At 33.8% G+C, this 144,179-nt stretch overlaps 1 protein-coding gene across 3 annotated transcripts; it reads right to left on the reverse strand.

Moving 5' to 3' along the window:
* Positions 1-703: 703 nt before the first annotated feature.
* On the reverse strand, positions 704-121,312 carry Pik3c3 (phosphatidylinositol 3-kinase catalytic subunit type 3). 3 transcript variants are annotated; one of them, XM_078030100.1, is made up of 26 exons: positions 121,146-121,312; positions 117,401-117,589; positions 112,521-112,664; positions 103,207-103,336; positions 88,226-88,312; positions 86,011-86,106; positions 82,942-83,013; positions 81,956-82,060; positions 81,265-81,357; positions 74,763-74,948; positions 70,383-70,537; positions 68,679-68,769; positions 62,577-62,644; positions 56,213-56,318; positions 54,486-54,602; positions 51,735-51,866; positions 47,957-48,085; positions 47,287-47,356; positions 45,030-45,094; positions 43,253-43,337; positions 41,145-41,219; positions 29,005-29,173; positions 21,115-21,205; positions 8,410-8,535; positions 3,327-3,390; positions 704-1,572 (listed from the first exon to the last, which is right to left on the reverse strand). In XM_078030100.1, exons 1-25 carry the CDS (start codon positions 121,211-121,213, stop codon positions 3,343-3,345), a joined length of 2,697 nt encoding a protein of 898 aa, XP_077886226.1. In that variant the 5' UTR covers positions 121,214-121,312; the 3' UTR covers positions 704-1,572; positions 3,327-3,342. The 3 variants fall into 3 exon arrangements, with proteins under 3 accessions (XP_077886226.1, XP_077886227.1, XP_077886228.1); XM_078030101.1 differs by lacking the exon at positions 3,327-3,390; XM_078030102.1 differs by lacking the exons at positions 103,207-103,336; positions 121,146-121,312 and having other exon boundaries at positions 117,401-117,540.
* Positions 121,313-144,179: the final 22,867 nt, after the last annotated feature.

The following is a 144,179-nucleotide window of genomic DNA, read 5'->3' on the forward strand; positions in this document are numbered from 1 at the left end:
GTATAAACTCTTTTTAAGATGTATAAAAAGGCTTTTTGTCTTTTACCATTTTTTAAAATCTGCATGTACGTTATGCACAAATCATATTCCATACACCTGTAGGATGTCTCTTAATTATATGCCTGCTTTCCAGCTGGTAACCTCATTCTAAAGAGGCAAGCTCAAGGAGAATTTTGTGACAAATAAATATCATAATTAATGCAATTCTCAGAAACTGTGCTATAATTTAACCTTCATCTTTCTTGCCATTTGATACTTTAATATTTATTCAGCACAAAAAAATGAAATATTCTTTTTCTTCCAAGACAAAGTTGTATGACTATGTAACGTCTATATGAAAACATTATTATGTTGCTCAGATTAGAGGAACTTCAAGTCCTAAAAGACCAAAACTTATTTTAATTCAATCAGAAAGGATTGAATTACATTAATTCATTAATTACATTTGGGATGCATTACATTAACAAGTCTAGGTGAGCTGTCCTAAAAACCTTTGAAAATTCAGCTTGCATCAAAAAAGAATTTATTGCAGAAAGATCACACTGTCTTACATGAATGTGTAATCTCTTATGCTCAATATGAAAATCTGCATCATATTACCTTCTGTCCAGTTACAGATAACTATACTTCCACATTCTACTTTACATCATTACAACTTAGAATTGTGAGCTGTATCTAAAAATGAAACAAAAGACAACATGGCTCCCCAAAACACAACATTTATAAATAGAGAAAATGAGTATCACTTTGAAGTATAAATTTCTTTTTCCCACAACTCTAACTGCCCCATCTATAGGCTTCAGCAACGTTCCCCAGGAACTGCAATGGCTCCTCAGCGTATCCTTGTACACAGCTTGGTTGCTTTCCAAAGCTTCTTGTACTGCCTACAGCAATGGTGAGAAGGGACAGGGGACGGAGAACACAGGGCCGATGGTTGAACCCACACATTATCAGCAACACTGGAGTTGGTGGGATCCCACCTGCTCCACCCTGGAAAATGGAGGTTTTCTACAATCAGTTCTTCAAGGATAAAGAAGGAAGCTATAATGTGTAAAACTTTAATTTTTAAATAAAACTTTATGCAAATTATAGAAAACCAAATAAACAGAAATGGTAGAACAGGAGAGGTGAATGAGAGAGAGAGAAAAGGAGAAAGAAGAAAAAATAAACAACTTCTAGAAACAGAAATTAATCCTAATTCATATAACTCTGTCCTAGTGCAAAATATGAGATAAAAAAAGACATTTTAAACTCATAGGTTAAAATGTTTTTTACTATTTCAACATGAAATTTCTCAAATTATGTACATAATTCTGGAATAAGATCCTTACTTCTTATTAACAAGCACATATTAGAAAAAAATATATACAATATTTTAACAAGTTCTTTAAGATCATATTTAAGCAGTGACATTCAAGGAAACGGAATTCAGACATTGTATAACATTTAAGAAGCGCTCTCTTCATTTTTTGTTATTCTGAAGTCTTCATTATATACAGGATGCTTCTAATGTGGTTTTCTTACTGAGTCATACATCTTCATGGGGCAAACTCAGTTTCATTTTCTCCAATACTACAAAAATTAAAAACAAACAAATTGAAAATAATTTATTCACTATCCATGAAGAAAGATAAACAGAAGTCTATACTTACAAAAATATTTCTATTAATATAAAAAGTGAATAATTTACTTTGCTAAAAGCTTTTATAGAGGATTTTAATTGACCACAGTGTACAGGGTTCCTGAGGCTTAACTTAAATACTTGAGGGAGAAGCTGTTTGCTGACTGTAAGCTTAAGATGACCCAATTACTATATGAGAAATATGAGAAAAAAAATGGATTGTGTGGTGATCAGATGATTCATACTATAACTAGTGTCCTCACTTCTTGATGCCACATAATTTAGACAGGCTCTAACAACCTGTAGCTTATTATAGAGTTCAGGCACTTCATTCCACAAATTATCTGGAAGCCAAACCAAAGGAAGTAGTCCTGAAAGAAGAAAAGCAGCCAAGTGAACAGTTGATTTGGGGTAAATATGGCAATATGTTCAATATTAGGATACCAAGTAGAAAGCAAAGAAACAAAGATTTCTTGGTCTGAGTGAAGAAACAGTGATTCACACCCCATGCACCCTTTTGTTGTGTCTATGAACTGTACCTCATTATTCTGCTCAAAAAAAAAAAAAAAGTGAAGGGGGAGAAAATCTCACTGACATGTATGTATACACATACCCGTGCATATGTAAAAATGTGAAAAATACGAAGATGTTGACTGATTTTAATCTCGTACAATTTATACTAGCAATTCTAGAAAGAATATGGCAAGATTTACTTTTACAACTGTCATTTGTAATTTCAAAAGCAACTTAAGTATTTTCACTAAAGGCAATATCGGAGTATAAAACCATATACATTTATTTGGTACCTATATGTGCCAGGAACTGGTTTAGGTTCTGTGGAAGATACCTAAGATGCTTCAGACTAAACCATGAAGATCAAATCTGTATACACAGGAAGAACCATAAAATATGTACACGCACTCAAAAGTAGGGTAAATGGGTGGGCAACACATTCTGGAAAAGCACAAAGAGTACAATGCTGGTGGGACTGCAGGGTTATCAGGTCTAAGGAAGTGTCACAACAGGCAGATAATCAGAGCTACAAAGGTTCTTTCTGAAGGCTGTTAGACAATGATAAAGGTTGAAAATGCAGGTTAAAGCCAAAGTGAAAATATCTACACTGACAAGCTAGAAGTCTAAGCTGGGAAGCAAATAAAAACTGCATATGTGTATATGTACGTTTTTATGTGTGAGGGAAAGAATGATACTGAACAGATGGCCTCTAATGTTTTTCTACAATATATTAAAATATCTGTATCCATGGAAAAGAATTAGTAATACTATGTAGCAGAGCTGGATCCAAATATTCAACTCTATCTTCATTTGAATAATTTTTATTTAAGTGTTTTAAAACACATAAAGGACAAGTGTTTAAAAAAAACAATGACTATAAAACAACTTTGCTAGAAATAGTTAATGAATCAAACAAGGGCGTGTCTTAAGTATTTTAAGTCTTCCTTAGAGAAGATAAGGAAACTAAATTTGTTTACATAAAAAATAAACTTCAGCACATTTTAGATGAAAATTATTAAGCACTCTAATATCTGCTGCTGCTATTACAATAATTAACCACTTGGATGGCTTTAACACTTGTCATGTGATGAATGGGTACTATGTAGCAGTGCTGACTATAGATCAAAGATGGGACATGGGGTCAGTGAAATTCAAGACTGGTTGTGGCCAGTGTGAAAAATAAACGTTATACCATTTTATCATTTTTCTCAGATTAACTGGTACTGGTGACTCCACTGTTTATTATATTTTCTTGGCTATTAGAGCATTCAATTTTTTTCCATTTTGATAAAAAGATGAATGATTAAGGAAAGAAAAGAAAAAAACATTAAAATTTACAAGCATGTCTTTAAAAACACATTATTCACAATAAAATCTATTCATGTATAACAAATTAAAGCTTAGATGTATTATCAAGAAAAACATTATTTAGTGACTAACATATATTTTCAATATCACAGGTTTGGATTTGAACTAGGAAACTGTCACCTTTTTGCTTGTTTTTCTCACCTGTAAAACAATTCTGGTGATAAATCTACTTTAAAAGAGTGGGAATTAAATAAGGTGATACAGAGAATACACTTTATCTATTTCCCAGGACATTTAAATGTTCAACAGGCTACTGATATTTTGACTATTATTGTTTCTTAGTTGTTATTATTATTTTTAATTCCTCCTAAGATAAACCAAATAAATTAGAAACAGACATGAGATATGAGACGGTACAAAACAGATCTGTATTGAAGCCAGAATTAGGCAGTTAGGAGATAGGTAGATTGAGTCAGGTTGATCAAGGAGGCCAGTTTGAAGACATGCTTTGAATGAGTCCAGGAAGCTGGAGACTACCCACTAAGGGACTGAAATGTTAATTCCTTCAGAGCCCTTCCTCCTCCCTAAAAACACACTCCCCAAAAAGCAAAACAAAACTGTTGCTAAGGTAATCTGTCCCAGGAATTGCCTCTCCCTACAGGGAGTTATAAAGTTGTTAATTAATGTGTCCTTGGTTGCTCCATCCTGTGCTTTCCCCCCTTGAACACCATAGGTGGAAGTAAAACTTCTTGTTAAATGGATGGCAGTGATGTGTTTCTACTACGTTGATTTGGAAATTAGGTAAACTTTCTGAACTCAAACTGTTCTTACTGCTTTAGTTAGTTTACCAAAAAAAAAAAAAAAAAAAATCTAGCTCTAATCTGTATAGATTCAATTAGTTAGATTCCAGGTGTTTTAAGATAAATGGAAACCACAGGCCAGGCTTACTGAAACAGGGAAAAGCAGAAATGGAGGGAACACACTGGAATGTGAGAGACTGCCACTGAAAAACCTATTTTATTGCTTTAAGTGACACAAACTAGGTAACCTCTACCTTTCCGATGCAGACAAGACTATAAGGCCCTTTAAAGACCATTTCATTTAAAGAGTGAAGTTCTGGCATTTGCAGATAAATGGATGGAGTTAGAGAAGATAAACTAAGATTAGAAGATTAGCTAAGTGAAGTTAGCTAATCCCAAATAACCAAATCTTCAATGTTTCCTCTGATATAAGGAGGCTGATTCATAGTGGGATAGGGAAAGGGAGCATAGGAGGAATAGACGAATTCTAGATAGGACAGAGGGGTTGGAGAGGAAGGGAAGGGGTTATAAATGATGGTGGAATGTGATGATCATTATTATCCAAAGTCATATATGAAGACACAAATTGGTGTGAATATACTTTATATACAACCAGAGGTATGAAAAATTGTGCTCTATATATGTAAAAAGAATTGTAAAAAAATTTAAAAGAGTGAAGTTCTGATAATGTAATTTCAAAGACAATGACCCAAATAAGTGTTTTTTTTTTTTTGTTTAAAATTTATACCACTAATAGATGGGTGTTGCTAGGCAACGAATATTACAGTGTTTAATCTCTATACTTCCTAAGAAATTGCATGATGGAAGAAAATAAGCCTTTTCAGCATTTCAAATAATAGTAGTATCAGGCAATTTTTATTCTTCTTTTGGCATATAATTTCTTTTATGCTAAAATAACTATAACTTTTGTTAACATATATCAACCTATCCCAATTTTTAAAACTTTAGGATTAATAATCCATAACAATGAACTGAAATGCACAAAAATTACAAATCAATTAGCAATTTTGAATTATTATTATAAATACTATGACAAAACCTGAATGTTGGACACAAGAATTTGAATGTGCATGTAATTTATTAATACTTAAACATTGTGTGTGTGTGTATGTTTTAAAGAGAAAATAAACTTCTCTTGAAATTAGATGTGAGAGTTGTGCCCCTATTATTTTGTAATTTAAAAAGACTTGTACGAAGCTAAGACCTTAACTTACTATCCCACATAGACTTTTAAGCTTAAGCAAGTTCTAATGATACGAATATACTTAGGTTACTCTTATTTTATTTTAATATTATTTCAGTTGTAAAATAGTATTGGCACAAGAAAGTCTAAACAACAGCATGAACATTTTAAAACTCATCTCTAAGAATATGGAATTCTAGTAAAGAAGACCTGAATGTGATAAGAAACAACTTTTTATTTAGTAGAGTCTTCTGATCTATAATATGATGACTAAAACACATTTATATGGTTGAGGCCCAGAGACATAGGCAAACCAAGATCGCTCTATTATTCCTCCCCCAAGTAACAGTGCAGCCCTCTTTATCTTTCTTCCTTTCTTTCTTTTTCTTATTTTTTTTTTTGAAATCAGGCTCTTTATCTTCTCTATCTTTAATACAGAGAATGAAGAAAAATGGCCCTTTTATTCTTAAATCCTGATAGCAAAATAGGTATCTTCTATAAAATTAACAATAAAATTTAAAAACCAAACCACTAAAATAAAGTACGTAACAAATTTAACAGATCTTGAAGACTCAAACTCAAGGTAAGGCATGTTAAAATGCCACACTTAATTCAAAGTGCCAAATGTGGCATTTTGAATTAAAGATACCACATTTAATTCCTTCTCTCTCTGCATATGCTATCCTCTTCTCCCATCAAGAAGTTAAACTATTTCTTCTCCCTATGAATCTGGAGTGTGCTTATGACTCATTTTAAGAGGCCTACCACTTTTGCTTTCCTATAGTCTCCTGCATCACAAACAACAAAACCTGGATGAGGGAATCAGTTTTAGTTCTGCCCCTTGTTAGGCACTTGATATTGGATAAGCCACTGTACCCTTCTGGGCTTTTTCCAATATAACTCTTAACATACTCTGCTATGCCAGATACAGACTGATAATCTGCTACTGGCGAACTCTATTATGCTATATGTAGATTCATATCCACAACTGGTTAAATGGTTGACTTAAGTCACTTCACTACTACTATCCGAGTTGTTTTAATCTCAATAAATGATTGGTTAGAATAATACAGAGGTGCAACACTTGTAATAAAAATGTAGTCCAAATAGGTGTTAGGATAAGCTAACATTTAGAAGAAGAAATTCCTTTATGTTCATTTGATATTTTTTGAGTATACAAAGCATGTACTACTATGTGACTGACAGAAGATCAGCCTTCATGAATTTTGCATTTTAGGAGTTAAAAGGCAATCCAAATATAGAAAGCAAAATGCAAGTACAACTCTTGAGATAAAAAGTACTAGGAAAATTCAGAGAAAGATGAATCAGAGTGGCATTAAAATAAATAGCTTTTGGAGGGTAGGTTGAATTTTGGTGGGCAGAAGCTTATAGCAGATGCATTATTAAGATGATAGACATTCTGAGCTAACGAAATAGCAGTAGCAAAGTGGCTAGTAAGGTGAAATAAAACAAGATAGTCAGAGAAAAAGAATTGGGAAAGTAGCTCAGAAGACAGCATTCTGGAAGGTTTTGAACTGCTAAAGATTGGACTTCACTATCAGGCAATGGGGAAAATACTAAGCATATTTAAATTTTAAAAAGCAAAGTGAAATATTATTTCGTCAAAATGTATCTGACTGGAATATTTATAAGAATAAACATTAAAGTTGGGCATGGTGGTGCGTGTCTGTAATCCCAAGCTCATGCGGTTGAGATAGGAAGATCATGAATTTGAAGCCAGCCTCAGCAATGGTGAGGTGCTAAGCAACTCAATGAGACCCTGTCTCTAAATAAAAATACAAAACAGAGCTGGGGATGGGGCTCAGTGGTTGAGTGCCTCTGAGGTTCAATACCTCCCACCAAAAGTAAAGAATAAACATAGGAAAGCTCAAAAAGACTCGAATCACCAGAAATGGTGGCACATGCCTGTACCTCTAGTGGCTAGGGAGGTTGAGGCAGGAGAAATGCAAGTTTGAGGCCAACCTCAGTATCTTAGCAAGGCCCAAAGCAACTGTCTCAAAATTCAAAGAAGTAAAAAATGGTTGGGGACATGGCTCAGTGGTTAAGTGCCCCTGGATTTAAGTCCAGGTAGCCCAAAAAAAAAAAAAAAAAAAAGCAAAAGAGATGACAAATCTATTGGACACTGACTGGTGGTGATATCATAGACGGGCTTTAAGCTTGGGTGATTAGAAACATTATTTAGTGAATGTATGAAGTCAGGAAGGCATTCACAAGGAAAGCAGTCTAATTTTTCTATTTTGTTAACCATTTTCAGATCATTTGCACTATGAAATTCATAAATAAGGCAGACATTAAATCTGAATATCATCACAACAGGCTACTATTTAAAGATCTTCCCTTTTATATTTATATACATAAATTCACATATATTGCTAACAGTTAAGTATTGCGAGACCTTTATGATGTGTAATGTGGATTGCTTTCCATAGATTCTAAACTCTTTAATTAGTATTTCAATGTTTATCAAAATCCAACAGAGGCTGAGCATGGTGGCACAGGCCTATAATCCCAGAGGCTTGAGAGGCTGAGGCAGGAGGATAGCTAGTTCAAAGCCAGCCTCAGCAAAAGCAAGGCACTAAGCAACTCAGTGATACCCTGTCTCTAAATAAAATACAAAATAGGGCTGGGGATGTGGCTCAGTAGTCAACTGCCCCTGAGTTCAATCCCTAATAACCTCACCACTACTCACCCCAAAAAACTCAACAAATACCTAAGTCTCATTTGCCAAAGCTTCTACCATACCCAAAATCATTCTCAAGAAATGGTATCTATGTAGGTTCCCCCCAATTTAGTCCATGCTAAGAAAAATAAATGCTTTGAAGTTGATAATGCATGGAATATAGTCGCTTCAACTGGATGGCAAGATGCCAATCAGGAGGCAAAAAGTAAGGCTCTCCAAAGACTCTTGAGGGAGACAAATGCACTGCCCTCAGAGAACTTACCTGGGCAAACTTGTGAATTTGTTCTACCACTGCAGCAAACAGAGCATGGACGCTTTCATCAATCAAACTCTGCATGTAATGCACCGCCTCTTCATCTGACAGGTCTAGACGAAATTTATCCTGAACCTACAAGATAATAATCTATTAGTCTTTTTAATGAAGAAAAACATATATATTTTTGAACAGACAGACTCAAACTGATACAGATATTATTAAAATATATCAGGAGTTATTTCTATGCCAAATAAGAGATTCATAGCTTATAAAAGGAACTCTGAGTATCATTCTTAATGCGCATGGAAATTTACTGGAAATTATTCCTTTCAAAAATAGGAAAAATAATTCTTTTAATTCAACTTATACTTTTTTTTAACAAAAATTAGATGTAGAACTACTTTGTGATTCAAATTGCAACACATTAATTAATTATTCCCTTCACTTTATCTCTGTCGTTTACTGTGGAATGGATATATCAAGGCCAGTCTTTAACATTCTCCCCACTTTCATTACCATAGTTCATAGGAACTATGTTAATCCCTGGCAAAATAAACTAAACCAGATCTTCTAAAATGTCTCCTTTTTTATTGCAGTTACCAACAGCCCTGCAAAGAAGTACTTCAATGATCTGTAGTTTCCAAAGACTAGGGAATTTTTTCTTTTAGTTCATATTTAAAGTTATAATTGATCTTCAATAGCTTTAACTACTAGAAAAATCAGTTTATGTATATGTATCTATATGTATTTAAGTGATGATCTCAATATTAAAAGCCAAAGTTCCTGAACAACTTTGTACAAAACTTTAGGCAAAGTACTACATATGCAACATTTCATCTGACTCCTTCATGGCCTCAAAGTAGATAATACCTCTATCTACGAAGTAAAGAAATGAAGAGAATTTATAAAGCCAAAACAGGGACCTTAATTCACCATAAGTGATGCATGCTTATAGTCAATCTCATATCACTACAAATAACCATCACATCTTACTCTGTTCCCCTATTATAAATGATGCACATCTACTTCTGAAGAGCATATTAGGAGTAAATGGGATTTCCAAGTGGGTACAATGTGATCTACAGCAAGGCACTATGGTTTACATTTAATAATTACAGTTACTCAGGAGGCCAAGGCAGGAGGATCACAAGTTCAAGGCCAGTCTAGATAACTTAGTGAGACCCTGTTTCAAAATAAAGTAAAAAGGGATGTGGATATAGCTCAGGGGTAGAGTGCTTGCCTAGTATGCATAAAACCCTGGGTTCAACCTCAGTACCAGAAATTAAAAAAAAAAATGCAATCCATATTGAGTATTTCCTTTTAAGTACAGGATCTAACTACTAGAAACTAGGAAGATGAAAAGATATACCAAAAACCTATAGTCATAGCTTAGTGCACTAGACTAGTATACACCATATAATTTGACAGCTCTGCAGCCTCAGAATAAAGAAATAAAAATAGGTATAAAAAGTGAAGGGTAATTTGATGGAAGTGTGTATAAGGGTTTATATTCAATAACCTAATTCTTTCATTTCTAGATCCCAGATAATGACAACCATGTTATTTTAGCTTAATCCTTTGTTTTCATGATTTCTACTTAAGAAACAGCATATGTGTTAAGAACATAAAAAATTACAGAGCCTGAGAAAAAAATATACTGCATGAAAAGAAAATGCTCTTAAAACTAATTATGAAAACATTCTCTTTAAAGAGGTATAATTTAAAAAAAAAAAAAAGGATCTAAAACTACTAACTGGAACCAGGCGAGGTGGCGTATACCTGTAACCCCAGTGAACTGGGAAGCTAAGGCAGGAGGATAACAAGTTCAAAGACAGCCTCAGAGACTTAGGAAGGCACAAAGTAACTCAGCAAAACCCTGTCTCTAAATAAAATATAAAGAGAGCTGGGGATGTAGCTCAGTGGTTAAGTGGCCCTGGGTTCAATCCCCAGTACAAAAAAAAAAAAAAAAAAAAAAAAAAAGGTCTAGGGGTTGGGGTTGTGGCTTAGCGTTAGAGCGCTCGCCTGGCACATGCAAGGCACGGGGTTCAATCCTCAGTACCACATAAAAATAAATAAAATAAAGGTATTGTGTCCAACTACAACTAAAAATTTTTTTTTTCTATTTGGTATCACATTTACTACTATGTTAGACTACTGTTATTGTCTTCTAAGTTTTTAAGGTTTTCATCCTTTTTCTTTTTAGTCCTAGAGATTGAACCCAGGGGCACTCTACAATTGAGCTATGTTTCCAGATCTGGCTTATCAAGTTGCTAAGGCTAGCCTTGAACTTGGCAATCCTCCTGCCTCAGCCTTCCAAGTTGCTGGAATTTCATAAGTGTGCTACCATACCTTGCTAATTCTAATCATTTTTATTGCACTACATTCTTTCTATTCTTCAGATTACATAATTTCTATTGATTTATCTTAAAGCTCTCCAAGTCCTTCTTCTAATGTCATATCCAATCTGCTGTTAAGGCTATCCAACTAATTTTCATTTTAGCTAGTGTACAGTCCTAGAATTTAATTTCTACCTTTTCTCTGTTGAGATCCCTATATGCTAAGTTATTATATATTTTACATTAGTCCTTGAACACATTCATAATAGCTGATTTAAAGCAGTTTTCTAATGGTTGTGACATGTGGGTCAGTCATCTCAGAGTTTCTACTGACTGCTTTCTTTTCATTGACTTTGTGTCATAATTGTTTTTCACATATCTAGGGATTTTTTTTTTATCAGAATACTAGACATACCAAATGGTATGTTATAGAGGCTGTAAATTCTGTTGCATTCCTAAGAAGATTCATTCTAGTAAGTGGCTACTGGCTAAAATAAAAACAGTGCAGTGTAGAATTCTCAGTTTTTTGAAGTTTCTAGCTGCTGCTTTTCCATCTGATGGAACCTTTAGTTTTGTAAAGTTCCATATTCTGCCAGGATTTGGGAAGATTTTGTATGGAGATTGGAACAACAATGAGCTTACTTCTGTGACGGTCACTTTTCCAGAATTTCTTTCCTAACTTCCTGCCTATCACACAAGCACCAAACACTGTCCTCTTATACTTCATCAGTATGCCTACACTCAAAACAATCTGGAAGGTACTTTCAAGCAAAAGGTTACCAACTTAAAAATCTCACCTTTGCTCTTCATCTTTAAAAGGTAGATACTCTTTGTGTTTATGTCTGCTTTGGTTACTCCTTATGCTTCCAAAGAATACTCGTGGTTTTTTGTTTGTTTTTTTACTGCATTTTAAAATTATTATCTGGATCAATGTCTTTAAAATAGGGTACTCTAATGCTTAGTGCATTGGGGATATGTCAGATTATTAAGAGAAATAACTTAATATTTGTTCACAGCTTTTACTGTAATGCAACCACCCCCCTCAGTCCTAATGATCCACTTACAATCTCACGCCACATTAGAATCATTTCAATCATCAACCATTTGCAGAAAACAAAACAGCTCTGATAGTCATTAAGTTAGTAATAAAATTTCAGCAGTGGCTAATTATGTTTTGAGGAGCCCATTTTACTATTACCATTACAAGCTGCTCTAATGAATCTAAAAGAACAGGTGAGCCAAAACATGGCCACTCATAAGGTTTCAGTTAATTATGGACCACATCCATGATGGTGATCCTCTAAGATTTATAATGGAACTGAAAAAGCCCTCACACCTAGTAATACCATAGAGGTCTAAATCACAGTGCAAAGCATTACTCATGCTTGTGGTGATGCTGGTGTAAAAAAACTTTTGGTATTGCCACTTGTCTACAAGTATAGCACACAAAATTATGTATAGTAATAATACTTCAAAATAAATCAATATGCTAATAGTTTATGAATCTGCTATAATTTTTATTATTATTTTGAGTTGAGTACCATAATTAACTATCAAAACCTACATGTTCTACTTCCTAATAACAAAAGAAAGAAAAAGAAACTCTTACATAAAACAACACATTTTATTGTATAAGAAGTAGTTTCAAACATCTTCTGTTTACCACATCTCTTGGTAACATTATTTTCTCTTTGTTAGATTTAACCTTGTGGATTTTGTTCATCATGTCTCTAGTGGCAACAGGCAATACTATATATACTTGTGTCACATAGCCTAAGTGTATAGTGAGTAGGCTGCCCATCTAGGCTGGTGTAAGATAAATTACGTTTAAACAATGATGAAACCACCAAATGGTGCCCTTCTCAGAACACTTTCTGTCATTAAGCAACACCTGACTACATTTTTTCATTTTAGTTTTGCTCTTCAGAGTCACCTACGTTTGTATCTGTGTTGGGTTTTCTATATATTTTCTTTCATTCTGATTAAATTTCTCTCATGTCTTTTTGTGTTCCACAGATCAAAACCTTTAAATTACACTAGACATAGAGGATTACATCATGTTCATTTGAAGAGCTACAATCTTCCAAAGACAGTCTCCACCAGCATTTTCTTTGCTAACAATAATTAGTATTGAATTTCACACCTAAGTACGTGGTTGTAGAACTTGTGTATAGAACAAAGAGAGAGGTTTAATCTGGACAAACCTTCCTTATATCAAGCCTATAGTAATTGATTTTTTTTAACCTACCAAAAGGCATTCCTACTTTCCATATCCAACACAAAAGGGTAACCTCAGAAATTGTGCTGGACAGGTAATTATTTATCCCCTTGGAATATCAGTCATATCATCAATTGAATTACCTACAAACTCTTGTTTTTGTTCCATCCATAATCAAATGATAACATAATGAATAAAGAGATATATTAGAATAACTTTATGGAAAAAAGGTACATATTTCTGTATTTCTCACAAAAATATATAATAAGCAAAACCTACATGTTCTAAAAACATACTTTATCATTCAAGTGAAAGGATTTTAGACCAGCTATAAATAATGACACACATACTCACTAGTCAAGTAGACAGTAAGCAAAAATAGGCAAGTCTCCTGAGTATTTAAATCCCAATTTCAGAGATCAATTACTATCTTTTAATTACAGAGAACATGTTTTCATTATAGCTTCACACTTCACATCTGAAAGAAGATTTACTAAAAACTAGTCCTTGGCAGCATGACTTTTAAAGAAAGCCATGGGCATTTCACAGCAGAGGCATCCACTGTAACCAATAGACAGCTGGGGATGCCTACTTTCAGCAATCGGCACAGAATATTCCTTAAGTTTACTAGTCCCTTGAATGTCAGTGAAATTATCAGTTGCTGATGTTCACTGGAAAGGTTATAATTGCCACTGAGCACATAATCAAGTTATATGACTTCTCTATTTTCAAAGCAGAAATTTGTCATATTAATTTTCCTTCCAATTAGTTTCATGAACCTCAATTTGGATCCATTTAAAAACTAAAAACTGGGCAGCTTAGTTTTCTATTAAAATGTATACACATTTAATGATTACAAAATAGAAATAAGTAATACATTTCCTTAAATTTGTTAGGCTAATTTAAAACTATATTATTCTAATCTGTCCCTGAGGGTTTAACATGCTATTATGAAAGAAACTATTGTTAAGGAAACAAAAGCCTGGGTGACTAAATCTGCTCTTCTAAAAACATCTCTGGTGGCTGATACTATTTTTTTAGATTTCTCATTCCTGGCAACAAAGATACCTTTACATTCCAGGTTGTTATTCTGAGTACCATAATTAACAACTATCTAAATGTGAAGAAGGTAGGACTCCTTATTCCATCTCTGATCTGTTACTTTATTCTATTGCCAGACCAAAACTCTGGAAGAGGTCAGGAGCCATTTGCTTTGTACACCAATAGGGTTGTCAAGGGGCAAAAGGCAATCTTACTTTTAAGGAAGAATTTATTAGTTATGAATTGAAACAATAGAAGAGTCACAGGTTAGCCTAAAATTTCTGCACCATATGGAAATAAACAAATGTACGCTTTCTACACACACACACACACACACACACACACACACACACACACACACACTCCTAACATTCCAATTATCTACTCCCCTCCCAAGGTGCTGGGGATCAAACCCAGGCCTTGCCTATGCCAGGCAAGTGCTCTACCACTGAGTTACACCCCCAGACTTTAACATTCCAATTATCACCTCACGTTAAATTTTATCTCTAATATCATTTCAATGTACACTCTATTTTTTTTATAAATGACAGTGGAATGTGTTGTAATCCTTATTACACATATAAACACAATTTTTCATATCTCTGGTTGTATACAAAGTATATTCACACCAATATGTCTTCATATATGTACTCTGGATAATAATAATCATCACATTCCACCACCATTTATAACCCCATGCCTCCTTCCTTACCCTGTAACCCCTCTGCCCTAACTAGAGTTTGTCCATTCCTCCCATGCTCCCTCTCCTTGTCCCACCATGAATCAGCCTCTTTATACCAAAGAAAACATTCGGTATTTGGTTTTTGGGGATTGGCTAACTTCACTTGGCATTATCTTCTCTAATTCCATCCATTTACCTGTAAATGCCATGATTTTATTTATTTAATTGCTGAGTAAAATTCCATTGTGTATATATGCCACATTTTTTAATCCATTCATCTATTGAAGGGGGATCTAGGTTGGTTCCAGAGTTTAGCTATTGTGAATTGTGCTGCTATAAACACTGATGTGGCTGTGTCCCTGTAGTATGTTATTTTTAAGTCCTTTGGGTATAGACCGAGAAGAGGGACAGCTGGGTCAAATAGTGGTTCCATTCCCAATTTTCCAAGAAATCTCTGTACTGCTTTCCATATTGGCTGCACCAATTTGCAGTCCCACCAGCAGTGTATGAGTGTACCCTTTTCTCCACATCCTTGCTAACACTTATTGTTGTTTGTATGCATAATAGCTGCCATTCTGACTGAAGTGAGATGAAATCTTAGAGTGGTTTTGATTTGTATTTCTCTAATTGCTAGTGATGATGAACATTTTTTCATATATTTGTTAACTGATTGTAAATCATCTTCTGAGAAGTGTCTGTTCAGGTCCTTGGGCCATTTATTGATTGGGTTATTTGTTTGGTGCTTATATTTTTGAGTTCTTTATATACCCTAGAGATTAGTGCTTTATCTGATGTGTGAGGGGTAAAGATTTGCTCCCAAGATATAGGCTCTCTATTCACCTCACAGATTATTTCTTTTGCTGAGAAGAAACTTTTTAGTAAAAATACTTAGGAATCAACTTAGTGAAAGATCTATATAATGAAAATTTTAGAACCCTAAAGAAAAAAGTCAAAGAAGACCTTAGAAGATAGAAAGATCTACCTTGCTCTTGGATAGGCAGAATTAATATTATCAAAATGACCATATTTCCAAAAGCTCTTACAGATTTAATGCAATTCTGATCAAAATCCCAATGACATTCCTCATAGAAATAGAAAAAGCAATCATGAAATTCATCTGGAAAAATAAGAGACCCAGAATAACTAAAGCAATCCTTACCAAGAAGAGTGAAGCAGGTGGCATCACCATACCACAAACTATACTATAGCACAATATTAACAAAAACAGCATGGTATTGGCACCAAAACAGACTGGTAGACCAATGGTATCGAATATAGGATAGAGACTAACCCACAAAATTACAATTATCTTATATTAGACAAAGGAGCCGAAAACATGCATTGAAGAAAAGGTAGCTTCTTCAACAAATGATGCTGGGAAAACTGGGAATCCATATGCAACAAAATGAAATTAAACCCCTATCTTTCACCATGCACAAAACTAAACTCAAAATGGATCAAGGATTTAGGAATAAAACCAGAGACCCTGTGTCTAACAGAAGAAAAAGTAGGCCCTAATCTCCATCATGTGGGATTAGGCCCCAACTTCCTTAATAAGACTCCTTTGGCACAAAAATTAAAATTAACTTATACTCTTTTGGCACCTACATTCTTAGGTGTATAATTCTATTCTGAAACAAAACCCTCAGCACAAGACTAAGCTATATACGCCTGCATAAGAAACACAGTGTTATAACTAATCTTTACCCTTACATAACTCAAAATACAACATTTAAAAGACTAAACATTAATATAGAAAAAAAAGATCTTTGTTTAAAATAATTTAGTGTTTAGCATCTCTAAAATAACAATTTTCATTAAAATAAGAAAAGCAGAGTCATAAAATTCTTCTTATTCAAAAAATTAGAATTAGAAAGTTTTTCCTGAACCAATTTAAAATAATTTAATCACAAAGTGATTACAACAAAGGAACAAATCTGATTCATTAGGATAAAAGGAAAAGTTTCAATGTAAACATTATTTTCTTGCTGAATTCATTTATTAACTGAGCATCATTAAAATTAAACAAAAATCCTTTACTTGAATAAAAACAAGAATTTAAAAAGAGTAGTTTTTTCAAAAAATGATAAAAACTAAAGTACCATCCAACTACTGCTAAAAGAGAATGCTGAAATTGTTTGAAGTAAAACATGACATATTACTATAAAGGAAAAAGAAAAACAACAACAAAAAAATCCAAAACACTTATATTGCCAAAATTCCATCAGAGTAGGCACTATGATTTGTATACTTGTTAATCTTATAGGCATCAAAGGTGATTTAATTTTACAGTCATTTGAAATAGATCCTCAGCTGTTTTGTAGTTGCTTATATTTAAATCCTTTGTTTTAAAGTTTAGTAAGACATAAATTTAGAGAAACATACCATTTAATTCTTCAAAACAAAATAGTTACCTAAAATTACTCTGAATAAACTTGTTACCATAACTTAAAATCTTTTTTTAATTATTAAAGGAACCATGAATCAAAAAGAACTGGCAGTTCAGCAATCATGTTTATATGCTTATTCACTGCACTCAGTCTTCTATTTATTGCTTTGTTTATTTTCCTAAAGAGTCGTATAAAAAAGCAGACATCTAAAACTCCTTGAAGGTACTGTTTTCTTTCAGTTACCCTAACCCTAGTAAGCAAAGTTAATAATTGGTAGAGAATACATATTTTTTGAATATTAAATGTTCTAAGGTTCCTTCATCCCAGTGTTATAGAAGTTTAAAAGAAGTCTTACCTCTAGACCACAGGATTATAAAATATCTCTGAATTTTCTCCAAAGAATTCATATCTTCTCCTGGCTACCAAATCTAAAATTTCCAATGTCATTTCCAACTCAAAATTCATCCTTTTTAGCTTCCCTACAACATTGACCTTTACCTAATAGTAGATGTATTTACTTACTGATTTCTTGTCTGTTTCATTAACTAGAAGATAAGCTCCCTGAAGTCAGGGACATTTTTATCATATATTTTTTTTCTATGACAAACACACTATGACAGTGCTTCACAGACAATAGAGAGCAAAAAAATACTAGAGTAAATGAATAAAGTACAGAATACATTCATAGGAAAATGATGCCCAAAGTATGAAAGAATGATTACCCTTATTAAAAAATGTGAATGGGCACAACTTAATACTGAGTATAGCATTTTCATTCATTAATAAAACATGATCTAATGTCAATAGGTAAAATGTTAACATTTGTTATAAATGACTGGTGAGTAATGGGCACTTGTTACATAAACATCTCTGTTTTTGCATGACAAATATTTCATATAAATACTTGCTAATATTTGTAGGAATCATAAACATTATATTTACATACTATACTAATAAGATTGATTTGCTCATTGCTGAAAATTATTCTATCCACTAAGCTTTAGTTACACTAGCAGCACAATAGTTTGTTTTTAACAGTATGTATTATTTTTATTAGATACCTTAGCTATAAATGATTAGCTTTAAAGAATTAAAATAATTTTTTAAGTAAGCTTCTTACAAAACTATGCACTGCATGACACACTAAAGTATAATAACCACTCAATTAACACTTTATGTGTAAAATTTTGATCCTGTAGTGGGGGAAAAGATTTCTCACCCATCACAAGTTTCATGGCTGTGATGTCTACATAAAAAAAAAAAAACATATTAGTGTGGTGGCATAGGCCTATAATCCCAGTTATGGTGGAGGCTGAGGCAGCCTGGGAAACTTTGCAAGACCCTGTCTCAAAAATAAAAAAAAACTCTGGGAATATAGCTCAGTGGTAAATTGCCCTTCGGTTAAACTACCAGTGCCCCACACACATACCCGCCCTAAAATATTAACAAAGGAATATAATTTTATTTATAATATGTAATATAATGCTTTATGCAACACAGGAGCCTGCAGAATATGAAGATACTAAGAAACAGAAAAAAACTGTATATATCTTATCTTAAATATGATACAAAATGGAATAGTTGTATAGAAATATGATTAGACAAACAAAAAAGGGTATGATCAAATGGAAACAAAATGAAGGAAGCTGAATCTCTGTTCAGATTTTTCTTGGCATCATTGTGTGACATTTCTTTTTCACAGGTTTAGAATAGGCCCACTCTGAAATGGTGGTCTTATGAACTATTTTTGGTCAGAGAATTCTTTTACCACCTGCTTTAGCACAGAATGGTAGGAGGTCAGAGAGAGACTTTCCTGTTTCTGCTATTTTTTGAAATGCCATATTTTGTTATTAAATCTCATCAAATCCACCTCACATTTTTGGACAGCCATATTTTCAAAAAATAAATAATTCTGATTAACAAAAATGTCACATAACCTGTTTCCAAAAAAGCTGAACAAAAATGATACTATATTAAGTTATGGAGACAAAAAAGTATCATTGTCATGTTGTTATGATCACTCAAATAATATGAATAATCTACTTCTTTGAAAACAAACACTACTTTGTTTCTCTGGCTGGCTTTGATTTGAGGCTACTGTGAAAATTTTCCAATTAGTAACACTATGAAATAGTGTTAGTAAACATAATCATCAAAGTATAAAAATCTATTTCTTGAAAAATATCAACCAATATTAAACATAAATTTTAGCCAATCCCAATTTTTCAATATTATATTATTTAAATTCCAAGTTCACGTTGAAATTGATGACTTCACATTATTGATAAAACATCAGAAAATAAAAAAACTTATAATACTCTTTTAAGAAAAAATATGCTCAAATGCTTTTGTTAAATATTTACTTAACTGAAACCATAATAAACAACTAGAGAACTCTAGTCTAAAATAAAAATGACTAAATATGATGCTTTTGTTCTTTGCTTTTATCATGAAATGAATTGCTTTATGTTTTAAAACACAATATTATAAAGATAGCTGGTAACAACAGGGAACTCTCGGGACTTCCTAAAATAGACAGAGATGGATCTAATAAGAAGCAAAAGAAAACTGCTTAACTAGCCAAACAAACTGCCTCACTCAATTTGACAAATACTGCTAGAACTTTCATAAATGACTTTTGAACATTCTGTAGTCAAGGAAAAGTGAACATATGACAGACATCAGATAAATGGATTTAAAATAAACAGCGAAAAGATCCTGACTATAATAGATTGAAACAACAAAAAAAGCAACACTTGAAGTAGAAGAGTCATTGATTACAGCTAAAGAAATTTTCATCAACCAATATTTCCTGATAGATGAGCTTTAGTCAATAAAAAGAAATTCAATGATTAAAAAATAGGACATGCCAAAAAGTAGTGTGGTAAATAATCTATTTTTTGCTGAAGAAAAAATTAATTTTTATTGAATAGTGCTGGCTGAAAAAAATGAATAAATGGGAAAAGTCAATGTGCTATTGAGAAGAAAAAAGAAAGAGAAAAAGAATTTTGATAAAAGTATACTTTTCCAAAATGGTTTAATAATAAAATATTTATATTAAAATTCCTCATTGTTTGCTAATGATGTATAAAATTAGGAAAGATTACTCTCATTTGGTTCAGTCAGAGGTACCTAATATTGTTCAAAGTCAGATATATTAGAAATTAGAGCATTAAGGTGCTCTTTATAATTTTACAAACACCAGATCAATTCCACCTCTGAGAGTGCCAACACTCAAGAGATTTTTATACTTCTGTAAGTTGAAAATCATATCATATTGATATCTAATATCATCTTATGTTACCTTTAGATAAATAGTATGCTATATTTATTGCTTTCCTTTCAATTATTCAGATAATGAGAAATTAATTCAGATAAGAACCTTCAACTCCACTGCCGTTCCTCCCATCTCTTGCTAGAATTCAAGATAAAATACGTGTGGAAAACTGACTACATGATGGCTTTCCTTTGATGTCCTTTCTCTTTTTTTTTATATAATTTTAAAATTGGTTTTAATTAGCTATACATGACAGTAGAATGCAATATGATACATCATACATAAATACTGTTCTCTTTTCAGGCTGAGTTAAAGAAGTCTCTACCCCTCTGACACAGTAACAAAACAAATAAACAAAAACATAATCCAAGGTATGGATGGAAAGGAAAAAAAGTGGCTGTTTTCTCCTATATGATATTATAGTCTCTGCATTTTTCTCTTGGGAGTGCCATTAGTCTTATTTTAAATGTTAAAGGAACAAACAGCAAGCAAGGCTTGTAGTAATAAACTCTCTCTCTAGATATGGTATCCTCTTCCTGAGACTTGGGCAGGAACAAGGCAGGGAGCAGAACAAACTGGATTCAGACAACTTGAGAGACTAGTGCATTCTAAAATTTGAAAAAAATCATACAAAAGACCTCTTAGTTTATATTACTTAATAATTCACAGGCTGAGACAATAAGGGGAAGTGAGTTGCTAAGACCCTAAACTTTTTTTATATATGAAAAGTAAACTAAACATGATATCTGAAGATGTACAAAAATTACCTTTTTCACAGTTTTATCTGGTTCAAGAGCAATATCTGGAATGTTTGCATCAACCATCAAAGAAAACAAGTTCAAAATCAAATTTGAATACCTAAAGGAGACCAAGAAAAAAAAGAAAAACACAGCGATGAATTAGAATCTGGCATTTCTTTACCATATTAAGAACATTTCTGTAAGTAGTGGTATTCAGATGTTTATAATGATTAATACTACTTCAGACTTTTCATTAGCTGTCTCAATAACAAACAAGCCTTGAAAACAATCTTATCTTTGGGTGTTCATACAGTACCATTTCTAGGTCACTATAAAGTAGAATTTTAGAGTAACTGTCTAATAATGACATTCTTTTCATTGTTAAGGAAGTACATTCTTTTTAGACAGGACCTGAGAGGCATGCTAATCCTATTTAATTAGTACTTTATAATACTGAAGATCTGTTTTTGTTAGATGATAACTATTGGCTCTCCTAAGATTACCTCATTGTATCATGGCAAAATGAATGAGGGGGAAATAATTTCATTCCATGAGTCACACAATTAGTATCCAGGGGTATGAATCATAATTTCAGGAACTACAGTGATTGGTTTGAATATAAGTAGTTAGTTTAAATATAAGTAGTTAGTAGTGATTTGAACGTAGTGGTTAGTAGTCTACTGCTTTGAAACTGGTCAAGATATCTAATATTTTTGAATATGCTTGCCTCTAACGAAAACTAAGACTTTACTAATTCTCAAACTCTTCCTTTTCCCTTGAACAAGGAGAAAGGATGCTACTTATTCCAAATGCACATGTGGAGCCTTAGAGAAGTCTCAGTCTGCTCTGGACACACCCTGGCTCATTCTCTACAACATTCTCTCCTGGAGCATTTGTGTCCTAGGTGGGCCCTTCTTATTAGCGTGCTTGTGATAAAAAGGAATTCAAATTTGAAAGTGAGGATAGACATGAGCACAAGAAGTTTTGGTTTTAAGCATTGAAGTTTTTAGCAGCTATTTTCAGAGAAAGCATCAATATAAGTGCCTTGCTTTGTCTTCTCTAGGGGACAGAAGTCGGAGTCTCAGTATGTAGTATCTTTTTTTTTAATATTTAATTTTTAGTTGTAGTTGGACACAATACCTTTATTTTTAGTGCTGAGGATCAAACCCAGGGCTTCACACATGCTAGGCAAATGCTCCTCCACTGAGCTACAACCCCAGGCCTCAGTATGCAACATCTTTATCCTAGTCACCTACCTCTCTATAATAAAAAATGCACGAGCTGTTACAACTGTTTTATACTTGAACTTGAATACAATATAGCTATCTATGTATGTTTTTTTAAATTACCTATTTTATCATTATTTCTGAATTTTATATTGCCTATGAAAATCAAGAGGGACTAAAATGAAAACTTCTAACTTGATGTAGTTTTGTAATCAAATTGGTCCTAATCCACTTATACTTTTAAAAAGTTATAATAACAACTAAACAGCTTTAAACTACCTTTAAATTACTGATTTCCTGTGGGAACTGATAAAAGCATACTACAGATATCCCATTTCTGCTCACACAATTTTATTCATTTACCCAACAAATACAATATATATTATTTTGGGCACTAGGGATATAGTGGTATACTGAATAAACAAGATTCTCACATTCATGAAATTTAAACTGTGGAGGAGGGTGGAGTCTCACATGATAAATTGATAAAGATACTTTTATGTCTGGTTTATAGGTAAAATGATTTTTAAAAGGAAAACCACCCAGGGAAATGGGTCAGAAATTGATAGGGTTGGGGAAAAGGAGCATCCTAAAGAACTATGTTTTACTCCAAATGCACTGAGAAGCAATTGAGTTTGAAAAGTAGGTGATATACTCTGATATGCATTTTTAAAAAATCTCACCCTGGTCATCTTGTGGGGAGTATGAATGGAGGTAGGGAAACCGTAACAAAAACTTCCAGGTAAAAAAGACACAACATACAGGCTACTGGACTATATTTTGGGGATATAGTAGACCATACTACTGCTTAGTTCAACGGAGGTAGGGTGAGAAGACAGAGGAACAGAATGTTGCCAAGGAGTTAGCTTAAGTAACTGAGAGTTACTCATCAAAACAAGAAAGTCTGAATGGAGGAAAAACAGGATTTTAGTTAAGAAATCAAGAAATTCATTTTATACACAGAGTTTAAGATGTCCACAAGTCTTAGGACAAAGGTCAAGATAGGCTGCCAAATAAACATCAAGGGGTTACCAGGGCTGATTGTATGAGCTGGAAGCCATCAGCAGGGGATTCATGCTTAAAATTCATTGGACTGGATTAAAATGGGTAAAGAAAGACTTCAGTGGAAAGAAAAGATCTAACACTAAACCCTCTATAAAGTTAATAAAACTTCTATACTGTTCAATATGCAGAATTTAAGGCAAAAGGAAGAATAAATCATTGAAGAAACAGGACTGTGCAGTAGGCAAAACAAAAACAGAGAAGTGGATTCCAACAAATCTAAGGAATAAGGAGGTCAATTGTGTCAAAAGTTGCTAGGAAACAAAAATGGCTACTGTATTTGGTATAACTAATAATTCACTTTGATAAAAGTATTACCAGCATAATAGAAATGAAAGCCTTATGCAGAAGGCAGAAGAAATAAAAGGGGCTACAAAGGAGGTTAGTGGAGAGAGAATGCAGGTTTGCTAGGAAGGAGCATGAAGAAAGACAGCAAAGTCATGTTCAGCAATAATCCTGGCCTCTCCCACTCAATGCCAGTGGCACTAATCCAGCTGTGACTACTAAAAATGTCTCCAGACATTATCAAAATGTGCCCTCCAGGGTAAAGGGAGTTCAAAATAGCCCCAAATTGACACCAGCGATTTAAAACCCAGTAGTGAGAACATGATTATTGTTGGGATTTTCTTCAGTGGCATAGAATTGTCCCTCTGGACACATGACCAGAGCTGGGATTTTGGCAGATGAAGAAACAGCACTAGATAAAATTGCCAGATGGGATTTAGAGGGAAGGACAGTAAGAGTGACTGTATTCTTAGGCAATAAAATTTAGGGGGAAAGGGAAACAAAAAGACAACATGAGGTAGATTATACAGTGGTGGTAGACTAATGAGACAACATTATCAGTGAAGTAGAAGAATTACAGAAAGCAAGGCTCATCTAAAAATATGCTAAGAAATAGGGAACAATGGCACGTGTCTGTAGTCCAAGCTATTCAAGTGGCTAAGGGGGAGAGAATGGCTTGAGCAGAAGAGTTTAATGCCAGTCTGGGCAACATAGTGACACCCTGTCTTAGAAAAATAATAAAAAGGATTAAAAAAAAAAAGAAACAAAGTTTTGCTTAGTGTATGAAATTAGGGATTAAGATTTTAGAGAGAAAAATTTTCTAATATTGATTAAAGAGAGCGGCCAAGGCAGACTCTATAAATGAGAAAGACAAGTCCCAAAAGACTAGCCCTATGTGGATGCTGAAGCCACAGCAGGAATCATGAAGATGACAATGAAAGTTTTCACACAATGACAGTGCTGCAGGTGGGCAGATGGACACAGTATCTGACAGTGTCATCTTTAATAAAAGGTTCTGTCAATGCTTTCCAAATGAAGAAACAGGTTGAAAACATTAACAGGGAGCAAAAGGGGCACCAAGCCCTTCTCTTAAGAAAATAAAGATCCATTTGAGAGGGCCACAATGGAGGTGGTAGTAGAGTACAGCTAGCCATTTCATACTATGCTATTTAAAAAAAAGAAAAAAAAGAAGAAGCTGCTCTCTCAACTAACCCTTGATTATTCATGCTCTGCTTTGTTACTTTATAGTTTCTTCCCATCTTTTTATGGGGAAATCCTTAGGAATCTACCATACACAGGAAGGAAATATAAGAATCAATTTTTAAAGTGATATATCAGAAGTTCTCAAACCTGGCTGCCCAGTAGATTCACCTTAGGGTTTTTTAAACATATTAAGGCCTGATCCTCATCCCGGGTCAATTAATTCTGAGAAGGACCTGAACTGTTCTCTCCTCAATACCCCAGAACCACAAGTAATTTAATGAACAGTGAATACCTATGTTAAAACATGTGACTTTAGCATAATGTGTGTTTCTTTTATGGCTGTTGTCATTAACTTGCATTTTCTACTTAAGAAAGAATATCTAAGGGCTGGGGCAGTGGTAGAGGGCTTGCTTAGCTTATGCGAGCGCTGGGTTCGATCCTCAACACCACATAAAAAAATAAATAAAATAAAGGTATCATGTCCAACTAAAAAATATTTTTAAAAAATAAAATTAAAAGTATGTATTTAAGTAGGACAGTCATTTAATCTTCTACTCAGCAAAATATGACTAAGGAATACAAGAAATCATTAAAATCAGTATTCAAGACAAAAGATTAAAGTTAAAATATGATAGGGTAGGAAATTATGCAAAATCGAGTCTAGACATAGATTAAGGTTATAAAAGGAATAGGTCTGCTATAGTGTTCAAGGAAAACATACCCTATTTCTTATCTATTTTATATCAATCATTATGCTACCCACTAGTTAAATACAGATGGCTTAAATTTTTCAGGAAAAACCTTTAGTGTCAAAAAGTACATTTAATTACATGATGTAAAGATCATTCACTACATTTGAGGTCTAATTCTCCTATAATTAATCATTTTGCATGGGACAAACATTAGTTGAATTATGTAAAAATATTTAATAAGTATACTACTCCAAGAAGTAGAAACACTATAGTTAATGGAGAAAGGTGGGGAGACCAACAAATTCACTGATGTGCAATGATTCATCGAAACATTCTTTGAGACAATATAAGAGTCTTATTTGATATAGTTAAGTGAATTCCTAATTTCTGCATTGAATGTTTTTACCCCTTTTGAGGTAAAAATGCAAAGCCATCTTTGCATCATTAGTGTCTATCATGCTATTTGCATAAACATGGGTTAGGAAGAAAAGTTATATTCTCCTTGAACACATAAGATTTAAAAATGTTTCAGCATTAGAATTGTTGCCACGAGAATTCAAAACTAGTGCAATATGTACTAATTTATAAGAGATGGTAAAATATTCTGTTGAATGAAAATCACCACACACCATTAAATGTGTTCTCTTCTCTACACAACTGTAAACATTCATAGACTTAGTTCAAAAGGAATCCCAACAAACTTTTGACCATCTGTTTAAATTCTTATATTCCAAAGGCTTTTTTTAAAAATATTTTTTTAGTTGTACATAGACACAACACCTATATTTTTTATTTATTTATTTTCACAGGGTGCTGAGGATTGAACCCAGTGCCTCTCACATGCTAGGCAAGCGCTCTATCAATGAACTACAACCCCAAACACCCAAAGGCTTTTTATGAAGAGAAAAAAAATACATAAAGTTAATAAAAATTTTAGTAAGAAAAAAAAGTAAAGTCATGTTTGTTAAATTGAGGACATGTCTGATGATTAGTTACAAATGACAGTATCTGTCAGGCATGGTGGTACAGACCTATAATCCCAGTAGCTTGGGAGGCTAAGGCAGGAGGATCATGAGTTCAAAGGCAACCTCAGCAAAGTGAGGCACTAAGCGACTCAGTGAGACCCTGTCTCTAAATAAAAACTACAAAATAGGTCTGAGGATGAGGTTTAGTGGTCTAGTGCCCCCGAGTTCAATCCCCAACCCCCAACCCCCACCTCTGGCAAAAATGACAGGATCATTTGACTCTAATGGTATTTCCAACCCAACTATATGATTTTCTTAGTCTAAAAGAAAGGTTTTTAAATAAATAAACCATACTCTAAAAAATAAGTATTAGCCAGGTAGATGGGGCACACCTATACTTGTAGTTACTTAGGAGGCTGAGGGAGGATGATCCAAGTTCAAGGCCAGGCAACTTAGCAAGACACTGTCTTAAAATTAAAAAAAAAAAAAAAAAAAAGACCCAGGATATAACTCAGGAGTAGAACATTTGCTTGGCATGTGAGAGACCCAGAGTTAAATCACCAGTACTGGTGGAGGGTGGGGCAGCGTTTATCAAAATATTAGAGTCTATCTGATCTTAAATGACAGGAAAATTTTTAAAAGAAAAGAACAATTCTCATGAAAATCTAGCACATGATTATTAAGATTAATCTCTTTGTGATTTTTCTTTGTATTTAAGAAAGTTAACTTCATCTCCAAATTAATAACTTGCTTCTGTTTTCTCATTCTACTGAATTGTTACTAATCCATTATCAATGACAGTTTATAAAGCACATTGTTTTCCTTCTGCTTTCAGTAAGATAGAACACCTTTGACACTCTCTAGCTATCATTCCATAACATCCTGTCTGCCTCTTCACTGAAATCACCATGGTTCCATCTAGTTTTCTACAGGCTTTGACTATTTTAAATTACAAACCCTAGATATTTAAGTGGAACTCTCTTCTCTCTGAAAGTGTTATTGCATCACCAAGCAGATCAAAAGAACACTAATCATCTCATTTTTTTTTTTTTTTAGCATTGCTGGGGAGTAAAACTGAGTTATTCTGCCACACAAAGTATAAATAAACCAGTTATTTATAAAATGCATGGTGTAAAGTGTGTGACACATGAAAGAGTTTATAAAGTAAGTGCATTTAGCCCTTGCAAAAAGTGAAACCTGATTAATATAGTACTGCTATTCTTCTGAGACTAGCAGCATCAAAATCACTCAGGAACTTGACCTCAAAGCAAAGATTTTGGGAGTTTTCTTAAAATACTGAGAATTCTCATTCAAGAAACATACACTGACTGCCTATGTTTCAAGTCCAACCCAAGTAACTGAGGTTACAAAGAAAAACAAACAAAAACAAAACTGTAACGAAGCCACATGCACAAGCAACTCTCTTCCTAATGATTAAATGTTCACCTGGAGAGTATGTGGGCATGTCTCCCACACTGGAATTTTCTGTTGGACTAAAAAAATTCATTTTTCCACAGTTAGGTTAAAATACCTCTGGAATCAAACAATTCTGTCATTTTTAACTAATCATAAGAACCATGTCCTGAATTTAATAAACATGACATTTTTTCCCTGATGATTCATTATTCAGTCTTATGCAAATCAGAATCAAAAGCAGAACGTGACACTGAAGAAAAAACAAGGGATAGAGAAAAAAAAATCAACATTTTTATAGCAGAATGAGTGATGAGGCATTAAAAAAAGAGGAAATCATATATAACATTCACGCTTCAATCAATAAACAAAATTCTAAATGTTCCTGAAGAGCATTCAGAATTCAAATTGATAAAGGTGGTAAAGATCCAAATTGACTGAACTAATATCACTCTAAATAAGTTAAAGTCTTCATTCTTCAAACTCAAGCATGATGACTGAAACAATCCAGGACTGCCTTCAAGGAGATCTGAAAGGTATGAAGTGTCTCTAATCTTCTTTCTATCCTAGTACTGTCAAAATTGGCAAAGCATGTTCAGTAAGATGAGGTCATGCCCCTGACCTTGAAAGCTCCCTGTTTTCCTACACTTGCATAATGCCAACTTCCTAGTTGGCCAGATTTGGTAATGTGATAATTAGTAGGAAAGCAAGAAATTGTATATCTTTCCCCTTTGATATCAGACTTTATCAAAATAGATGTCAAAATATAAATTAAGAAATACTGGGGGCTGGGATTATAGCTCAGTGGTAACGCACTTGCAGCTCACTGGTAAAGCACTTGCCTAGCTCATGTGAGGCACTGGGTTCGATCCTCAGCACCACATAAAAATAAATAAATAAGTAAACAAACAAAATAAAGTTATCATGTCCATCCACAACTAAACAAATACTTTAAAAAATACTGTTTCCAGTCATCTGAAAAAGAAAGTGATGCTAATGATGTATTTGAATAACTTGTTCATGTGATCTATAATAATACTAAAATTCTCTATATCAAACAAATCCACTTACCTTCTAAGGTGGAGAAAAGCTGTGTAACACTGTTTCCGGAACTCTTGGTACTGCTCACTCTGTGTGCCCCCCATTCCTTCTACCATTTCTTTATTCAGCTTCATTGGAGGAGGAAGAGGCTTTGGATCTCGACCCAAAATATAACCAAAGTCTATGTGGAAGAGTTTACCTGGATGTAAATAAAAAACTTTATTTGTTTCCAGAATTATTTTTAAAACCCGGAAGATATGCCATACAATTGGTATAAACAGAGTCTCTTAATTAAAAGAAAAAAAAAAGTACTTCCAGATTTGAGAGCACCCTTCAGAGTAAATTTTAGTCCATTTTAATTCACATTTGTTCTGATAAAATTAAACTCAAAATCATTCCACAGTAATTTAATTCAAAAATTTAAATCCTACTTTTCCAGAATGTCTTTTATTCTGGTATTTATTATGTCAAAGTCTGGACAACATTTTAAGGTATCAGCAAAGATAAGAATCTAGGGAGCAAATTTCCTATGACAATAAGTTAAAATGAACTGCTCTTAATGTGTGGAAGACCATTACTTTTATTTGAGTATTCTTGAGATGAATCTTTTCTTTATGACTACTCAAAAAAAGAAAAAAAAATCCCCCAATCTCAAATTATATGTGACTGTATGACCAATGTGATTCTACAATATGTATACTCAGAAAAATGAGGAATTGTATCAAAGTATATAAGTGCATTCTACTGTCATGTATAACTAATTAAAACAAATTAAGAAAAAAAAGAAAAAAGTATACAAATAAAAAAAACTTAAAAAAAACAAATTTCAAATTACATTGTTAGTTTCCTTTTCAACTATTTTTTTTAGAACCATTTTCAACTAATCTGTGTCACTAATTAGCTTCAGACTAGGAAACCAAACACAGGATTCATGTCTGCCAAGCACTAAACACAGCTGTAGTTCCCGTTAAGAAAAAACCTACAGTAGTCATTAAATTCATACAGCAGGCATGCAAGAACATGGTAATTCCCTTTAGAGGACGATTCACCACAGAATTCATAAAACATCTTGTAATTTACAAGTAGATATAAAGTATGGACACATTTTAACACAAAAAGTAACCTCATGGATCATACATTTAAGCTTTTCCAAGACAGAGATTTAGGACTTAGGTGTTTAGTGCATTGCTGAGTGCCCAGCCTCGGAAGTTTCTGGCACATGATAGGCATTCATTAAATTAATTCACTTTAAAAGCTAACCAAAAAATTTCTCTAGAACAACCTACTCTTTCTGTCTTGTAATATATTATAACCTGTTTTATGTGGGAACTTAACTCTCCATTTTTATTTAAGGAACTTGAATATTTCTCCCCTCAAAGCTACCAGCCAATAACTTTCCTTGTTCAATTGCATTTCCTAAATTTCTGAACAATTTTCCATCTTGCAAAATATTTTTACAAATTGATTCTATCACTAAGATGTTAGTGATACCTTTCTCCCTACGACTTTGCCTGAGTTATCATTACTGTCATTAGGTGACTGTGAAACACATAAGAGGATGATAGGCATAGAACTGCCTCTGGTTATAAGGCAATGAAGTCCCAGGTCAATAGGGATGCACTGGCAGGTACTTGAAATCAGGACTGCAGTTGCCCTACTGTACAAAAGACATTTTTATATCTCAACTGATTAAGTGGCTCGACAAAGTTGCCTAACCTTTCTCTTACTTTCTAAACTGAGAAACAGAATTATATTGCTAACTATCTCATAAAGTAGAATTGAAAGGAAAAACAACTAATAGCACAGTACCTAGAGCACAATAAACATCTAATATTAGTTTCTATTATTATCATTTATTCCAACAGAACTTTTTCAAAATTAAATCAAGCCATTTACTACCCCATGACCAGGTCTTTAAAAGTGGCTTACAAATATTTATATTACAAACCTCAAATACTACCTAAAAATTAAAATTCAGTACTTTGTCCAAAAATAAATATTAAAACAACCACTTTTAAAGCATTTGAATACACTAAATTGATATTTATATGTTCATTGTATCTGATGATCACAACTGCCAGAAACTAGTAAAATCAAATATTAAAGGGATAAACAACTTCACATTCATGGCAACTCCATTAGGTATTTTTTCACAAGAAAAATATAAATAATAAATTAAGCTGTACATTTTATATAACTTTGAAAGTTGAGTAGTTTAAAAAGTCTATTAGGTAATTATGACATTAACTTTAAGTAAAATTCTATATAAGATAGTAGCACTATTTTTAAACAAGAGTAAAGAAACTATGTTGCAACTTCTCTGGAATTTTACAAAAGTTGTGCCAAGTTTGGGACATGGGCTCCAAATAGAAAGAGAAATGATCTATGTATGAATGTTCATCATAACAACTACCCCAAGGTCTATTACCTGATGTAGAATAAGTACTAGCACACCAATTGCACAAATAACTAATTTTTCATTTATTCAAATCATCCATTTTTTTCTTTTCTTTTTTAAATGTATTTATTTCTAACTGATTCCAGGTTACATTGACCCAATTTGACCACTGGTCAAAATCTTCCAATAACTAGTTTTTAAAAAAAATGAATATTCCTAGTATAGTAAATGGCACATGGGGAGGTAAGATAGAGGGAATTACAAATAAAAATAGATAACTAATAATACAAATAAAAAAATAAACTTATAGAATATAGAAACAAGGCTTTGTAAACAAAAACACAAAAAAAGTAGCAAATGCTTAGTTAAACAGTCCTCTAGCTTACATGTCTGTAGACACTGGTAAGCAGTTATTAATCAGGCTGCTATTTTACTTGTGCTTAACTCAACCCCTTAGCTAGGTATACATTAATCTTTCTCCCCAACTAACCTTTTAATGAGCCAGTAAAAGTTTTATAGTCAAGAATTAAGGTTTACTTGTTACAGTCCTGAAACCTAAGATAATTTCTAAAATATAGGAGCACTCATTATATTTATTTTGCATTAAATAAATCTTAATGACCTCTTAATTCCACAATTTTAGCTAGGCAGCTTTTAATATTGCTGATACCAGAAATTTTCTTCTAGAAATGATATAGTTCTTTGTATTTGGAGGAGGGTGGTAACCAGGGATTGAATCTAGGGGTCCTCAACCACTGAGCCACATCCCCAGACCATTTTTACATTTTATTTTGTGACAGGGTCTTACTAAGTTGCTTAAGGCCTCGCTAAGTTGCTGAGGCTGGCTTTGAAATTGTGCTCCTCTTACCTCAGCCTCCCAAGCTGCTGGAATTACAGGTGTACACCACCATACCTGGCTTAGAAATGATATAATTTGTAAGGAAAATTATTTTAAATTTTTCTTTATTTTCATCATGATCTATAATAAAATTAACAGATACCAAGTATGGATCATCTGAATGATCAGTATTTAGTATCCCCCTATGATTTCAGTGTTTGGGGGTTGGTATCAAATGGCAATGCTATTGCTGCCAGCTAATACTAACAAAGTAGAAACAGAATTAGTTATAAGGATACTCCTAGACATAGGATGGGGGTTATATCCCCACAAACCTACTGTAAGCTGAAAATACTATCAGTTAAACATGCATTTATTAAACTTATCTACAAAATATCACAACTTAGCAACTCGGTACACTGTAGAACACTGACTGTTTATTTGGCTCCCTGCCACTGCCCAGCATAATGAGAGTATTATACCACACTGCCATTCAGGAAAAGATCAAAAGTAAAAATTCACAATGCAGTTTTTAGAGACTATTTATAATTTTCATACCATCATAAAGTTGAAAGATTCTAAGTAGGAGACTGCACCTTAAAATTATAGGACAGCATTCTGAACAAACACAGGTTTTAAAGTACAAGCACAGAAAAATAGTTTAAGAATTTTTATTTGGGGTGTGACACTGCAGCTCAAACTCACTCTACACTATCTGCATAATATTCACACTGTGAATGACAATTTAGTTTCAAAAGCGTATCATCTGTCACATTAATGTTGCTGAAATTAAATTTTATCAGTTTATACTATTGATTTAATTTATAAATCTGATTTTACTTTACAGTTATGTGAAAGTAGATACACAAAAAAGTAACATCAGGTTCTATGTAGTACCTGATAAAATTATTAAATATCACTGTTGGGAGTTTCATATCCATTTAAGAGACCTATGTATCACTCACTACTAAAAAACTCCTTTCAGGGGCTGGAGGTTTAACTAAGTTGATAGAGTGAATGCTTAGCATGTGCAAAGTGCTGGGTTAAATGCCTATCATTAAAAAAAAAAAATTAAAGAAGAGAGAAAAAGAGGAGACTCCCTTTCAAAATCTCCAAATGGGCTTCAGTAGTCTCTAAATACAATGAAATCAAATTTGGGGAGAGCCATATACTTCACCAAATTCTTAAGGGAAATTAAGACCATGATTCAAAAAATATGAAGAACAGTTTCAGGACAGGAATTTGATAACTCACTGAAAAAGCGACATCTCCTAGTTTCTTAAGGTCCATGGGGTATGCTATCAATTTAATTTACTATGTGGTGGTGAAGTCTATGGTCTACTTCTGTGAAGGATTTCACAGCCGTTAACTAACCAGACACTCTCTGTCCAACTATGGCAAACACTTCTCTTAGCACTTCATTCTCATTCTGGAGTTCTAACTATTTTTACCTTTTGGTCACAGACCATTTTACCCTTCAAGAGGTAAAAAGACTGAGAAGTTAATAGCATTCTAAATATAGATAAACTCTCTTTGCTTTATATAATTATTTAAATAACATTTTTGTTACCCATGTAATTCCTAATGATTCTCAGTACTTGAGCAGATGACCAATATGATCAGTCTTTGGTACAAAACTGCAGTATGTAACACATGGATTCCTTAATGGGTGTCATGCTTTTAACAGGAAATCTAGTCCAATGTTCTTTATTTCACTATAAGCCACTACTGGAATTTCAATGTTGCCTATGCATCATTGCTTATAAATGAAGGGTATATTTCTATCCTTCTTGTAAGAAAACTCTCAAATAACAGGATTATGGCTCAATCATAAGGCATAAAAGATTCAGTATCTATCAATAAAGTCACTTTTGTGCTTTGAAAGTTCAAAGACCCATGTATTTTGAAAAGAAGCTATTAATGTTTTAAGAAAATGCATCCACATACATACCAAAGAAAATGTGCTTTTAAAAGTTAATAGTAAAAAAAACTTGTAAGGGTCTTAAAAATGTGCTCTATGATATAAAAAATATTTAATTAAGCAATTTAAGAAGTGAGATCTTATTGTAATCTATCACCTTAAACCATGAAGAAGTAAATTATATATATAAAACAAAGCAATCACTAACTATAATTATCTCCCATGGTCACCAACTTTACATAAGGAATGAGGGTGCTAATCAAATTTTCCTGTTATTTATATAAGTGACAAGAACTTATTTCTAAAAATTGATTCAAGACATTTGAGGTTCTGGAATTAAAGAGAATAGACACTACTGAAATTAAAAATATTTTAAGGCTGGGTGCCTGGTACACATCTGTAATCCCAGAGATTTGGGAAGCTAAAGCAGGAAGATCACGAGTTCATAAGGTAGCCTCAGCAAATTAGTGAGACGCTAAGCCACTCAGTGAGACCCTGTCTCTAAATAAAATTCTAAAAAATTAAAAGGCCCTGGATTCAATCCCAAAATATTTAATGGTAGAACTTTATTTTACATTTCCAATATTGTTATTTCACATTCAACTGTTAAGAAGGCATTCTTATAAATACAAACTTAAGCTAATGAACCAGGAGAAACAATACCTACTTGGACAGTGTACCTGACTATAAAGTCTTGTTCTATCCAAAAATATACAATTTAAAATGTTATGTATTTTCATTTTTCCTACAGTCTTCAAGGCAATAAAAATGTATTCCCTGCGTTATTCCTATTTTTTGGACAACCATTTGAATGTCTAAAGTAGCCGGCACCCACTGAAAATTAAAAAAAAAAAAAAAAGCAGCCTCTGATGAGCAATTCTAAGATATTTGTCTCAGACCCCTTTTATCCACTTAAAATTGAGGACCCTTACAAAGTTTTTTTTTTTATGTGGGTTATACCTATCAATATTTATTATATTTAACATTAAAACTGAGTCCTTAAAAACATGTAAAAATGTTTATTACATTTCAACAATTTGCTTTTTGTAAAAAATATCTTTAAAAATAAAAAGCAGGCACCGTCTTATATTCTACCTTAATAGGAGATATTATGAGCTGAATTCTCATATTTGCTTTTTTTAAAAAATTCTATTATGTTGTTTTGACTGCACTTAAAAAAAGTGAATATAGTCTCAAACAGATAAGTATTTTTAAAAGGAAAGATAATTTTAATAGCTTTTTCAGATAACTATGGGTAGTTTTCTTTGCTACAAAAACAAATTCTTAAGCCCTACCACATATTCTAAGTAGTTTCAAAAACTCTAAGGCTGCAACCCAGCAATCTGAATCTTACCAAACTCCTTAGGAGACTGTGATACAAACTGAAGTTTGGGGACTTCTGGTCTAATTTATACTAATACAATTCACAATTTTAATTAGATTATTGTAGAGAAATCCTAATAGGATTAATAACCTAAATGATTTAAAACTCATAGTCAAGACTAATAGATATGGTATGTTGTACAACCTCATTACCATAACATTTGACACATTTTGTTTAAAATGGCATTACGAAAGCATTAACTATTTATTAATCTAGTTTATGGTTACTACTTTAAGGCACAACATTTAGTGCCATATAACCATTAAAATTTTGCCTCATTAAAAGTTATTCATTGCAAAGCAACACAGTATTTACCTAGCATTAAAGAATGCATCATCTAATATAAAAATGTGTATTTAAAATTTTAATATTACAAATATAGTTTTACTCCAATGCCTGGATTAAAGTTTGCCACATAAAAGATGATTCGAAAGGAAACAAACTGATTTCCCCAAATTACTAAATAAGCCTAAACAATAGTCCAACAACAATGCTTATTTCAGTTTTGCTGCAGTGTATGCTTTTCTTTCTCTGCATTCCATACAAGCCCAACACTTTTTTTATGACTTAGCCTTGGATACTTTGTTCATGAGGAAACTTCTACCTCCTTAGTAATGCATGGTATTGCACCTTACTTTTTTTATTCCTTTTTAAGAGAAACAAACTAAAACAGTCCTTCTAACACAAACTTTGGGGGAAAAAAGGTACTTTTATAGAAACCATTTTCATCTTTCTCGTGATAGGGCTAAGACTGATTTTTTTGATACTGAATATCCAAGCAATTTTCAAAGAAGACATTTTAATGTCTAAAAGAAAATGATAAAATATGAATACAAGTCCTAATTGTTAAACATCTGAAGGGATGATCGATAAAGACAAAGTGTGGATAACATGTATCTGTGACTGATTCTCTCATGCATATGTTGACTATGAATAAACCAGTGAAATAAGTAATTAATAGTAACGTTAAGAAAGAAATGTTTACATAGAAACCCCAAAGGATAAAAATGACATGAAAAACCTAGTTTCTGTATTCATTTTGAAAGTATTTGCCTATTAAATACTTCAGACTTTCTGAATTCCTTTCCTTTACATCCCAGAAAGTAAGAAAGCACATTAAGTGTGTGGTCTTATACTTTATGGTATATTTAATATACCAAATTCAATAATTAAAAATGCCAATAGCCAAAGAGGCATCGCTATCTGAAGAGCAATGAAGATCTTTCTATGTAAGAATGTTTTAAATATTATAAACTATATTATACCTGAGGAAAAAATAAAACAAGCATAGTAAATATCAGTTTTAAAATACACAGATTTACTTTAAAATATAGAAAGAATGACATTAAATCAATAATCACATTAACTGTTTCTCTTATAAACCCTCCTACATTGTTAAAGTATTACTCAAAAGAGAATAAGGAAGTATCTTAAAAAAGTTTGGATTTTAAAGGGTAGGAGAAAGAAATTTTTAAAACATATTAATGATTTTCTTTTTTCTCAATTTATGAGTTCAAATAACTACATAAGCTAAAGAAAGAATGACAGACACCCTTATCTCATGGTGGTAAAATAAACAAACAATACCTAACAGCTAACCCTTAAGGAGTGTGCTCTGCACTCAGTACCAAGTAGAACTCTATTATATAACCTCATTCAACCCTCATACTACCACCAAGGACAAGATTTTAGTATTCCTACATTTAAATCAAGAGGGAGATATGAAGCACTTTACCCCAAATCTCCCAAAATTTGACTTTAGAGCTTTAACACATTGTTTTGTGAAACTTTTTCTCAATATTAAAAAAAAAAGTTACTCAGTTTCACATAAAATTAAGAAAAGATAAAGAAAATCATGATAGGAGATCAAAATGATTGTTCTTTATTTTGAGCTTTCTGAGAAAGGCTCAAAAGCCTATTACTGTAAAGTTCCAAGAGAGATAAAAATACATTCCACCTCTTCCAGATGGAAAACTCAAGAGCAGAGGGGCCATCCTTAGAGTCTCAACTAATTTTCCGTTTAGTAAAGACCCCATTTCCCTGTTTTCAATTGTGACTCTTTCATTTATTTGCATATTAACTCTATTATAAAGTATATTTAACATGAACAATGAATATTTTTAATATTATACTGAACTTTTCCCCCCTCAAGTTCTCAAAAATAAATACAAAAATCTTTCTCAACAAGGTTGAGATAAACCTCAAACGGTATTTAATTTGGATCCTACTAAATTCAATTTCCCTGAAGAAACTTCTTTTAAGCTTTTTCTAAGAACAATTCTGGGGGGGGGATCTATTTTTTCAATCCCTCTCTAAATTTAAATTTGCAACTTATTTCCCAGAGAATGTTATAGTGATGCACTAATACATGAACTATTATGCACTCCAAATCTGTTTAAAGAAAACCATGTAATGATTGACCACATGGCAGTACATGGACAAAGGAATTTCCTTGCTTTTACTTTCACCGTGGGCACACAGCGCCCTCTACTGCACAAGCTAAAGAAATGTCCACCAAGCTAAAAGCATCCAAAACTAAATAAAGCAAGGGCAATAGAAATTTCTGGGAAATCTAAATTTAGACTCACAGTTTGCATTTTAGTGTATTACCTTTGTATATTTTTATATTTTCCACACGCAGTGAATCATTTTCTTTTGCACATGCCTAGAGCTCTTAGCTGGAACCTTTTCTGGCTCATCTATATTCACAGGACAGAACAGCTTGAAAAGGTCAAGTTCTCAAAAAGATATCAGTGAAATGAAATCTGGATATCTCCCTTCTCTGGTCTGTCTCTCATGGCAGGGTACAGGATGTGGATGATACAAAGGAACTCTAGTTAACTATTCACAACCAGTTTCATCCAAAGCAGAGTCACACTCCAAACCTTTCCATGCTGGCAAACGACAACTGCAGACAAAAGTATTTTATTTTGAAGAACAAGAGAAATGTTGCTTGATAAATTAAAAAATGCTCCATCAGTGATTGAGAGACTGGACAATCCAAACTTCTAAATTTTCATTATGCTCTAAACTCTGTGTTAAATGCATAATGTACTCCAAATAAACAATGAAAGATACTTTATAGTAATATGAGTTATTTTTAAGGGCACTGAAATATATTTTGTGCAATGAGCCACAAATTTCACTTTGTCCAAGCTACACATTTTAATATTTATGTGTATTTATATCATATATATAACTAATGTAACTTGAAATTGCTTTGAAATATAATCAGTAAAAGACAACAACAGAAATTTTAAAAATAAATTTTTAGAAGTTGAGGGATACATTACTCTTTTATTTTTCTGTCTTAATTTTGTTCAAACTAAACTGAGAATTTGAAAACTTTTTCCTTAGTAAGGAAGACTTAAGATGCTACCACATAATATAATTGGGTAAAATAATTACAGAGCAGCTAAGTAAACTGAACTAAAAGAAATAAAAAGAATGTGCCTCTTATCTAGCTACATTTTAAAGGAAGTTTTTGTTTTTTAAAGGCAAATTTGGAGCACCCTCTAGTGGAAACCTCATGTAATAAGCTTAAAACTTCTGTTTCTGAAATTTTATAACTAAATTTTCAAAAATGAAATAACAGAGAAGGTACACTAAGTAGACTCCTCTTTCCAAATCTTGCTCTTAAAATTACTCTGACCAAACAGGAGAGAAAGCACTTCTCAAAATCCAACAAAAAAACGGTCTATTACTTGAAAATTTGATTAACAATTTTCAAAAGAAATAAGCAGGATCCCTAAATATTTTAGAGGTAATGATTTCTACTCAAGAGAAAATCCCATTGTGGATATAAAATAATTACATTCTAGAAATAAAGAAAATCATTTTGGTTGCTTGATTCTTGGTGGCTAAAAGATTCAACCAAAAAAGAACTAATGAAAAACAAAACAAAAATACAGTACGAAAATACCTTCTAAATTACAATTCTCTCCAAATACTGTAATGTGTTTAAAAATATCCTTTGGTAAATTAGTTGAGAATCTCCATAACCACCTGGTTATGCTCCTTTGGTCTTGGTCATTAAAGGAACTGCCTGGTCTGGACAGATATGACATCACAAATGCAAACTCCACATAACATGTGGAGATGACTCTTCACATGTAATAATTTTAAATGAATATATGAAATGCTAGATTATGTGAATTAATAGGGTTATCATGTAACTAGGCTACATTTGATGAGTGATATTAAATTCTGGCTACCATAGCACAAAGGAATAGTAAAAAATAAAATAAAACAAATTAAAAAAAAACTTTATATGAGAGATCAATTTAAAAAGCAATTTGGAAATCTATTTACTACTGAAGGCTGAAACTTGGATTATTTGACCCAAAGAAGAAAAGCTACTTAGAAGAGATGAGATATTCATTCAATACTGCTTTGCTAAACACTTTAAATACATGGTGTTCAAGGTTCTAGAGGCACGGTAGAATCATGAATAGACAAGGTCTCTGTTGTAACAGAACTTACACCCAGAAAGGGATATCTATTAGTCATGAGCTCTGTAAATACAAGAATTTCTGTCCTATTTATATTGCTATCTTCAGCATCTAATAGTTGCTCAATAAATATTCTTTGGATTAAATAAAAAATACCTTAAGTTAGTGATAGGTGATATAAAGAAAACAAGTCATGCAGAGAGAATAATAGAGGATAAGGCATATATGTTATTAGAGAAGAAGTAAGGGGCTTTCTAAGGAAATACTATTAGAACAAGGCTGATAATCAATGTCAGTCCTGCAAAGAAAAGAACTTTCTAAAAAAGAGGAGAAACAAAGGTACCTGCTGTGAGTCTGATCTGACATTCAGATTATAATTTCAAGCCACAGAATTATAGTAAAGAATTCAGATGTTATTCAAATTGAGAAAAATATGTTGGTGGCTTCAAGTAGGATAGAAGAGTAGAAATGCAGACAGTGAGCAACTTCATGATCTATTCTAGAAGTGAAGTATAAAGTAAGATTTCCTAGTAGGTTTGTTAAGTGAGATGAAGTCAAGAGGGGTATTAAGATTGATTTTAAGGCTTAAACATGGATGGATAATATTGTTATTTATTTATTGAGATTGGAAAATAAGGTAAGAGGAGATTTTAGGAAGTTATAATACAGAAGAGGACAACATTTATAACTGTCTATATATAATTAGGATTTCAAGAAAGCAGTTGGATATTTCAATTTGGGTTAAATAAATGGATTTACATAGAGAACTTTTAGTTTAGTTTAAATACTGTTTGCAAAGACTAAAGTTATCAGAAAGAAGGGGGCTAAGAATGATTATTAGAGGTGGATGTTATTTTAGAGTGAAGCATATTTTTTAAAAGAAAGCATTTTTATTAGAGCTACACAGGAAGAAACTAAACAGCTCACATACATTACGGGCTTTTCACAGAGACACTGCAAGTTCAGAAATAGAGACTGGATGAGCATCCATCTGCAGGATTATTACTAAAGCAACTGTTACAAGGGATGGGAGTTTCCCTAAATGTTCTTCCAAGGTACCAATTTTTAAAATACACTATGCTTTATTTTAACTTATGCAACTTTTTTTGTTAGTAAGTAAATACTAGAGTAAAAATCATTGGCATATAAAATGTGTGTGCTAGTAGCCATTCTGTTACCTGTTTTTGTTAACAAAAGGTTATCCAGATGCCTGTCTCCGACTCCAAGTATATATGTAATCACACAATATCCAGCTAAAATGAGATAAAAAAATTATGAAAAACATTAATCAGGTTATGTATCCCACTGAATAAATATGAAAACAATGTGTGCTACTTTAATTTCAACTTGCTTTTTCATATCTAGTTTCTCCCTAAATTTTCAAATTTGTAATTTCCTTTGGCTCTATTTAAAAAGTCTATGACTTGCTGGGCACAGTAGCACACGACTGTAATTCCAGCAGCACAGGAAGCCGAAGCAGGAGGATCACAAGTTCAAAGCCAGATTCAGCATTTAGCAAGGCCCTAAGCAACTCAATGAGACCCTAATCTCTAAATAAAATATAAAAAAGAGCTGGGAACGTGGCTCAGTGGTTAAGCAACCATGGGTTCAATTCCCAGTAGCAATTAAATAAATAAATAAAAATCTGTGATTTGAAACACAAAAGAAATTATCATTTACAATAGAAAGAAATCTTGTAGAATTTTGACAAATTATAAATAGTATTCCCATCAAAAAGTTAAACCAAGTTTCAAGAATCTCAATTATAACATATCTAGCATTTCTCAGTTCAAATTGAACACGTTAGCTGACATTGAAAAAGAATTATAATAAACTGTCAATCGCACCATAATTTAAAATTGTGCTACCTAAATTAAAAGTAAATAAGTTTTGTTTTTGTTTTGTTTTAAATTATAGAGAAACAACCTTGATGTGTCAAAGACAGAAAATGTAATACACTCGAATGGTAAGGGCACTTTTTAACTTCACATTAGTACCCTAACAATAATATAACTGCAAATATATAAATTATAACGGCTTTTTCAAAACTACAATGTTGTTATATAATAGTATTTACAAAAACATGTTTATTTTAGCTCCTATGTAAAAAGAAGATTAGACCACCTAATAATGACAGAAAATTGTCTTGTTCAAATTTTTAAAATATTTTTTTTAAAGAGAGAGTGAGACAGGAGAGAGAGGGAGGGAGAGAGAGAGGGAGAGGGAGAGAGAGAGAGAGAGAGAGAGAGAGAATTTTTTTTTAATATTTATTTTTTAGTTCTCGGCAGACACAACATCTTTGTTGGTATGTGGTGCTGAGGATCGAACCCGGGTCGCACGCATGCCAGGCGAGCGCGCTACTGCTTGAGCCACATCCCCAGCCCAAATTTTCAAAATATTAAGGTTCATTTGACTTAAGTTCCTGAGGACCAAAAAATTCTGAAATACTAGCTCATAGGAAGGTTGGGAAAAATAAAAAAAAAAAATACTACGTATCAAAAAGCAATTTCTAGGGCTAGGGATGTGGCTCAAGAGGTAACGCACTCGCCTGGCAAGCGGGGTGCTTGGTTTGATCCTCAGCACCACATAAAAATAAAATAAAGATGTTGTGTTCACCAAAATATAAATATTAAAAAAAAATTCTCCCCCCCCAAAAAGCAATTTCTAAAAACATAAAAAAATTCAATTTTAAATATAGCTGTCAAATATTCAAAAAGCCTTCCTCCTTCCAGCTTTGTTTGCTTATGTATAGGCATAAATATAAAACTAAATATAATATTTATAAAAAACAGTTATGACCATTATATACCATATATCATTCAGGGTTGAAATCTAGTATCAGGTTCTTTATCTTCTCTTAAACAATTTAGTTATAAACAAACAACTTAAGAGATAAAATATACAAGAACATAAGCTTTATAAAGATAGCAAAAATGACAGAAAAATACAAATTAATCCTTATAGCATGCTATTACTTCTAGGAATGAACCAAGAGTACTGACTACAAAATACTGTGAAAAATACTATTTTTACAGAGCACTTTTGGCTGAGCTCAGTTTTTATCTAAAGCACTCAGCTGAGCTCACTTTTTATCCAAAGTTTTTATTGAAAGCACAATTATTTCTAAATAATACTTTCCCCATAGCCTGCCTACTGTCATTATTCAAAAATAGGATAAACCTAGGGGAAAACTGACAGGTTCCAGGAAGAGGTAACTTGTAATTTCATCAGATGGCAGGCTTTATTACTCAAACACATAAATGGAAAGCTAACCTGAAAAACTTACCACAGCTTTTAACATAAGTGTCCATGACTTCAGCACTGATCCCATTTGGTCCATTCTCACTTGGTGCATATTTTCTAAAAAAGTTCTGAAAAGACATTATTTACCCGTTTAAGAATTCAATATGTTTAAACAAATTAGGCATTTTGAAATTATAAAAAATGACCAATAAGTTTCTAGTCCAAAATTTAGTCAAAATACAATTAGATGCTTACTGAACCAAACAATAATGGTGGTTCAATAAATGCAATGGAGTGTACAAAGAGTCTGACAACGTTTGGAAAAACGATACTTAATGTCTTTCTTTCTTTTTTCCTTTTTAAGATTATCCACTTGACCTATTTCTTTACTTTCAAATGTTAAAGAAAAACACAACATTTTATTTCAAAGTATAATTAAAATAACTGTTAAAAAATAGATTTATCCTGTTTTCAGTTTTTTGAACACTATGAATATTTAACCAAGTATTTTTATCTGGAATATATAAAGAATTCCTATAAACCAATAGGAAAACTACAAACAACTCAATAGGAACATGGACAAAAGATGGCAAGTGCTTCATGTCCTTCACATAGATTTTTAAATGTTAAACCTTGCAGATAATCAGGGAATTACAAATTAAAACCACAATTGGATACCAAGAGCTAGAAATCTGATAATACTAAGATTAGGCAGGGATACATGGCAATGAGAAACAGAAAAGGAATAATTATTTTAGGAAAAAAATCAGTCTTTTAAATATAAACTACAGGTGAAGGTAACAATACCCTATGACCCACCCAAACTATTTACAGAGATCATAAATGTAGTCTAGAACCAGTATACACACTCTCCTCCTTTACAAAAATAATCCTGACCACGCATTGTGGCGCACACCTGTAATCCCAGTGGCTCAGGAGGCTGAGACAGGAGGATCATGAGTTCAAAGCCAGTCTCAGCAACAGTGAGGTACTAAGCAACTCACTGAGATCCTGTCTCTAATAAAATACAAAACTGGGCTGGGGATGTAGCTCAGTGGCTGAGTACCCCTGAGTTCACTCCCCGGTACCAAAAAAATAAATAAATAAAATAAAAACTAATCTTAATTTCAGAATAATATACTTAATTGATAACTTTATGAAATAATGACTTCAAGACCACTAACAACTTGATTTGCTATAGGACCCACAGATTCAACATTTATTTGCACTACACCTAAGGTTTGTTATAGTGAAAGGATATAATATAAGAATGTCATAGAAAAAAATATACACACAAAAAAAGTGGAGAAATTCCCACAGGCCTCCAACTTTTCTGATGAGGGAACCTACTGAGCATATAAATTTCTTCAACAGAAAAATATTTTAAAAAGTTTTTAAATTGCAGTGCTATAAGCATAATTGTACAAAAGATGTATGAGTAAGAATGTCTCTACAATACTTTCTAAATAACAAAAATTGGAAATAAGCAAAAGGTCCATCAATTAAATGTTACATAAATTATAGTATAGCCTCACTTTGAAATATAATGCAATCATAAACTTTAACATAGTTTTACATTTTAATTCTAATCTTGTATTTTGTATGGCATGCATTACTCATAAAACTGACCACCTGAATACACTGACATGGAAGAATTTCCAACTAGAAATAATGCTCACTTCTAAAAAAAAAAAACCTGTATAAAGAAAGTGATAAAGGGAGACTTTCATTTAATTCCACATATTTTCCATGAAGACTTAAATTTTCATTATGAAGAATATATACATGAGTTTTATAAATACTTAAAATTGGTCCTATACCTGAATGCTTCCCTCAGTATCAAGAACTTCAGCAACAGGAACTGACTGGATAAACTGCATGAAACCTACACAGAAATGAACAAACATACTGTATCCATAATACCTTTTAGATAATAGAAATAAAGGTTCTACTAAGAATAACCTTCTTTTGTAATGGATACACTCTACATCTGAACAACTTAAAAAGGTCTGTGAACGCTATATTCAGTTTATTTTGGCATTGACAACACTAACTACCAGGAAAATTTTTATGCTAATTAATCTGCTTATTTGTCTAGGCAAATTTCTATTATTGAACAAAAGAACACAAAGCAACAGACAAAGCTTCTTAAATCTATCATCAAAATTTTCTTCTTTCCATGGCTGGATAAGAGATAGTAATCAAAAACAGTATGAATTTAAGAGCATTCTAAGAATTCTGGAATATTATCAACTAAGCCAATTTGTATATGTCCAGTGGCTCCTTTTGTCTAACACTCCATCTTCTGTCATTTACTGGAAATGACTTGGGAAGAAGTACCTCCCAAGAACCTCAACCAGGAGGTAACAGTATGTGAGATAATAAAAATGAAAAAAGTCTGGTAAATCTTGGAACAACAATAGGAACATATAACAACCAATACATGAAAAAAATGAAAGATGAATGGGAAACATTATTTTAGAACTAGAAAGAGTCATGATCTGGTTTTGAGTCTTCTAACAATTTACACACAGATCACACACCTTTAGAGCAAGAAGTGTTTTATTTATTCTCATATCACAAATGTACAACAGTACACAGTAATTTGCTTAAGAAGTATTTGTTGTTTTTTTACTATGGAGCATGAGCTGTCAAGTAAGCAAAAATACATGCTTGATCCTACCTACATATCTTAAACACTATGAATGAAAGCATGGCCTGAAAGTTCAGGGAGACTTAAGTTACAGAAGAATCAAAGGACATTTGGCAACTGAATCATGTTTTTATTATTTCAACAATAAAGTTAGTAGATAAAGCTAGATAAAGCTATGTAGGAAAAGCTGTGTCAGATAGCGGTCATAGTATATGTGAAGGTACCAAGAGCAAAAAGAGCATGGGGCATTAGAGAAAACAAAATGTAGCCATTTGGGGGGCTGGAGCTGTGGCTCAGTGGTAGAGCACTTGCCTTACAAGTGTGAAGCACTGAGTTCGATCATAGCACCACATAAAAACAAATAAAGGCACTGAGTCCACAAACAACTAAAAAAAGAAAAAAATTTTTTTTTTAAATGTAGCCATTTTGGCTCAAGAAAGCAAGAGGACAGTGGCAAATGAAGAGGCTTGAGACAGGTACAGGGAGTCCTACAACTGAAGAATTTAAATCTAGGTAAAGCCTTTTGGTCTTTGTCCCAAGAGCAAATAAAAACTACCAAATAAACCTATGTAGGATAGTAAAGAAGCACATTTGCACTTCTATAAAAATCAATTTGAAGGAAAATGAGAATAATAAAATCATCAAATAGTCTTGGAAGTAGCCAAGGGAAGGGCAAAAACTTAAAACAATTATTTTATTTTTTTAAGGTAACTGTAGATATAAAGCACAAGAGTATGGAATTTACAAAAAGCATTAGTCAAGCATTCTTAGAGAATTTGCCATCAAACTTCCAGAGGTTATTCTATTTTAAAAATACTTACATGCTATATACATGTATCCATGTTTGTATGTGAATGTGCAAGCACACATAGTCAAAATATATAAAAAAGAATTCAACTGACAACATAATTTGCTGAATAGCTTTTATAAGCAGAGCACAGTGCAAAGCCTTTCTCAAAGGATTATTCTGAACAGATAACAATGCAATAAACATCTGTGGATTATAATCAATTTAAATGCAAAGAAATACATAACAGAGGTGTTAAATTTTCTCCAAAGGTGATGTTTTTATAATTTCAAGAGGTAAAAATACAAAGTGAGAGCATGTGTGCATGCACAACAGATATAGGGAGTGAGGGAACAGAGGGAAGAGAGGGGGAGAAACAGAGGGACAAGGATAAAAGGAAAGTAGGAAAGACTAAAGAAAAGGGAAGTGATGCAAGAGAGGAAAGACGAGAAGGAGGAATGGAAGGAAGAGACAGAAGGGAAAGAGAAAAAAAGGAGGAAGCAGAGAAGGAAACATGGCCTAACTGGCCTGCAGTGCTACAAAAGTAAGTTTAATCTCTAACATTCTTCAGAATTTTCAGTTTAAAGAGTACTCATTAGACATCAAAGTAAACAATCCTTATGTAAAATAAACTCACCATGTTTTGTACTCGTGGCTAATACCTTATAAGGTGTCAATTTCAAATCCAGATTTTCTTTCCGTAACAGCTTTAAATCAAAAGATAAAATACTTTAAACAAATGTAAAAATTATTAGGAAATAGTTTTGTGGACAACTACTAGAGTCATTTAATATAATAAAGATATAACCTTAATGTAAGGTTAACTAAGTTAATTAAACTTAAATCATCGAAATAAATTCATTGATTTTTGATGATGTTTCACTCTCTATGATGAGTTTTTAATAAATAGCAGGGTTCTCCTTTATGGACATAAAGTACTTTACAATAAAAATTTTTTTAAAGTGAGGCCAACATTCCTTTGAAAGCCAAGACAATAATGAGATGTTTTCTTTTTTAAAAAAAAGATATAATAGACATTATAGAAATTACTAAAGCTTACAATGTGAGAATTTAAATTTGGAAAAAAGGTTTTATGGCGCATATGAAGCTTCACACTCTTCACAAGAATAATTCTGAAGTGCAGAAAAACAATTTTATTTGTTCAAGGATAAGTGGAGATTACTAAAAGATTTTTAGGACTGTAACTGAATAATACAAACACTTTTGTTTCCATAAGCAGTATATATACTAAACCATAGTTTTCTAAAATAAAAACATGTCCCCTATCAATATAAAGTTATGCTCACCTTGTCCATAAGTGAAATGATTTGAAGAATGAGTTGATCTTGGCGTAAATCATCTCCATGCTTAAATATTACGGGATATTTGCCTCCATCTTCTGTCTTAAAGAACAACTGTGCAGGCATAAGGGCACTCTGGAAAAGAAATGTACTGTTTTCAAATTGAATGTAAATAAATGCATAAAGATTTACTATAGCCAGAAGAAAGTTTGGCACATAATTTAAAAACAGGTGAACAAGACCTAAAGAAACAACATGAGTTGTCAGTAAGATACACGAGGGTACCAAGTAGAGAACAATGAACCAGCTAATAGGTAAATCACATGGTGGAAAAAGTACAAGCTTTGCAATTAAACAATCCTGGCTCTGAATCCAGGCTTTGCCAGGTACCAAACAGGCCTATGAATAATTTATAAAACAAAGATAGTGTTTCCTCTGCTATGACAATCAGAAACTGTTGATGAGAAGGGTCTCACACTAGGCCTAATATAAAGCAGACATTCCATGTGTGTCTACTACCATTATTTTTATTTTTAGAGATATAATGGAGTAAATAAAGTAAAACAGTATAAAACAAAAATTTATCAGATGAAAAGGACATGGCCATTTTTAATATATATTTATTTATTATTAGTTATAGATGAACACAATATATATTGTTTGTTTATTTTTATGTGGTGCTAAGGATCAAACCCAGTGCCTCACATGTGTGAGGCAAGTGCTCTGCCACTGAGCCACAACTCCAGCCCCACAGCCATGGTTTTTAATAGCAATTATATACTATGAGACTCAAAATCTCAAAATTTTGATTTTTCAAAATCCTGAGATTATTACTTTGGGGATACATGGTCAGAAAACTGCTCTAAGAAAGAGAGATCCTATGGATTTTGACCATGGATAGAAAATATTTTATAAGATGTAAATTTGGAGAAATTCATAATAATATACAGAAAATAAATGTGTCACAAAAGAAAACAAATGGCAATATCTCTAATTTATGTAAACCAAGAAAACAGCATAAAAAGCTTCACACGAAGGGATGAAGACACATGGCAAAGCAGACAAAGCAAAATATTAATGACAGAATGGAAGTAATGGAAGTGGTAGATACATAGTCACGTACTGAAAAACCCCTTTAACTTTGCACTGTTTGAAAACTTCCCTATAGGGGCTGGGGATATGGCTCAGTAATAGAGCACTTGCCTAGCATGCATGAGGCCCTGGGTTAGACTGCCAGCACCACACACACACACACACACACACACACACGCACACAAAAAAATCTTTTCTATAACATGATGAGAAAAAAGGCATGAAAAAATGCTTCAAAGAATGTTAAGCTCAGAGCATAAATATTCTAGTGTACTAAAATTCTAAACCTTAAATTAACTTAAATTTAGAGAATCATTTTATCACCACTATCAAAATGTACTTATTACCTTAAGCCCTAATTTACAAAAGCTCAAGAATAATTGTTGGAAGTGATCTTCCTAAATATGACAGGTAAAAGGATCTTTGATGTAATTTATTTTTTTTCAGATTCAAAGGTAAATATGAAATTTCAATTTCATCTAAAATCTGAAGCAAGGCGATGATGACCATAGTATAACTACCATTACTCCCAGTGCCTTAAGTGAACCATTCTCCATAATGATCCAACTTTGGTTCTTAGACCAAGAACTACAAAAACTCCTTTAAAAATATTACACAAAGAGCTGGGGTTGTGGCTCAATGGTAGAGTGTCTGCCTAGCACATGTGAGGTACTGGGTTCAAACCTGTCCACCTACAACTAAAAAATAAATATTAAAAAAATACATTACACAAAAGAATTTTCAGAAGTTTATAAAAGTACAACAGGAATCTATGGGTTCCCTGCAGCTATATGCAATATTTTCAATGTGTAAATAGAATAAGCAGATGGACTACTGAAAGAATATAATCCATCACTTTTTCAAGATTCTCAAAGGCATCCATGTCCCCAATTAAGAATTACTTCGAGTTATGTAATAACTCTATACAGAGATATATTATATAGCTAGTTACTCTACACATCTAAACAGTTATACACAGAAACTGTCTGAAGACCAGTATTTCTAAACTCCAATTCACTATGTTTAAGAATTCCATAAGCTTAAGGCTAGAAAACAATAACAGGACTGTATATTCTTATCAAATAGAATCCCCATATTTTGACTATTTACTTTATATGCATAAAACAAAACTGTAATATTCTATAATTAAAAATAACACAGGTTTAGAATCCACTACCAATAATGGCAGATGTACATTCTTATATTCTATTCTTAAAACTCTTGCTCTGTCTTAGACATACTTTTCTACCCTGTTTGAAAACAAGAGTAAAAGTACCTTTTTAATTCACTATTTTTAATTAGTGCTTAGAGAAACTGGTCTTGCTTGGGAGTTCTTGGGAGTTCGCTGTTTAACAACCAGCGAAATACTAGTTGATAAAAGTATACTGCCTTATGCATAACTTTCTATTCTTGAGTCCTCCATGGAATGTAAGCACGAAGAAATATTTGCATTGCATCTCCTATACCTGTTTTCAAACTGTAAGTTGCAATCTATTAATGATTATTCAAATTTTTAAAAATGGGTTGTAAGAAACATTTAAATGTTAAAGCAATTAGAAAATATTTTTGAAAAACAGACACTATCATTCTATAACATGCAGTAAGATTAAGTACTATTTTATGAAACTTATGTTTCAGTTGTGTAACCTAGGCTGCCAATAAGTTGCCTTGACAACACACCTCTTCAAAAACTGTGAACTATTTTGTACTGTAACTACATCCTTTTTCATCTACACAAGTTGTTTCTCTATGATCTGTTTCTTCTATTATGCAAAGTAATGCTCAATGCAACTTATGAACTTCCATCACTGGATTCACAAAACCTAAAACACCATGTCTCACAGAGATCTTTCTGTATGATGCCCCTCAGATAGTACTGCTTGGCAGGTATGATGCTCAGTCCTTTGTAGTATGATAAGAAAGGCAGCTGCATTCTATTTCTACCTGTGCAACTGATGGCCAGACCTAAAGAAAGTTGAATGTGCTACTAAGAACTAAAAACAAGCCAGGCATGGAGGTGCAGTTTGTAATTCCAGCAGCTCTGAAGACTTGAGGCAGGAGGATGGTAAGTTCAAAAGCCAGCCTCAGCAACTTGGCAAGGCCCGAATCAACTTTATGAGAACCTGTTTCAAAATAAAAAATAAACAGGGCTAGGGATGTGACTCATTGTTTAGGCAGGTGCCCAAGGGTTTAATCGCTGGTATCAAAAAACAGAAGAAAAGAAAATGAAGAAGTTTAATGTTCACAGGAACAAATATTGTGTTGAGAAATGTTGAAAATAAAAAAAAGGTGGTGATGGGGTAACTGGGCCTCATACCTAACAATCTGAACTTTCATGTAAATTTACAATTTGATTATTTAAAAAAAAAAAATAGCCTCAAGGGAGAAAAGTAGTTGTGGCTCTGAATTACAATAATTAAGTAGTTTTAAAAAAGTTCTAAACAGAGATATATATTTTATACGTTTTGTTTGTTTATACGTTTTGTTTGTAAAAAAAAATGCTTATGTACTCATACACAGAAGATCTTCAATGAAACCGCAGTGATAAATGAAAGGTCCTTTTTTCCCTCTGGTACTTCCTAAATCAAACAGAATTAGAAATATTTCTAGTAATGTACTAATTTTCCAAGGTAGTGTCGTGTTTTAAAGAATTAGATTCTAATCATATACATTAAAGATACCTCATAATTACCTTAAATAGTGTAGCTGTTTCTGGGATTATTCCTCTAATTTTCACCTGGGGTTCTAAAGGCAAAGGGATGAGTTCCACATCTGACAAATTCATCTTTTCGTTATCTCCAAGTAATGCCTGTAATCTCTCATTCTAGGAAAATGAATTAGAAGGAATTAATTTGGTTAAAAAAAGCAGTTCATAAAACATAAAGATAGAAAAACTGATATTAAGATTTTTGCAGAGCATTATAAAATATATGAAGACTTACATAAAGCAGATAGTACATATGTGAGAGAGAAAAACACTTATAAATAATCCATGTAACAAAAGCAGCAGCATGTTTTTATTTTTCTTTTTGGAGGTAGGAGTGGGAGGGTGGCTATAACTGAGCTTTATCCTAGCCTTAGCAGTATCCTTTAAAAGAGTAGTCCCTGGGGGCTGGGGTTGTGGCTCAGTGGTAGAGCACTCGCCTAGCATGTGCAAGGCATGCTGGGTTCAATCCTCAGCACTACATAAAAATAAATAAATAAAATAAAGGTATTATGTCCAACTACAATAAAAAAATGTTAAAAAATAAAAGACTAGTCTCAAGAATACATTTAATTTGCCTCAAGCTGGATTTAAAAGATTTGACTTCTATTTCCAAAGGATTTATGAAGCCAGAGAAAACCTAAATTTTATAATTTTATTTGAAATTTAATTTTGCATGACTAAATATTAACTGAAATTTTCATTATAATGCCCCAATGCATTTTTTGAATATAAGAAAGAAATTTTAACTTGGAACTTGATCTGTCCCTACCTTCTACCTTTTACTGAAGGTAATCTAACTTTTTTTAAGATATCATCATCATTCAGTTTCTTCAGTTCATATGCAAATTGAACTGAGCCAGGCTCTCAGAAACTGAGAAATCAAGTCATGGTAAAACAGCTTTCACATTGTTAAAAGCCCTTTTATTCAGTTTTTAAGAAATAATCTATCCTTTGAAAAGCTGAGAGAGTCTTGCATTCTTTAAACAGATGAGCTTGTACTTTAAAGAGGAAAACTTAACTTGCCAATCCCACTGACACAAAGCACTTCAACTGTAATGCAAGAAGCCTATACCAAAAAAGAATTCTGGAGTCAGGGATATACAAAAATTAAAAAAAAAAAAAAAAAAAGTTTTAGGGATTGACATAAAATTATTTCCTTCCAGTAATACTCCAAATCTCCTTCTGATGATGACAAGTTCCAATTAGAATCAACTGAAAACTGGCATGAATTCCAATACATGCCTTATAAAAATCAAAAATCTGCTCCATAGTGAAGTGGATAGTCAAATATACTTATATGAAGAAATGTCAGTTAATCTGACTTTCAAGTTATTCTATCATAACCGATTTCTAGTTCATGTGCTGATAAACAATAAAATAACCAGAAGACAGATAATAAAGGTAAAAATATAGATTCTTCTCATACTGCCATCATTCCAGGAACATAGAAATTTCTTTTCTCATCTTGGTTATTACAATAGTGTCCTGACTGCTCTTTTCAACTTTTGCTTGCTACAGACTGATTAAAAACAGAGTACTGATGCTAAAACAAAATGCCCCAAAGTGCACACATCAAAGGTGCAGCTCCCCCCGATGGTGAATACTAGAGATCACAATACTTCTAACCCAGGGTGAGTAGCAAGTATGGATTTATTTATTTAACCATGGTTTCTGATTCTTCTCAACAACAACAAAAAACAGCAACTGAATAAAACATGTTTTCCCTTCATTTTATATCCCCTCCCTAACTAGGTAAATAATATTTCCTTGCTTATATCTTTGCATTTCTTTAAACATGATCCATTGTCTTTGAATTTCTAATTAAATTCTTCATCTTATCCTTTTTCAACTTTCCTCTTTCAAGTCTAGAGAACAACAGTAGATAAGCTGTATTGTGTTATTTTGCAAAGATCAAGCAGAAAGACCTGGGGCTGTGGTTGTGGCTCAGTGGTAGAAAGATTGCATAGCATTGGTGAGTCACTGGGTTCAATCTTCAGCACCACATAAAAGTAAATAAATAAAATAAAGGTACTGTGTCCATCTACAACAACAACAAAAAAAAAAAAAGAAAGAAAGAAAGAAAAGAAGAAGAAGAAAACCCTGCCTATTATCTTATTATCTAATAGGATCAGGAGAAAAAGAAGATACCAAATAAACCCTTCATATGATTTAAGGTACTCATCAGAAAATGACTTGTGAAGAATAGATACTCATCTATTCTACTTATCAAGTGGAGGCTTCATGGTTCAAAGATTAATACACTGGCCAAGAGAACAGACATGAAGCCAGTGTTGTCACTATTTAACAATCTGTTCTGCAACCTTGAGCAAGTTGTTTCTAAGAATTCTACACTAAAGATTTCTAGACATACTTTACATATCAAATATATTCTAAAATGAGAACCAGTAAAGTATGCATAAAAATGAGTCCAAAATACACAGGTACAAATCATAAATCTTAACACTTACTGGTTATGTGACATGAACAAATTATTTAACCTCTCTATGCCTGATTTTCTTCACAATTAGGATAATACCTAATTTACAGAATTTGGTTTAAATGCTTTGACATGCGTAAACTCAAAAAACAGGAACCCATACACAATCAGTGTTTATAAATGTTCTTGTAATTACATCATAAGAAATTCATATAATCTACTGACCCAACGAGAGAATGGTCAAAACTCACTATTTTACGATGCCACACCACTTTTAGACATAAACAGAAAGCATTTACCTTTTTCTTGCGATTTCCACTTTCACGCTGGACTGCTTTCATTAGATGCACCAACCGATCTACAAATGTCTGCTGTGCAGCCAGCAAAGAACGCATAACTCTGACAGACTTATCCCCCTGAAGGGAATCAAAGCAAAGCAAAATTAGTTCTATATTGCATGATGATCAGGGTTTCTTTAACAGCATGGATAATCTTTTTTTCTCTTCTAATAGCTATAAACTTCAACACAAAGAGAAACTGAAAAACATTATTTTGATTAAATATAATGAAAAATCTGATATAGTAGGTAAACATCACCAAACTGTTTGCAGTTGAAATTATCTGTTTTCAGTGAACATTGGTCTAAAACAAAACATTTTTCCCCCACAAATAACCGTGTGACAAGACAGAATTTGTTCACCCAAAATGCTTTCATTGACTGATTCAATAAATAACTGAAAACTGATGGTATCTTTAGAAATGTGCTAGGCATACATATATAGAAGCAACTAAGATACTACCTTCAAGAAACTAAAAAATCTACTTACAGAAGAGAGGGAAGGCACTGAGTATAATAGCTGAGGTAGTTCAAAGCCAGCCTTAGCACTTAGTAAGACCCTACCTCAAAATAAAAAAGCTATAGAGATGTAGCTCAGTGATAACATGGCTGTGGGTTCAATCCCAGTATGGGGTGGCGGGGGGGGTGAGGGGAGAGATTGTCCGGGAGATATACCCAAATAGTATCAAAATACATGCTTGTCCAGGAAAACATTAGGTAATTAAAAACAAGAAACTATAAAGTCTTATGTAATTATGTAATAATTGTCAGCTCATAAAATACTGTAAAAATCTACTCTCCTTTCATCTTCCTCTGCCCTGATAAGAGCGTTGGGGAAATGTTATCATCCCCTTATAAAAGATGAGAAAATGTAAGTTCAGAGAAACTGAAATGACTTCACAAGGTGGCAAAGATTAGAAGACCAACAGCTTATTAGCCAATCAGTTTAATACTAAGATGCTCTAAGCACTGAGAATTATATACAAACTGAGTCTCGAAGTGTTTAATAAAATGTAATTTAAATTTTAAGAACTCAAAACATGAAACAGCAGGTAAAAAACGCTATGAAGTAAAATTTTCTGTAGCAACCATATTACAGAACAATGTTTTCTTTTCACTGATATGCACCCTCTGCTGGTTGATCTTGAGTATTGCTTTATGATCAAAAGAAACCAAGCAAAACATGGCCTTATATTTCTCTATAAACTGTTGATGAAGCAAACACTTCAGTTGTATAGGGAATATGTACAATATGTACAATACAAATATTTCTAGATTTCTGAGGATGTACTTAAGTTATATAAGAAAAACACAAAGGAAAATTAAAAAGCAAAGCTTTTATTTTTTTCCATGTAGAGGTTTATTTCATTAAAATTGGTCACCAAATTTCTGTAAAGTGTCAAAAAAATACATATTTTAGGCCTTTTTGGCAACAAAGTTTTCATTCCAAATATTCAACTGCTACTGTAGTGCAAAAAACAGGCACAGACAATACATAATGAATGGGAATGACTATGTTCCAAATAACTTGCATATAAACATTGAAATTTTAATTTAAAATACCTTTCATGTATCAGAAAGTATTGCTCTTCTTTGGACTTGTTTTCAACCACTTAAAAAATGTAAAAATGATTCACAGGACATAATAATGCAGGTAATAGGCCAGATCTGGCCCATTTGAATGGTTACCTTTAATAATGCTTGGCTGAATCTTCTCATTACATTCAAGTACATCTCATGGGTCTTTGGATCTCTCTGCTGAGTATCTTGATCTTCACATTCAACTATGACATACCTTTAAAATTACTGAAGTTACTCATATGATGTGAAATAAAACTTGGATTCATATTGTAAATATATCATTCCATTAAAACAGATACATATTTGAAAAAAAATATTAAATGTGAATAAAGAAATGTATTTTATCATCATTCTCTAAAAAGTGAAAAATTAAAGGGTATTATGCAAACCATTACATAAACTAACAAAAATAATGTCTTGATTCTGCAGTACTATAAATTTTCTAAAAATTTTTCCAACCAAACAAGCCATTTTTCCTATTACTTTATGAGGTGCTTAAAGTATCAATATCCTCTGAAATTATCTAAGTTCATATATCTACCAAGTAACTCAAGAAAAAAAGTTACTCAAGTAACAGCATAATATTTCTGGAGTTAAAAAAGGCTTTGGTACTCTGAAAAACACTAGTGCTACCTCCCTCATTAACATATTTGAAAGATTAATAAAATGTATTGAGTTTTTTCCCATCCAATTTCTTCATTTCTCAAAAAAACATATATAATCTTAAATTTTTCTAAAACTGTTGTTTTAAAAAGTTAATGAAATCTTCAAGGTTTTCTTAAGCATAAACTCCTTATACAATTAAAAGAAACTGTATAACCCAAGATATGAGTCACAGCTCATTAATCATGTGTTTCCAAATGTTCTGATGAGAAAAAAAAGAAACCAGAGTGAATTACATTTAATATCACAACTTGGTAAACACTGCTTTGTGTGTACATAGCTACATAAAAATGAGAGCAATACCCTATGAACAGTTTTGACATTTGCTAATATTTAATACTGATTCAATTCTATTTCCTTTTTCTTTAAACACGAAAGGCTACATTGTAAGGTTTAACATTGCTTTCAATAGCTCATGACAAATAGTTCTCACTCCAGTCAGAATGGCAATTACTAAAAATATAAGTAAAAATAAATTTTGGCAAGGATGTGAAGAAAAAGATTCATACATTGCTGGTGGGACTGCAGATTGGTACAACCACTCTGGAAAGCAGTATGGAGATTCCTCAGAAAACTTGGAATGAAACCATTTGACCAGCTATCCCCACTCCTCAGTTTATACCCAAAGGACTTAAAATCAGCACACTACAGTGATGAAGCCACATTAATGTTTATAGCAGCTCAATTCACCATAGCCAACCTGTAGAACCAACTTAGGTGCACTTCAACAGATGAATGAATAAAGAAAATGTGATGTATACACATAATGAATATTACTTGGCCAAAACCAAGAATGAAATTATGGCATTTGCTGGTAAATGGATGGAACTGAAGACTATCATGCTAAGTGAAATAAGCCAGTACTAAAAATCCAAAAGCTGAATGTTCTCCCTATGTGGATACTAACCCACAGCAAGGAAAGGTAGGGAGGGGATGAATAGAAGTTCATTGGATAAGATAAAAGGGAATGAAGGGAAGGGAGGAGTGATGGGAATAAGAAAGACAGTGGGGCTGAGGTTGTGGCTCAGTTGATACAGCGCTTGCCTCACATGTGTGAGGCACTGGGTTCAATTCTCAGCACCACATATAAGTAAATAAATAAAGGTCAATCAACAACTGATGAAAATAAAAAGAATGGTGTCCTAATTGGAATGGGTTGTACTCCATGTATATATGTGTCAAAATATACTCTACATGTGTATCTAAAATGAACAAATTAAAAAAATAAGAAAAACATAAATCTAGATCAACTTTCTTCCTTTCTCAATAATGAAATTTAGAGAGGTTTTGTCTTGGCAAGGATGACATAATTATGTGATTGTACAGCTGAGATCAGAACTCGGGACTTTGGGCCCACAGGCCAAAATTCTTTCTACTCTACTAAATTGAATTTAACACTGTTTATTTTAAAAAACCATGTGAAACTTTTAAACCTCCTTAAGTGATAGCAGTTCTCACATGTCAATTCATAGATGCTTTTTATTATCTATTTTACCATTTCTAGGAAAGAATATATTCAGCCATCTAGAAGTTCCTAAGAATAGAGTTCCTGTATTATTTTTCACTAAACTCTCAGCACTTCCATGCCTAGCTCACACAGATGTTCATTTTATTGTTGACTGAAGAAATTACCCCAATCTCATAGATTTAGCCATTATTTTGATATTGATAATTCTCAAGGCTGAATATACACTTAAGGTCTAATTTTGCATTATATTATAAGTGACTTGCCTTCATATTCAACTACAATGATTTTCAAGATACTGCCTGCTATTTTTAACAGAACATGTACAACACTGACTTTATCAAACTAACTACCCCTATAGAGAGTACTATCAATATTTCAGGCATTTGTAGAGTCCTGGGCAAGGAGGCACACAATTGAAACCCAGCAACTCAGGAGGCTGAGGCAGGAGGTTTGATGCCAACCTCAGTAAGTCAGCAAACTGTATCTCAAAATAAGAAATAAAAAATGACTAATGATTGTAGCTCAGGGTAAAGAACTCTTAGGTTCAACTCTTAGGTTCATACCTCATGCTGAAAAAAACAAAAACAAAAAAACTAAGCATTTGGAATGGAAATTTTCATATAACAGGATTCACAAACTCAAGTTTCCTCAAAGTCAGGCAGGAAACAAGTTTCTAAGAAAAGAAGGAGAAGCAGGACTGCAGACAAACCACATAACCCAATCCTTATCTAAAATTCATTTTGACAATTTTTGTAAAATTTGCAGGCTATACACATAGAGCCAAACTTAACTCACAGTCCCCTGCCTTAAATACGTATACTATTCAGCAGACACTGGATTTTTCCTATTAAATGCCTTTTACAATGGTTCTATATTATCAAGCCCTCTCTAGAATCTAACAGCAAATAACCTGAAATTTCTAAAAACTACTCATTGCTTAATTCAGTCATAATAATTTTCTCTTCTTTAAATTATCTTCATTGCATTGATTTAAGTTCTTGACTGTCTTTATCACCTTTGTATATTCAATTTCTCTTCCTGTGTATCTATACTGCAAACTCATTTACAAATAAGCACAGAGATGATCATAATATAAAGGACTAACTGTTGTGTTCAGGTCTTTTTGACCACCAAATAAAGACTATGGCTGTAGCTATTTCCTGTGATTAAGGGTATATGTTAATCTTAACGATAATGGTCAAATATCAAACACATATCATTCAAGTCAAAGTTCTCCTGCAAAGAAAAAGCCCATCTAAAATGACAGTGACATCAACAAATATCAAAGACAAGGTTAGATCAAGACTAGAACACACTGAGTCACTGTTCACGCCAATAAACTAGATTCTACAAAGCACTCAAAGGTATTCCCATGAAGGCTGTCATCTTAAAGTAGAAATGCAGACAAAATTGTCTAGGTACTCACTTTAAGATGACATCAGTGGGCTACCTGTTTCCTGGCAATTTCATTTTGTAGAGTAAATAACCTTTATTACCTTGAAAGGTCTTAAAAGTTATAGAAAACATGTCAAAGCATCCAAAGTTTACTTTCAATTTCAACACACTGGAATGACTATAAAAATAAAAAACTGGAACGATTTATAGATTCTGATGCCCAACATTTTACAGATTGGAGACTATAACTCCCCTCTGTGGCTTAAAAGGTTGACACTATTCATTTTAAAAGGATTGTCTGTAAAACTATCGGCCCCTAAGGACTTAGATACAGCAGGAATCCTGCTTAAATCACTGCAAAGGGAACAAATAAAAAAAGAAATCCAAAATATTTAAAAGGAAATAACACATCCAATTAAATTTATATTTTAATACATTTGTTATAAGAGGTAAGTTTAGTGAAAGGTATTTCGATTGTTACATTTGATTAACATTTTATATTATTCTGTCCATGTTCAAAGGAAAAGAATGATCATTCCAAACCAACCATTGGAATTTTTTTCCAAGTGTTATGCTACATTCCCCGAAGCAGTGTCTACTAAAGTCAAGAATCCACATGAAAGACCTTTTTCTCCATGAGTATTTCTGAATATATAATATGCAGACTATAAATATGGTAAGAACAATTACTCCATAGAGAAGGAACACCTGCAATTGTTTCAATGAATCAGAGATATAGTGGGAAAACACATATCAAATCTAAGTTTGATGGAATGTTTATAAGACTAGAAACTGAGGCTGCACTTTCTTTATTATCTACAGAGAAAACAAAGTGCTCTTTCTGAACAGAAACAGCTACCTTATTGGAAATTATTCATCTAATAAGTTTCCTCATGTTCAGCTTCTTTTAGAATGATTTGCAAGCTGTCCTACTTGAAAAAAGAGATCAAAGATTCTATCAAAACTAATTAAAATTTTACAATAAAATCTGCTCTACAGTCAAATCCAAAGAATATATGTAATTTCAAAATCACATAATTAGTATATACACCTAGTTTTTATAATAGTGACTAATTTAGACTATAAATTCTGAGCCAGAAAAAAACTTTCCATGAACATTACAAGGGGACAAAATATCTATAAAGAAATTCTCAGTAATGAATTAAAAAAACACATAAATCTTAATTTTAAAACACTTAAGATAGAAATACTCAAAAACTCAGCAACATGGCCTACTCGTTTTTTCCTCTAGTTTCCTTTACCTATTAAATAGATTTTCAAGAGGAAATATTTTTCTGTAATACCAGTGAACAGACATACACATTACAATTCAAACTGGTATACAGAACATTAAGAAGCAAAATGTTATATTAAAAAGAAACAGAAATTTGGTAATGAGAAATTCTGAGTAAATACTTCTAAGGAAAAATGGTGATTAACAACTAGCCAAAATATTCTGTAGATATATCTTCAATGGAATACTAAGATTTAATGTGAGGGAAATGTACTTTTATGAATATTATATTAAACTGCTAAAGCAAAAGCACGGAACTATTTTTCTTCGCACTACTAAAGGTCAACACAGGGGCAAAATAAATCACAGGTTCCAAACCATCCACAGGCAATTTCCACAGAAGGAGAAAATGACTGATTTAATTAAAATTGTTGATGCTGATTTTTTTTGTGTGGTAAAGAAAACCAAAAAGTCTTAAGCAAATATTGTTAATGTAGATAAAAGCATCTTGTCAGTTACCACAGGGCTCTGATTTGGTTATCTATTTCTTGGCTACAGGGTGGTACCTAGGATATTATTTTCATAGTATAGGAGAGTGGAGTTAAGGACTGATTCAACCCATAGGACAGTTTCTCCAAAATGAGGCTAAAACACACTAGTATTTTGTTTAATTTGTTCATGAAAAGTAGAATGCCTTGTTGTTATTTTAAAATAAAGAGCTTTAGAATGCACATCTACTAATCTGTACTTTTTAAGTTAAGGCTACAAATTAAACAGTAAGATTAGCTAATAGATCATTTTTATAGTCAAGCCAAAAACTATGTCAAGAAGTTTAAAAAGTGTTAAGTACTTTGTCAAATGTAAAGAAGGCTTCAGGTAGAGCTGATCCGGCTGGCTCTGTCCTCTGTTTGCTCTGTAAAGCTGGATAAAACTCTTTTACGTGGTATTTAATCCTAATGCTTTCTTTTATTGAATCTAAATACTTCTCATGGTGCTTTAAGCTACTTGTCTTCTACCCTTCAAAATTCTATAACTTATAGATGGAGCCATGCTTTATGGTAACTGTGTCGCAGGAAGTCACCTTTTCTGTAACTCAGTTTCTCTTTCTTTCCACTCACTGAGAATACTGTTCTTAGGTAACGCAGAGATAGCTATACTTGCCCTACTCAACTACACAGTGAAAAATAAGACAAGCTCACTGAGAATATGCCAAAAATGGTAAAGTAATAGATAAATGATCTCATTCTAGATGAGGGCATACCAAGTTCAGTTACGGTATACCTCTTTATGGCATACATTCTTATCTTTAAGATGAAATAAGGTAACTTTGAATTCCAGTTTTTTATTTTTGAATGATTCAAATGTTTTGGTAAATAATGTGAAAACACACTCTTAAAAATTATATAAAGTGTCATATATTATTTAAATAGCACAAAAGGCAAACAGAAAAAAAAATTATGAAAAAAGAAAAGAAGCAGTAGCATTAGATCACCCAGCTATATCTTAGCTCTTGAAAACATAGTAAAAGGAAGAGAAGCAGTGATGTTAACAAACATTTCCGTAAACATAGCCATAAAGAAATGCACATAAATATAAATATTCTATCTAGGCTTTTAATGGTTGTTCACATCTTAATTTAAAATTGTCTTTATGTACAGCATGGTGAAAAATAGTTCTTAAAAGGGATGAGAAACAAAATTATTTTTACATACCAGTATAAATAATTAGCCAGTGTTGAGTTTTTGCAGGCTCTTGATATCAAGAAGGTACAAAGATCTTGCTAAAAGAATAAAAAGAAATGTATACATATTACCATCTGCTATCAACAGGGACAGGGGATAAATGAGCATACATTGGCATATGAGCTTTCAGCTATGTGTCTTAAATCATGGTTCAGATTTTCTTTTATCCATTTCTTTCAACCCTTCCTCATTCCCCTCCTCCATCCATCAACCCATCTATCCATCCATCCATCCATCCATCCAATATTTATTCTAAATCAGACAACATAAAACAAGTTAGCATCATGGTTCAGAGTCCCTGGTCCTTCTGGAACTTCTGAAAGGAGAAAGACATAAAAAATAATGGTCACAGAAATAATTAAGATTAAGAGGGCATAAAAGTTAATGACGAGGACATCACATTTAAACAAAATCAGGATGATACTATACACAAAGGCCCTGAACTTGGTTTGTTCAAGGAATTTTAAAAGGGCCCAATGTTGCTGAAATATAGTGAAAATTAAACGAAGAGGCTGAAAAGGTAGACAATGCAAGATGATTAAAGTCATATTACTGAGTATGGATTTTACTTGAAAAGTAATGGATATCCAATGAAAGATCTTAAAAGGAGAGTGGGATGATCTGATTTACAGTTTATGAACATGACTCTGGTTGCTCAAAGAAGTACAGACCTGAAATCAGTTAGGATGCTATTATAGTACTCTAGAAAAGTAAAGAGAGAGAGAGAGAGAGAGAGAGAGAGAGAGAGAGAGAGAGAGAGAGAGACACACACAATGGAACAAGACAAGTTTAAGAACTATTTTATAAATATAATTAATAGGATTTGCTAATGAAGAGGAAGTAGGAAGGAATGATAACTCCCAAATTTCTGAATCTAGCAAACAGGCTGATTTATTATGTTGCAGATAAGAAGCAGGCTAAGAATTGAAGAGACAGGTATTTTGAAATATTGTTTGAAATGTCTGACAAATATATATCGAAGGGGATGGGGCTGTGGCTCAGTGGTACAGCACTTGTCCAGCACATGTGGGGCACTGGGTTCAATACACAGCACCACATAAAAACAAAATAACGGTATTGTGTCCAACTACAACTAAAACAAAATGTTTAAAAATATATGTACAGTGGAGATCAACTAAGTACTTGAATATATAATTTGAAACTTAAATGAAAGAGCTGAGGAAATGTTAATCTGAGTAAGTGTAAACTGAAAATATAGGATCCTAAGGAACATTAAGACATCAAGCAGAGGAGAGTGTGTTGATGCAGGAAACTGAAAAGAAACATCGAGGTGACAAGGAATGTTTGGTATCATTAAAAACATGAGATGCTAGTTTTTCAAGAAGGGATTATTTGGAAAACACTCAATGGAACTGAAAATATGTGCAGCCACATTAAAGTCATTCAGTGATTTACTAAAGTGAGTTTTAAGCAAAAGCCAAAATGATGTAGCTTAAAGATTGGAAAAGAAGGAAAAGATGAGTATACAAAAACAACTTTGGGAATCTTGATTGTGAAAGTAAGAAAATAAGTGTTATTTATGAGATGTCAAAGGAAAATAAATTTATTTTGCTTTTCTGGATTTTTAAGATGGGGATTCTAATATATATTTGGATATTTCTATCAGAAAAATAAAAGAGCTGGCTGAGGTTGTAGCTCATGATAGAGTGCTTGCCTAGGATGGGTAAGGCCCTGGATTCAATCCTCAACACCACATTAAAACAAATAAACAATACAAACAAATAAATAAAGGTTAAATTCTTTTAAAAAAAAGAAGAAGCATATCTTTAAAGGAAACTGTTTCTTCTGTGTAAGAAGAAAGAAGGAAAAAATGACGAATTCAAGTTTATTTTTTAAGTGGTCTATTAGTTTCCTTTAATTATGAAACAGAATTGTTACCTGGAGATTGAGAGACAGACAGGGTAGTAAGAAATGAAGAATAAAGTACAAAAGAGTCACTAAAAGCAGGGAGATTCATCATCACCTAGAGAAATGTAAGATGGCAACTGCATTAAATCCCATCTGAGGTTTGTGAATGTATCATAAATGTACAGTGATATTAATATGCGAAACTATGCATTTTTAAATAGTGGTATTCAAGCACAGAGAAATTAAGTAACTAATGAGGCTTAGCAAAAATTGAGATTTTGCCAAAGGAAATGAAAGCACTGATAAGAGAATGACTAAAATGATGAGCCATGGGCTACAAGTATATTCAGAGGAAAGCAAACACTGAAGAGGGCTGATAAACAAGAAAAAGGACAGGAATTAATGGATTAGACGTTATCAATGCAGTAGTGGTACTTAATAGCTACAGAAATCAGAGGTAGTTGTCACAGGTGGATGTGTCAATGCTTTCAGTTGTGGGTGGTGAGAATCGTATCTCCAATTTTAGAGTCTGAATGTGCGCCCCCCGAAAAAAAAATTTCAATAAGGAAAATCCTCAAGCAGAAAGCTATAATCAAAGTTGAATGCACAAATGAGTTCAAAAGGCAGATTGCAGGCTTCAAGATTATCTTTTGACTATGTTACAAGGATGTCACATTTTTATATAATGATGTATATATTTAAATAGAAAACATGTTTCATTTGAAACTATGCTTTTTCTATAAAATTATTCACAAGAGAATAAATAGGGAAGAATTAAATTTTTAACAACTATGAAGCATATTACATATGTGATGCAACTTTTTAAACTCGATTTGGATAACCAATGCTTTAAAAATTTTAAACAATTTAAATAAAAAATACTTTAGGAAAACAAAATCATCTCATGTTGCAGGTGACAGATACCAGAAGGAATGGTGCACAAGAACCTAAGTATCCTTTGAAGTAAATATTGCTAAATATTAATTGAGTATATACGATAATAACAACAACAATATTACTTAATTTAGAGATTAAAAATAAAACTAAATAATCATTGGGAATAAAAGGACATACAAGTAGAGAAGGGGTATGTACTGTTCTGGAGAAGAAGAATACTGATTATGCTAAACTAAAAATTAAAAACACAAGTAAAATATCCAGCATAATCAATAAAATAATTGACATCAACAATATGATTTACAAACTAGGGTTGAGGTAGAGGATGGTAAGAGAGATTTAGCCAAAGACTGTCAAGAAAAAAATTTTTTTAAATATATGAGACAGAATAGAAAGTTCTACATAATTGATTAAATGCATGCAAATAGAGCAATAATCACAATAAAAACAAATAGGATAAAAGATCCAGTTAAAAAGAGAATGCTAGGTGGACAAGGTAGCACAAGCCTGTAATTCCAGCAATTCAGAGGCTGAGATAGGAGGGTCGTAAGTTCAAAGCCAGCCTCCACAACTTAGTGAGGCCCTAAGCAAGGTCCTTTCTCAAAATAAAAAATCAAAAGGGCTAGGGATATAACTCAGTGGCTTATCATCCCTGGGTTCACTTGCTGGTGTTTTTTTTTTTTTTTTAAGTTAAAACTGAATTTAAAAAGCAATATTTAGCCATAGATGTTTTTAAGATATGTTTAAAATGTAAGGTCATGCTGAGTGTGGTGCACACCTATAATCCCAGCAGCTCAAAAACTGAGGAAGGAGGATCATAAGTTCAAAGCCAGCCCCAGCAAATGAGCAAGGCCCTAAGCAACTTAGCAAGACCCTGTCTCTAAATAAAAATATAAAAAAGAACTGGGGATAAGGCTCAGTGGTTAAGCACTGCTGGGTTCAATTCCCATTACCAAATAAATAAATTAAACATAAGGTCACAAAAATATTTAAAATATCAAAAAATTGACCACAGAATACTAATCATGACAAAACTCTTTTAACATTTCATAAAACAGATTTTAGGGAGGGGGAACATTACACAAAAGATTACTAAATAGTGACAGAAGTTTTGAATTATGTGAATGCTCTTAGTAAAAAACCTTTAAAATATTTAAAGCAAACACAGAAAAAGTGATAATTCTATTATCCAGGGGAATTTTTTTCCCTAGTGTTTTCATAGATAGAGAGAAAAAAACTTTAGGAAAGGGTACAAGATTTCAATAACACAACAAATTTACTCTGTGGCATATGTACAATGCTGCATCCAACAGATGAGGTACATACCTTCTTTTCAAATAAAAATTATTTGAATTTATGAAATATGACCATCCTTAAACAATGAGAACTGAGTCATCATTTTTAAAATATCTTTTTTTGAGTTATCTTTTTTAAAATATGTGGCCAGATTTACAAAATGGTCTTCTAAACCTCCATGAGAGACACACAGAAGAACATGAGACTATGCCAAAGTGTCAGGGAGGAGAAAAGATGGTTAGTATCTCAAGTTGTTTAATTACAATTTCAAGGTGACAACTGCTTATATAATGCTATTACTTTACTGGGATAGAGAAAAGGAAGGGAAATATCTATCAAAATAATTCCTATTGCTCTGTGATATACAGCTTGGATTACCTGAACTATCATTCAAGAAAAGGTTAAAGTGAATTGTTCATTGAGCAACAACATATAGGTTCATCATTCAAAAGAGTCATACACAAATACATGAACACTTTTTAAAATTTTTAACCTAAAAGTTTTGAATGAAAGGTAGTATAATAAATGATATTCTGAACATAGCTTTTAAAATTCAATCACTTCACTGCACTTCCAATGTTGACCATCCTGGTTCATACCTCTAACCCGTCTCTTCTGAATTATTTCAATAGCTTCCAAGTAAAACTCATTTGGTTCAATGGCTTACAGGCCATACAAAACTGATCATCTAGTTCTCTCTCAGAAGGAGTCTTCTGCCTTGATCACTTACCCTCATTCCCCAAACAAGCTGGCCTCTGTTGGTACTCAAACATTTAAGGACTGGTCTTAAGGCATCTCTACTTGCCGTGACCTCTTTTTAAAATGTCCTTCCCTAAAATCCATGTCATTGTTCCCTCCTGTACTTATTTTCCACAGATGTTACTTCTTCCGGGAAGCCTTTCCTGAGAAATCTTTGTGAAACTACAACCACCTTATACTACCAACATTCCCTATCATCCTCTGATTTATGTTCTCCTTTAAAAATAAGCACTTCTTCTTCTACATGAAGATATTATTGATTATTCTGCACAGTAACATTAGAGTATAAGCTCCATGGCAACAAAGATGGTAACTGTTATGTTTCTGCTTCATTAATATTAGCATCTAGAACAGTTTCTGGTTCATAAAAAAGAACCAAAATTATGTGTGAATGACTAAACAATTGAATCAATTTCTTAGCTTTCAAAGAGCAAAAGAGCCCTTTGCAGAAAGGTTTCTTAAAGAGATCACCTAAGGAGTCTATGATCTTTTTGATTTAAAGTTTTTTTTACAGTTAAATATGGTCTGTTATGTTTGTACGTAACATTCAAATCTCTCTCACTAATTAATAGTTAAAAAAATGATTTATTAAATCATTAGCTTTCAAAATCTGACTGAAAGCTATATATATATATGTGTACACACACGTATTAAGAAACAAACTGAACTTTCTAATATTTAGATTGTTAAATATTAATGCAGTATTTGTTTTCAGCTTCTGGAGTAGAAATGCTTCCTAAAAGTTATGGGGACAAATTTAACAATATGTTCTAGATCAGCTTTTAGAATGCACTTCCAAATAAACCTTTCAGAGTAGTACTAGCCTAAGAAAGAGAACTGTTTTACATCGAAAATGAGTCCACCTACCTGTAGAATTAAAAGCAGACACTCAGTATAGTATCCCTAGTGCCAAAGTTGTACATTTCTACAATGTAATCACACTGACAATTGCAATCCTGTTCATAAATGCATTAACCATAAATATTCGGTTTCCCTAATAAAATATTTAAGCCTAGTTTATTTTCACATTGCATATGAATCCATTTATATGCCCAAAGCACCAATAAAATGAACTGAATATTATCCAGCACATTATACTGAGGGGAAAAGTCATAAACATGTATCATAAAATAAGTTATTTAACAAAGTTATAATACTTAGATTAAACAAAATAAAGGTTTTGAAGACCAACGTAAGATGTTTATTTGGTAGGATCTCTCCTATAGCAAGCTTGAAAAGCTTTGTACTCACTTCCAGATTTTCACCATCCGAAACTTCTTTTGTTTTAGATGCAGGAGGAGGGGAAGACACTGGAGGAAGAGGGCTGGTTATAATTTGTGAGCTGAAAAAGTATTAGGAGAGATCACTGAAACACACTCTAAGATAAAACACTTTTTTTTTTTTTTTTAAGAATTCACTTTGATTGTGGCTGGTTAATGCATCACTTCCTAAAGTTTTCTTTTGTGCAACGCTAGAATCACATTATATTCCAGGAGAAAAAACCTCCAAGGTCAAAGATTATAGGTAACAGTATCTTGGAGATTTATGTGCAAGTCTGCATGTTTGCAGAGGTTTTCGTAAATACTACAGGGTTATATTTTGCTTTGTTTGACTTGGTTGTATTTTTGTTTAAGACCATTTAACATTAAACCCACCTTCTCCAATCATATTTGACCACAAGATCATCCCACCATTTTGATCTTCTTAAAAATCACATAGAATAAATGCCTAGCCAAACACAATTTGGGAAATATTGGTTTACAGTTTGCATCCTCTCATAAAACCTTGAAAAGACCTTTACTAGTTTGTCTTTCATGGTGGCACAAGTAAAGGTAGCATAAGTAAAGATCAGGCAAGTAAGAATGGCTTGAGACTGAAGGGCTCCAATCTACAGTGGGTGTAAACATAGGGGTTTCTTCTCTTAAAACTATAGAAATATTTAGCAGTAATGGGAAACAGAATTAGTGTTTTCCTGTTTTCCAGCTCTTTGTACACACACATAAGATAGAGCATAGCAGTATCAAATACATGAAGAAAAATTCAGATTTCCAATCTTGGGACAATAAAATAAATTAAATGACTGAACTGATTCAGGAAATCTGAATTCTAAATCTAGTTTATTCATTAGTTTCCTCACCTTTACATTTTATATCATTTCTACCTCACTTTTTTTATTTCAACAGAATATCCCATTTATTTCACATTTTTAAAATTTTATAAAAAAGAAGTGGCAAAGCAGAAGAATTTGGGAGTCAATGACAATTTGTAAGACATAAGCCTGAGCAATTTACTTAAAATTATATCCTTCATCTCTAAATTAAGAATATAAATATCAACCTCAGAGACTGTCATAATAAGGTGACATTGGGTCAGGTACACAGTTGACACTTGCTGGGTCAGGTACACAGATGGGACTTTTTAGTTGTTACCATTTTTAATAGCTTTCAGTCCAAATAACATGCTGTTTAATATACCAAAAAAAGGTGAAGACAACTAATTAAAAAATACATTTCATTAAACTACTTGAGCCAACTAACCTGCTCAAATAAATATATTTTAACAAGAATTGTAATAGTCGCTGATACTTACTGAACACTATATGCTAGACCATCTTTTAAATGCTTTATGTCTTAATTCATTTAATCTTCACACAACCTTTTATGATCAGTTACTAATGCTATACTAAATTTTATTATGAAAAGTGGGGCCACAAAAAATGTAACTTAAACAAGTTTGCTAAATGGCAGAATTGAGATTTTAACTAAGGTATTCCGACTTAATAGCTTGCAAAAATCTGCTCTATAAAACAGTATTTTGTGCTCAATGAATGTATATGCCATAATTCACAAAAGCAATAGAGTTTGGGTTTGGTATATCTGGGAAAAAAAGTAAAGAAGGAAACAACTTGACTAGGGAGAAAAAATTTTAAAGCACATCCTCCATGAATATCCTTACCTATCTATTTCTGCAGAATTTATTCCAGAATTCGACAAATTCTCTGATACTGAGCCCTGACTATCCTTTTTGGTAGGTTCCAATCCATTCTTTATGTCATCAAAATTTTCATATTTGAGAGCCTGAACCAGCTGCAGTAAGTACATCAACAAATCCTGAAAAATAAACAACAAAAAAAGCTAATATTAGATAAAAAATAATTAGAGACACAATTTATTCCTAAATGTCAAACTAACATTTTACTTTTATCTACTATTTTTCAGCTGTGTCACCTTTGGTATGTTACTAGGATAATTAGCCTCTTGATGCCTCACTGCATTCTTAGCTATAAAATGAACATAATAAAAACAGGAGAAAATCAGTTAACAAAAGAATCCTAATCCTCTTCTGGATTAGGCACATAGTAAATAGCATCAGAAAAGCATAAAATAAAACAAAACTGTAGATGGTTTATGTGAACTAAGAAATCTAAAGAAAAGATTCTTTTTCTTAGCAGATTAGATAAATGCAACTTTAAAAATTAATACAGGGCTGGAGATGTGGCTCAAGTGGTAACATGCTCGCCTAACACTTTAGGAAATTTAAAAAAAGAAAAAACCTTTTAGGAAATAGACTAACAATTTAAAGGTCAGAGACCATATGAACAAGTGCCAAAAGAATGATAATAAAGCCATTTTTTATTTAAACATATTCATAAGCACAGACAAAAAGAAATTTTCAACATAAATAAGAGTATTTGACTAAAACCAGTTAGAAATACACATTAGAGAGTAAAATATTAAAGTATTCCCATAAAATGACCAACAGCTATCATTTTTATAATTCATTATTCAATATCACTATTTTTACTCATCATTATTATTAGCACATTTGATGCAATGAAAGAAAAATAACATATTTTTGAAAAAAGGATATTTTTTGGATAGCATGGTTCTACATCTAAGAAATATGAAAACCCTACCTGGTCTTTTAGAATCATTAAGAGAAATGGATTAAGTGACTAAAATAAAACAAATATTATATCACATATGTAATTAAAGAGAAGCAAAATAAAAGATTAAAAAGGGATGAGGCCATTTATAACTGTAAATGATTCCTGATGTGCATGAATAAAAAAATCTTATGTAGCTAAAAAAGAGAATTTGATATCACTAAGATAAAATATTTTTCTAATTCAACTCAAGACTCTGGTAAAACGGTATAAGAAAATGATAAAACCATTCTAAATTTCATGGAAAGCAATATCCAAAAACTATAAAGAAAATTTTTTAAAAGTAAGAGAAGGAAAGAATATCTAATCATACATTTAAAGTACTATAAAGCTGGTGAAGTTTTAAAAGTACGATACAGGCACAAAAATAGAAGACTTATAGAGGGTTATCAGCAAGATGGTAAAATTGTATCTTTTGACCCAATAATTCCAATGCAAACAATTCATACATACATACACACTTATATTAAAAGACTGAAAATAACTGCCTGCCTACCTATATGAAGAAGCTCAATGTTTAAATTAAAATTATAAAATAAACTCATAGTGCAATATTATGCTATTGTTCAAAAAGAATAAGGTAGATCTACAGGTTTCAGAATACATCAAATATAGCGCCTCAGCATTCAAATATTTCAACTGAATATTTGAGTCAAATCCATATGTTTTAAGTTTGAGAAAAAGCAGGGGCAGAAATGACTCTTTGGCTTCTTCTGAACTGTCCCTAAGACCCTAAGGTGAAAAGAGCCCTTCCTATACCTGGAGGCACATTTATCTTTTTTTTTTTTTTTAATATTTATTTATTTATTTTGTAAGTTTTCGATGGACACAACATCTTTGTTTGTATGTGGTGCTGAGGATCGGACCCGGGCCGTACACATGCCAGGCGAGCACGCTACCGCTTGAGCCACATCCCCAGCCCTAGGCACGTTTATCTTAAGACAAAGGGACACTGGAGAGCTCTCTCAATAAACATGCTCTTCTTTCTCCATTTACTACTCTTGGCTTTTCTTCCTTTTGTTCTATAACATTTTCTGTGACTGTCCCCCTTTCATTAAACCTACTATAAAAATGCTCAGGTTTTATCATTTTCTCAGGTTTTTATTTAATTAAGAAGGTTCCTGTGTCATATAAACGTTGTTTAATAAATTTGCAGATTTATCTTGTTAATTTTCTTTGGCTAGATCTCTAGCCAAAATTCTAGGAGGAAAAATATTTTGTTTTGTTTTGTTTTATTCCCTACAATAGTTGTCTATAAAATCCAGAACACAATATATTTTTAAGAGATTAAACATCCTTCACCATTTCATAGATAATTGTTTACTGATGCTTCCACACTTTATAGGTGGGAATTATATATAATAAGAAAACATCCAAGATAAACTTTCCATTTAATAATAAAGTTTTTAATAGTATAATCCTATTTATATTATCTTTAAGTGACAGTGCAGATAATATACACGCATATTATTATAATTAATAAGAATATATTAGAAGCTACATAGGACACTGTTATATCAAAGAAATATATTTGGTCTACATCTCTGGTTCCTAGTCAGATTCCCTAAAACTAATAATTTCTAACTGATAAAGAGTCACACAGGTGAAAGGAGACTATCAGGCCCCTTTAAACCACACCTGAGTTAATTTTAATAAGGTAACTTTTGGAAAGTCACTGCAGATGGTAGCAGCCTGCCAGACAAAGTGGCCATGTGATTGGAAGGTTGAAACCTCTAGGATATAGGGAAAAAATGACTTAATGACTTAATCACCAAAGGCCAGTGATTTCATCAATTATACCTTATAATTGATGGATCCATAAAAATTAAAAATAACAGGATTTAAAAAGCTTCCAGATTGGTGAACAAGAATGTGTCTAGATAGCAGGAGGATGGGGTATCCCAACCACTTGGGAACTAAAGTTCTTGTGCTCAGGTCTTCCCACAATGTCTGGTCATTTGTATCCTTCATCTGTCTGCTCATTTGTATCCTTTAAAGCATCCTTAGTAATAAATAAGCAAAAGGAAGTAATGTTTCCCTGAGTTTTACAAGTCAGGACAATAAAATATCCAACCCAAGAGGGGATCCCAAGAACCCCTAATTTGTAGTCAATTGGTCAGAAGTAAGAGGGCATCACAAAATAAGTGGCTCTATAGATGACAGCTGTTAAAGAAGGATGAATTATATGGGAGGGTTCACTATATTATTTATTTTATTGTTTGAAATTTACTTTAATTAAATACCTACATAGAATTAGACATTAATAATGGTGCTTCTTGAAATTCAGAAGCCATTACTAATTCAAAATGATTTCACTATTTTTGTTTTTCTAGAGATCATTGACAATAGTTGTTCCGTGTGATCAGCATTCACACACACACACACACACACACACACACACACACACATATTTTTTTTTTCTTCAGAGGAGTTATTTCATGCCCCATAAGCCTTATCATAAATTATTAGGTTATGTTTCAGGGTGCACTCACCCTATAAAAAGAAAATCTGATGGACTAGTTTACTTCACTAGAAATTGCAAACACTCAGGCGGGGCACGGTGGCACACACTTTTAATCCCAGCATCTCAGGAGGCTAAGACAAGAATCCTGAGTTCAAAGTCAGTCTCAGCAACAGCGAGGCGCTAAGCAATTCAGTGAGACCCTGTCTCTAATAAAAATACAAAATAGGGCTAGGGATGTGGCCCAGTGGTTAAGTGCCCCTAAATTTAATCCCCAGTACCAACAATAAATAAATAAATAAACAAACTAGAAATTGGGAATTGCTAACACTCAAACTCCAGCAATGCTCTGTGTTAACTAGTGTTTCTTCCTTCCTAATGGCCTCACATGTGTATAAATATTCACATGTACACATAACTGTAAGTAGCTTAAAGTTTAAAGGAGGAGTTGAAGGACAGTTAAGATGACCATGCATCTTTGTACCTTAAAGGCCCCAAAGCTTTTCAAAGCCACAATTAAATGTGGCTTGTTGTATACTGACTGATAGAGGGGATCTGAATTATTCCCTAGCCGGTGCTACATTAAACCATTTTTCATTAGAATTCCTTTTTCCAGACAGAGCAATACAAGCTGCCAGGTAGGTGTCTTGGGAGAGACTGTCCTATCACGTAACAGATCAGGAAGTAAATTTTCATTTCACAGAGGAGTCCTTGGAGGAATATTTTAATTTTACTTCTGAAAATACACCCAGTATATCCTCTACCCTTCTAAAAAAATCTCTGTGCATGTGGTCACAAGTGCTTACACTGTGCCCCACCCACACACACATACATATATACATACTTATATACACACATATACAGTCTATACTTAGGCTCTAGTTGAAAATGTAGCTAGTCAAGACAGAAGTAATGAATAATAACACACCTCATCATCAGCCTGTCGGAGCCGGGCCACAGCATAACGCCTCACTGTTGGATTGGTGTAATGAGAAGACAACAGTTCCAAGGAATCTTCTACATCCATTGGCTTCCATTTTCCCAGAAGTTCTAATGCCTGTTTGGCCTCCTGAGGTAGATCCCAATTAACACATTTCAAGAATTTTGTCAAAGCCTAAAATCAGAAAAGATTTTAAAATTAGAAATAACATCCTATTGCGTGGGTTAAGAAAAATCAAGGGTTATTAGGCAGTATCAACAGTGTGTTACAAAATACAGCAAACAAGCAAGGCAGACACTCCCATCACTAGTCTCACTCTCAATCATCTCCCTTGGGTATGATCACTGGCTTTCCTACATTCCTACCCATAGGGACTGAAACAAGAATAAATGTCTCTCTGAGAAGTAACTACTTGAAAAAAAAAACGACATGCAATCCAACAAAATCCCCCCACACACACACAAAAAAAAAGCATCAAAATGGATAAGTACAAATGCAGCAAGAGATAGTCTGATTCAACAGACTGCAGCATCCTTTTGGAAGCTTACTTCTTTAGATAGGCAGCACTGAAGTTTTCACAAGACTGTCAGCTAAGGAGGTATCACTCATGGTTGCATAAATACTGCCTGCTCTTTTAGAAAAAGGGTATACTTGTTTTCTACTTATAGCCAAGTCTCCTTTCTGGTGATACTTTCCTGGAAGAACACCAAGTGTTTTCTTCATATTTTTCTTCCACTAGGAATTTATCTGTGAATTATCTCCTAAGCAAAAATAACTTTAAAATTTTAAATTTCTGCTCTGCCTAAATAAAATCATTTTATTAGTTAGGTTTTCAAAAATGTCCACATGGACAACAAAATACAATTTAGTATGACATAAAATGAATCTTCGTGACCATCCCTATACTTATTCTTGATTTCACTAAATTAAAAATTTTAAAAAGGCACTAAGGAGACTATCTTGTCCGTTCTTTAAATTATATGTAACTTTGGCAAAGATAAAAGGTGCACCCATCACTTCAAAATGTGAATGAGCCAGACCTAGAATTCAGAATCAGCTCCAAGATTCTCCCACCAGATGGTACCTACCATTCTCTAATTAGCCAAGCCCTGATCCTAGAAGCCATCCATCACTTACACTGATTTTATACATCTATTACCATTTCCTGTCAATTAGTCCTAGCAATATTTCCTGAATTTCCACTCAGTTTGATTCTCATTATATCATATACCCAGAGTATGACAAGCCATCAAAGAGCCTCAATACCAGTTTATGTCACACAAAAAGTTAGACACTTAAAGCTATAAGTGCCAGGTGCAATGGTGCATACCTATAATCCAGTGGCTCAGGAGGCTGAGGCAGGACAATAAGGAGTTCAAAGTCAGCCTCAGCAACTTAGAAAGGCCCTAAGCAACTTAGCCAGAACCCTGTCTCTACATAAAATATAAAAAAGGGATGTAATGTGGCTCAGTGGTTAAATGCCCCTGAGTTCAATCCCTGGTACAAAAAAATAAAGGAAAAAAAAGCTATAAGTGATCCTAGCAGAAACCACTGTCAGCAGAAATTTAACCTATGACATCTATGCCAAAAAGAAATCCAACATTTATTTACTTAATTCCAGTGAATACATTTCAAAGTATGAAGTAGCCATTACATTTATAGACAGCTAAAGCTTTTTGTTTGCTTTTACAATAATGGACCAAAAGACCCCCAAAAAATGTTTATATATAATTTCTTCCCATTGTTTCTGTTCATTCTCTGGAGATAATGAGAATAAACTTAATCCCACACATATGGACAGCCCTTCTACTGGGTCCGCAGATGAATGCCACACTGATGATGAAGACACTCTAGTTTGTAAGTAAGTAAATTAAGTAAATAAATACATAAATAGATGAAAAAAAAAACTCTTAGCTGTTTCTTAAAATACTCCACTGATACCCCCCACCACAATCCAAGTCTCTATTTACTAAACTCTCATTACTCTTCTACACATCAGTCAAGTTAACCCATCTTATGATAATTCTCCCTGTCTACAATTTTTTCTTAAGTTATTTTCTAAAAAAAAGTGTTATCACCTTTAAGGTCAGCTTGTACTCAGCTTTTCCAGAAAGTTTTCAGCAACTTTCAGTTTTTCCTTTAGTCTCTGGCTCAGATTTACGATTATAATTTAAATGATGTTTTTGTAACTGCCAAAAGTTTTTGTAAACTTTCTTATCTCTACAACTAGAGTCAGCATTCTCCGAGGATAGCTGTCCATTTCCTCTGTACCTCCTATAAGCAATTCAGAATAACGCACAATCTCAATAGGAAACACAGATTACCATCCCAATTAATTCCATGCATTTATTTTTCACTTTGAAAATGTATTTATAGACTGAATGTGGAAACAAAGCAATACTTCTTAAAGTAACTACAGTGAGCTTTTCCATTTCGTAGTACATCAACAGTCTTAATAGGAATGAGTAGGTAGGTATTATCTTACAACATGCCAATGAACTTGATTCAACAACAAAAACAATCTAATTCCTAGATTTTTTTTCAGTTTATATATTTATTAATAAGATTCAGTGCACATTGCTGCCAAGGAATTAACCACACTGTACACATACACACAAAAAATCACAACTTTATAATGATTACTGTAACAAACAATAAACCAAGAGGTAAGGAAATGAAGAAGGGAACAAGAAAAAGAAAAATAAGAAAGAATAATAATTTGAAGACAAGAATAATGACGAAAATTTATCCTAGGCCTGCTCTTTTAAAAATGCTTTATTCATCTATGTAAAGATACAGGATTTAAATGCAATTTTATTGAGCCAGGGTGTCTGGGTTCAAATCCTAATTCCTGAATATGTCAGTATATTAGCTGAATCACATAATTTAACTTTTAGGGAACCTATCTCATTAGGTTATGATGAAGATTAAATAAGTTAATGAAAGTAAAACATTTAGAACAGCGGCTTCCATATAATAAATACTTTGAAAAATGTTCATCATTTTATTTTCACTTATTGTCATTCTATTTTGTATGTTAAGTCTATTATCAAATGTTCATTTTACTGCATTATAATATTTCATATTAATAATTCTGATCTCCTACTACCAGAATCACAATTACACCAATGCCAAAGATACTATATTTACCATATATATATTTTTAGGTTTAACTGCTACCCAACTCAATTATTAGATCCTTCCTTCCTTCCTTTTTATTTTTAATGGTGCTGAGGATTGAACCCAGGGCCTTGTGCATGCAAGGCAAGCACTCTACCAACTGAGCTATATCCCCAGCCCTAATTATGTCTTTTTAATAACTTGTCAACTTTACTCCAAAGTGCTTAAATTCATCTTCCTAAAATATCACTTAAGATATTAGTAGTTTCCTGTTGGCTATAAAATCCAATTCCCAAGGGCTAACCTCAAGAACCAAAACAATCTGGTGCCTTCTTTTCTTTAAATAACCTTTCATACTAACTATTGTTTTCTGAACAGACTGCCTTACTCATTGTTAGCTTCTCCATGAAAAAATGATCACCAAGTAAATAATGCCATCAGAGTATGCTCAAATTTAAGTACAATCTTTCCTCACACCACACCATAACGATCCTGCTACATTTAATATTTCCATTACAACAATCACCTTCATTTTCACTAAAAGAGTCACCCTTAAATACTATCCCCATACTTCTCCATATTAATGTGAAAACATTCTTTGGCTAAAACAAATTTCATTTATATAATATGTAGATATAATACCTAGAGCCTTGTACAATGCTATGCAAAAAGTGAAGAAATGCTTGTTGAACTTCAGCTATGGTTCTGCATCAACTTCTTATTAATAGACACAGATATGACTACTGTCCTATAATCACTGTCTCAGAAGAAGCCTCCTAAGAACAAGCAAGTGCATAACCATTATCTTTACTATATGTGACTCTTCCTATAGCTTCTTCTCCAAGGCATAATCAAGATCATGAAGTTAATATAACAATTATTTTCAACCAACACTTTTTAAAGAAAAGCTACTATGAAAAATAGCTTTTAAAAAATCACAACATTTACATTTTGGGGTCTACAAAAAAAAATAAGTCACTTCCTATCTACCGTGGACTAACTGGAAATAATTTTATTAGATCAATTTATTAATGTAAACTTTATGGACAACATCATGTCCAGAGTAGAGGATTTTATCCAGAATATTCAAGACAAGCTATATACAAAAAATAGGTAGAAAGACCAAATTTAGTTTAAAAAAAAAAAAAAGGAAAACCTTGTAAGAAACAATTTTCTCCAATTTCTTTTCTAAGCACTGCCTTTTCTCTAGGAAAGCTCTTTAGCTACTGGGCCCAAATGCTAAATCACAATTTATGAGAACCTAACATTAAAAGAATGTCTTTGTGTAAATGAATTAAGGAGTGGTTTGTGGGGCTATTTGTTTTCTACAAAACCCATTTTAAATTATTACAAGGATACAAATGTGGCTGTGTAAATAATTCCTCTGGTCACTTCAAGGCCAATATACATTTGGTTTACTCAAAAGTTCTTCCCCAAAATTAAAAAATATCTTTCACTCTACTCTAGGCATCATTAGGAATCCTGTAATATGTCCTGAGAATTGAAGTTTCATCACTACCTTTCGAAAACTTGAAATCAACTAGTTAAATGAAACTTGTCACACACTTTATATCACTTGAGCATTTTATTTCTTTTGCACATACCTAGAAGTAATTGAATTTCAGTGGGAAGTGACTACTTGTTTAAACAAACAATTTTTCTTGCAAGCTTTTCTAAGAAAGTTCTGCTCTGTAAATCTATTCTATGCTTCTTGAACCTATACATCCTAACAGGTTTAATTCAATATCTTGCTGTGTGTTTTAGACAACACTGTGCTGCATTCAAGATGCAATTTCTGTGACCAAGGTTACTCTTCATTTAACACAGTATCATGATACTAACTTAATCTTTATAAAATGAAATCAGAAACCTGTGTTTTCATTGATGAATATTTCCTTTCCTTCAGTGACGAAGAAAATAACACTCAAAGCTATAGTAAATCTCAAATTCCTCTCTCATTCTTACTATGGATATAAAGGAGAATAAATATGATTCATCTACAAAGAATTTCCCATGGTATCAATGAATGTTAAAAAGAAAAGAAAGAGTCAAGATCAGCTGTAACCAGTTTTTTATCTTTACTTCAGAAACTAAAGAAAGGAAAATGAGTTCAGAAAAATAAGTTAAAACAAAGTAGCTAAAAACCATCTCATGAGACTGTAAAACATATTAATTCATCTTCACATAATTACGTAACAGCTTCCTGACAGATATTATTTTTTCTAAAGCTTCTCTGCTCTGCTCCTAATGCTCTTCAGCATTCCTGCTAAGGAAATTGTGCACATAATGTTGGAAATGTTTTCTCTACAAATTCTCCTTTCTTGTCTTCACTAACTCCCTTCTCTTCCATCTCATTAAGCACATCCAGAGGCACCATGTATAAGCGTTGGGATTCTTCAAACATTCCTCAATCTCTCTAAAGAACAAATTTCTTCATCTGTAGAACAGTGTCAGCATTGTGCACATTGTGGGGTTATTATCGAATTTAAAAGATCCCTGGCATACAGTAACTGTTTAAATAAATGCTGGTTATTATTTTTATACTTCAAAAGTTAATACTTGGCCATTTGTCATAAAGCATTACAGACTATACTAAGAACCAAAAGAGACATAAAATTCATACTACCAATTAATAATCTCATATTTAACATGAGGAAACTAAAGCTTAAAAAGGTGAAATAATTTGCCCATATTAAAAAAGCTTCTTGGTAATGCTAAGAAGATTTGAAACCAAATCTCTAGACTCAAACTTAGGGCTGATGACTTCATCACTTCTTTCTCTAGAAACTATCCACTCCATGGTTTCACTATGGAAATCAAACATCTCAAATCACCGAACTTCTATTCTGCTTGCCACTTCACTAACTCAATTTCTACCTTTTCATTAATGTTCTTATTTTCCCTCTGGCCACAACTCCAGAATTCTATAATTCTTTTAATAGTGTAAAATTTTCCTACTAGTCCAAATTCAAAGAGGTAAGAACAATAAGATTTTAAAACAATAATATTCACTCTACACAAAGAACATACCAGGTGCTCTGCTAGGTTATTCATTTATATTATCTCACCTGTGAAAGAAAGCTGTCTCCACTAGAATAATAACAAAAAGTAATTTACTTCTTTCTAACATATATAAGTTGTTTTCAGAAACTGAATCCAAGAGACTCTGACTTCAAAACCCATTCAGATATTGTCTAAGCATCAACAAACATAAACATGCCCTGTGCTACCTCTTTATTTTTCTCCCCTAATGGAATATCAAATATATTTCTCTGTAATAATTATAAGTTGATAATAACTGCATTTTGATTGTACTTTTACCTCATCTTGATCATTCCTAAAAAATTTTGACAATATTTAAGACACTCACTTTTTCTTGATTGGTAAGATAATATCTAAACTTCCAAACAAGATCTTGTTCTTCATATGTAAGTTGTTTGGTTGGTGGATAACTCACAATAATCTATAAAAAAGCAGAAAAAGAACTTCCTTGTCAAATATGTACTTCCTATATATTTCCATTTAATATTTTTCATTTATTAAATATTTCAATAATACAATCACTAGACAAGCAAGAAGGTACATTCAGCCAAGCAACACTTAAATTTGATGTAAGGAGAAAAAGAAGATGAAAATGTCATACTTCATATGTAAGTATGTACTACAAAGTTCATTTACTTCAACTAAAAACAAAATAAATGATGCCCCATCACAAAAAAGGAAGAACAAAAAGCAAAGCAAACTCTTATCAACTCAATACCTACAACAATGCACATTTACACATCATCTTGTCTCTCAGGCAATGTCTTAGAGCCATGTTCTAACAATGCTACATTGTGAAAGTAAAAACTATTTGTAGCTATTTCTAGAGTGAATACATTTACTAAAAGCTCCCACATAATTTTGTTTAAATGCAGACATGAATAGTGTTGACATTATATAGGGCTGATCAACATGGAAAAGATGTGTATCTAAGTCATTGTTAAACTAATGTACCATCAGTTGCCACTGAAATATCCATCAAACTATTTTTATATTCATATTTTATAAGTTTTTCTTACATTTAGCTGATCTCTCGTGGCAGCATTGGGTTTGAGATCATGGTCAGAAGGTCCACTTCTTAAGCTCCGGGCAAGCTTGTGGTGTTTGCTCTCAACTAAATTCTCCTATAAATTATTTTAAAATACTGAGAATGTAAACTTCACAAAAAAGAAAACTCGATAGCTATCTAGTCAGAAATATAAAATGGTTGCTTACTCATTTTATAATACTTAACATTTTATTTTAGTATAATTTTAGTCCCTTATATATCTTTAAATAATATGTACCCATTTCAAGAGTGGAAAACTATGAATGACTTAAGCTCTACTAGTGTCAAAATATGCACATGCCATGTCAGCTTCTTAAAACTTCTGGTGTTGACTGTTTTACTCATGGTCAACATCATTAGTTTTAACCACATTATTATTGCTTAAGAAAATATGTGTGTTTTTTTATTTCCTTTGATTTCTTAACACATTTATTTTATTAGTTGACTGCAGGTGTGTGAATTGTCTGTTCATGTCTTTTTCCTAACTTCTGATTTTGATCATTTGTTCTTCAACATTTTTTTTTTAGAGCTCTTTATATATCAGTAGTTCTAGTTGCTACAACCATCTTCCTTATTTTACAACAGTCTGTCTTCCAAATATGCTCATCCATTAATCGAAGCTGTCAGATCCTAATTATACAAATTTTTCTTCTGTATAATGACCATCTTTCAAATACCTATTCTAATAAGTTCCCACTCTAACAACATTCCCCACCTCTTTTAAAAGGGATTCCTAACTCTATATTATCCTGACCTTGTTTTTAAGATGTCAGTGTACCTTGTGAAATTTCCATTTGATATCTGATTCTAGTAGCTAAAGTAGACTTATAAATCACTTCTAAGCTAATTGAAGTAGATATATATTACTTTTTCAAAAGAAAAATGCACTTTATGGGTCTAAATCATAATCATTAGGGAGAAAAGTACTTCCATTAAAAAATTACACAACAGAATTACCATAGACATCTGAGGGTCAGGAACTTTCACTAATTCAAAGCTTGTTAAAATTGGAGATGACTCATCACCATCCTGGATTATAGTGTAAGAAATGAAAAAAGAAAAGAACTTTAGTCAAATGATAAAAAGCAAAACATAATGCTATATTCTATATTTTAATTCTATTCAATAAGCATCATTCTTTCCTACAAAAAAAAATTCTTATCCTGCCAGGCCCAGTGGTGCATGCCTATATCCCAGTGGCTCAGGAGGCTGAGGCAAGAGAATCCCAAATTCGAAACCAGCCTCACTCAGCAACTGAATGAGGCCCTAAACAACTCAGGGAGACCCTGTCTCTCAATTAAAAAAAAAAAAAAAAAAAAAGGGGGCTGGGGATGTGGCTCAGTTATAAAGCGCCCATGGGTTCATTCCCTGGTACCAAAAATAATAACAATAACAACAATAGTAATAGTAATCCTTCTCTTTTTTCACCTATATTAGAAAATATATTTTCATATCTTTGGTTACTGATATTTTGGAAAAAATAAAATCTAATAAAAATGACATTTGCAGAGGTATGGAGATATGAAAATTAGCAAATGTTTTATTGCTTTATTTTTTAAAGAATTTATTATGACAGTTCATCAAAAATAAAAGTCCTAATACTCAAACTTGGAAAAATGAAATTACAGAGCACAATTAAAGTGTGGCACAACTGATGTGTTTCACCATTTCCAAAAACCACATAAATGCTATTAACTTTTCAAGGGATCACAACTGAGATTCACTGAAAGGAATGGAATTTTAAGTGTGGGGTTAATGTTACTCAAATTTATACATAGCTAGAGATACAGAAATACTGCTCCTCAGAGGAACAACACAATGTAAACTTAAATAATAAAAATCAATCAATCAATTCTTAAGAAATAAAGCTGTCTCATTTTGTTGGTGTTATTTCTGAAGAATGCTGGCTTTTATTTTTATCCTATTCAGGCATGGAGGTAATTTAGTATAATAAATGTCACTGCCAAATATACTGGAAAAGGCTAAACTAATTAAGGTTGGAATTCATTTCCTCATGATTCTATACCAGCATCAAACTTTTCTGTCAATTTCCAAATGCTAGTAAGTTTTCAATTTTAGGTACATTCAACAAAATCAGGAGAGACTGCAAGAGGGGAACTATTGTGACTTAACTTTAGTTCAGTAATTGAGTCTTACAGAAAACCACAAATTCCCACAGCTGTTGTTTAACAGGCTTGTTCTCAGTCACAAAACCAGAAAACACATTTATCAGCCCAACTGTGACAAGTAATCTTCACTAGGGCTATCTGTCACAAAAGACAGGTGACAAGAAAGTCTATTTCCATTAGATTCAACACACTGGCCCAGCAATCTTTACACTAAGTGGAAATATGACAGGGTGGGCAGACAGGCATTAATTTACAACCAATTTTCTGGAAGCAGTAGAAAGGGGTCAAGAACCTTTTCAAAAATACTTGAAATTCTTCTAATTTCTATTCTGTTATTATTTCATCTATTATCAAAGCTGTCTTTCAAAAGATCCTTCACCCTCCATTAGCATGTTTTTGCAATGTAAGTTCCATATAAGCAGAAAATACTGCTTTTCATGTTATTATATGTAGTATAAAATATAAAATACAATTTTATTAAAATGTACTGGTGACAAAAAAGCCCGTTTTTTTGGACATACTTTTCTAAAAAATCAGTAAACAGTCTTATATAATCTATCTTCCTATGTTCTGTTTTCTACCAGGCAGTATCATTTTTAAAAGACCAAAAACTGTTAACTTTTCCTAATCTGCAACAAAGTGAAAAGGATATAAACTAAAAGAAAGACATAAATATTAACTTGAAAAATAACTATAAAAGTAATCATAAACTAAATAAACCCAAATCTTCTATTATGAAAAAATTTCAAAGAGCAATATACAGTTTAATAAGTGTGAAACACACACACACACACACACACACACACACACACACACACCAGACACTGTGGCACACACCTATAATCCCAGCAAGTCGTGAAGATGAGGCGAGAGGATTGCCAAATTAAGGGGCATACTCAGCAATTTAGTGAGTCCCTAAGCAACTCAGCAACACCCTCAAATAAAAAATACAAAGGACTAAGGATGTATTTCAGTAGAAAAGCCCTCCTTGGGCTCAATACACTGTACCAAAAAAAAAAAAAAAAAGTACATATATTTAAAAATCATTTGTTACAGTATTAACAAATATGTAAGTGTAATTCAAAGTGCCACTTCAAATAAACAAAGATACTTTATGCAAACTAGGTTATATGCTACAATAAATATTAATTATGCTATGTATCAAAAGTCAGTTCTCATTTCCTGTGACTTGTCTACTAGTTCCAACGTAATAAAAGATACCTGGTTTAAATGGTTGCAAACTAAACATTTGATTATTTCTGTAGTATTTAAATGAAGCTTCTTCAGAGTACATATTTTTCAAGTACCTAATACATGTCAAACAAAAAACTATTTTCCTTTTCATAACAGACCATGACAAACCCATAACTGTGTTATTTGTTATTAAATCAGCCCAATGGCAACATGAGTTTTTAAATTTTGCATATATTATATATCTAAATGCACATTTAAAGTCTTTCATAAGTATACTCATTTAGGGATACATATAGAGCATATAGAATTCCAACATATTACATATATATTCAAACAATAAACCTTGCCTTGACTTTAAAACTATGATTTCCCCCTTTTACTTTTCAAATGAATAATAACTTTAAATAAAGCCATTTTTTAGTGTTCTACTTGCAAATTTGTAGAACAATTAATCAAAAAGTTTTTAATCACTTGCATACTTATTGAATTTTTTAACCCAGAACTGCATTACATGAATGATTGGCTTTTGTAATCTTATTGTAGCTATATGATTTGATTTGTGTATACATAAACAGCTGCTGCTGACAGCTGTCTGCTGCTATCCTGCAACAAAATAATTCATCTCAGCAGGAACAACAGTGATTTTTTTAATGTTTCCCCTCCCACCTTCTTCAGAAACCACAAACAGTTCCAAGGAAAATACCTTTTCATAATAAACAATTCCATACTCCTTATCATCACACTTGACACATCGAAATTCAACCATCAAATACATGAAATTAGAACTTCGTTTTTCACTCTGAAAAAACAAATTTATGAAAAATGATCACTTTCAACATTTTTTTAAAAATTAGTATGCATTGTTTTTCCCAATTCAAAAATAATGCATAAACCAAGTACAATTTAAGATGTAACAAATTTTTCTTCATTATATGCATGTCCTGTTTTATATAGCACTGTTTTATATGTATCACTATTATTTTACACAGTAGTATCTATTACTCACAATTCCCTCCTCAAATTTAATAAAACTTTTTTGATTTATTCAGTAGTTCAGATTTTACAATATAAAGTCTTGAAAACATTCCATATATATCTACATGACAACTGTTTTATTTAAAAAGCAAAGGTATTTTGTATTTCTAACAATGTTGGAAAAAGAACAATCCACGGGGCTGGGGATGTGGCTCAAGCGGTAGCGCGCTCGCCTGGCGTGCGTGCGGCCTGGGTTCGATCCTCAGCACCACATACCAACAAAGATGTTGTGTCCGCCGAGAACTAAACAATAAATGTTAAAAATTCTCTCTCTCTCTCTCTCTCCCCCCTCTCTCACTCTCTCTTTAAAAAAAAAAAAAAAGAACAATCCACCCTTAAACTAAGACTAATCCAACTATAGGAACTAATAAATTTTAAGAACAGGTAAAAGAAAAAATAAAAGTACATAACTAAGAAGGAGGCCATTTGACCTTACAAAGTATAACTTTTAGAAGTTTTTCATAATTTACAAATTGTCTTAAGACAACTTGTCATTTGTAAAGTGTTTTGGGGGGCGGGTTTTTGGTGGTGCTGGGGGATGAAACCCAGGACTTCTGACATGGTGGCAAGCATTTTACCAACTTGGACTACATTGCCAATCCTTCATTTGTCATTTTATCAACACTGGGCAATAATTACTCCTTATTTCAACATAAAAAAAAGTTTATTCTTCATGTCAATATGTCCCCTTTATTAAAAAAAAAATAGGCAAACAGTATGACAATGAAGTGAAAAAAAACAACAATGGAGTCTAAAAGAGTTATTAGTCCTATCTAAACCAGCTTTATAAATGGCTTTAAATGAAATACATAAAATCATAAAGGTTTAAAGAGGTTATGTAAATCGTTCAGTACATCATAGTCTATTAGGGGATGCAGAAGATGAGAAAGGATGGGCAACACCATATTTTCTACATCTCTATGCTCTGAAACTGAAATACAGAGAAAGTCAGTAAGTATTTTGGTGTACTTTCTTTTGGAATGTAGAATTATAAAAATTGAAAAGGTAAAGTTTTCTGTACATGAGAACAGATTATGAATAAATTTAGAAAAGACAACCAATAGTCCAAATAAACATAAATGTTAATCACCACTAAATTCATTTTTTAAAAAAAACAAAGGTTCATTATAAAATTAAAAGCTTTCTACCTGCTGAGAACTGTTCAGAGAATATAAATTAAGTCACTTGTGGACTATGGTGGTCATTATGAGCCAGACAGTGATATTCTTCTTTCCTAATTTGATTAATATAATTGTTATTTTTATTCTCTATATTTGTCTAAAGAATCAGGCCAAGCATCTGGTATTGTAAAACAAATCTAGAAAAAAAGGAAAGCTTTCTTAAATAATATTCAGAAAGACTCTCACTGAAGTTATCTTTTAAAGATAATGTCATAAAACTGGCACAATTAACAAAGTGAAGGAAAACATAAACCACATAACTTGATCAAGGGTGCAGAGTCCTATATGTGGAAACAAGAGAAACAATAACATCAATTGGAGAGAAGACTTCTTAAGATGATATGTAGTAACGGAAATGAGTAAATAAGCAGTGGGCTGAAAGGAAGATTTATCCAACATTGACTTTAACTTAAACATGAGCTGCCATTAGAGAGAACACACAAGTGAGGCAGCAAAACTGAACAGATTTAAATTTATATGATATTTAATATATTTACAATATAAATTACTATTTCATGATTCAGCATATATTAGAATCGAATAAAGGCAATATGCCAAGTTTTCTACTAACACAGAATTCACATCTATAAACATTTAAGCCCAATAACCCCACATGTGTTAGATACTTGACTATAAACAATTCTTCTCAAAAAACTGATGTAGAAATAATGTTCTGAAATAAAAAAGATGTATATAACCCACCTCATTTATCATTTCTATTTCTCTAAATGTCAATCTGTCCAGCCAATCTACTTTCACCATGTGTCCCTGTCGATGAGCTTTGGTGAGCTGCAGAAAAAAATATAATGGAGAAAACCTTAACATAGATTTTAAAGAAAGGACAATAAAAAATGATATAGGTTAAGCATCCCTAATCTGAAAATCCAGATCTGTAATGTTCCAAACTCCAAAACTTTGTCGATGTGACACAAGTAGAAAATTCTAAATCTAACCTCAACTGGGGTCACGGTCAAAACAAAGGCACACTACAAATAATTATTTTCAGTCTATATATAGAAAGGTATATATAAAAAATAAATGAATTTTCTGTTTATATGTGGGCCTCATTCATACGGTATCTTATTATGTATATGGAAAAATTCCAAAATCCAAAATACTTCTGGTTTCAAGCATTTCAGAACAGGATACTCAACCTGTAATATCAATTACACATATGAAATGTTCTTACACACATCAGAATCCTTATGTAACCGTTGTGATAAAAAACTTGGCATGAAAAAAATTTTAAAGAAAAGCCATTAAAAAAATTAAAAAATATAAAAGATCCACAATCTTGCAATGCTTATTATGCTAAATTACAGACATTTCTTACATTTACCATTTTTACTATTATAGAGAGAAGAAATTATAATAGCAACTCCTCTAAGAAAGAGTATGTAAACCACTTTTTCTTTTGTCCACATTTTTAATCTAACAAACATTATAAAAATGGCAGTCACAGACACATATTTCTCTAGCATGTATAAATTAAAACTTTAGGCACACACATATGCATGCATGTTTTTATTTTAGGAAACAATGTGAAAATATTTAAAATACCTAGAGTTGCTGTTGGTAGAGTACAATGAGATCTTACATACCAATCTACCCTTAGTTTCATAAATTATATAACAATATATCAACTATTCAAATCCACAGAGAATTCACAATAAGTTCCAAGAGCCTCAAATTAGAATTAGTTTTTGTATTAGAACTAGCTTTGTATTAGAAACCCCAGCTTCGTTTAATGTATCAAAACCTTTCTTTCTAAACAAATTCATAGCATAAAGCACAACTGGATATCAAAGTTTAATATAATAGGTTATCTATATTTGTTACCTTCCTCTTCATTGGCCATGTCATGACAATATTCTTATAAGGACAACACTACCACCAATTATTAACTCTCTCACAGAACTAAAATTTTCAGCATCAATATTCATTATCTTCCTACACTCTCACCACAATTACAAGGATATACTATTTTGGAAATGAAAACAGTAACTGCACACAAAAAGTATGAAGTTCATTTTTTTAATATTTTTTTTCAGTTGTTGATGGACCTTTATTTTTATTTATTTATTTGTTTCTATGTGGTGCTGAGAATTGAACCCAGTGCCTCACACATGCTAGGCAAGTGTTCAACCACTGAGCTACAACCCCAGCCCCACTGAGGTTCATTTTAATACATAAATAATATCAACAGCATTTTTATAAATAAACTCAAAAAAATTTTTATCTAAGGTAGTCTCTGAATGAACATGCATAAAAAGGTATCAATAAGTGCTTAGGCTAATTACTGTCACAAAGCAAGGAGTAAATATGTTGTTGAGTAATTAATGGTAGAGCATTAGATAAATATGCTAGCAATATGAAAGAGCCCAAGAAATGGACAATGAGGGAATCAAAGAAGATCAGGCAATGTGTACTAAGAGAAAGAGTACTAGACTGCGAGCCAGATACCTGGGTTCCAAACATAACACTCCATTTTCAAACTCTATCATTTTGAACCTGCAACAATAAGTTGAAAGTATTATATTCTACTCCTATTCTCCAAAGTTAAGTAAGATAATGTATATAAAACATGACAGGTAGTCATGACAATAGCATCCATAATGACTATTCCTTGTAGTTCATTAAAGGCTTACTCACTTGGCAACATGTTCCAAACTGGTTTTCAAGATAAATAAATTTATAAAAGGCAACGTTACATCCTTCCCTTGTAAGAACAAAGTTAATAGTATAAATCAGTAAAATGAGTTTATATAATAAAGAAAGAAGGAAAAAATAACATTTACATCCAAATTTTGGGCACTTATTATAATCACTCTTCTAAGAAGATAGTTTTGACCCTAGTTTACAAATGCTTGTTAATTACTACTATGAAGTGGCAGAGCTAGAACTTAAATCCAAGGTTTTCAAAGCCCATTTTCAGTTGGGCACAGCAATTCACACCTGTAATCTCAGTGACTCAGAAGGCTGAGACAGGCGGATCAGAAGTTTTAGGCCAGTTTCAGCAACTTAGGGAGACCCTATATCAAAATTTTTAAAAAATAAATAAAAAATTAAGAAAGAACTGGTAGTAAAGCTCCCCTAGGTTCAAGACCCAGTACATAAAAATAAAAAGGCCCATTTTCCTTCTATCAGTCTTTGCCACTCATTATCTATATTCATGCACTATTACTAAGAAACTTTAGTTCAACTAATTTCTCTCATTTGTTGAACAGTAGTTCCATATTCATAATACAATAGTTCTTCTCCCACTAATTTATTATGTGGAAAGAACTGGCAATAAAGTTTAGTTGTGGAAAATGTAGTGAGGCCTTTTCTCTCCTTTTTTAATTACTCAGACAAATCAGAAATGTCTGATCAGTATGGCAGCACTAAAACTGCTAAATCCATTATGGAGGGCAAGTTGAAATCACCCTGGAAACATTCACATTTGTTCTTTTTTTCTTTTTTTGTAGAAGGACACAACACAATGCCTTTTTTTTTTTTAATGTGGTGCTAAGAATTGAACCTAGGTCCCACCCGTGCTAGGCGAGCGAGCGCTCTACCGCTGAGCCACAATCCCAGCCCTTGTTCTCATTTTTAATACAAAAAAAAAAAACCACATGGAAGAACGCAAATATCCACTAACAGTGGGAAATATTAAGTAAACCATGATACACACACACTACAAAATGCCAAAATTAGAAAGAATAAGAAAAATCTATATACTCAGTAGGGTAAAACAGTGTTGAGAGCTCAACTAAGTACAAAATCATAGGTACCATTTACTCTATGATGACTACTTACGTATGTATTTCCTGCATTCGACTTTGAGATTAGGAGCAGAAATACTAGATATTTCTCTATTTAAATTAGTTTTATAATTTCTAGAGAACTTCACAGTTATTACCCTTTAGTAATAGATATACATAATGGGTGGCTAGAACTTCTTTTAGCCACCCGTTATGTATATCTATTACTAAAGAACAAACCACCCCAAAAGTTAGTGACTTATAATAGTATTCATTTTGTATTTCTCCATAAGTCATGAGAAATTACAAAATGAGAGACCCTCTTGATCTTATTTACAATTGCTCAGGAGAACAGTAATTTGGTGGCTGGGGTTGGAGCATTCAAGATGGCTGCACTCATCTGTCTGATACCTTCATATTGAAAAGGGTGGGCTTAGCTGGGATATGAGGGTGGTGGGGCCACACTCCTTCCCTATTTGTTCTCTCTTGGTGGTGTTCCATCTTCGGTGGTTTTTCAACATGGTTACCACAAAAGAATAGTGTAGTAGCTAGGTGTCCTCAAGAAGTGCAAAAACAAAAGCTGCCTAGGTGTCTTACCTAGAGCAGCACAGCATCACTTTTGCAGTACTATATCAATGAAAATAAGTCTCAAGGCTAAACAAGATTGACTGTGGAAGAGTATGAGTATCAGAAGGCATGCTTCATTGACAGCTAGTTAGAGACTAGCTAGTACAAGACTTATTAGTCCAAACACAAAATACAATTGATTGTATACTTGCTCCTTTGCAATTGAACAGAGTTTAAAAATGGCAAAGTCTATAGACAATAGGTAAAGTCTAGAATCAGCTGTGACAACTACAAAATGATCAGTCTCTGCCTTCTTCAAATAATCTCCCTCATACTTCAAAATAATCCAGCCACATAATCTCTTTTGGTTCTTAGGACTAAAAAAACTTTTTTTTAGGGGCTTAATAAAATACTTAATAACTGTGAATAATTAAGTGGAAAATATTTTAAAATTGTATAGATTTATAAAACTATAAAGCACTACTAAAATTCTAAGCAACTATTCTAATTTGCCCATAACCTATATCACTTCATCTCTTATTGATGCTGATAACAATGTATTCAGACTTGGATAGTTTTCACCAGTCTAAAACAGCTTCTATTTAAATATCCCCAATCTCAGAACTTCTACAGATATTGAAGACCAAAAATAAACTTTAAAAACATAGGTAAAATTAGTTACTGACATAATAATTTATGTTTCATTTGAGTCTGAAATGTCAGTAACCTACATTATTTCCAAGGAGGAAAAATCTGCATTCTGTTAAACAGTAGGATAAAAGCAGTACAATCTGTTTTAAATTGCTTATGAGGAAATCATCCTCACTAGGGTGCCCATTCTAGTAAGGAGATAGGTCAAGAAAACAGTAAAAGTGTCATTCACTCTTTTTTAAGGAACACACAGGTTTCTAAAGAATTCACAAGAAGTCATATAGAGTTTGAAAGAAAAGCCTACTGTCACAAAAATAATGACACAATTATTGGGCCCTAACTTCTCCAAGAATTAAACAGCAAGGGGTTATAAAAGCTATTTAAATAAAAGAAACCCCAAGAACCAAATAACATGCCCAGAAAACTTTTTGGAGTACTAATCATGTATTATCAAATTTGATGGAAAGATCGGAATATGTGCTTGAGGAAGATGTCTCATATCAGTGGGTGTTTAATAAAAGTATCACAGACAAATCTACAAGTAGGCCAACTTGCCACACTGTATCTAGACTAAAAACAGCAGGGAAAAGGAATGTTAAACAGTGATCCTTGGGAACAGACAGTCCTCCAGGAGAACCATAACTCTCAGAGGTCACTGCTGCTTAATTTTACTTGCCTTATTGCACTGTTTTAAAAGGAGCAAGTATACAGACTTTAAAAATGGCAAAGTATACAGAGCTTTTTTCATGTTAAAGCTATGAAAGGACAGTAAAACCTAGCACTCATGGTTTAATGAAAATTTGAAAGAAATTTCATCTGGAAAGGTGAATAACAGGATGGAATAATAAATATTTGTAAACTTCTGAATTCTGCCCAAGAGGTTAGAGTTGGGAAAAGAGAAAGATATTTGAAAGGAGGAAGGAGGAAAAACATGATTCCTGCCCTTGATCAGTTTTTGCTAGAATTTTAGAGTTAACATAAACGTGTTACTTTATTGAAGTAATGACCTCTTATAAAATTTTCTGCCCTGGAGGTAAGTATAACATCTTTATTAAAAGAACTGTAATGTGGGAAGAGTGAGGAGATTCAGATGTTAAGTGTTTATATGGTTAACTGCTTAGAGTTGTAACTATAAATCAAAAGTAATAGTGAGGGGGATGTGTGCTGAGGTCTCTCCCACAGATAAAATTGAACCAGAGACTTGAAAGGTAAGGAATTAGCCAAACAAACATGATAACACCTTCCAAGCAGAAGAAATAGCTTGGTTGTCAGCAAATTCAGCAAACCTGATCTGCCTAGGCATTTGAGACCAAAAATAGTAAGCCTTCACTAACAATTTACTGAATAAATCAAGTTCTCTTCAAAGTGGAGGGGTAAGCAGATCTATATTAATATCAGATGTTACACTAAGAATTAGCTTTCTTGAGGTTCATCAGGATCTAGAGTTTTACAATTTAAGCCAAAAGAGAGAGAAAAAAGAGTAAGAAGCACTGAAAAAACATGCTCATCTGTTTCAAGTCAGCCCATTAATCTGAGAATAGGCAAAAGGGGAGAAAGACAAAAGGAAATAAGACATTTACACAAAAGGAAATACGAGAGAACTAATATCTGCTTTGTAACTGCTTTGTCAGTTTTTTTCCACATTCATATACTCACTTCATCTTTACAATAAACATCACTAAATACATATTTGTCACACAATACTAACATTGCTCAATTTCACACATACTATAAAAGGTAGGGTAGCTTTGTTTCTTAAGAGACTGTATGATTGTATAAGAAATTTAATACTATAAGATAAATATAACTGATCCAACAAAAGAATTCACAACTGTTCCCTAAATGTTGATCTTAATTTATGTATTTACACATATTTTGTTACTGTCCAATCGGAAATACAAGATATAAGTAAATTATTTAAGTCATCTAAAAATAATTCAAAAGAACCAAGACTCACTTTTCAAACAAGGAGAAAATTTAAAGTGGACGATACCATAGTAACAGAACAGAATTGTAAATATTTTGAATTTCCAACCACAGAGCATTGATGAAATAAATTATGGCATATTCACAGTATGCGAATTTTTCAAATTCTTACAAAATAGGTTGTAGAAATACCTTAAATGACCTAGAACAACTATGAGACACTACAAGTGTAAACAAAGAATTCTTTTGAACACACACACACACCAATCCCAATTTAAAAATCAACACATATCCATACATTCATGTATTTATTGGAAACATGTAAACTAAAATATTAATGATGTTATCTCTGGGTAGTAGACTGGGGTAAGATTCCCACAGAGCCTCTATAAACATATTTTATGTTTACAGAAAATTTATATTATCTTTGTAATAAGAAATATTAACAAAAGCTACTTAAAACCAAATGTTGTTTAAAAACAATTATAGATAAATATTTTAAGAAAAATCACTAAAGATTAACATGTATAAAAATACAAATTTTAAAAAAATACATAAAGAATAAAAAATATTATCTTAAGATGATGTAAATTAAAATTTTAAGATGATGTGAATTAAAATGATTTTCCTTCACAATACTTAAATTCAAAGAATAAAGACATATCTGATTAACTTAATCTGATCATCTGAAATCAAATCCAAGAATTAATAGAATTGTTCTATCTCAAGTGATGTTTTTCAAAGGTTTTTCCATTAGGTCTAACTAAAGAACTATATAAATCAGTGTTACAATTTTTCAGTATGTGCTTAATAAAAACTCTTTACAAGTGGATATTTATACACTTTAGGTATCAAAACTTACTTATGTCAAGAAACTTTGAGACAATAAAAAGATAAAGAAACTTTCCAAACAAATAGCTATACAACAAATATAATTCTTAAGCCAGACAGCCATACACACACACAAACCCACACATATGTACACATTTTCCTGGAGATTCTAAGCAAAGAAAATTAATAAAACTTTACTTTTTTTTCCACTTCTATGATACTTACTAAAAATAAACAAACAGCCTGCTGCAGTGGTGCATGCTGGTAATCTCAGCAACTAGGAAGGTTTAGGCAGGAGGATTACAAACTCAAGACCAGCTTTAGCAACTTAGCGAGACTATCACAAAATAGAAAATAAAAAGGGCTACGTATGTAGCTCAGTGGTAAAGTGCCTCTATATTCAATCTGTAGTACCTCCACTCCCCTCCCAAAGAAAAAGAAAAGAAATACATAAACAAAACCAATGTGGCTTGTCAAATTCACAGAGCATATGTGAATAACAGCAATTTTGCGAATAATAATACTGGGTAGTAACATATACAGATTTTTTTCTTAGCACAATTATGCTGAATTGGATTTTTCAACTATCTCATATTTTCTTTCTCTAACTCCCCTCAAGTAAAAGATCACAACTGAACTCTTATCAATTTTAATACTGCCCTGAGCCTATAATAGAACTGAGCAAAACAGTAAAACTAGAACAAAATATCATTATTGATCTACTAATATATTCATAGGATATACTATGGCTCATTGACTTCTATTATTAAAAAGTAAATTCTTCAAAAAACATAAGATGATGAGTCCTATCTGTATTAAATCAAATGTAAGCTATAAAGTAATTTATACATACACACACACAAAAAAAATTATATTTTGGGACAAAATATAGTAGTTGTATGTAAGAATTCATTTGAATGATTGAGATTAAAAGAAATGGTGTACATACAAGTGTGTGCATTTCAGAGCTTGCACATGGCTATATGATTCTTAGCAAACAAAGGGGTTTCTTCTGGTTCTATCTTTCTGATTAATGAAGTCACAATTCCTCAACTTTACTTTCAAGTTTTACACATAAATCTTATCATTCAAGAAGAACAGTATTTGTCTCATAAAAGTTTCATTTAGTTAAACTTCTCAGAGATTAATCTAGTTTTAAAAGTATGTTAACTTTCTACTTTTCTGGCAGGAACTACAGCTGTAAAAACAAACAATAGATTTTTTAGAACATAAATCAATACTGTTTTAGGGTTCAATCTTACACTGGCAAAAACTAATTTAGTCTACTTTATACCATTAATTTTAAAACAAATCCAAAAGTGTTGACAGTCTTAAACCATAAACCAAATGACTAATAAAAAAGATGCTACCATGCAGCATGAGGAATAAATGTACAAGATATCGGCAAACCCTTGTTATAACACAAAAGAATGACAATGCATAATGACAGCAAATAAGCCATATTTATAAATGTTAAAATATTATTCATATAAAAGCCTATATTTAAGACTAGGGATATAGCTTAGTTGGTAGAGTGCTTGCCTTGCATGCATCAGGCCCAGGATTCAATCCCCAGCAACACACACATATACACACACATACACACACAAACACACAAAAAAACTATATTTAAAAGGTTTTTTGCTAATGTTAGTGGTACCACTGAACAATTTTGCTGGCCCTGAATAATTTCAGCCATTACTATAATTTGTTGTTAAATTATTCATCGTGTATTCATTACATAGTCTAATCTTTTAACTGTTTTAGATTATGAATAAAATGTAAAAGTGACACACATAGACCAAAAAAACCCAGAGATCAAAACACTGTATGTACCTTATATGTACTTTTTTACCTAGATGTGGATTACAGATTAGATTCACATTCCTAAAATGCTACACTTAGTTTAATATAGCACTATATATACTGTTCAAATCATAAATTGTGATAATTTATAAATGAATTAATGGAAAAGTGAAAAACTACAGATTATCAAGATACTTCAAGTATGATATAAATCACTAAGTATTTACACTATAGAAAAAGGACACTTTCTCTGCATGAAATATCTAACCAAGTGAAAGTTAACATACAGAGATATTTATTAAAAAAATATCAACTTTTCCAGAAAAGTCCTAACAAGGAGACTCTATTAAACATACTTTTAGGAACTTCCTGTTATATTCTACAAACACTGGGTTACATAATTATTAAAGGGAAAAGAACATTATACATCCATCTAAGTTTCAGGCCAGACTCAGCAACTTAGCAAGACTCCGTCTCAAAATAAAAAAATAAAAAAAAAAAAGAATTGAAAATGTAGCTTAGTGGTTAAGTGTCCTGGAGTTCAATTCCTAGTACAAAATAAACAAAATCCTTGAAATGATTTTTTTTGGTCTCAAAAAACTAATTATTCATGGATGAACTAATAAAATCCAGCTTGGATTCCTATTGCAATAATTCAACAAAGCTAAGATTCAGACCCTGAACCACAGTGAGCCCAGGCAGGCACTCGAGGTTCAGCCTAGAAAACCTACACGTCTTCACTGCAGCAATACACTCTCCTCAACATTCTCAAACCTATCTGTGTCACACGGACCACAAAGCATTTTTCATCTACTTGTTATTTTCTCTTTGCCTCCTCTTAATCAATTTGACAGAAACTAAAGCACATTCCAAAGGCATCAAGCAGAGCTGCTAAAATGAAAAGGAGACAGTAGAGAAGCATGCTTTTGCACTAACCTTTCATGTCCAAAGACATGGATTCAAATATAAATCAAACACTAAAGCTTGGTAGTCACATCCAAAACCCCAGGTGGATATACATCCTAGTCATAAAATTCTCATAATATGACAAGTTGAAAATGAAATAGATGGGAGCAACATGCAAACTGACTCAAGTTAAAGCCCACAATCAATTAAAAGGCTGGGTCATGGACAATGAAAGCTTAGCAAATGCCCAAGATGCCTGACCTTTTAATATTTTCACAAATCTATTCCAACAGAAAGACACCTTGTTAGTAAAAACAAATTAGGGAAATTTACAGACAGTAAAGAAGAAAATGATCAAGATGGGGGGAGGGGAGAATTATGTATTTTCAACATTCACTTCATTCTGTTCCAAGTCTAAGAAATCCAAGTTGTAATAAACAAGACCTAAATTGAGCACTATTCAGTTTTGTTTCCTTTTCTCATACTCATTTTTTCTCAAAGAAAAATAGGCATATTCATAAAATTACTAGATAAGTTAATTCCATTTTAATCATTTCAAAAGAATTTAACTTCTGAAAAAATGTCACACTTGGAAAGCAGTTTCTAAAACTTCAAGTTATTCATGTTGTAGTTAGAATTCAACTTCCATAGCTGAGAAATAAATCAGAGTAAGAATATTAAGTCCAGCCTGGAGTTGAGGTTCTTTGCTTAATAATTATCTAATAACATCTTTTCACAGGCCATTTAAATAGTTAATCTTCATTTCACAGTCCTCTTGTCCCATTACCCCTAGGCAACCAAGACGGAAGCAGTCTAAAACTTAATAAACTTTCCCATATTGTAGTTTGAAAATTGTCACTAAGCTATTTATTTAGGCTCAGGGGTGCAATGCAGAGTAACTATGCTTTGCTATTATTAAGATTTATGTACACCTTTTACTCTTAAACCAAATGTCTTCTCAACAATTATATATACTCATAGTAAATTCACTGGCTGGAAAATCAAAATGTAACAAAAAATAAATCATTAAGTTCTAACCACTTAAACTTCATGTATTTAAATATTCATTTTTTACTTAAAATGGCAGTAATGTTTCTTTTGTATTAAAATGAAGAGTGGAACATACAAACTCCTCCTCATTTTAAAAGTTGCACTAAAGACAATGTCAAAAATGTTTTTACAAAGACAGTGTCAAGCTAATTTCAATGTGTAATCAGAAAAATAAGAGCAATAGAAAAAGAAAGTGTGTGCACTTATTACTGTGGCACAATTTTAAGAAAACAATTCCAAAGTATCTGGTAAACTATCAAGTTAAAATCATAATAAGTATGAAAGCACATTTTCACTGTTTTCAAGGCAAATGAACCTTCCTTTGGTTGAAGAAAAAGCTATTTCTAAGGAAGTCTGACTGAAACATTTAAGATCTAATCAAATGACAACAAAGTCTGAGAGCACAGCAATATCATTCACATTAGACAAGTACTGGAAAACACTCAAGCGTTTTGAAGAAATGACATGATCATAACACCTCCACAACTGCAAACTAATAATCATAGTTTTGTTCTCTACTAAGATAGTAAATATAAAATTCAAGGAGATAAACCATCCCAATTATTTGCCATGTTGGAACTTTTAAAATAATAGAATGTGAAGAGCTACATGAGAAATCAACCATTCTACATTTCTTTTTTTGTTTGTTTGTCTGGTACCAGGGATTGGGCCCAGGAACACTTAACCACTGAGTCATATCCCCAGCCCTTTTTATTAATTTTTTTTTTAATTCTGAGACAAGGTCTTGCTAAGTTGCTTAGGACCTCACGAAGTTGCTGAAGCTAGCTTGAAACTTGAGATTCTCTTGCCTTAGTCTCCCAAGCCACTGGAATGATAGGTGTACATGGTCAACCATTCTAAACTTATGATTTTATAATCTCAGAAACCATCTTCCCTGGGTTGGTAGGATAGCCAAAACTCTGACTCATAACACCATATTTCTTCCATGTAAATTGATGTTTAGTGTTCAAGCTTCCAGCATCATCAAACCTAAGTGTGTTAGTCAGCTTTGCATCACCGTGACCAAAAATACCTGAAAAGAACAACTTAGAGGAGAGAAAATGTATTTGGCTTACAGCTCAGAGGTTTAGTTCAGGGCTGGCTTACTCCACTGCTGTGGGCCCAAGGTGAGGAAACACATCATGGTGGAAGCACTGCTATATTCATGGAAGCTAGGAAGCAGGAAGAGAGGAAAGAGGCCCAAGGAAGATGAAATCTTCAGGACATGCCCCTAGTGGCTTTTCTCCTTTAGCCATGCCTCTATAGTTACCACCCAGTCAGCCCACTCAAACCAGGATGAATTTATTAGGTTACAGCTCTCAGAATCTGATTACTTTACCTTTGAATATATCTGTATTAACACAGGAAATTTGGGGGGACACTTTCTATCTAAACCATAACACTAAGACATTGTTTTTAAACACAGTTCTTCAATAGCAGCAGGGATATAAAAGGTGCTAAAAACCTCAAAAGCACGACCAGCTGTTGTATTGAGAAAAATGGAATATATTAGCCCAAAGCACCAAGAAATAAAGAGTTTTCTTCAAAGAACGAGCAATTCCTTAACAATGCTAAAAACAGGATCCATTTTTTTTTTCCCTTAAGTAATTACAGCTTGGATGGTTTCTATTTAGCCTTTGGGAAACATAAGTTAATACTAACACAAGCTGTCAGCACTTGGTAAGCTCTAAAGTCTCCACTCCATTCAGAAGTTTATCTTTTACAGCACAATCTACTAAGGAACAAAGGGGAGAAAAGTGCTAGGCTTCAGTTACCATCAATAAAACTATAAAAAGCTTCTTTTCATTAAATTTTATAGACATTATAAAGATTTACACACTAATAAAGACTTATCTGAAAATGGATAAACCATTCTGGGCAAAACAGGTAGTACATGAATTTCAATAAATATCTCTTGAAAAAGTGGAGCCCAACTTGATAAACTCAAAAAGATTTTGATGATTATTGGTAACAATTAATAAAAACATTAAGAAGGGGGATGGGGTTGTGGCCAGCAGTAGAGAGCTCGACTAGCATGTGCGAGGACCTGGGTTCGATCCTCAGCACCACATAAGAATAAATAAGTAAATAAAATAAAGTTATTTGTCCAACTATAACTAAAAAATAAAATATTTAAAAAAATTAAGAAGGCCTCTTCCCATTACCTCATTTAGCTCTATTTATGCTCAGTGATCATTTGTAGAGTTGCTAATGTGTACAGGTAACTAAAAGCATAAATATGAACCAATACATCGCTTAAGGGTTACTACTTCAATCATGAACACATGGACACATACTTGATAATGATCAATTAAGTCTCACCTTTTTTCTACTATAAAATTCAGAAGGTAAAAATGAGAAATATCTAACATAATGGTATATTAGAAAACCAGAAGTCTAACTTGAACAAATTCAGATGATTATACTGCATATACTAATGTCTGGAAAATGTCAGTTATAAAAAATAAATTTTGAGCCTTCCATCAAATATAATTAGGAAAAAAAATTAGGAACATATGAACAAAAGTGCAAATAATTTGAAATAATAAATAAAGTGGATAAATTGCATTATATACAGCTTTCTATATTTGAATCTTCCCATTACTACTCAAATTTAGAATTTCATACATACTATAAATCATAATGTAGCCTGCAAAAAGAAAATTAAAGACCTTCTGTTTCTTCAATATAGTCCATGTTGCTCTACATTTAAGATTTAACCTTTTCCACTTTTTAATGACCAACAAATGATCTGAACCTAGTAAAATGTCTATTAACTACTCCAGGTTTGTAAAAGTTACAAATATTAGCTCATATAAAAGTTCATTGATAAAATAAACACTTAAAAGAGAAAGTATACACAAAAAGCTTATGAACTTTCCTATATGTTATGTAAAATGTAAACAAGATCTAAAGTAAGTAACTGAAGTGAATATTAAATTTTATTTATTTAAACATAGAGAAAGGAGGTTGACAATAGTATACTCATCAATATACTTATTAGGTTGCAAAACATTTCACATTTTCTTAAAACAATAATATACCAAATGGACATCATAACAAAAAATTTTGTTAAAGAAAAAAGCCAAGCCTAAGCAAGTATTCCTCATAATCATGACGATTAGATTATTATTAGGAGAAGCAATAGGATGTTAATAGTTGACATCAAAACTTTCTCCAGACATTAGTTATTCTTGCTAATTAAATTCAAAGAAAAAAAAATACATGTAAAAATTAAAAGAAAGTCTTAACAAGATTGGTAAAAAGATCTTTTTTTTTTTTTTTTTTTTTTTTTGGGATACCAGGTATTGAACTCGGGGGCACTCAACCACGAAGCAACATTCCCCAGTCTTATTTTGTATTTTATTTAAAGACGGGATCTCATTGAGTTGCTTACTGCCTCACTTTTGCTGAGGCTGGCTTTGAACTAAAAATCCTCATGCCTCAGCCTCTAGAGCCCCTGGGATTACAGGCATATGCCACTACACCAAAGTAGTAAAAGGACCTTTAAATAGAATCTAACACAGTGCTTTGTAAAAGGGGATTTACAAAAAAAAAAAAAAAAAAATTACTTTATTAAACAGAACTGAGTCTAATTTTGCACATTAAAACTGTCTTGAAAGAAAAAAATCTTAACTCAATCCACTTACAAAAAGGATGGATGATGCCCTTTTAAATTAGCTAGCTATATAACCTGTCTTCATTTCCCAAAATCCTAAGTATCACAAATATTTAAAACTTTCATCTTTAAAGCTATGTCACTGGAAAAAGTAGGGAGTCATTTAAAATAGCAAAAGAATCACATTTTCAAATCTGGTAAGAGTTCAGACAAAAGGCCACATAATGTATGATTCCATTTATAGGCAATGTCCAGAATAGGCAAGACGGATGAAAACAGAAAGTAGATTAGCAGTTGTCAGCACCCACAGGGAGAAGCAAATGAAGAGTGATTGCTAAAGAATACATGGTTTCTTTTAGGTGATTAAAATGTTCCAAAATTATACAGCAATGATGATTACACAACTCAATGAACTGCACACTTCTCAATAGTAAATTTTATGGTATGTGAATTATCTCAATAAAAATATTACTAAAAAGTTTAAATAAAAGCATATAATAATTCATCATAATTCATGATGTCATGATATACTATAACAGACATCATTCAGAGTACTTCACTGTTTCAAAAATCTTTTTTTATACCTTGGCAAGACGGCTCATCTGATCTTCTGAGAGAGTACTGCTTGTTCTGCCAGGAGTTTTTGTGGGTTCTGATCCATCCGCTTCTACATTAGGCCATACTTTCAAGTCATGCATCCCTTGGCGAAACATGCTAGTGAAAAAGATAGCATTCCAGATAGAAGTAAATTAATGCAGTTAATTACAAGAAATTTTACATTCCTAAAAACAAAGAAAATTCTATGCAAAGACATGCATGCCTTTATTGCCAAGCTTTAAGCCCCCAGTGGGTTGGATAGCAATGCACCAAGCAACTAAAATCCATGTAACATTCTTTTCTCCTCCAAGCAATCAGAACTATTACAGAAAAATCTACAGGCAAAGTGGAAGGAGAAAAGGAAGGAAGCATGCATGCTTCATCACTTCAATGAAGCTCTTAGAAACAAGAGACCAGATTTCTACCCAAAAGAGAAAAATATTACATTGACAATGACTGAAATAAAAATTTGTAAAGCATAACTGTGTTCTGCCAGTAATAATTTAGCATGCCTGCATGTGAATCCCAGTTATGCCATCTACGACATGAGTGTCCTTTGATAAGTTAAAATAACTTCACAGTAACTTCAGATTTTCTCATGTGTAATATGGGACTGATAAAAAATACTATATCTCACAGGGTTGTTGTAAAACTTTTTAAAAATCATTATTAGCAAAAAGTATCTAGAATAGCGACTGGCACATAGTAAGTACTCCATAAAGGTTAGCTACTATAATCCTCTTCGTTGTACAGGATGATTTTCCTCCTGTCTTCTTTTCCATAAGAGGGGCATTCTTAAAAATTTAGAAAAAGAAAAAAGAGGGACATTCTAAAGGAAATACTATAGTAAGTTCATGGAAAAAAAAAAACTTTCCAATGTTTATAATTAGAAATTTAGTATATAGTCATGACTCAGCTAAGTCTGGTTATCCTGATTTAAAGTGAAAGAACACATGCCCTCTCATCAAGTTTCCCTCAAAAAGCTATTATGAAAACCTAAAGCAAAGGTGCATCAACTCATGAAGAGCTTTAGACAATAATGTGTTTTAATTATGCTACTGTCAAAAGTTTCTAAGTTTGTTTCTCATGAGGGGTTAAAGATGGCCATGAGTTAAGTGTGCTCTCTTTTTATGAGTGTTTTTGATCAAGGTCTTTAAAATATAAAGTCTACTCAAACAGCATCTTCACCAAAACTGAAAAAACAAATTGACAACTCCAAAGGAAAGAAAAACTAGGAATTTGTATAAGAGAACAGGAAATCTAAAGCATTTTACAATTACACATTTAGTAATTTTTTGAAGAATAAAATATTCTGATTCTTTTTCAGTCTTCAAAAAAAATTGTCTACTTAATCCCAGCAGCTTGAGAGGCTGAGGCTGGAGGATCTTGAGTTCAAAGCCAGCTTCATCAACATGGTGAGGCCCTAAGCAACTCAGTGGACCCTGTCTCTAAATAAAATACAAAAAAATGGGATGGGGACATGGCCCAGTGGTTAAGTGCCCAATACTCAGTCCAAAAAAAAAAAAAAAAAAAAGTCTACTTAAAAAATCTTACATAATTTTTTACCATTAATATGTTCTGACTAATGATAATAATACGCTTCATAGAATTTTTATAATATGTATTATAATATGCATAGTGATGATACCATAAACATTTAGATTGGGAACTATAAAAAAGATAGTCAGGCTTGGTGGCACTTGCCTATAATACCAGAGATTTGGGAGATTGAAGCTAGTGGATCACAAGTTTAAGGCCACCCTTGGCAACTTAGTAAGACCCTGTCTCAAAATAAAAAATTGAAAATTAAAAGTGGCTGGGGGGATAGTTCAGCAGTAGAGTGCCCCCGGTTTCAATCCCTAATACTGCAAATAAATAAATAAATAAACTTAAGAAAAAAAAAAAAGCTACAAGTCTATGATTACAAGAAGATTAATGACCATATCTGTTAAAAAGGTTTCTCAAATTGGCAATAAAATTGCTAGTTCTAAGCAACTATATTTTTTTTACATCTTACCTTAAAGGCCCAATTAAAAATGTACTGCCTAGTTGTGGAGAATCTCCCAATATTTATTTAGGTCAAACATTTAAAAAATTATTACAAAAAAGTATATAAACATCTTTATTTATAAAGTTAATTTTCTTTCTCTTTTAACTGAGATAAACATTCAACATAAGCAGATCTTCTTAACAGCAAGCTCTAAGGAACTGGGTACAGCTGAGGTAACAATACACTTTAAATGAATATTCTTAAATATCATCAGAAGTAGCCAACGGCCTCCCTTCCTTTTCCCCATCAGCCAGTGAAAATTTGGTTGAACTGAACTAAATCAAAAACAAGCATATTTGGCAGGAAGTCAGTTTACTAAATAACTGAGGTGCCTTAAGGAAAGGGATGTAGAAGGTAGGGGGAAATCAAGTGACTTAAATGATCAAGTGAGCATATTACTTTGTTTTGACATTAATGGAACCTTGCAGAGTTATACAGCCTCCAGGTGGCAAGACAGAAGATACTCAGAGCATGATGTCCACTTGGGAAATTAAGCCAAATAGACAAGTCAATAGACAGCACAGCAGGCCCTCTCTCAACTCCAGCACAGGCCCCAGCAACAGCTACTGCTGCTGTTCCAGCCTGGAGTGCCAAGCCACTACAGCACTAACTGCCTTGACTTCAGAATTCACATTTGGAAAAAACATCTGCAAGAGAAATCTGCAGCTTGCTTATTGTTCTTTGCCAATTCAGCCTAATGATCGATCCATTCTTAAGCTACTTAGAAATCTCACAGGCTAGACGTTCAAATTAAGAACAATAAGCTACTGTAGACTTAGGCTAAAGAATCAGTCTTTCAATAATTCATTAGACCTCTCCAAGAAGTTCTGGTTCATGCTGACTCAAGTATACAAAGCAGATAGTAGCAAATAGTAAGAGTTGGTAGACACAAGATTAGCAATACTATAGCATTATTTTAGATACTTTGAGGACCACTTTTCCAAGCTATTATGTGTGTGCTAAAATCTTTAAGGAAAAAAGGTGAAGGGCAAATAGTGTTATTACACTGCATAAGAAACATCTGAGGAAGTTGTGATGGTATCATTTTTTTTTCAGCCATGAGAACAGTGCCAGCACAAGATATGACGTGTGTGTGTGTGTGTGTGTGTGTGTGTGTGTGTGTGTGTGTTAATGGGAATTAAATCAAGGGCACTCTACCACTGAGCTACACCCCCAACACTTATTTGTTATTTTGAAACAGGGTCTTGCTAAATTGCCTGTGTGGGCCTCAAATTTGCACTCCTCTTGTCTCCAGCCTCCAGCATCATGCTCAACCATATAACATGACTTCTGATGAAAGGTTGAGAAAATTAGCCCAGGCTTCCTACTGAGACCACTCAGAAGACTCATGTTATTTTATCTCCCTGGGTGTCAGCTGTGCCATGCAGAGAAGCAGCTGTGGCCCAGCAGGACAAGTAGATGTCTGTACACTACTGAAGTATTCGAAACATTGAGAAGATCATATTCTTCCACAATTCAAACTTGTACCAGAAGTAATAGGCCTGCCACGTGACACCTGGTTCTTCTCTACTACAACCACACTCACCTCCAGAGTAAAGCCCCAGGACACAGGGAAGAAGGAATTGTCTTTCTTATATAGGGTTCCTTAGAATTCCTTCTTCTGAAGGTTAGGTCAATATAAGTGCCAGCCCAGTGGAGAACAGGAGCTGGCGATCTAGCATGTCTCTACTCCTTCCTTACTGCTCAAGGTATCCAAAAAGACCTAGATTAAAATCTAATATTATCATTTGAATAACTGACCTACAACCATATATTAGTTGGTTGGATTAATAAAGAAAATGTTGACATAAAATCTCATCTTTACCTCAAATAACTGTGAAATGAATATTCTCTTACATCTGACTAGGCACAAATAGAATCATTCTAACAAAGGAACTTCTTTCTTTGCAGGTATTCCATGCATATTTTGCAAATCAAATATATTAACACTATTTTTTTAAGATCAATTTATTTTATTTTTATGTGGTGCTGAGGATCGAACTCAGTCCCTTTCGCGTGCTAGGCAAGCACTCTACCGCTGAGCCACAGCTCCAGCCCTATTATTATTTTAATATCATTTGTTTTCTTTAGGTTTTTTGCTTCAATTTCTAAAATTTAATAACTTAGTTATTCTCATAGTATTTTACTAATACCACATAGCAAGAATATCAAGTTCTCCCTTTAATATAAATGGAAGTAAAAAAAATAAGCTATGTTAAATAATACTATCAAGTAGAGAAGAGTATACTTAGTACAGAGATTAGACTGACATTCTTAAAGTGATGAGGAAATGGCTCAAGTTTGAGAAACCAGGTCTAAGTAAAATGATTACACATAATCAATATGGCTCTCTAACACATTTCCCTTATATCTGAGATCTGGTGTGTTCAGGACATGGAAGAACAGCATGAACTGTTTTTAAGGTAGAGTTAAGAGAAAACTGATGGCTTTCCAAGATTCAAAGTCTTATCTTAGTTAATGACACCCCCCCAAAAAAAATCCAATAAATTTAAGTTCCAATTACTGCTACTACCTTTATAAAAATCTTTGGGGTTCAAGAACCTTTTTAAGCAAAATAAGTACTATTGATCTGTCATTCAGGCACATTTCCAGCTTGATTTGGATGGGATGTAATGGACATTTTACTCTCCTGAGATATGCATAGAATTACAAATGAAGAGGGAAGGAGTAAATGAAAAAGAAGGAAAAGAACTGTATGTATAAGTTGTACAAATAGACTACTAAGACAAAGAAAAACAGTGTTTCTCAAAATGTGGTCCACAACCTACCATTCACAGAACCTCTTGGGACCTCAGACTTATTGAACTAGTGAGACTGAAGAAGGCACTTCTCTAGTAAGCTTTCAAGATGATTCTTGTATATAGATTGACTACTACTGATAAAATGTACATTTCAAAAACTTGCCAAAAGACAAATGTAATAGTGTATGTCAACCTGAGAAATCATTTATTTAGCTTCAGGCAGGTCATTTTGTTGCACTTCTGTAATTTAGCCAGAAAATCTCCTTGAAATTAGATCCTAAGTTCATGTAAAATGTACACAAGTGTTAGAATAGGGGTTTTTATGACAACCCTCCAGCAGACATTCCAGAGGGTAAATCACTTGTAAAGAACTCAGAAAGAAAAAACTAGAGGTCTGCTATTTCTCAAAATCATTTAGCCACTAAGACTAATAAAGTGTTTTACATTTTTTTCTCTCTGTGGCAAACAAACCCTTCCGAGTAGAGAAAAATAAAAAGGAGTAATCACTCCAGAAAAACAACAACACTAATTTAATAATACGTCCATTTTGCTGTAACATACAATATTATTAAAAATACATTTAAAAACCAGAAGTTGCAATGATTCTAATTATGTTTCAAGTATTATTTCTGTATGGATTTCAATAACAAATATCTCTTTAACAGCTACACTGAACTAAAATACATACCCATTAATAAGCAATCAAGGTATTCTTAATGCAATTACATTTAGAAATTATTCATGAGTTGAAGCCATTCTTACACACCCTATTCCTAGACATAAAAAAATCAATATTATAAGTACATTAATTAACATAAAATTACACTAAGATTTCCAAATGAGTTTAATTTCTAAATTGAGAAAATATTAAAATTTACCTGGAAAAACAAATATGGAGACTATCCAGATATATTTTAAAAGGAAGACTAATGATGACTATCTCTATTTAATATTATATATTTTACAATATCATTACAAAGTAATGATAACTAATTTTAATGAGCCCATTATAACATTTATTAAATAATATACATATTATGTAACTTAGAATGTAGAATTATATTTATTGGACCCATTAAATCCACTTAGTAATTTAACCATCAAAAACTAAAAAATAGATACTGGTATTTAAATTTACAAACCAAGACACAGAGTGATTAAATAACTTACCCAAGGATACACAGATATTAGACACAGAAGTTAGAATCTGAAGCCAGATAATCTTTCTACAAATTATTTTTCTTACCAGTATACAATATACTATATCTCCCTGCTCTTAAGACTTCAGTGCTCTCTCTTCCATGAACTGAACAGCTTTGTCCCATTCCACCATGGTGTTCTACTTCACCTTGGGTCCTGAGCTGTGGAGTTACCTAATCATGTACTGAACCTCTGCAACCATCTACAATGGGAAAATACAATAGTAAGGTCCTCACCACTAGGTGCCATGCCCTTGAACTTCTCAGACTCCAGAATTAGCAAGACCAGTGCCCAAATTTGTTTTCAATCTCCTATCCCAAAGGAAGCAGTTGAAGAAAATTTCCCAAAGAGGTTAAGAAATTGTCAAGGTCCACAGATAAATCCAGACCCAGAGGAGGCTCCAGGATTCCCTATTACCCCAAACTACCTTCTACTACATTGAATATTGGCCACCCTCCTCCTACCAGAGCCCAATAAAATATTCCAGGCAACCATTAAAAAAAAGAAAACTTTGGTACATAATGAACTGAATTTATATATTCAATCAAAAAATAGTTTATGAACTGGGGCTAGGGATGTGGCTCAAGCGGTAGCGTGCCCCTCTGGCATGCGTGCGGCCCGGGTTCGATCCTCAGCACCACATACAAACAACGATGTTGTGTCCGCCAATAACTAAAAAATAAATATTAAAAAAATTTTCTCTCTCTCTCTCCCCCTCTATCACTCTCTCTTTAAAAAAAAATAGTTTATGAACTAAAGAGCATTGAGACAAATTATATAAACCATTTCTTTTGATTTTTTTATTTTTTAAAAGCTTATTTTTTGCACTATCTATCATTCCTTTCAGAAACACAATTTTAGATTAATCAGGTTAAAACATGAAGGAATAAAGCAGAACAGAAGACAGACAAACAAACACAAACCTTAACTTGGAAAGGACTTTCTTTTTTTGTTTGTTTGTTTGTTTTAATTTTTATTTATTTTTTTTAGTCATACATAATAGTAGAATGAATTTTGATATGTAATACATACATGGAATGTACATACATCAATCATATTGTCTATTCGATTCTGCTGCCCTTCCTATCCTCCCTACTCCTCCCCTCTGGGAAAGGACTTTCTAAAACATGAAATTCACAGATTAAAAAGAAAACTAACGTGATAAATTCAACATAGGAATTTAAGATTCATAAATAGCAATCAAATACAGAATAATTAAAAAGAATAAACCTAAGAGACAAAAACAGTAATTTACAATATAACACACAAATGACTAATTTCATGCATCTACAATGGTTCTTATACCAACACAAAAATGACAACAAAAAAAATGCAAAGATTTTTATGGTATGTGAATTATCTCTATAGAAAATGGGCAAAGGGCATAAAAAGCAACTTACATAAAACAGTCAAGAACCATCATAATATGATTGTCCCCATTTGTATTTACTGATGTACAAAATAAGAAAATGGAAAACTTTAAAATGAGTAAAAATGAAGACATCTGATAAAATAGACAATTAAAGTCCACATCAAAACTTCTTTCAGTTTCCAGGTCTGGAATAGAAAATTACTCAATGAGTCTGGACTAGCCTATATATCGAAAAACAAAGAAGCTACTAATGACCACTACTATACTATTGAAAGGACACGGGGGCTACTTGAACAGGTTACTATCGACAACTGAACACTTTAAACACTATATAGAAAGCAATGGACTAAACCAATATCCAAAATGTTTAAGATGAAAAAAGTTCATGACAAACACAAAAAGCCATCATCATCACCTTTTCAGGTTACAAGGGTAAAGCCAGGCATGGTGACACACACCTATAATCCCAGGGATCTGGAGGCTAAGGTCAGAGGATCCCAAGTTCGAAGCCAGCCTCAGCAAGTTAGTCAGGCCCTAAACAATTTAGCAAGACTCTGTTTCAAAATAAAAAACAACAAGGTCTGAAGATGTAGCTCAGCAGTAGAGCATCTCTGGGTACAATATCTAGGTTCCCCACCCCCACCCCCGCCACGTCACTCACCATAAAAAGGTTACTAGGGTACCAACTCATTATTCTTAAAATTTGTAAATGAGAAAGTAAGTTCAACCATTTGTCTATATCTTCTATATGAACCATATACCCATGTAACTAAATATGGGATGATGAACAAAGTTCTTGAGAAAAATTCCAATCTATAAAATGCAAAAAAAAAAAAAAAAAAAAACACCAGAATGATACCAATTAAAAAAAAAAAGAAAGAAAGAAAGAAAAGTGATCCATCCAAGGGAAAAAGGGATAAAGAGCTGGGGGTGTAGTTCAGTGGTAGAGCATTTGCCTAGCATGTGTGAAGCCCTGGGTTTAATCCCCAGTACTGGGAAGGGGGGGTGGGCTGTTCATTAGAACACACTTGTAATTCCAGTGGCTCAGGAGGCTGAGGTAGGACAAAGAGATAGAGGCTAGACTCAGCAACTTAGCAAGACCCTATCTCAAAATAAAAAATAAAATGGTCTGTGGATATGGCTCAGTGGTTAAATGCCACTGGGTTCAATACCTGGTACCAGATTAAAAAAACAGAGACTTTTAAGATTATGAGTTGTTGTTGCTGTTGTTTAACAATAAACTATTACTTATATTGGCTATAAGTTTTTAAAAAAATTTATCAACTTTTCTGTTACAATCATTACTATCCATAGCAAATTAATACTTAAAAATTTAAAAGCCTTTATGTCTTCTTGTCATAATTATTACAAAACAGGAAAACTCTGTAACAAAGAAGTCATAGTAAATGCCAAGTAAATGCCTAAACGCAAAGTTTTATTTCCCAATAACTTCTATTTTCTATTAGAAATCACATAACCAGTCAGGCACAGAGTCATACGCCTATAATTCCAGCAGCTTAGGAAGCTAAGGCAATAGGACAGCAAGCTCAAAGCTAACCTCAGCAACTCAGTGAGGCCCTATGAAACTTGGCAAGACTGTTTTGAAATAAACAATAAAAAGGGCTGTAGATGTGGCTCAGTGGTTATGCACCCTTGAGTTTAATCCTCGGTCCCAGAAAAAAAATAATAATAATAATCACATTACCAGTAGCTAACAGTAGAGTAATATAAATGGTTTCTAATTAACCTTTCTGTATATCATATAGGAAACACATGAAATTCTCTATCAAGGAAGATGAAATCCTATGTACCTGGTTTTCACACAGGGAAGCATTTGGCATAAATAATTTAAACCCTCCAGAAAAATGAGACAGAGAGCTAAAATATTTCTAAAGATTAATTAAATAGAATACTTACCCATATTTTCCAAAGAGTGAAACAGTTGTTCCTCCTACAGGCACTGCTTTCCCTGGTCCATACACATCCCATATGGTCAGGGCCACTTGGGCATTCCTGGGCAGGTCAGGGTATTTCACAGGCAGTTTGAGCCATTCATTCCAGCTATAGAAATAATGTTGTCATAAATACATACATACATACCTACATACATACACACACATACACACAAATCTGTATTTACAAACCATACAAATTTACAAACTTATGAACCATACAAGAAGCTTTGTACAGAGAAAAGGTTCCAAAAACTAGGTCAGTACTCCAGAAGATAAAGAGGCAGTCACCTCAATTACTTCAAGACATTTTTTTTAAATATAGATAATGATAAATAACACTGCTAAATGCATTAATCACAAAACTCAGAGGCTGGGGAGGTAGCTCAGTAGTGCAGCACTTGTCTAGTACGTGTAAAGCTCTGGGTTCAATTCCCAGTACCATAAAAGAAAACTAAGACAACACTACTAAAGTACAAAGAAAATGTTTTGAAAAGGTACAGGAAAACTTTTCAACCTGTTAGAACTTTTTTCAACTGAAATTTTCTTTAACCATTCTCTAGAACAGATTTTTACATTATGAAGATAAAATAATCAAAAGTACTCATATCCAAAGCAGTCCTAAATATAATAAAGCAACCAAAACAACCAAACCACATGTCACAGTGCAGCATCTACTACCTTTATAAAATGAAAAATTACAAGTTTGTTTTACAGATATGTAAAGTCTTATACAAGGTTTTTTTTTGTTCAAATTATTTCATTAATACCGATACCACTTAGAAATTAGTGCTTTATGCTTTCAAAGCATGTCTGTACATATTATCTCACAAAGAAAGAAATGTTTGTTCTTAATACACAACAACAGTTCTTTTTTCTTATTCATTTTTGTAAACTTTCTCCTGCATTTAAAATGGATTCATAATTTCTACTCCCTTAAGCAGCAGATAGCTTTTAAAATCTGGAAAGAATACTATACAAATTATGAAAAAAAAATACTCAGAAGACACACAAAAGTCTATTTCTCTGTTTACTCAAAATTATCCTCAAAGGAGCTTATCTTAGTTTAGGTCAAATACATTTGATTGGGTAAAAAAGGAACAGAATTTGCAAAAGCTTAAGGAACATATCACTGTCATGCACCATATAAATGTAAGAACCTCCAAGAAAGTTGGAGATAACCATCAATTTCAAGAAGAAGCAAAAAATTATTAAAATCAATTTCTTCAATAACGTTCTGAAAAAAAATAAACTGCATGCTTAAGAAAGCCATTATCTCTATAGATACACTTGAATAAATTAATGTAATTACTACCCACATGGTAGAATAGGCTAAAAAGGAAAATATTAAACAGGACAACCTTTTGCCAATAACCAAGAAGTTAACAAACTCTTGCTAAAACTAAAGAAAGCTGAACATAGTGGTCCAGTCTGTAATCCCAGTAACCTGGCAATTTAGGAGACTGAGGAAGGAGAATTGCAAGTTTAGGACCAGACTCAGCAACAAAGGGAAACCCATCTCAAAAATAAAAAATAGAAAGGCCTGGGGATGTAGCTCAATGGTGAAGCATCCCTGGATTCAATCACCAGAATGAGTAAAAGAAAGAAATTAAAAAGAAAAACCAGTGAATATTCAAAATGAACTATGAAATGTCTCACCTCTATGTTTGACATTTAATTTCTAGAAGACAATACCTAAGACCAAATGATCATTCATCTCAAACTCTGGCTATTTTCCTGGCCCCCAAAATCTCTATAAATCAAAGTAACTGCACTTTAATCTGTTTGACATATTTAGTTTCTGCACAATAGTACTTTTGAAGAAAATGGGCCTATAGTTGAAAAGTTTGAAAACTGCTCTAAATATTCTACAAAGTATGAAAAGATCTAGTCAGATACCAAAAAGCTATTTTAAACACCATTTTGTTCTCTTCTTTCCCATGTCATTCCTTTCTTAATTCTTAATCCTTCTCAACATCATAAAACCTAAATCTGGATGTTGCAATCCTCACAGTGGACCTTCACACCACTGTGTCACTCTCTAGTCTGATTAATAAATTTCTAAACCTAATTTTGTACTTTTTAAATTAAATTAGGTTGTTATTATATGTCTTCCTAAAGCCACTGAAAGTCTTATATGGGACAAGGTAGAATATAAATATTTTTAAAAATTTAAAACACCTGATTACAGATAATACACAAAAAATTTAGCTTGCAATTTATAGATAAAAGTGAGAATTTACCTTAAGTATAATTAAAGAAAGAACAGGTTTCCTTCACTATGGGATCTCTTAACATCTGGGATCTCATATTACCTCAAAATATTATATGAACTATGGAAATGAAAAAGTTCAGATGGCAAAAGATCCTTTTATGGCCTATTTTTTTTCATACAATATTTCTTTTATAAAAGTTTGTATAAAGTATGATAGCTAGGCAAAGTTTTTGCCTCCATTCACTTTAACAGGGCAATTCTTTTTTGATATTGGTAATAAACTCAATTTTCAAATATTAATGAGCAATTTATATAAAATCTGCAATGTTTTCCCTTAATCTCCAAGTTTTTTAAAAGCCTATCTTCATGTTATGTACCCAATAAAAAGTAATTTTCTCAATCTATTTTCTGTACAGTTATCTTATACCTTTTAATTTCAAAAGGCCATTTATGATTCATCTCAGACATCTTATTTTACTAAGTAATTTCACTATTTAAAAAAATATAAGTAAAGATGGGCTGGGGTTCTGGATCAGTGGGACAGCACTCGCCTTGTAAGTGTGAGGCACTGGGTTTGATTGTCAGCACCACATAAAAATAAATAAAATAAAGGTACTGTGTCCATCTACAACTAAAACAAAACAAATGTATACAAATGGAATATATATATATACCATTTACCCAACTACTCTTTCAATAAACGTTTAATGTAGTAGGCATGGAAGCCCGGAAGTGGAAGACAAATATATAAAACAAAAATAAAGATATTGTGTTCATAAAAAAAAAAAAATGTTAAAAAGAAAAATTGGATTCACCATAGTAGTTGAACTTCTAGATATAAATTCATTCTACATTAAGGAATTGTGGTTCATTGTTCTATGTGTAATGATGGTACTGTAGTAATATTTTTAAAAAGATGTAAGCCAGGAGCAGTGGTGCATGTCTATCATCCCCAGCAACTTGAGAGGCCAAAACAGAAGGAGGGCAAGTTCAAGGCCAGCCTCAGCAACTTAGTGAAGCTCTACGCAATTTAGGAAGACCATGTCTCAAAATAAAAAATAAAAAGGAACTGGAGATGTGGCTGAGTGATTAAGCACCTCTGGGTTCAATTCCCAGTACCAAAAAAAAAAAAAAAGATAGGATGATGTTTGGAATTTCTGTCAAAATAATGATAGAAATACAAGATTTTTTTATGAGTTGATGCTGAGGGCCATTGCCAAGTAGGAATGACGCATCGAAATCCTTGCCAGCGTACCCCATGTTAAATGGACTTGCCTTGGAAATTTGCTATGACCTTGCATGTGTGTTTGAGAAAGGTGACCCTGCTCAATGACCAGGGTGGATCCAGGATTAGGGTGTATCCTACAGGTTTGAGGAAGTATCCTTGGGTTTAGGGCGTTCCCGGTTTAAGACAATAGGAGTTTTAGGGAAGTTGGAGGTTGAAGATTATTGCTGTTGGGAGTAGGGCATGCCTGCTGCCTGAGTTCCTGCTGAGTTCTCGCAAAGTATTTAGGACGTGAATTGTGCGGGAGATTGAGATTGCCCCTGAACCTATGTGGAGGCCGGTGTGAGTTCGGGAATAAAGAATTGCTGTTTGAATCTACAAGTGTGTGGTGGCTCGTGATCTTGTGCCAAGCCGAGACATTGGCATTTGGCAAGTTAGGAATTAGTAATTTGATGATGGGGATTAGAAATTCATTGTAGTATTCTCTACTTTTGAAAACAGTTGAAATTCTCTGAATAAAAGTATTAAATACACATAATATTTATATACCTACACACACACACACACACACACACACACACAACCTATTTATCTGAAACAACCAGAATCCATAATAAAAATCTTATCTAAACAGATGAGTAACAGACTTCCTTCTAAGATCTGACCTCCAAACAGCAAGCTGAATAGTTCAGACTACCTAGAAATGTTTATGTGTTCAAGGAAGAGGAACGATGAAGAGAATTTAAAGACACTACAGATATAGAAGTTCTGTTTGGTTCATGTTAAAATTCAATGCAGTGCTCCTCAAAAGTGTCAATATATTTAATACAAAAATAAATTCACTCACACTTCAGTTGCAATTATAGTACTTAACATATATTTTTCTGGGTATATTGCTGACTTAAACTTTCTAATCAATATATCTATATATACAATTAAGAAATCCCTGCACTAGGTATAATGGCACACACCTCAAATCCCAGCTCTTCAGGAGACTGAGGCAGCCACAGTTCAAGTTTCAGACCAGCCTCAGCAACTTAGCAAAATCCTGAGTCCAAAAAAAGAAAAGTAAAAATAGCTGAGAATGGTGAGGCTGGGGTTGTGGCTCAGTGGTGGAGCGCTTGCCTCGCACATGTGAGTCACTGGTTTCGATCCTCAGTACCACATAAAATAAAGGTACTTATTGTGTCCATCTACAACTAAAAAAAAAAAAAAATGTATTAAAAAAAAAAAAAGACTGAGAATGTTCAATTCTCAGTACTGGGAGGGTAGGGAAGGAAGCTCTGTAATTCCTATTAAATTGTTCCCACTTGCATCATGCATCACCTAGAAAGGAAGGAGACAACAGTCTGTAATCTACCCTATGCCAAAACAAACAAAAAATAAAAATAAAAACACAACTTACTTCCATCTTGTACTAAATGCCTTGTAAGATGTTCTCACTGGCAAGGCCAGAGGCTTCCCTTCTGCAAAAACTTGACAAGTAACATAAAGATCAGAGCATGTCTCCTGGTACAGCCCCGAAAATTTTAACATCGGATCTTCTAGGACAGCTTTATAACTCTTTTGTTCTCTCTTCCCTTCCAAGCTTCCTCTGAAAACACAAGAACAAAAATGTTATTGACATACATTTTTCAAGCATGTATACAAATGTACAAGAAATACTAAGAAAAGCTTATGCCTGTCAAACTAATCTTATACTACTAATAAACATTTTCGTGGTTGATACATTAAAGATACTGTAACATATGATAAAGTTTTCTGAAAATCATAATATGTCCAAGATTATTCTATCTTCATCAACATATTTCTCAATTTTAGTCTTTTTCATCTCAAACCCTGAAACCAACTCTTGCCTTAGTTTCATTTTATTCAAGTTGACCACTTATGCAACTACTCTTTCAATAAACATTTAATGTAGTAGGCATGGAAGCCCAAAATAAACAATATAGTGTTACAAGCAAATGTTATGCCATAGCTTCTAGGATAAAAATTTATTTTTACTGGATATTCTCTTTTATATTTTATTTTTTATGATACTTATTATCTGATCACTTCTTAAAATTAAAATATATAGTGTTATAAGTCATAAAAGCTATGCACAGGATATTACTAAATAGAAAGAAGCATTTCTTAGACATCAAGTTTATATCAGATACTGTCCAAGCATTTTTTATAATATTTCTTAATTATTCTCACCCATATTCTTATTTTGTAAATGAGAAAACTGAGACTATGAGAACAAACATATTGTCTAAGGTAACAAGGTAAGCAACAGAGAACAAAAACTAGGGCAAGGAGGCCAAAGCCAATATTCTTCCCTTCCCAGGAAGATAAATAAAGCCTCAAAAACACCTAACCTGGTTTTGGGGCATGGATCTAGGATCTCACATAGATGCCTGAAATAAACCTAAACAACACACAAGAAAGGGGAGGGTAAGAGATAGGAAGTCATTTCAAAGAAAAAGAACAGTATATAGTTGGTCTCTCATGGGATATCCTGTACCACTTTAGAACTCTGCCATGAATCCCAGGAATGCTCTCCCCAGATGAAGTACCTCACTCAGCCTTAGAATTTCTGTCATGAGCTTTGTAATGTTTTGAACAACCAATAAAAAATAAATAAATAAATATATGGATTAATAATCAATAGAAAAAAAAAGAATTTCCAGTTGGTACAAATGGCAATGGGCAGAGTTTCAACTCTATGAAAAATTTCACATCAAAATACATCTGTGTGGGGCTGGGATTGTGACTCAGTGGTAGAGTGATCATCTAGTATGTGCAAGGCCCTGGGTTCGATCCTCAGCATCACACAAAAATAAACAAAATAAAGGTATTGTGTCCAACTACTTCTAAAAAATAAATATTTAAAAAAATACATCTGTGTGGAAGGGTAATCTCCATTTATTCAACTGTTTCTGGTCTCAGTTATAAAATAATCACCTCTAGGAATGCTTTTACCACTACTACCATTGTCATCATCCTAAGAGACACAGATTTTACTATGTGCCACTATTTAACCAGAATATTCTTTGTAATATCAGATGTAAACAACCCTATGATGTTGAACTTTGGTATGTCTTGTATTTGTCCCCTGTGTTACTCCTGTCAGAGAGCACATTATCACATTTAATAAAAATTACCTGCTTATTGTTAAAAACAAGAAACAAACAACAACACATACAAAAGCAAATGCAAACAGGCAATATGTTATGTGGCAAAAATGCCAAATTGTTTAGTACAGGTAAATGCAAAAGATAAAACTGAATGAAATATAGGAGCTAGATAGTGAACAGAAGTAGTCATCAAATTCACAAAATAAACATTTAAGAACTGGTAAGCTAGGTGTGGTGGCTCAAAATAATCCCAGCCAAGCAGGAGGCTGAAGCAGGAGAGAATCAAAAGTTGAAAGCCAGCCTCAGCAACTTAGTGAGGTCCCAAGCAACTTAATGAGACCTTGTTTCAAAAAAAATAAAAAAATAAAAAGGGCTGGGGATATGCTTCAGTGATTAAGAACCCCTAGGTTCAATCTCCAGTTTAATATTTTTTTAAAGAAAAAAAAAACCTGTTAACTTAAGTGAGAAAATAACATGATCAGACTGTATTTACACTTTTGGCATTAACATAAAAACATACAAACCAGAGGAGCAAGACTGAAATTGAGGAAATTCAGAAGACCTGGTATTAAAATACAAAGAAAATTAGTATCCTACTACTGGAGCAGTGAGACAGAAAAAGGAGAATCGAACAAAGAAGTTTAGCAGTCAGATTCAAAATATCTTGCTGAATTACACAACAGAAACTGTGAGAAAGGGGTATCATTAATACTCAGTTGCCTGTCTTAACAAATTTCAATCATGCTAACAATCACCAAATAGAAAACACAGGAAGATTACAGCTAAGACAGGTAAGCTAATGATGAACTCAGGTTTGGACAAGTTTTCTTTACAATAATTTTGGATAACTGAAGTAACCATATTCTAAGGGCCCTAAGAAAATATATTTATCACATGATTCAGCCCTTTGACAAATATGTACCTGATAATACTGATTAAAAATACACAATGTCAGGCATGGTTGCTCACACCTGTTAACCCCAGCAGCCCAGGAGGCTGAGGCATGAAAATCAAAAATTTGATTTCCCTCAGCAACTTAGGGAGGCCCTGAGAAATTTAAAAATTTTCAAAATAAAAAAGGATGGGAATGTAGCTCCCTGGGTTCAATCCCCAGTAGCTCCGCCCAAAAAAAATTGCCCACAATAAATGTTTACTGATTATGAATTATACTGCAATTAATAATCTATAATAGCTTTAACAATAGCTCTACACATCTACCTTTTAAGGACATAATTTCCAACTCTATTCCTTATTATTGTATCAAATCCATTATTTGAAATAAAACACAGTACCCCAGGGTTTTTCCTGCAAGATGTTTTCTCATATATCTTCATGGACCCTTTGCAACTGGCACCCTCATCTGAGACCTTCTCACAACAACTCTGCCTTAACAACGTCAGATTGCCCAAAGATTCAATCTATGCTTCTATCAACTCTAGTGCTGTTAATATGGCACACATGAGCTCATATTATTGACAACCATCACATCTAACGTGTCTATCTCTTCATAATTTCTGCGGTCTCTATTCTACCCTCCAAGCCTTCTGTTTGTTGATGTTGCTGTTGCTGTTTTGGGGAGTCTTGGGGATCAAACCCAAGGCCTCATGCACGCAGGGAAACCTTTCTAACATTGGGCCACATCTCCAACCTTAAACCCTACTCTATAAAGATATTCCTCTTGTTTATGGCGGAAAGATTACTTTACACCTTGGGTTGTCCATGTGTAAAATGAGAAAGTAATAACTCTTTAAAAAGTTGAAAAGCAAAATGCTTTTAAGACTGAAAACGCTGTGGAAGTTAGAGCTTGTCCCTATCTCTCAATCTATTACAGAAGCCAAGTCCTCAAACTTTCTCCCACACAGCCCCTCACAATCTGCTCTCCTCCACTTCTTTGGCCACAGTTCGCAGGGATGTCCCCAATCCTGGTCTTCAGAAAGTCACCATCTTCTCCCCGTCCCACGTCTCTTACAGGTCTCTGCCTACCCGTCCCTACACCCTAGCAATCCTACTCCTGTTCCCGGGTTCTCTTACATCTTAAGCTGCACGTTGATGTCTAGGTCACAACTGTAGATGTAGTGGAACTTCTCGGCTTCGCCCATGATAACCTCAGTAAAAGCAGAATCCGCAGCGAGAAGCTAAGCACAGGAAAGACGCCAGAATTGAACCACTAGAGCTTGACAACACAGGTGCTTCCGGTTCCGCCCTCCCTTCTCACGCTACCAATCACTGCCCGGAGCGCATACTAACGCGCCGGAACTTCCCTCCCAAACGTTGCGTCTGCGCGTGTGCAAACCATCGCTCGCCATCTTGCTTAAGGGTAAATAGAATGCTGGAAACACAACCTATCTGGTTACATTCCAGTCTTCCTGCCTTTACAAGACTTTTTCCTTTTTTAAAGAGACAGAATCCATTTGAGTTTGCACAGTACCTAGAAACACTCTGAAGGAAATTTGATTCCGGACAACTTTCATTGATCGCCTATCAAACAGGCAACGACCGCAAAAATTAGAACTTTTTTTAAGTTTAAATTACTGTGGCCTTTCCAAAAATGGTAGATTTCACCACTGTTGTCCAATTTCAGGCCAAGATCTTTCTCTTTTCTGTTACAAAGAGTACAGAAAAGATAAAAGAACAAAGAAATGTGGATTTTATTCTTGATATTACTGAGATTTATGCTGCTTGGCCAAAGTACTGAGGTTTATTCATATTCAAAATAGGTAGCTTTCAAGACCCAATGCTAGTTAGTACTTAGAAACTTCCAGTACTACCTGCAGCACACAGATTTCTGAGCTCTGAGTTCCTAGAATGCTTATAGTTATATTTAATATAATATAAAATTGTAATCTTCCTTTCCAATAATATTTAATATTCTGAAAACAAGAATAGTGTGCTATGTATTTTGTATTCCACCCCCCCCCAGCCTAATATGTATCTGAATTAACAACTCGTACTATTGATTGTTACTGATGACATTGAAAGAAAATCTCCATTTTCTATGTTTATTTTTAAATGCCTCGTTTTAAGAAAGACATCGTCCAAGTATGTGCAAATTAGGGCAAATAGAATATTGAGGAATCGGAGGAAAAAAAGATTAAAAAAAAAAACTTTCAGAGATAGGTTGAAAGACAAGGACTACTTAACCTGGAAAGGAATGGAAATGGCTAGTGCACAATATTTTGCTTAAAGCAAGTTCTCAAAAATACTTGTTGAAGCCAGAAAATGATGCAAGCTGACAAAAGAAAAACATGATCGTCTCTTGTAACTGAAGGTTATAAAAAAGAACAGATTTAATTTGTTCCTTAGATAACTACATCCAAATTAATAACTTATATAAAATGTAATTCTAACAAAAAATAAAAATTGAAATTTCTAATAATCAAGGCATGTAATAGTAAAACAAATTGTCACAACTGCTCTGCTTATGACATAATTTCAGCAATGAGTGTGAGGTCTGATCTAAAACAGGTCTCTAAAACTTCAATAAAATCTTGATATTGTGAAAAGAACTAACTTATCTAATTACGGTTCTTAAGTTAGTTTCATTATATTGTTACTTAATGTATGAACTCAAATAAAATATAAAATAATAATATAACAGATAATGTCTTTTGGCTGAAAAGCTATTGCTTGCAGTGTGAATATGGCATAAGATTTTGGTTACTCCTACAGGCCTGGTTCTTTGAAATTCAGCACATCTATACTCTTCTATTCCAAATGGAAATTCACTTTTTGGGCCTCCTGAAGTCTTCATTAGTATAATCACCAAAAGGTCTTTTGGATTCAAGGTAGCTGCAAAGCATCTTTTTGTTTTAAAAGCCTAACTCTGTCCTTTTCTCATTACTTCATAATGATTAAATTAATATTAATTGCCCTTCCCCAAAAGGGTTGCAAAAACAATGCAGAAAAAGGCATGAAAATAAAATATCAGTACTTACACTCATTCAGAGAATTCTAAATCGAATTTCTAACAATATTCAAAATTTATTGTTAAGAAATTCTAGGCAATGTTAATATAATTTTTTACATACTTTAATGCATCAAGATAAGAAAATGCAATAATAAGGAGGAAAGTTTTGCTAAGTCATAGAAGCATGGTAAGAGTCAAAAGAAGCCAAAAATGACAGTGCCTTTCCTGGAACAACCACAGGTCAGGGAGGTGTTAATTGGTAGATTTCAGTTCTATAGTCCAGTTGGCAAATCTACGTTTATAGGAGAAATGGAAGCTTCGGGCATCTTATTCTGAAAATGAAATGATTTTTTTCTTCCCATTAATAAATACAACATATACATATAATTATAGAACAGACTTTGTACTACAAGAAACAACAATGGGCTGTCTGTAGAAAAATAATGTATTGACATCAGTATTCTTTTGTGTATGTAATAGCCTATTTCCTGACTACACAATGCCATACTAAATTTGCCCTTGAAATCACAGTTTTGATTTTGTGCTTCCTTTGTCATCTTGTTTCAATTTCATGTTTAATTATTCTAATTGCATATTTTAATAATGATTTAGAAATTGGTTGATTGTAGTCCATTCCTTCAATTGTTCAGTGATAATCAGGTTTGTTTTTGCCAGTTTCTATGACCCAATTTATTATTTTTAGCTTGTAATTTTAAGAATGCACTTAGAGCTTTAAAAACAACCATCTGTTATTGAGCTTCCATCAAGAACAAATGAATATGATATTGTAATATAAAAACTATTTTATAAATCTTTTATAAAATAGTTTTTATATTTATATAAGATTTATAAGTTGGACACAATATCTTTATTTATTTATTTTTATGTGGTACTGAGGATCAAACCCAGGACCTCGCATGTCCTAGGCGAGCGCTCTACCCCTGAGCCAGAACCCTAGCCCCTAAAAATCATTTTTATTAAAATTTCCCCTATAAGTTTTCTTATAACCCTGAGTATTTTAGAATTCAGTCACATAATAGAAAAGACAATAATGCTAAGAAACTTGACAAATCCTACTTTTATCTTAGACTCTTGGACATTTGTGAAAGGACAGTGTGGAAAAGGTAGGTTTAATGCATAACTATGATTCATCCTAGGGCAGAAACCTCCAAGACCTAAGGAGTCCTTTTCAAAAAATCAAAAATACCTTTATGTCACTACTAAAGGAAAAGATTTTTAAAATGAGTTATCCTGAAAAAAAAATATTTCTTGCATGTGTGTTCCTTGGCTTTTGCCCAATTATATAAAGAAGCTCTGCCTCCCAGCCCCACAAATGAGAAAAGAAAACTTGCAATTGAATGGCAAAACTATCAAGCATGTTAGCCTATAAAGAAGCAATAAAATTAGGCCATATTTTTCCCTAGGATATATGATCAGATTGTGCCAAGGATCATGGTGGTGGATAGAGCTCTAGGTGTCTCTTCTTCCTTATGGGAAATTACTCCTGATATTCAGACCTTGGGAAGGATAGCTGGATAACAGCATTGGAATGATCTTACTGTTATTTATATTATTTTGAGTCGAGATTTAAAAATATTTATGTTGAAAACATTTTGTTTGATTATGTTTTTATAGCTCTGAATTATTTTAGTCACTGACTTAAAAAGATTGAAGATCTGATAAATAAAAGAGCATTTTTACTGACTGTTGACAAGAATTCCCTTAATTAACTACTAGAGTTAATTCCTATTTTGCTGATTTAGTGCTCCACAAACTTTCTTCTGAGTATAATTTGCCTTTTTTGTATACTTTTTCTGGCTCAAGTGTGGCATGTATTTTCTCATTTACCATAAGTCCCCAAATTCCCAGTTGTCTCAAGCAGGATCTGTTTTACTAGTTCACATTTATCTGTGGGCATTTTAGTTTGGAACTCATGGTTAGATTTATCTCTTTACCTCTCTTTTAACAGCACTTAGCTGGTAAAATACCAGCTCTTCAAGTACAACATAACAGCAGGGCTTCATACCTGTGCCCGGGCAGCACGTCACTAGTGAACAAAGTTTATAACAGGACTATCTGGTATAATTATAAATTCCTCATTGAATCAAACCTCTTTCTATATTCTCTATGACCATGCAACAACTGTTTTCTCCTATCTTCAATCTTAGATTTTTCTACTTGCTTTCCTCATTCTCTGCACATGATCTTGCCTCCTACTTCTCCAAGAAGGGAAAAGCTATGATCTAATGTTGTGGGGCAGGTCGCTCAGCAAACACACAGAAGAGTCTTTATTCCAACTGGCTGGGACTGCTTCCTACAGGACCAAGTTGTGTCTGCAGAAAACATCCTCCAGCTTTAACATTTTAGGGTATTTAAAGGCAAAAACCACATCCGAGTTGAGGTAGCTGCAAGCAAGCAAGGGTACAGAAGCTGAATCCAGCAGTTAGCAGAACAATGCAATGGGTACATTGGTATTTCCCTCGGAACCTTCCAGGTTGGTGCAAGCAATCAGAAGGGAAGTAGGTCAAAATGACCCTAGTTGAGTACAAGTTAGAGAATGGTTACTAGCATCTAGACAATCTGACAGGGTATATCGCTGAAGAAAAATGGAAACCAAAGAGAGAACAATTTTGCATTGTATGAGAATTGCGATTTTGTGTTGCCAAGTATGCTATGCTAGGTAACTATTACTGGGAACAGAGGTGGGGCTTTCCCATGGGAGAAGCATTTATTACATGATATGGATTCTCAGGGTAAAATGGAGTCTGTTTGGTCATTGCCCATATAGCCTGGCCCATAGCAATAAGAACTCAAACAACTTTTCCCTGCCAACCACCTCCTTCAAAAAGTTAAACATAGCCATCTGTCTATGCACCAATCTGCTCTTTTTTTTCTCTTTTTTACAATAAAATTGGCATAAATACCTTCATTTAAAGCCATTACCTATAACTGTGTAACAGGGGCTCACCTATAAGAGATATAGGTGCTTTGCCTATATCTCTTATCACTACGAAAATTACATGTTTTTTATCTTTTTCCTTAACCTTCTTCTTCCTGACCTTCTCCTCCCTGATCTTCTTTTCTTGGATCTTCTCCTTCTGATGTCCCTTACCTAATCTAATTTTCTCTGTATCACCTCTTTAAGAGGCCCCTGTTCCTACTGATGGGCAGAATCACAGCCTTTAGGACAGGAGTTACCTGTGTTTCTCCTTTGCTAGCAAAACAATAAAACTTCTTTTTCCTTTTTCTCAAAACCATGTCCCCGGTATTGAATTGACATCAGAGACAAGGATCCAGCTTTCAGCACACCTGTGCTCTGAGTTCTAATACCTTCTGAATTTTCATCTTCTTAGGAAACTTAGAGGCATACCTTAGATCTTTTTCCTCCTGCTTATTTCTTTTTAGTGTTTAATCTTGCCCAAGACTTTTCCATTTGAACAATTAAAAGTCTTCTAATCCCCACTATTAATCACAAGCTACTATGAATTAAGAGTTCTAGAACTTTCAATGAACTAATATAGCAGAACCCTTTACCCTTGTATACACTATCAACTTAACCCTTAAATATTTTTTTAAATTATACATAATTATTTGAGCTAATTTCACTACATTAAATAAATTTATTAAGGATGCTCATGCTTTGCTTCTTTTTTTTTGAGAATTTTAATATTTATTTTTTAGCTTTCGGCGGACACAACATCTTTGTTTGTATGTGGTGCTGAGGATCGAACCTGGGCCGCACGCATGCCAGGCGAGCACACTACCACTTGAGCCACATTCCCAGCCCCACCCTTAAATATTTTTAATTTTGTCAGCTTTTTTTCTACCTTCAGTACCTTCTCCTTGATCCAAGTACCATCACTTCTTCCCTACATTATTCTAATGGCTTCCTGCGATAGAGACAATATTGTGTGAATGTAGAACTTCCTTCATTTTCCTTCAGACATACAGAAAAGTGCATTTCTCCACCTCATTGGTATATAAGCTGTAGTGATGGATTGCCAAGGCCAATGTCTCGGCTTGGCACCAGAATCACGAGGCACTCACAGCTTTGTAGGTTCAAACAGCAATTCTTTATTCCCGCTCTCACACCGCCTCCACACAGGTCCAGGGGCAAACACGTTCTGCCGTCTCTCGCACAAACCACCTACTCCACGAGGCTATCTCCAAATCCCATTTTAATCTCACGAGAACTCAACGGGAACAAGCAGCAGGAACACCCTAATCCCAGCAATAATCTTCAACTTCCAACTTCCCTAAAACCCATTATCTTAAACTGGCAACGCCTTAAACTCAAGGAGCCGGTTACTTCCTCAAACCTGATCAGCTCTAAACCCGGATCTGCCTAGGTCCTTGAGCAAGGTCACCTCATTAAAGCATGCATGCAATGTCCCATCAAATGTCCTCTAAGCAGCATGGGGTACGCTTGGCAAGGAAATTTCGATGCGTCATTCCTACTTGGTAATGGCCCTCAGCAATGGATGATAAAAGCCTGACCTTATACAATCTGGGAGATGGAATTTGGGCAAAACGAAAGTATAACTTTTCCAGACCTGGCCATAAAACCTCAGTGCAATTTATCACATTGTGTGTCTCTATATCCTACTCAGATGGATATGTTCCAGTGGTGGTCTCTGAAAGTTTAAAATTGGGCAAACCAAAATGTAGAAAAATTGGGTTCTCCAAATCACTACTTGGAAGACCATCTACAAACACCTGTTGGGGTAGGATATGAACAAAAAATGCATTTTCTAAGATAGTTAAAGCAATGAGATGTAGGATTAAATTATTAAAGCATTGAGCTACCTTGACTAACATACCTCCTAATTAGTTGCTTCATATCCCCTCTTTCTGACATCCTCATATGTCACTTCTTTGCTGAAAATCTTCTAATACTTTTCCTGTTTTAGAATGTGACCATAAACAAACATATAAGAACTTAAGAGTCTAGCATGGTGGCACATGCTTGTCATCTCAGTGACTCAAGAGGCTGAGACAGGAAGATCACAAATTCAAGGACAGCCTGGGAAATTTAGTGAGACCATGTCTCTAAATAAATAAATAAATAGCCCTGGAGATTTAGCTTAGTGGCAGAGTGTCTCTGGGTTCAATCCCCGGTAATTAAAAGAAGAAGCGGGAGGAGAGGAAAGAAAGAGGAAGAAGAAGAAGAAGAAGAAGAAAAACAGTTCATTCAGAACTTGCTGTGGCACTGGATTTCACCTCCATGGTTTGCGGTTAGTAAAAACTCAAATGCAAACAAGTAACATAAAAGCTCTGTAGCAAAAAGAGAAGGCTTTCAACATACCCTAATTGGAGGTAAGAGGGAGCTGGAGTCCAATTAACTAGAAGTGGGACATTATTTGTGAAAGGTTAGAGGAAGATATTTATCATTTTGTGGTTGGTCCTGAATTGGAGGAAGGAACAAAAGTTAGGAAGCTGGCAGGTACGAACTCCTGACTATTTGGGACGGATTGCAATGAGCGTTGTGATGAAGCTCCTTGAACTATGTTAGTGCAGAATGTGGGTCAGAGTTGTGTAAGATCAGGCCTTTATCATCTGTATATACAGTCTCTTAAAGACAAAGACCCAAGACTTCCATATGGTGTTGCCAATACTTTTGGTCACCTGTCCCTTCTGAATTTTTTTTTTTTTTTTTGTGCGTGTGTGTGGGGGGGGGTGGGTGTGGTTACTGAAGATTGAGCCAGGGGTGCTCTTTCTGACAATCTGAGCTACATCCCAAGCCCTTTTGATTTTATATTTTGAAACAGAGTCTCACTAAATGGCTTTAGGTCTCGCTCATTTGCTGAGGCTGGCCTGGAACTTGCCATCCTTTTTCTTTAATCTCCAAGTCCTTGGGATTATAGGCATCTACCAGCAAGCCCAGCTGTCTCCTCCCAATCTTTAATTCCCTTTATCCTTTGGTAAGGGAGCCCCATTTGGGGTGATGGGGGGGGGGGAGAGACCGCCCTGCTCACCTTCCTTTCTTACACTGAAGGCTGAGGTAATAAAATGAAGTCTGGAGCTTTTGTGACCACCTGAAGACACTGAGATGTGAGCTTGACAATAAAAGCCAAAATACTTCAGTTGGAAGAGTGGAAGAACAAAAGGTCCCTGCATTTTTTAGAACAACATGGAATAATTCTGGAGTCATCTTCGCCTGATTTCTTTGTTTTGACTTTTTTCCTTTAGGGTACAGAGGATTGAACCTCAGGGGTGCTTTACCACTGAGCTATATTACCAGGTAATTTTATTTTCTGTTTTTAAGTCAGAGTGTCGCTAAATTCCTCAGAGTCTTGAAAAGTTGCTGAGGCTGGACTTGAACTTGCCATCCTCCTGCTACAGTCCCTGGAGTCACTGGAATTACAGGAGTGGACCATAACTTTTAATGCTGTGTTAGATTAGTATGTTTGGAGATTAAGGGGAGGGAAGAGGGCAAGGAGTGTAAAAAATAGGGTGGAATGAGATGGACATCATTACCCTAAGTACATGTGTGAAGACACAAATGGTGTGAATATACTTTATATACAAGCAGAGACATGAAAAATTGTGCTCTGTATGTGTAATATGAATTGTAATGCATTCTTCTGTCATATATAACCAATTAGAATAAAAAAATAAAAGAAGATCAGTATGCTTTCAGCTATATGTAATAGAAAAGATTTTTAGAAGAAAAGTGGTCTAACTTGGGCACAGCAGCACACACCTGTAATCCCAGCAATTCAGAAGACTGAGGCAGGAGTACTCAAGGTCCAGGACTCAGATATTTAGTGAGACCCTAAGCAACTTAGGAAGACTCTCTCTCAAAATTAATGATTTTTAAAAACAGGGGGGCTAAGAATGTAGCTCAGTGGTAAAGCACTACTGGGATCAGTCTCCAAAACAAAACAAAAAACTCATGTTCTCACACTGCTTTCTTCAGGCACTCTGTACTTGTCTCAACCTAATGAGCAACTCATAAGTTCCATCTGGTTTGGACTTTTATTTGTTTATCTATTTATTTTTATTAATTAGTTCATTTATTAATTCATTGGTTTATTTTATAATACTGGGGATTAAGTCTGGGGCACTCTAACACCAACCTACATTCCAAGCCTTTTAAAATTTTTTTCTTGTGAGACAGGATCTCAGTTAAATTGCTGAAACTGGCCTTGAACTTGCCACTCTGCCTCAGCTTCTGGAGCCGCTGGAATTACAGGCTGCATATTACTGTTCCTGGCAAATCTGAGCCTTTATAAAGTTGTGCTGAACCCTGGGAGAATTTTTATCCTCCTTCTCTATTCCTGAAAATCATTAATCTATGAATTGCAAGTCTAAGATTGCTCCTTTAGGGATGCCTCTTTTGAGGCTATTTTCTTTCCCCAACACTAGTTAGGTTATCTCACTCAAAAATCTATCCTGGCTGGGCGAAATGGTGCATGCCCGTAATTCCGGCAACTCAGAGGCCAAGGCAAGAGCATCACCAAGTTCAAGGACAGCCTCAGCAACTTAGTGAGATCTTGTCTCAGAAATTTAAAAAAAAAAAAAAAAGAAAAGAAAAGGCCTGGGGATGTGGCTCAGCAGTAAATCACCCCTGGGTTAAATTCCTGGTACCAAAAATAAATAGATAGATAGATAGATAAATAGATAGATAGATAGATAGATAGATAGATAGATAGATAGATAGACTATTCTTTCTTGTGTTCTTCAAGAGTACCTATCATAATAATTTGGTTGATGGAACTCTTCCTCTGGACTGCATATCTGTGAGGGGGACTTGTGTTAATTTTATCTACTAACTATTGTGAACTGAAAGTTTGTATCCCCCCAAATTCTTATTTTGTATCTAACCCCCAGTGTGATTGTATTTGAAAACAAGGACTTTGGGGATTAATTAAGTAAGAAAGGTGGAACCCTTATGAATGAATTGGTGTACTTCTAAGAGGAGGCCTGAGAACTCTTGTAGTCCTGCCACGAGAGGTCAGCAGTCTGCAGCCTGCAGGAAAAGCCTCCCCTGAATCTGACCCTGTTGGCACCTTGATTCCAGAATTCCAGCCTTGGGATCTGTGAAAAATAAGTTGCTTAAGATACCCAATCTATGGTAATTTATTATACTAGCCCAAATTGACCAACATACCACTGTACCCTGTTGTTGACTTTAGTTCTTGGTGAAAATTAGGAAAGTAGGAAATAAAATAACACTTGAAACATCACTCTTCATTTTAGATGATCTCATGTATATTCTTTTATTGAATTATTTCAATTAGTGAAGTATGTGTTTATATTACCCTATTTTACGGAAAAGTATTTTGAAAGGTAGGTTAGGTGATTTGTATAGGAGTAATGGGTGATACGTGGCAAAGCCAGGTGTGTCTGATTTTCAAAATCATGCTATTTTTATCCAACTATAAGAGAATATTGCAGAATAATTTCCAAACTTGCTTTTTGGAACAGAAAATAAATCACTAGTATTTTTAGCATCCTTCAGTGTCAGCCTCTCTACAGATTATTTTCTCAGGTAAACATCTTGCTTATTCTTTAGCTTTGTGGAGGAAGGTGATTTGGGTCCATGATCTTGCAGGTCATCCATTTATTTAACAAATGTTTACTGAGTACTTAAAATGTACTGCCACCTACACTAAGCACTATACTAACATTGACCTATGGTCTCACAAGGGAGAAAATATCTATCCCATTATGTATGGTACCACTCCTGATATCCCTTTGTGTATTTTTTCTGTGTCATCAGCAACCTATCCTAGAAGATCATAGGCCAGAAAGAGTAATTTATTTTGTTCTATGAATATTGTGGGATTATAATGATTTTGGGTATTTCTGAGAACTCACTATTGTCAGGGAACCTGTTGCCCCGAGCATCTCCTCAGTCCACATTATGTTTGATTGGCATTCTGTTCTGTGTGCATTCTTTATTTTTGCATCTACATGCTCCACAGAACAGAGGTGCTGTTGTTATTTCTTGGTACTTCTTATAGTCTTGCCCTGTGTGCAATTGTATTTATGCATGAATATTTAATCATGAAAAGGTTGCTGACCCACCACTCAGATTTGCATCTCTGAGCCAGAAGGAAAAAGGGCAATTAGAGCCTGTGACTCCACAGACGAAAATTAGTGATGCAAATAATTCCTTGTGATCACTGGCATCATTATGAGTATGTTGCCACCTATCCAGATTCTGTAAGTGCATAGAAAACAGTGACAGAAGCCCTAAAAAGAAGGTAAGACCTTCACTTTGTAGGAATAAATTTTTAGTGAGAAAAAGAACCAAAAGCTTCTGTATTAACCTTGAAATGAAAAGGGGATTGGTGGGGGGATTTTTTTTTCTTTTTTTGGCTTGGGAATCTGTTTGAATTTCAGCTCTGGACTAGTTTAAGAATTCTGAAAGTTAATACTCCCTCTGTGAAGACAGAATGCTTGTCAGGGCTAAGGTGAGATTCCATAAGGGAAAAGGAAAAATTCAAATGACAAGACAAAACAAAAGTGTTATTTTATACTAGGCCTCTCCTCAGTGATTCAGAGAAAATAGAGGCTTTCCTGAACTTGAGGAATACACAAAAATTCTGCAAAGTTTTAGTTGTTTTGAAATTATTGCTATTTATCTTTCCTCAGTGTTTGAGGACACTAGCTCTAGTAGATTTTCTCTTATCCTGTATTCACATCTTGCCTTCATCTTTACCCAGTAGCAGTAGAGTTGACTCACTCTTTGAGCTAGTGATGTTCTATAAAGCCATAGTGAACCATGAATTAGCAAATACTGAGCCATTGTTGCTAGGAGAAATAAAGGGTTACAGTTCTGTGAACCTCTGTCCACAATATTTTCGTTAAATCACCAACACTCAGCACAAAATGCACGTACATGGCACTAAACAAACACAAAAAGGACAGTTGTTTACGGAATGAGAGTAAGCGAAAGTATAACATTGCTTTATTTGACCTCTGCTGTGAACATGCCCATCATGCTTAAATTTTTTGCCACTTTGGACATGCCCACAAATGGTTGTAAGTATTGATTGTGGGTCACAAATGCATTTTATCCAGCAGGTAAATTTGTAGTGATGGAATTTGGGAATAATGAGAATCAGCTCAGAAGAGAACGAAGCACTTCTCTGGACCAGTGTGCACAGTGTTCACTAGAGGATCTTACTAAAGTGAAGATCATTTCAGGAGGTATGGACCTTTTCAGTAGACCTGAAGTCTTCATTTCCTTTTTTCTTTCTTTCTTTCTTTCTTTCTTTTTTTTTTTTTTTTTTTTTTTTTTTGGTAGTGAGGATTAAGCCACATCCTGGGCTCCTGTTTATTTATTTTTTATTCTGAATAAGGGTCTTGCTTAGGGCCTTTCTAATTTATGAGACTGGTCTCAAACTTGCAGTTCTCCTGTCTCAGCCTCCCAAGTCACTGTGATTACAGAGAGCACCACCAAAATTGGCTCTGAAGTCTGCATTTCTCATGAGAGGTTCAAATTGCCTTAAGTAGCACTAATCTCTGCCACCCATTGCTGTTAGTTTAGAAATGTATTTAGAAATTAAATCTTGTAGCAAGTAAAGTAAATGCTGAGGGTCATACTGATAACTATGGAGTTGGAACTTCACTGCAATTTCCAGGAAGATTTCCTAGAAAAGATTGGACCACTGTGATGCTGACAAACACTTCTGTTCAGGTCATGCTAGGAACCTCTGACCAGATTTGGCTACTTTTTGCTTCTTCCTTTCTCCATCCATTTTCAAAATCTCTTTGAGTTTCTTGAAGGCCATCTCTAAGCTAGGGAGGGTCTTCTTTCACTTCTTAAAAAGAGGAAAAACAAAACATCAGGCACAGTGGTGCATGCCTGTAATCCCAGTGGCGAGGGAGACTCAAGCAGGAGAATCACAAGGTCAAGGTTAGCCTAGCAATTTAGCAAGACCCTAAGCAATTTAGTGAAACTTCATCTCAAAATTAAAAAACAAACAAACAAACAAACAAAAAAACACTTGGGCATGTATCTCAGTGCATGTATCTCAGTAGGAATGCATCCTGGGTTCAATAATCAGTACAAAAAAAAAAAAAGAGGTGACTTCACAGTAAGCTTTAATATCATGTCTATCCTTCCTTTGATTGAAACTAAATAGCTAATCACATCTGTTCAATAGCTAATCACATCTGATGGAGTAAAAGCCATTTCTCCTTTCTGGGAACATTTCATCTTCCAGATTTTATCTCTTCCTCTTTTGTTGTATTTTTTCCCCTTTGCTTCCCATTGTTGACCTTCTGACAACCTCCCCACTACTTCCTCCTCCTCCTCCTCCTTTTCAGGTACTGGGATTGACCTCAAGTGTGTTTTACCCTTGAGCTACATCCCTAGCCCTTTCTACTTTTTATTTCCAAACAAGATCTCATTTCAAGTTACTCAGGGCTCTACTAAATTGCTGAGGCTGGCCTCAAACTTATGATTCTCCTGTCTCAGCCTCTCAAACTGCTGGGATTATAGACCTGGCTCAGGATGGATCTTTGCTTTTTTCCAGTGGTGTGACTGGTCCATAGTCAGTAATAGACAGTCAGTAAATATTTGTTGAAACAACTGAAGTCCTCTATGCAAGGGAGGCTTCCCATGTATCTATTGCTGACACTCTATCCTCACCCCCAAATTCTTCTGTTCCTCGTTGTCCCACTTACTTTAATAATCAGCTCATTCTATTTAGCCTTCTTTGATCTTCAGCCACAAATATTCCAAACTTATATATATATCTTTGAAACCCCTATACTTATAGGCATATATATGTAGATAGGCGTACACACACACACACACACATATGCATTTTGAATTTTTTATGTTTTTTTTTTGCAGTATTGGGGATTGAACTCAGGATGCACTACTACTTGAGCTACATCCTTAGCCATCTTTTTTTTTTTTTTTTGAGACAGGATCTAATTTCCTGAAGCTGATCCTCCTGCCTTAGCTTCCCTAGTCACTGGGAGATGTGGGAAACAGGAGCCTGCACTACCACACTAGCTACATGTGCTTTTGGTATCTTATATAAGTAGCTGGGATAAAATTAACTTATCTTTGTATTTATTATTGAATATGCCAAACATTAACCCTTTCAACAAATATTTACTGACTGTCTATATTTACTGACTATGGACCAGTCACACTACTGGAAAAAAGCATAGTTACATAAATAAAACCTCTTGTCTCTTTGAGTGTAGTCTAATAGGAAAGGCACAGTCATGCATATATTCTTAGAAATGTAATACTAATTTTGTCATTGTGCAAACATCACAGAGTACAATTACACAAATGTTGATGGTTTAGCCTACTATATAACTTGACTATAAGGTGTGTGTGTGTGTGTGTGTGTGTGTGTGTGTGTGTGTGTGTGTCTGTTTGTGATAGACTATTACCTCTAGGACCAGGATAAGCAAAAATAAAGTGAGATTAAATTGAGCACCAAATAAAATGATGCAATCGAGGGGTACAGGAAACATAAGCTGTGTGAGACTGCTGTTGGTGAAAACACCATACTGTTATTTAGCAATTTTCGTAAGTAGAAGGAGGACATTCCGAAATAATGAAAAAAGTATAGCATAGTAAGTACATAAACCAGTAAAATAGTCTTATATGATCATGTATTATGTACTGTACAGATATGTATGTGCTGTGTTTTGTATGACGAGTGGTGCAGAAGGTTTATTTACATGAGTGTCCCCACAAACCACGTGATTATTGTGCTGTTCCCCAATGTTAATGAGGGATAGAATATCACGGGGCATGTTTTAGTCACCTTTTTCACCGTTGTGACAAGAGACCTGACAAGAACAATTTTAAAGGAGGAAAAGTTTATTTAGGGCTCTTGGTTTCAGAGATCTCAGTCCATAGACAGTGGACTCCATTCCTTGGAGCCTGAGGTGAGGGCAGGACATTATGGCAAAAGGATGTGCTGGAAGAAAGCAGTCAGACATTGCACCAGGAAGTAGAGATGGAGAGCACTCTGCTCATCAGGAACAAAATATATACTCCAAAGGTAGGCTCCAATAACCCACCTCCTCCAACTGTACCCCACCTGCCTACAGTTACCATTCAGTCTGTCCCTATCAGGGGATGAATGCACAGATTAGGTTAAGGCTCTCAGAACCCAATCATTTCACCTCTGAACTTTCTTGCATTGTTTCACATGTGAGCTTTTGGGTACCTTAAAACATAACATAGGCAATACTATTACAAGGCAATAGGAAATTTTCAGCTCTGTTATCTTATGGGAACACCAACACACATGTGGTCCATCACTGATGGAAATATTGTTATGCAACACATGATGAATTGATCTTCATTAGTCATGTATTATTTATTTTGCCAATTTCTATCTTGCTACAATTTGTATGTAATGCCAAAATGAATATATATAAAGCTTTAGCAGTTATTCATGGATACATGATAAGCAGCAAAGAATTGCCCAATGCACATATTACCAAAAGAGATAAAAAGGCAAAGCTCTATCTACTTATTTCAGTTCTCTTACAATAAACAAGTATGTTCACTATCATCTACTTAGAGTTTTTGTTTTGTTTTTGCATTTTGTGTCTTTTGTTGGAAATTTCACTGTTCAAAATGATGTCCAAGTATAATACTTAGAGGCCACTGTGTAGTGTTCCTAAGTATAAAGGCTGTGATGTGCATCATGGGAAAAATTCCTGTGGTAGGTAACCTTCCTTCAGGCATTAGTTTAGTACTGCTGGCTAAAAGTTAAATATTAGTTAATTAACAATAAATAAGTTGTTAACTTATTTATGAATATATAACCTTGCATACAAAGCAAGGTTATATATTCATCATTTAGTGAAAATGTTGTAATCAGTGACTTGCAAGAATCTGAACCTGAATTTTCCCTAGGAACAATGGTTTAGTATTTGCTTATTTAGTGCTCAAAATTAGTTTATAGCACATGTCCTTAACAAATAACCAGAATCATCTATGGTTAGCTGTGATAAATGTGGGAAGTACTACAGTGTTTCAAGGGAACACATCAGAGCAGTACTCGGTATTTGTGATGGGCAGATGAGACAAGGAAGGCCTTTCAGAGGAAGAAAGAATGAAACAGTGGTCTGAAGGATGAGTAGAAGATGACTTGGTGCATAGAGAGAAACACTGAAGGGCAGGAAGAAAGAAAAGTATTCTGGGCAGAGAAAAGAGTCTGGGTTCCTCAAGGGAGTTTTAGCTTGAAAGAATCACAATGTGGTGGAATAGAATATATCAGTTTTTTTTATGGTAGATGCAACAGTGTATCATAAAACAAGAGGCATCCACAATGAAAGTGTTATGGTTTGGGTGTGAAATATCCTTCAGAAGCTCCTGTGTTAATACAGAAATGATGGTAGATAAAGTGAATTATGAGATCTGTAACTCAATCAGTCCATCTTAGTTTGAATGGAGGGATGGTAAGGGCGGGCAGGTGGGGCGTGGCTGGAGAAGGTGGGGCAGTGGGGGCTGCCCTGGAAGGGTGTAGCTCCTGGTGGCCCCTCCCACTCCCTCTAGGCTTCCTTGCTGCCAGGAGGGGAGCAGCTTCCCTCTGCCACCCACCTCACCCGTGACTCGATACCTTGCTCTGGGGCCAGAGCTATAGAGTCCCTATCTATAGATGGATGCCTCTGAAACCATGAGCCCCAAATAAACTTTACCTGCCAAGGTCTCGGCTTGGCACCAGAATCACGAGCCACCACACACCTTTGTAGGTTCAAACAGCAATTCTTTATTCCAGCTCTCACACCGCCTCCACACAGGTCCAGGGGCAATCCCGTTCTGCCGTCTCCCGCACAATTCACCTACTCCACGAGGCTATCTCCAAATCCCATTTTAATCTCACGAGAACTCAACGGGAACAAGCAGCAGGAACACCCTAATCCCAGCAATAATCTTCAACTTCCAACTTCCCTAAAACCCATTATCTTAAACTGGCAACGCCTTAAACTCAAGGAGCCGGTTACTTCCTCAAACCTGATCAGCTCTAAACCTGGATCCGCCTTGGTCCTTGAGCAAGGTCACCTTATTAAAGCATGCATGCAATGTCCCATCGAATGTCCTCTAAGCAGCATGGGGTACGCTTGGCAAGGAAATTTCGATGCGTCATTCCTACTTGGTAATGGCCCTCAGCATTTACCTTCTCTAAATTGTTCTCATCAGGGATTTTGGTTACAGCAAAGAAAAGCTAACTAAAACAATAAGTGTATTGCCTTATTGTTCTGGAGGCTAAAAGACCAAAGTCAAAGGGTCAACAAGTTCTTTCTGGCATTCTGAGGAAGAATCTGTTTTCCTCTTGTTCCTTCAACTTCTGGTGCCTTTTTTAAAAGCATGTGTTTCTTGGCTTATGTAAGTATTACCCTGATTTGTATTTTCACCTTCACCTTCACCTGGTGTTCTTCCTGTTTTTGCTGGGGTCCAAATTCCCCTTTAAATAAAAGGACAGCAGTTATATCAGAAAGGGAAACATCCTAATTCAGTATGACCTCATCTTAACTAATGACGACAATTATCCTATTTTCAAATTAGCTCACATTAGGAGGTAACTGAGAGTTAGGACTTCACCATAAATATTTGGTGGTAGCTGGGTGTGGTGGCATACACCTGTCATTCCAGCAGCTCGGGAGACTGAGGCAGGAGGATGGCAAGTTTGAAGCTAGCCTCCGCAATTTAGCAAGACTCTAACAACTTAGCAAGACCATGTATCAAAATAAAAAATAAAAAGGGCTGGGGATGTGGCTCGGGGTTAAGCACCCCTGGGTTCAATCCCCAGTACCCTCTCCCCAAAAAATTTCTTGGGAGAAATACAATTCAACCCATACAAGGGAAGAAAGACAATGAAAGAGGGGTGAAAGGTAGGAGCTAGGTCCTGGAAGACAACTCTAAAAAGTGTTTTTGTCTTTATTTTAAAGACAATGTAGAAAGAAAATGTGCTTTAGCGAACTATGCACTGCTTAGTGACACTTTCAAGTTATCTGATTCTTCTCTTTCATTGTCCTTGATCTATTTTAATGCTTTGCAAATATAAGACAACCATGATTTACAATGCAAAATAATCCCGATAGCCAAATTCGATTGACTTCCCTTAAATACCTTTGGAAAAATAAGTTTTGCTATAATTTGCATATCGTTTCAATATTTCTGACTTAAAATTATTAATGATATTCTCTGAATTCACTTTTATTTATTCTTTTTTTTTTTTTGGTACTGGGAATTACACCAAGGGGTGCTTCATCACTGAGCCATACCCCAGCCCTTTTTATTTGGGGACAAGGTATCACTAAGCTTCTCAGGGCCTCATTAAATTTCTGAGGTTTTCCTTGAACTTGCAATCCTCCTCCCTCAGCCTCCAGAGCCCCGTGATTACAGATGTTCCTCACCATGCCTGGCTTGAATTCATTTTTTAGCTTGTTATAACAGTCGCCTTATTCCACTTACCTCATTGATTAACAATTGAAACGAATTTATTAATACATACTCGTTTTATATCTGAGTTAGAGTCATCGTTTTGCCTTTTCCTGAAAGTTATCTTTCATCGATACAAGGAGTCTTCAGAGCTGGGGTGGTAGCTCAGTGGTAGAGCGCTTGCCTACCATGTGTAAGACATTGGGTTCAATTCCCATGAGCACATATAAATAAATAAAGGTCCATCAACAACTAAAAAGTATTAAAAAAAGAAAATATAAGTCTTCAATGAATGATCCACTAACAAATGAACAATTGTAGACTAAGTCAGGTTTCATACTAGGCAAACACAAAAGAGAAAAGATACTTTAGTTCTAGTTAACACTAAACTCAATATGACAATACTGAACTTGTTTGAGCTCCACATTTTTGGAAAACAGGGATGGTTAAAAAAAAAAAAGAACCACTCTCTTTATGATCTGAGAAAATGGCTTACTGCCAAGAACCATCCCTTCCCCTAGGAGTTGATAAAACTTGCTAATTAAACCCTTTTTAACTGTGACAAGATCAGACATAGGACTTCCAAATTCCCATTATCTCATAAATGATTACCTAAAATGTATGTCTTTCCCAAATTAGCTAGACACAGAGAGAAATACTTCCTATTCAGCTGACTCCTGATTATAAAAATAATCCCAAAGGTTAAAAATCACTCCACCTATAAACTGTCTACTCCTCTTGGTAGAAGTCTGAGATAAAACTGTCCAGCTGAGAAACTCAGGTCTGGGGTATTCTCCTTATTGCAATATCTCAGGTAAAATCAATTTCCTTAATTTTTTTGATTCCATATTCCAAGATCCTTCAAGTAGCTCTGGAGTAAGATCTAGGACTTAATGAGCAATTTATTGATTCAGTGAGATTATTCTTTCCTTTCCAACCTTAGTTCAACTCTATTCAACTTTTTTTCTTTTTTTCAGTGCAAAGTAAAGACACTCTGGATTTCTCCTCCTCTTCCTTCCTTTTTCTTTGATATTGGGGATTGAACTCAGGAGCATTCAACCACTGAACCATATCCCCAACCCCGTTTTTATATTTTATTTGGAGACAGGGTTTTACTGAGTTGTTTGGCCTCAATAAATTGCTGAGGCTGGCTTTGAACTCGTGGTCCTCCTGCCTCAGCCTCCCATGGATTTTCCTTTTTAAAGGCTAATTTTTAGCACACTTACTAGTCAAGTGGTGATTTAGAATTTTTTGTGGTTTATTGATTTATTCTTTCTTTCATTAAAAGAAAATGATCTCAGCTCAACAGGAAAAAGACCTCACCCTTTTTTATTTCACTGAAACCTGAGATTTACATGTTATTTGGGTAAGATGAACAGAACTACAAAATGGTATATTTCAGGTGACAGCTACCATACAAACTATAAGCTTTAATTATTTAACACATGGATCTGATCTCTGAGTGCGTAAGATGTGTTACTATGCCTGTTGGTGCTTTTTAATTAGCATGCTGCCTTTTTTTTCCCTTTTGCTATTTTTACATATATATTTACCTTTCTACCCTCCATTGATCAGCATGAATATAACATTTGCTTTCTAATGTTCGCTAAATATCCCAGAACAGTGTCAGACAGATATTGACACTTAAAAGTATTGATGTTAAAATTGTTCATCTTTTGAAGTAATTGCTTCTAGGTGGGTGACAGTGAACATTCGTGAATCCCCACTTATTAATCATTAATCTTTTAAGTAGTGCGACCAGTAGTTAACTAAATACCCTCAGAGCAACCCACAGAAGACACTCAGAGGAAACTTTTTTTTTTCAAAAGTGAGCCAGTAAACCAGACAAGGTGAGATAGGCCTATAATCCCAGCAACTAGAGAGGCTGATAAAGGAAGATCCCAAGTTTGAGGCCAGCCTCAGCAACTTAGTGAGGCTCTAAGCAACTCTGCAAGACCCTGTCTCAAAATAAAAAAATAAAAATAAAAAGAACTTGAGATGTAGCTCAGTGCTAAAGTGCCCCTGAGTTCAATTCCCAGCCAATCATAATAAAAAAATAAAATAAAAAACAAAGGTGAGCCAATAAGTTCAATGTTCCCGGTGACTTAGGGTTGAGTGGTAATTAAAAACAAAACACAACAAAACAAAATAAACAGGGATTTTTTCATTTTCATTTTTATGTTTTGCCTTATGGAAGAAGGTCAGGATGGCAGTAATGAGACTTGATTTTGTAGGTTAAGAGATTAGACCACAGATTAGGAGAAAGAGAGACATCCACACATATAGTACTGATCTCTGAGATGACCAATTTTATACTGAAGAAGGCAGGGGCTGGGGGGCCCTGATGTGATTAGAATCTCAGAATGAATTCATAAACTCTTTTAGTGTTTTCCTTTTCCTTCCCAAACTCCATCAATCAGAGATGGTATCTGCACAGAGGCAGCTCCAACACTCTGAAGCTGGGCTGCTTCCTAATGTAAATCTGTATTTTAACAAAGGGGGAAGACAGACTGAGAGATGGAGAGAGATGCCTGGGGCAGGGTCATTCTCTGACCCCAGGCAATCCTTCTTCCCTACAGAACAGGCCCAGGACCCTGCTGAAGCTAAAACAAACACAAGTGCCCCATCAGCGCTCTAACTTGCCTCCTGCCTTTTGAAGCAGAGGTTTCTCCTTCTCCTGCCTAATGAGCTGCCTGCCACTCTCAGGCTGGCTTGTGCAGCAGTCAAGGGCCCCCTGCACACCTTGTGCGCTCTCTTCTCTATTTTGCACTTCAAGAACTTAGGAAGCTTCAGGGGAAATAAGGATGCAGGATCACTTTTTTTCTACCTCCATTTTGATGAGCATTTGCTTTCCCTATAGGATGTGTTGAGACACCTTGAAAACCCACATGCTGCTTTCAGAGGCAGTGGGTTGTGGTCTGCTGAGCCAAGGATGGATTGCAAGGAGGAGGGGGGAGGTGGTGCTGGGGACTGAACCGAGGCAAACACTGTACCACTGGGCTACACCTCTAGCCCCTAGAGTAGCAGCTAGGCCTTGAGTGAAGCCATCTGTCCCTCCCTTCCCTCATCCAGCTCTGCCAGAAAATGTAAATGGTGAAAACCCCAAGCTGGGTTGTGTTGTCCTCAGCCTCAATTTTTTTGCTACCCCCATCTCTGCCTTTTCCTGTTCTTCTCAACAGGCCTTGCTAGGCCCTTACAGGCTCAGTCTCTTCACAGTGTCTGAGATGATCCTGAATGAACAGGAAATACTATTTCAACCTCATCCCTCACCCTATCCTTATCCTTCAATTCTGCACCCACTTATGAACACACATCTATCCCTTCTCCAGTCCAGTGGAGAGACTAGTCTAGAAATGGGGGTCTCTCAAAGTCATTCTTTTAATACATAGTGGGCCCAACCCTGGATACTACATAGTCTGGATAGTGGTAAAAATAATGGCCTGGAACTCAGGTCCTCAATAAGTAGAGGCAGATCTCTGTTCCTTAAATAGTGAGTAATGGAATGGAGGTGTTGACCCTGATGGCTGAAGCTTAGAAAGAGAAGCTGTGACTCCTTGGCCCTAAGCACATCAGCCACTCCCTTCAGGAGAAAAAAATTCTAAACAGGTTTTTTACAACTGTGTTAGGATAGGATGAATGTAGTTCAGGTTGAATAATATGCATTTTTTTTCTTCTGAATTTGTAACTAAAAGTTCTTTCGGTCTTTGTCCCCAATGCCAATCCAATAACAAGGACGTTTTTTGAGAAAAAGGAAAAAAAAAGGTTTTACTGCTTTGCTAGCAAAGAAGAAACACAGGGGACTCCTGTTCCAAAAGCTGCGATTCTCTCCATCAGGAGGGACAGGGGGCTTTTAAAGGAACTCTTCAAGGATTACAGTCCAGGTGTGCTCTAGTAGGGGGTACCAGGGTTCCCTGATGACATGTTAGGATTCACTTGTTAATTTGGGAGATATTCACTTCCCAGATCCTCAGCAGGCATCTCCTTCCTGTAGTGGGTGTGTTCAAAGGGGAAGAAAAAGATAACACTGTCTCCCTATATTATTAGAGAAGGGAAGATGGGAGAGGAAAACAAAATATGTTCTTTAAAAAAATAAGCCTCAGAGCCATGAGGGCTTTTTAAAATTGTTACAATTTTAAAAGAAATTGAAATATTTTCCTAGTCCTCTAAAATGTCATGATCTCTGTACCTACTATGCCCAAGTGGATACATTGGCCTTCATTTAAAGGGAGATGCAGGAGAGATTGTTGGAAGCAGGAATAGGGGAAAAGAATATAACTAATCTACTCATGGCCCTTAAATGGATTGTATAAAATGGAAAACAGAAATAACCGGCAGTTACGGTGGTGCATACCCGTAATCCCAGCAGCTTGAAAGGCTGAGGCAGGAGGATTTCGAGTTTAAAGAATTTAAAAGACCCTAATCAACTCAGTGAGACCCTGTCTGTAAATAAAATACAAAAAAGGGCTGGATAGGTCGTTCAGTGGTTAAGTATCCCTGGATTCAATTCCAGAAAGAAAGAAAGAAAGGAAGGAAGGAAGGAAGGAAGGAAGGAAGGAAGGAAGGAAGGAAGGAAGGAAGGAAGGAAGGAAGGAAGGAAGGAAGGAAGAAAGAAATTGTTGCCAAAAGCTGGGTCCTTGTTCCCCATGCCAGTCCAATAACAAGGACACAGTTTTGAGAAAAAGGAAACAGAAGGTTTATTGCTTTGCTAGCAAAGGAGAAACACAGGGGACTCCTGTTCCAAAGGCTATGATTCTGCCCATCTGTAGGAACA

The sequence above is a fragment of the Ictidomys tridecemlineatus genome, chromosome 13, assembly GCF_052094955.1.
Source record: "Ictidomys tridecemlineatus isolate mIctTri1 chromosome 13, mIctTri1.hap1, whole genome shotgun sequence".
NCBI classification, from domain to species: domain Eukaryota; kingdom Metazoa; phylum Chordata; class Mammalia; order Rodentia; family Sciuridae; genus Ictidomys; species Ictidomys tridecemlineatus.

Coding starts and splice junctions, on each gene's coding strand:
- Pik3c3 (XM_078030100.1), bottom strand. CDS start 121,213: ATGGGCGAAGCCGAGAAGTTCCACTACATCTACAGTTGTGACCTAGAC. Junction 88,313..103,206: donor AGATGAGCCGTCTTGCCAAG/GTATAAAAAAAG, acceptor TTTTTTCTGCAG/CTCACCAAAGCTCATCGACA. Junction 81,358..81,955: donor CCACGAGAGATCAGCTAAAT/GTAAGAAAAACT, acceptor GCTTTTTTATAG/ATTATTGTGAGTTATCCACC.